The sequence below is a fragment of the Lepidochelys olivacea genome (genome assembly GCF_965140295.1).
Source record: "Lepidochelys olivacea isolate rLepOli2 genome assembly, chromosome: 4".
Classification (NCBI taxonomy): domain Eukaryota; kingdom Metazoa; phylum Chordata; order Testudines; family Cheloniidae; genus Lepidochelys; species Lepidochelys olivacea.
The window spans coordinates 148,866,227-148,995,993 of record NC_140414.1 but is presented as its reverse complement, the minus strand read 5'-3'; the positions used below and the strand labels follow the sequence as shown (position 1 = coordinate 148,995,993).

General features: G+C 64.7%; 7 protein-coding genes and 1 long non-coding RNA gene across 20 annotated transcripts; 4 read left to right on the top strand and 4 right to left on the bottom strand.

Moving 5' to 3' along the window:
* Window positions 1–6,180: 6,180 nt before the first annotated feature.
* On the top strand, window positions 6,181–27,043 carry CCDC142 (coiled-coil domain containing 142). Of its 5 annotated transcripts, none has more exons than XM_084625728.1 (11): window positions 6,181–6,271; window positions 16,257–16,422; window positions 17,408–18,913; window positions 19,440–19,526; window positions 19,807–19,968; window positions 20,483–20,643; window positions 20,943–21,095; window positions 22,596–22,710; window positions 23,773–23,950; window positions 25,050–25,261; window positions 26,704–27,043. In XM_084625728.1, exons 1-11 carry the CDS (start codon window positions 6,221–6,223, stop codon window positions 26,958–26,960), a joined length of 3,048 nt encoding a protein of 1,015 aa, XP_084481854.1. In that variant the 5' UTR covers window positions 6,181–6,220; the 3' UTR covers window positions 26,961–27,043. The 5 variants fall into 5 exon arrangements, with proteins under 5 accessions (XP_084481854.1, XP_084481855.1, XP_084481852.1 ...); XM_084625729.1 differs by lacking the exon at window positions 6,181–6,271 and adding an exon at window positions 13,398–13,437; XM_084625726.1 differs by lacking the exon at window positions 6,181–6,271 and adding an exon at window positions 15,452–15,648.
* A 4,686-nt stretch (window positions 27,044–31,729) lies between these two features.
* Window positions 31,730–37,238, top strand: LOC311520181 (programmed cell death protein 4-like). The gene is made up of 11 exons (XM_084627482.1): window positions 31,730–31,887; window positions 33,162–33,435; window positions 34,038–34,135; window positions 34,407–34,520; window positions 34,700–34,921; window positions 35,401–35,498; window positions 35,645–35,759; window positions 35,847–35,954; window positions 36,165–36,275; window positions 36,559–36,698; window positions 37,017–37,238. The coding sequence occupies exons 1-11, from the start codon at window positions 31,840–31,842 to the stop codon at window positions 37,066–37,068; spliced, it is 1,380 nt and encodes a 459-aa protein (XP_084483608.1). The 5' UTR covers window positions 31,730–31,839; the 3' UTR covers window positions 37,069–37,238.
* A 3,602-nt stretch (window positions 37,239–40,840) lies between these two features.
* MOGS (mannosyl-oligosaccharide glucosidase) lies at window positions 40,841–44,205 on the top strand. The gene is made up of 4 exons (XM_084626592.1): window positions 40,841–41,065; window positions 41,146–41,363; window positions 41,805–41,995; window positions 42,153–44,205. The coding sequence occupies exons 1-4, from the start codon at window positions 41,032–41,034 to the stop codon at window positions 43,888–43,890; spliced, it is 2,181 nt and encodes a 726-aa protein (XP_084482718.1). The 5' UTR covers window positions 40,841–41,031; the 3' UTR covers window positions 43,891–44,205.
* Window positions 44,206–45,162: 957 nt separating this feature from the next.
* WBP1 (WW domain binding protein 1) lies at window positions 45,163–52,515 on the bottom strand. Its single transcript, XM_084626593.1, has 4 exons — window positions 52,390–52,515; window positions 48,114–48,216; window positions 47,445–47,606; window positions 45,163–46,838 (listed from the first exon to the last, which is right to left on the bottom strand). Exons 1-4 carry the CDS (start codon window positions 52,462–52,464, stop codon window positions 46,156–46,158), a joined length of 1,023 nt encoding a protein of 340 aa, XP_084482719.1. The 5' UTR covers window positions 52,465–52,515; the 3' UTR covers window positions 45,163–46,155.
* A 1,906-nt stretch (window positions 52,516–54,421) lies between these two features.
* Window positions 54,422–61,793, bottom strand: INO80B (INO80 complex subunit B). Its single transcript, XM_084626994.1, has 5 exons — window positions 61,599–61,793; window positions 60,617–60,812; window positions 60,119–60,237; window positions 59,385–59,560; window positions 54,422–58,990 (listed from the first exon to the last, which is right to left on the bottom strand). The coding sequence occupies exons 1-5, from the start codon at window positions 61,648–61,650 to the stop codon at window positions 58,526–58,528; spliced, it is 1,008 nt and encodes a 335-aa protein (XP_084483120.1). The 5' UTR covers window positions 61,651–61,793; the 3' UTR covers window positions 54,422–58,525.
* Window positions 61,794–66,808: 5,015 nt separating this feature from the next.
* Window positions 66,809–99,430, top strand: RTKN (rhotekin; the record flags this gene model as incomplete). Of its 6 annotated transcripts, none has more annotated exons than XM_084626195.1 (13): window positions 80,556–80,702; window positions 82,114–82,236; window positions 90,815–91,014; window positions 91,135–91,196; window positions 92,675–92,728; window positions 92,842–92,959; window positions 93,760–93,984; window positions 94,061–94,155; window positions 94,318–94,424; window positions 95,095–95,226; window positions 95,750–95,915; window positions 97,244–97,348; window positions 98,186–99,430. In XM_084626195.1, the coding sequence occupies exons 3-13, from the start codon at window positions 90,854–90,856 to the stop codon at window positions 98,587–98,589; spliced, it is 1,629 nt and encodes a 542-aa protein (XP_084482321.1). In that variant the 5' UTR covers window positions 80,556–80,702; window positions 82,114–82,236; window positions 90,815–90,853. The 6 variants fall into 6 exon arrangements, with proteins under 6 accessions (XP_084482319.1, XP_084482322.1, XP_084482318.1 ...); XM_084626194.1 differs by having other exon boundaries at window positions 82,114–82,555; XM_084626193.1 differs by lacking the exons at window positions 80,556–80,702; window positions 82,114–82,236 and adding an exon at window positions 66,809–67,176 and having other exon boundaries at window positions 95,098–95,226.
* Window positions 99,431–100,006: 576 nt separating this feature from the next.
* On the bottom strand, window positions 100,007–118,840 carry LOC311519563 (drebrin-like). 4 transcript variants are annotated; one of them, XM_084626187.1, is made up of 14 exons: window positions 118,652–118,840; window positions 112,277–112,329; window positions 111,056–111,168; window positions 109,400–109,474; window positions 108,042–108,179; window positions 107,624–107,701; window positions 105,602–105,753; window positions 105,413–105,467; window positions 105,013–105,087; window positions 104,543–104,663; window positions 102,377–104,263; window positions 101,831–101,982; window positions 100,614–100,671; window positions 100,007–100,396 (listed from the first exon to the last, which is right to left on the bottom strand). In XM_084626187.1, the coding sequence occupies exons 1-14, from the start codon at window positions 118,735–118,737 to the stop codon at window positions 100,302–100,304; spliced, it is 3,138 nt and encodes a 1,045-aa protein (XP_084482313.1). In that variant the 5' UTR covers window positions 118,738–118,840; the 3' UTR covers window positions 100,007–100,301. The 4 variants fall into 4 exon arrangements, with proteins under 4 accessions (XP_084482313.1, XP_084482314.1, XP_084482315.1 ...); XM_084626188.1 differs by having other exon boundaries at window positions 100,007–100,258; XM_084626189.1 differs by having other exon boundaries at window positions 104,174–104,263; window positions 118,652–118,835.
* A 4,015-nt stretch (window positions 118,841–122,855) lies between these two features.
* LOC311520218 lies at window positions 122,856–128,058 on the bottom strand. Its single transcript, XR_014711526.1, has 3 exons — window positions 127,897–128,058; window positions 123,943–124,074; window positions 122,856–123,041 (listed from the first exon to the last, which is right to left on the bottom strand). It is a non-coding gene; the product is annotated as an uncharacterized lncRNA (long non-coding RNA).
* Window positions 128,059–129,767: the final 1,709 nt, after the last annotated feature.

Below are 129,767 nucleotides of genomic sequence, written 5' to 3'. Positions count from 1 at the left end.
TAGGGGCGGGGAGGGCCGGAGAGCCCCGAGCCCGCCATCTTTGCTAGGGGCGGGGAGGGCCGGAGAGCCCCGAGCCCGCCATCTTTGCTAGGGGCGGGGAGGGCCGGAGAGCCCCGAGCCCGCCATCTTTGCTAGGGGCGGGGAGGGCCGGAGAGCCCCGAGCCCGCCATCTTTGTTAGGGGCGGGGAGGGCCGGAGAGCCCCGAGCCCGCCATCTTTGCTAGGGGCGGGGAGGGCCCGCGGGCCCCGAGCCCACCATCTTTGCTAGGGGCGGGGAGGGCCGGAGAGCCCCGAGCCCGCCATCTTTGCTAGGGGCGGGGAGGGCCCGCGGGCCCCGAGCCCACCATCTTTGCTAGGGGCGGGGAGGGCCGGAGAGCCCCGAGCCCGCCATCTTTGCTAGGGGCGGGGAGGGCCCGCGGGCCCCGAGCCCGCCATCTTTGTTAGGGGCGGGGAGGGCTGGAGAGCCCCGAGCCCGCCATCTTTGCTAGGGGCGGGGAGGGCCCGCGGGCCCCGAGCCCGCCATCTTTGCTAGGGGCGGGGAGGGCCGGAGAGCCCCGAGCCCGCCATCTTTGCTAGGGGCGGGGAGGGCCCGCGGGCCCCGAGCCCGCCATCTTTGCTAGGGGCGGGGAGGGCCCGCGGGCCCCGAGCCCGCCATCTTTGCTAGGGGCGGGGAGGGCCGGAGAGCCCCGAGCCCGCCATCTTTGCTAGGGGCGGGGAAGGCCAGAGAGCCCCGAGCCCGCCATCTTTGCTAGGGGCGGGGAGGGCCGGAGAGCCCCGAGCCCGCCATCTTTGCTAGGGGCGGGGAGGGCCCGCGGGCCCCGAGCCCGCCATCTTTGCTAGGGGCGGGGAGGGCCGGAGAGCCCCGAGCCCGCCATCTTTGCTAGGGGCGGGGAGGGCCGGAGAGCCCCGAGCCCGCCATCTTTGCTAGGGGCGGGGAGGGCCCGCGGGCCCCGAGCCCGCCATCTTTGCTAGGGGCGGGGAGGGCCGGAGAGCCCCGAGCCCGCCATCTTTGCTAGGGGCGGGGAGGGCCGGAGAGCCCCGAGCCCGCCATCTTTGCTAGGGGCGGGGAGGGCCCGCGGGCCCCGAGCCTGCCATCTTTGCTAGGGGCGGGGAGGGCCGGAGAGCCCCGAGCCCGCCATCTTTGCTAGGGGCGGGGAGGGCCGGAGAGCCCCGAGCCCGCCATCTTTGCTGAGGGCGGGGAGGGCCGGAGAGCCCCGAGTCCGCCATCTTTGCTAGGGGCGGGGAGGGCCGGAGAGCCCCGAGCCCGCCATCTTTGCTGAGGGCGGGGAGGGCCGGAGAGCCCCAAGCCCGCCATCTTTGCTAGGGGCGGGGAGGGCCGGAGAGCCCCGAGCCCGCCATCTTTGCTAGGGGCGGGGAGGGCCCGCGGGCCCCGAGCCCGCCATCTTTGCTAGGGGCGGGGAGGGCCGGAGAGCCCCGAGCCCGCCATCTTTGCTAGGGGCGGGGAGGGCCGGAGAGCCCCGAGCCCGCCATCTTTGCTGAGGGCGGGGAGGGCCGGAGAGCCCCGAGCCCGCCATCTTTGCTAGGGGCGGGGAGGGCCGGAGAGCCCCGAGCCCGCCATCTTTGCTGAGGGCGGGGAGGGCCGGAGAGCCCCGAGCCCGCCATCTTTGCTAGGGGCGGGGAGGGCCGGAGAGCCCCGAGCCCGCCATCTTTGCTAGGGGCGGGGAGGGCCGGAGAGCCCCGAGCCCGCCATCTTTGCTAGGGGCGGGGAGGGCCGGAGAGCCCCGAGCCCGCCATCTTTGCTAGGGGCGGGGAGGGCCGGAGAGCCCCGAGCCCGCCATCTTTGCTAGGGGCGGGGAGGGCCCGCGGGCCCCGAGCCCGCCATCTTTGCTAGGGGCGGGGAGGGCCGGAGAGCCCCGAGCCCGCCATCTTTGCTAGGGGCGGGGAGGGCCGGAGAGCCCCGAGCCCGCCATCTTTGCTAGGGGCGGGGAGGGCCGGAGAGCCCCGAGCCCGCCATCTTTGCTAGGGGCGGGGAGGCCTGGAGAGCCCCGAGCCCGCCATCTTTGCTAGGGGCGGGGAGGGCCGGAGAGCCCCGAGCCCGCCATCTTTGCTAGGGGCGGGGAGGGCCGGAGAGCCCCGAGCCCGCCATCTTTGTTAGGGGCGGGGAGGGCCGGAGAGCCCCGAGCCCGCCATCTTTGCTAGGGGCGGGGAGGGCCCGCGGGCCCCGAGCCCACCATCTTTGCTAGGGGCGGGGAGGGCCGGAGAGCCCCGAGCCCGCCATCTTTGCTAGGGGCGGGGAGGGCCCGCGGGCCCCGAGCCCACCATCTTTGCTAGGGGCGGGGAGGGCCCGCGGGCCCCGAGCCCACCATCTTTGCTAGGGGCGGGGAGGGCCGGAGAGCCCCGAGCCCGCCATCTTTGCTAGGGGCGGGGAGGGCCCGCGGGCCCCGAGCCCGCCATCTTTGTTAGGGGCGGGGAGGGCTGGAGAGCCCCGAGCCCGCCATCTTTGCTAGGGGCGGGGAGGGCCCGCGGGCCCCGAGCCCGCAATCTTTGCTAGGGGCGGGGAGGGCCGGAGAGCCCCGAGCCCGCCATCTTTGCTAGGGGCGGGGAGGGCCAGAGAGCCCCGAGCCCGCCATCTTTGCTAGGGGCGGGGAGGGCCGGAGAGCCCCGAGCCCGCCATCTTTGCTAGGGGCGGGGAGGGCCCGCGGGCCCCGAGCCCGCCATCTTTGCTAGGGGCGGGGAGGGCCGGAGAGCCCCGAGCCCGCCATCTTTGCTAGGGGCGGGGAGGGCCGGAGAGCCCCGAGCCCGCCATCTTTGCTAGGGGCGGGGAGGGCCCGCGGGCCCCGAGCCCGCCATCTTTGCTAGGGGCGGGGAGGGCCCGCGGGCCCCGAGCCCGCCATCTTTGTTAGGGGCGGGGAGGGCTGGAGAGCCCCGAGCCCGCCATCTTTGCTAGGGGCGGGGAGGGCCCGCGGGCCCCGAGCCCGCCATCTTTGTTAGGGGCGGGGAGGGCTGGAGAGCCCCGAGCCCGCCATCTTTGCTAGGGGCGGGGAGGGCCCGCGGGCCCCGAGCCCGCCATCTTTGCTAGGGGCGGGGAGGGCCGGAGAGCCCCGAGCCCGCCATCTTTGCTGAGGGCGGGGAGGGCCGGAGAGCCCCGAGCCCGCCATCTTTGCTAGGGGCGGGGAGGGCCGGAGAGCCCCGAGCCCGCCATCTTTGCTAGGGGCGGGGAGGGCCGGAGAGCCCCGAGCCCGCCATCTTTGCTAGGGGCGGGGAGGGCCGGAGAGCCCCGAGCCCGCCATCTTTGCTAGGGGCGGGGAGGGCCGGAGAGCCCCAAGCCCGCCATCTTTGCTAGGGGCGGGGAGGGCCCGCGGGCCCCGAGCCCGCCATCTTTGCTAGGGGCGGGGAGGGCCGGAGAGCCCCGAGCCCGCCATCTTTGCTAGGGGCGGGGAGGGCCGGAGAGCCCCGAGCCCGCCATCTTTGCTAGGGGCGGGGAGAGCCGGAGAGCCCCGAGCCCGCCATCTTTGCTAGGGGCGGGGAGGCCTGGAGAGCCCCGAGCCCGCCATCTTTGCTAGGGGCGGGGAGGGCCGGAGAGCCCCGAGCCCGCCATCTTTGCTAGGGGCGGGGAGGGCCGGAGAGCCCCGAGCCCGCCATCTTTGTTAGGGGCGGGGAGGGCCGGAGAGCCCCGAGCCCGCCATCTTTGCTAGGGGCGGGGAGGGCCCGCGGGCCCCGAGCCCACCATCTTTGCTAGGGGCGGGGAGGGCCGGAGAGCCCCGAGCCCGCCATCTTTGCTAGGGGCGGGGAGGGCCCGCGGGCCCCGAGCCCACCATCTTTGCTAGGGGCGGGGAGGGCCGGAGAGCCCCGAGCCCGCCATCTTTGCTAGGGGCGGGGAGGGCCCGCGGGCCCCGAGCCCGCCATCTTTGTTAGGGGCGGGGAGGGCTGGAGAGCCCCGAGCCCGCCATCTTTGCTAGGGGCGGGGAGGGCCCGCGGGCCCCGAGCCCGCCATCTTTGCTAGGGGCGGGGAGGGCCGGAGAGCCCCGAGCCCGCCATCTTTGCTAGGGGCGGGGAGGGCCAGAGAGCCCCGAGCCCGCCATCTTTGCTAGGGGCGGGGAGGGCCCGCGGGCCCCGAGCCCGCCATCTTTGCTAGGGGCGGGGAGGGCCGGAGAGCCCCGAGCCCGCCATCTTTGCTAGGGGCGGGGAGGGCCGGAGAGCCCCGAGCCCGCCATCTTTGCTAGGGGCGGGGAGGGCCGGAGAGCCCCGAGCCCGCCATCTTTGCTAGGGGCGGGGAGGGCCGGAGAGCCTCGAGCCCGCCATCTTTGCTAGGGGCGGGGAGGGCCGGAGAGCCCCGAGCCCGCCATCTTTGCTAGGGGCGGGGAGGGCCCGCGGGCCCCGAGCCCGCCATCTTTGCTAGGGGCGGGGAGGGCCGGAGAGCCCCGAGCCCGCCATCTTTGCTAGGGGCGGGGAGGGCCGGAGAGCCCCGAGCCCGCCATCTTTGCTGAGGGCGGGGAGGGCCGGAGAGCCCCGAGCCCGCCATCTTTGCTAGGGGCGGGGAGGGCCGGAGAGCCCCGAGCCCGCCATCTTTGCTAGGGGCGGGGAGGGCCCGCGGGCCCCGAGCCCGCCATCTTTGCTAGGGGCGGGGAGGGCCGGAGAGCCCCGAGCCCGCCATCTTTGCTAGGGGCGGGGAGGGCCGGAGAGCCCCGAGCCCGCCATCTTTGCTGAGGGCGGGGAGGGCCGGAGAGCCCCGAGCCCGCCATCTTTGCTAGGGGCGGGGAGGGCCGGAGAGCCCCGAGCCCGCCATCTTTGCTAGGGGCGGGGAGGGCCGGAGAGCCCCGAGCCCGCCATCTTTGCTAGGGGCGGGGAGGGCCCGCGGGCCCTGAGCCCGCCATCTTTGCTAGGGGCGGGGAGGGCCGGAGAGCCCCGAGCCCGCCATCTTTGCTAGGGGCGGGGAGGGCCGGAGAGCCCCGAGCCCGCCATCTTTGCTAGGGGCGGGGAGGGCCGGAGAGCCCCGAGCCCGCCATCTTTGCTAGGGGCGGGGAGGCCTGGAGAGCCCCGAGCCCGCCATCTTTGCTAGGGGCGGGGAGGGCCGGAGAGCCCCGAGCCCGCCATCTTTGCTAGGGGCGGGGAGGGCCGGAGAGCCCCGAGCCCGCCATCTTTGCTAGGGGCGGGGAGGGCCGGAGAGCCCCGAGCCCGCCATCTTTGCTAGGGGCGGGGAGGGCCGGAGAGCCCCGAGCCCGCCATCTTTGCTGAGGGCGGCGCGGCGCGTTGCCAGGCTCCGGGCAGGGACACGGGGAGCGGCCAGGCGGGGTCAGCCCTGGCGTGACCCGCCCCGGCCCGGCGCCTGGCAAACCGGGGCCTGGCCCGTGGGGCCCAGAGGCCTCCTGTCCCCCGCCCGGGAACGGCCTCTGATCCCCTGAGCGGGGGCCTGCTGAACCCGGGGCTGGGAGTTCAATCCTTGCGGGCCCAGCCAGGGAGCGGGGCAGAAACTGGGGTCTGGCCCTGCTTTGAGCAGGGGGTCGGGTCCAGCCCTGATACTCTGCGGCCCTCCGTGAACTTACCTCGCTCTGTTGTTAACCCAGTTGTGCTTTCGGCCGCCGCGGCATCCCCAGGCAAGGAGTTCCCCGGGTCGACTGCGCGCCGAGGGAAGGAACCCTTCCTCCGGCTTGTTTGAAACCCGCTGCCCGTTCATTGCATTGGGTGGCCCCTGGTTCTTGGGTTACGAGAAGGGGTAAATAACTCGTCCTTCTTTCCTTTCTCCGCCCCCGTCAGGATTTTATAGGCCTCCCTCATATCTCCCCTGCGTCGTCTCTCTTCCCGTCGTTTTCATCTCTCCTCATATAGACGCTGTTTCAGACCCACAATCGCTTGCCCTCTGTGCTTTCTCCCAGTCCAGTACTTTGTTTCACGTGGCATGACACCAAGCAGCACACACTATTCGAGGTGTGGGCAAGCCCAGGGGGAACCCTGCAATAGCACATGGGGTGGGTAGGCCCAGTGCTCACAGGGCACCCTTCAGTCACACGCGGGACGGGCAACTGAGGACAATACTGTAACTGCAGGCAGGGAGCTAATGTGAGTTTGCGGTTCCCCAGCACCCAGGCGGGATCCCCAGAGGGCTGGATGTGCTCGGAGGGCTGCTCTGGAGAGGAGGACTGCCTGCCTGCCCGCCCCCTCTCCGGGACTGCCCGGATTAGGAGCTGATTAGAGCTGTTATTAAGCTCATTTCTCTCTGGCTTTAGCAGCGGGCAGCTGCCTGGGGCCGTTGCTGACCCACCATGGACAAGGAGAACAGCCTAGAGAGAAGCCGCAGGAAGGCTTACCTTGAGGTGAGGACTGAGGGGAGCCCTGCGTCTGCGCTGTGTCTTTTTGGGGTGCCAGTGGGAGCAGGGGACTGAGGCCAGTCACTGGGGATTGGAGGGAAGGCTGAGCCAACCTCACAGCAGCCCTGTTACATGGGGCCCCAGCTGGCACAGGGAGTTCTCGCCCTTGAGGGCTGGGTGTTTCTCAGGCCAGGCAAGGGGGTGAATGTCTCCAACACACCACAGTCCTATGGGTGGGATCATTGGCGAGCCCCAGGTACTGAGCTGACTAGGGAGCCAAGAGGGTCCTTCCCCAGGGACAGACGCATCTATGGCTGGACTCCAAATAGCTTGATTTGCTATATAAGCAACTGGAGGGGACCCCAGTCTGGGACAACATGAACAAGGGAGAGTGGATCCCCAGCATCCCGCCCCCCTAACCCTTCATCTGCCCAGGCACCCCCTGAAATTCTCCCCCCAACCCAGCAAGAGGAGACACAAGTCACTTGTACCCAGTCGTCAGCCCCAGCTGGCAATGGCTCTCCGGGCAGAATGCCAGCTACCCGGAGAAGCAGTGTCCTCTGGAGAGAGGGGTGGGCTGGAAGCTAGGCCCTGGCATTGGGATCCCACTGCACACCAATGGGCCTGGCCTGCAGCAGGCCAGCCCCGTGCCCCATGCCTCAGTTTCCCTCTGTAAAGTGGGGACAGTGCTGTTGCCCTGGAGGTGGGAGGTTAGTCAGTTACCCAGGATTAGTTGGTCTGTAAAGAGCTCTGAGAACTGACACACGGGGCACATGGCAGGAGTTAGGGTTCTAATGGAGACAGACACCAATGCCAAGCTCCGCAGGAAAGGCGGTGAGCAAAGCAGCACAGGGCTCAGGGGCACTGAGTCACGACCAAAGCTGCAAGGAGTCCTGGCCCCCAGCCCATGTGCACTATGCCCCTTTGGGGAGCCGTCAGATGGGAACATCTCCCCACAAGTACCAGGAAAGCCAGGAGCAGCACCAGGTTCAGCTACATCCTGCCACAAACCCACCCTTCCTGTGCCTCGACACGGCCAGGGCAGGGCAAGGGAGTGGGCAGCAAGGTCGTGCACCGGTCCATCTCCCCCAGTCCAAGTTGGGACCCAGGCGTCACACAGGTGTGTGCATGCAGGGAGGGGGAGCTCTAGGTGTGGGGAGGAGAGATGGATAATGGGGAAAGCCCAGCGGTTAGCCCCAAGGCTGAGGGACTGACTCCTGGTCCTTGCTGCCCACCTGCCCCAGCCCAGCTGTGGAATCCAGTTCTCTGGTTCCCTAGTTCGGTGTCCCCCACCCCTCTGCATGGGAGCACGCCACCTGTCCTGGCTCCCTTGTTTCTTCTGACCAATAAGAAACTGCCTCCCTCTGCCCCCCTTCCCTGCTCCTCCATTGCTACACCCCCTGCACCCTTCCCTGTGCCCCCTTTGCTGCACCCCTCTATCGCCCTTCCCTGTACCCCCAAAATCCCCTTCACTGCACCCCTCTGTCCCTCCGTCCCCCTTCACTGCACCCCTCAGCCCCTTCTCCTCCCCATTGCTGCACCCCTCCATCTCCCTTCCCTGCACCCCCAAAACCCCTTTCACTGCACCCCTCTGTCCCTTCTCCCATTCCCCATTGCTTTGCTGCAACCCTCTACCCCCCTTCCCTGTGCACCCTTTGCTGCACCCCATTGCGGCACTCTTCCATCCCCCTTCACTGCACCCCATCCTTTTCTCGTTCCCTAGTCCCCCACCCCCTTTCGCTCTCTGCCCCTTCGCCCCTCCTCCACTGCTGCAACCCTCTGCCGCCCATCCCTGCACCTCTCTACCCCCTGCTCCTGCAGCAGGCATGCCTCCATCCTGCCCAGCAGCGCCCTGAACTCAGGGTTACACAGACATGTGGCCATGAGTCACAAAGCACAGAGGTGGCTTCCCTAGGTGACAGGGTGGGTGCATAGCCCTGTCTCTGGGATGGACGCACACTCTGGGCTCAGGCGGGGAGACGTGCAGGCAGAGTGCAGCTGGGTGGCTTGTCCGAGTGGCTGATCTATTGGTCTTGATTTCTGTGGGAATGTGACAGAACTGCAATCGGCAGCCAGGCCTGTTGTGCTGGCTGTAGGCCTGGAGGGGTGCAGCAAAGGGGGTAGGCTGGAGGGGGGAGAGGGGTGCAGGGAAGGGGAGAAAGGAGCAGAGGAGCAAAGGAGTGGGGGGCACCGAACTAGGGAGCCAGAGAATGGGGTTCCTGAGCTGGGCTGGGGCAGGTGGGCAGTGAGGGCCAGGACTCAGTCGCTCAGCCCTGGGGCCAACCGCTGGGCTTTCCCCATTATCCTCTCCTCCCCCACACCTAAAGCCCCTCCCCTGTCATCGTTAAACCCAGGTCCCAGCTGAAGGGCTTCCCCCAGGAGCTTCCTCACAGGGGACAGGTGATGGATTGCGAGCCCCGCAGGGACCAGTGTCATCTCTGTGGCCTCTCTAGCAAAGTGCAGGTCTCTGACCACTTCAGCTTCCTCGCCCCCTTCCCTGCCTGCCTGCCCCTTGCTGACGGGGAGAGGGAGGGAGAGTTCAGTTAGAAATGAGCAGAGTCCAGGCGCTTGCTGCTCCTGGGGAGTTGGGGGAGGCAGGACTGATGAAGCCAAGCCCGTCCAGCGGCTTTTCCTGGTGCAGGGGATGGGTGATCCCGCACATGCACGCCTGCCAGGCCCCCACCCACCACGAGCACCCCCACCGGCTCCTGCACACACATACACCCACGCATGTGTGCACACTCTAAACCTTGCAATGCAGGTACCACCCCCCAGCCTAGCACTGGCCCACGTATCCTTGAACACACCTTCCCATGCGTGCCCCCCCCGCCCACCCTCCAGTGTGCACATGGGCCCGCCCCCCCGACACGTGCACACACCCTGGACAAGGCTCAAGTGACCCCGCACTGCTTTGGAGAACTTCACCAAAGAGCAGAAAGCCAGTCTTTGCAAGAACACGTCAGAAGCCCCAGCAGACCCAAGCCATGGCCCATCCCCGCTCAGGCTCTCCCTCCCTTCATCGCTAGCCCCCTGTGGTCACCCAGGCAGCTGCCCTCCACACCCCAGCACCTACTGAGCCCAGCACTAACTGAAGGGGAGGATCAGCAACACTGAGCCTGGACCCAGCTTCCCCAGGCGGTGAGGTCAGGGAGCGGGGGAGAGTCAGGAAGTCTTTCTTCCAGAACAATGCCCAGATGGGGTTACCAGGCACCCCTGCTCTCTCAGAGAGTAGATCCTGTGTGTGTTCAGGGAGGCCTGGCTGGCTGGGCTAAGTAGGCCAAGCAACTGACCCGGTGGCCCACACTAAATGAGGAGATTGGCAGGGATTAGACCTCAGGATACTCTTGGCTTTCAGTCCACTCCCTTCATGTATAAAGCAGCCACTGAGGGAAGGGGCTGGCAGTGCCTGGGAGACCTTGGAGCTGGTGTCACCCATGATCAGCCCCACTAGAACAGGGAGCAGAAGTATAGAAAGAGAAAAGGAGGACTTGTGACACCTTAGAGACTAACCAATTTATTTGAGCATAAGCTTTTGTGAGCTACAGCTCACTTCATTGGGTGCAGTGAGCTGTAGCTCACGAAAGCTCATGCTCAAATAAATTGGTTAGTCTCTAAGGTGCCACAAGTCCTCCTGTTCTTTTTGCGAATACAGACTAACACGGCTGCTACTCTGAAACCTGTCATTATAGAAAGAGAGACACTCCTGTGCCAGATAAATCTGGGAGCCCTGCTAGCCTGACACTCCCCCCTGCTGCGCTGGAGCAGGCCAGTGGGCACACCTACGGGGCAGGCCTGCCTCCTGGTTGAACCACATCAATCTAGTCGGCAAAGTGCAAAGGTCCCACAACGCAGGCTGTGCAGGGAGGGAGGAGAAAGCCCCAGCTGAGGGCCAGCCCAGCAACCCTGACCCTCCCTGCTAAGTCCTTACCCAGGCCTTGGGTAACTTGTTTCTGGAGGGGTCTGGGGAAGGCTAGGCAGAGAAGGCCCAACCGGTCTCTGCCCCGAAGAGCGCACTGTGGGGCAAGTAGCAGCAGGGCTCCGGCAGTCACTGGCTACAGCAGCTTATCCAAGGGGCCCAGACACAGATTCTGCCCAGCACCTTCTGCAGGGGGCATCATAACTTATGGGAAACATGGGGATCTCTACCAGGCTGCTGCAGAGGGTTCTGCATGGGAAGTCGGGGGGGTTGGCCAGAGGCTCTGCAGGGGGGTGTTGCAGGGAGCTCTGCAGGGGGCATCATGAGGGGCCATCGGGGTAGCTCTGTAGGGGGTTCAGCAGCGGGCTCTCTGGAGGGGGGCTCTGGAGGGAATGTCACAGGAGGCTCAAGGGGGCTGTTGTGGGGGGTTCAGTTGAGGTGTTGCAAGGGGCCCTGGGGGGGTATTATGGCGGCGCTTTGTAGGGAGTGTCATGGGCGTTCAGTCAGGGGTGACATGGGGGCTCATGGGGAGCTCTGTGGGGGTGTCACAGGGGTTCAGTTGGGGTGACATGGGTTCTCTGCAGGGGTGTCATGGGCGGTTCAGTCGGGGTGACATGGGGAGCTCTGTGGGTGTGTCACGGGTTCAGTTGGGGTGACATGGGGGCTCATGGGGGCTCTGCAGGGGTGTCATGGGCGGTTCAGTCAGGGGTGACATGGGGGGCTATGTAGGGTTCACTCAGAGGTGACCCCAGGGAATCATGGGAGACTCATAGGGGTGTGACAGGGCATTCAGTCAAGGGTGACATGGGGGTTCAGTTGGGGTGACATGGGGGCTCATGGGGGGCTATGTAGGGTTCACTCAGAGATGAGCCGGGGGAATCATGGGGGACTCATAGGGGTTTGGCAGGGCTTTCAGTCAAGGGTGACATGGGCGATTCAGTTGGGGGTAACATGGGGAGCTCTGTGGGGGTGTGTCAGGGGTTCAGTTGGGGTGACATGGAGGCTCATGGGGGGCTATGTAGGGTTCACTCAGAGGTGACCTGGGGGAATCATGGGGGACTCATAGGGGTGAGACAAGGCATTCAGTCAAGGGTGACATGGCGGGTTCAGTCGGGGGTGACATGGGGGCTATGTAGGGTTCACTCAGAGGTGACCTGGGGGAATCATGGGGGACTCATAGGGGTGAGACAAGGCATTCAGTCAAGGGTGACATGGCGGGTTCAGTCGGGGGTGACATGGGGGCTATGTAGGGTTCACTCAGAGGTGACCTGGGGGAATCATGGGGGACTCATAGGGGTGAGACAAGGCATTCAGTCAAGGGTGACATGGCGGGTTCAGTCGGGGGTGACATGGGGGCTATGTAGGGTTCACTCAGAGGTGACCCTAGGGAATCATGGGGGACTCATGGGGTGTGACAGGGCATTCAGTCAAGGGTGACATGGGGGGTTCAGTCGGGGGTGACACGGGGGCTCATGGAGGGCTATGTAGGGTTCACTCAGAGGTGACCCGAGGGAATCATGGGGGACTCATAGGGGTGTGACAGGGCATTCAGTCAAGGGTGACATGGGGGGTTCAGTTGGGGTGACATGGGGGGCTATGTAGGGTTCACTCAGAGGTGACCCGAGGGAATCATGGGGGACTCATGGGGTGTGACAGGGCATTCAGTCAAGGGTGACATGGGGGCTCATGGGGGGCTATGTAGGGTTCACTCAGAGGTGACCCCGGGGAATCATGGGGGACTCATAGGGGTGAGACAGGGCATTCAGTCGGGGGTGACATGGGGGCTATGTAGGGTTCACTCAGAGGTGACCCTGGGGAATCATGGGGGACTCATAGGGGTGTGACAGGGCATTCAGTCAAGGGTGACATGGGGGGTTCAGTCGGGGGTGACACGGGGGCTCATGGGGGGCTAAGTAGGGTTCACTCAGAGGTGACCCGGGGGAATCATGGGGGACTCATGGGGTGTGACAGGGCATTCAGTCAAGGGTGACATGGGGGCTCATGGGGGGCTATGTAGGGTTCACTCAGAGGTGACCCGGGGGAATTATGGGGGACTCATGGGGTGTGACAGGGCATTCAGTCAAGGGTGACATGGGGGCTCATGGGGGGCTATGTAGGGTTCACTCAGAGGTGACCCCGGGGAATCATGGGGGACTCATAGGGGTGAGACAGGGCATTCAGTCGGGGGTGACATGGGGGCTATGTAGGGTTCACTCAGAGGTGACCCTGGGGAATCATGGGGGACTCATAGGGGTGTGACAGGGCATTCAGTCAAGGGTGACATGGGGGGTTCAGTCGGGGGTGACACGGGGGCTCATGGGGGGCTATGTAGGGTTCACTCAGAGGTGACCCGAGGGAATCATGGGGGACTCATAGGGGTGTGACAGGGCATTCAGTCAAGGGTGACATGGGGGGTTCAGTCGGGGGTGACACGGGGGCTCATGGGGGGCTATGTAGGGTTCACTCAGAGGTGACCCTGGGGAATCATGGGGGACTCATAGGGGTGTGACAGGGCATTCAGTCAAGGGTGACATGGGGGGTTCAGTCGGGGGTGACACGGGGGCTCATGGGGGGCTATGTAGGGTTCACTCAGAGGTGACCCTGGGGAATCATGGGGGACTCATAGGGGTGTGACAGGGCATTCAGTCAAGGGTGACATGGGGGGTTCAATCGGGGGTGACACGGGGGCTCATGGGGGGCTATGTAGGGTTCACTCAGAGGTGACCCGAGGGACTCATAGGGGTGTGACAGGGCATTCAGTCGGGGGTGACATGGGGGGTTCAATCGGGGGTGACACGGGGGCTCATGGGGGGCTATGTAGGGTTCACTCAGAGGTGACCCGAGGGAATCATGGGGGACTCATAGGGGTCTGACAGGGCATTCAGTCAAGGGTGACATGGGGGTTCAGCCGGGGGTATCTCGGGGGCTCATGGGAGGGGCAGTGTCTGGCTAGCTGCAGAGGGCGCAGCAGGGAGTTCCACAGGTTGGCGATGGTGGGGCCTGCTCCTGAGCCCTGCCACACAGCCCAGCCCCCTCCGCCGTGGGGCAAACCGGGCGGGGGAGGGGCAGATACGCCCTCCGGGCCCCGCCCACCCCCGTCCTCACGTGGCCGGACACAAACTTCCCTTATCACGTGACAGAGCGGGCGGGGGGGGGCAGAAGCCGGCGGACCCTCGTCACGTGCCAGTTCCTCGCCCGCTGATTGGGCCTTGGCTCCCCGCCCGAGCTGGGGCGGGTCGGCGAGCGGCGGCGGCCGGTGAGTGTCGGGGCCGGGCGGGGCTGGCGCGGCCGCCGCTCTGCGGCCACCAGGGACCCCGGCGCGGGCCCGAGGAGCCTCCGGCCGGCCGCGGAGCTGCCGGTTACCATGGCTACCGCGGGCCGCGCGTGCCCCCTGAAGTGCCCGGGTGGACGCGGAGGCGGGGCCAATTCCGGGCGCGCCACGCCCCCTGCCGGCGCCACGCCCCCCGGCCTCTTGCCCCGCCCCCCAGCCCCCTAGGGCCCAAAGCCGCAGCACGTGGAGGCTGCGGGGGGCTGTGGCCCCCCAGCGGGGAAAGGGGGGCCGGGCGGGCGTTGAGGGGGCTGACAGCAGAGGGCAGGGCGCGGGGGGGATCTGCAGGGCCCCCATTCGTAGCCCTGCTCGCCCCTTGTAACCACCCCGGCCCGCTGCCCCCCGGCCCGGCCCGGGCTGTGTGGGAACGTGTCTCCCTGGCTGAGCTGCCCCCCGGCCCGGGCTGTGTGGGAACGTGTCTCCCTGGCTGAGCTGCCCCCGGCCCGGCCCGGGGCTGTGTGGGAACGTGTCTCCCTGGCTGAGCGGCCCCCCGGCCCAGCCCGGGGCTGTGTGGGAACGTGTCTCCCTGGCTGAGCGGCCCCCCGGCCCGGGCTGTGTGGGAACGTGTCTCCCTGGCTGAGCTGCCCCCCGGCCCGGCCCGGGCTGTGTGGGAACGTGTCTCCCTGGCTGAGCTGCCCCCCGGCCCAGCCCGGGGCTGTGTGGGAACGTGTCTCCCTGGCTGAGCTGCCCCCCGGCCCGGCCCGGGCTGTGTGGGAACGTGTCTCCCTGGCTGAGCGGCCCCCCGGCCCGGCCCGGGGCTGTGTGGGAACGTGTCTCCCTGGCTGAGCGGCCCCCCGGCCCGGGGCTGTGTGGGAACGTGTCTCCCTGGCTGAGCTGCCCCCCGGCCCGGCCCGGGGCTGTGTGGGAACGTGTCTCCCTGGCTGAGCTGCCCCCCGGCCCGCCCCGGGGCTGTGTGGGAACGTGTCTCCCTGGCTGAGCTGCCCCCCGGCCCGGGCTGTGTGGGAACGTGTCTCCCTGGCTGAGCTGCCCCCCGGCCCGGCCCGGGGCTGTGTGGGAACGTGTCTCCCTGGCTGAGCTGCCCCCCGGCCCGCCCCGGGGCTGTGTGGGAACGTGTCTCCCTGGCTGAGCTGCCCCCCGGCCCGCCCCGGGGCTGTGTGGGAACGTGTCTCCCTGGCTGAGCTGCCCCCCGGCCCGCCCCGGGGCTGTGTGGGAACGTGTCTCCCTGGCTGAGCTGCCCCCCGGCCCGGCCCGGGCTGTGTGGGAACGTGTCTCCCTGGCTGAGCTGCCCCCCGGCCCGGCCCGGGGCTGTGTGGGAACGTGTCTCCCTGGCTGAGCTGCCCCCCGGCCCGCCCCGGGGCTGTGTGGGAACGTGTCTCCCTGGCTGAGCGGCCCCCCGGCCCGGGCCGGGGCTGTGTGGGAACGTGTCTCCCTGGCTGAGCTGCCCCCCGGCCCGGGCTGTGTGGGAACGTGTCTCCCTGGCTGAGCTGCCCCCCGGCCCGGGCTGTGTGGGAACGTGTCTCCCTGGCTGAGCGGCCCCCCGGCCCGCCCCGGGCTGTGTGGGAACGTGTCTCCCTGGCTGAGCTGCCCCCGGCCCGGGCCCGGGCTGTGTGGGAACGTGTCTCCCTGGCTGAGCTGCCCCCGGCCCGGGCTGGGGCTGTGTGGGAACGTGTCTCCCTGGCTGAGCTGCCCCCGGCCCGGGCTGTGTGGGAACGTGTCTCCCTGGCTGAGCTGCCCCCCGGCCCGGCCCGGGCTGTGTGGGAACGTGTCTCCCTGGCTGAGCTGCCCCCCGGCCCGGGCTGGGGCTGTGTGGGAACGTGTCTCCCTGGCTGAGCTGCCCCCCGGCCCGGCCCGGGCTGTGTGGGAACGTGTCTCCCTGGCTGAGCTGCCCCCCGGCCCGCCCCGGGGCTGTGTGGGAACGTGTCTCCCTGGCTGAGCTGCCCCCCGGCCTGGGCTGTGTGGGAACGTGTCTCCCTGGCTGAGCTGCCCCCCGGCCCGCCCCGGGGCTGTGTGGGAACGTGTCTCCCTGGCTGAGCTGCCCCCCCCCGCCCTGGGCATCAGCACATGCCGGGGGGCCGTTCTGGTCTGTCTCCACTGCAGCGTGAGCTCAAGTCAGCAGACCCTGGCCCTGAGCGTCCACACTCATCTGTAAGCCCGGGTGTGGAGCTGTTACGCCCTGAGGTGTGTCGGCATCTACACGGCATTATGCAGGCCTGAGGCCAACCGCCCATACCCCAGAGTTCTTGCACCCTCCCAAACCGTGGCCGCTGGAGCCCTCTGTTCCTGGGGCAGCGTGGGGAAACTTGACTGGCCGCCGAAGCTGCTTTGTCCAGAGGAAAAAGAAAGTCAGGGCTTGGGATTGTGGCTACTTTTGGCACACTGCCAGAGCATGAGTCCAGTGGGGCTGCATCTACACTGCAAAGCAACAGGGCTTGAACCCTGGCTCCAAGGTTGACTGAGGCTCAGGTCCTCCACCCCGGTGCGGTCCCGGGACCCTGGGTTAGCATGATTGGTGTGTAGGCAGAAGGGGGTTAGTCTTGAGGCTGAGTTCAAACCCTGGATTTACACTGCAGTGTAGACACACCCTCAGTTCCTGGGTGCCCATCCCCTGCACGTGGAGGTTGGGGCCTGGGGCACTGCCCTAAGGTGGCAGCCAAGGTCCGTGTGACTAGGGCTGTCAGGAGATGGTGCTGCAGTCCTTAGGAGGGGTCAGGGTCGGAGTCAACTAAGCTGGCGGCTGCCTCTGCGGACAATGCTGAGGTTGACCCACCAACCCTTGGCTCTTGCAGATGATCGAAGCAGACGGCATTGGCCTGAATGCTGTCTTCATCCTCATCATGTCGCGCATGTCGCAGGCCTCGGGCTCCATCCTGCCGCCGCTGAGCTCGCTGGTGGGGCCCAAGAAGGTGTCTCCCGCCGATGGGCACGGGGAGCGAGAGGAGTCAGCAGACTCAGGTGAGGACAGTAACTCTGTGTGGCTGGGCAGCACCACACCATGACAGGTTCGGGCAGGAGGAGAGCTGGACACCAAAGTCTCCATTGAAAGCAGAGAACATAAACCCCAATCGAGGGCTGTGACAGCAACTCCTTGGCAGCCTGTGGTGGCCTGGGCCGCTCGCTGCAGTGCCAGGGCATGCTTGGCTGCTGCCAGCTCAGGTAGACACCTGGGGCGGGGTGGCTGCTCTTTTTAGTCTCTTGATCCTTTAATTGCATTTGTGCCTCTTTCCTGCAGCTCCTTTTGTTCAGTCTGGGCCATTTAATCCCTGGGCATTACTGGCAGGGGAAGGGCAGCTGCAGAGGCAGCGATGGGGGAGGATAAGAAGCAGTGCAGGCTGAGGGAGTGCAGAGGGGAGGCAGGCAGGGGGCTGGCAGCAGGGAAGAGAACGAGGAGCTGAAGGTGGCAGTGGGTGACCTGCAACCTTGTGTCACAGCCCCGACAGCAGCGGGAGCAGGGGAGACAGAGCTATGCAGGAGCTTCCCCTTTGTCCCTCTGCATCCCTGGCACTTTGGGTGTTCACCTCTACCCCTGTTCTGTTGAACAGTGCGGGCCCTCCAAGGCACAGTTGGTGTCCCCAGCAGCCAGGCGAGTGACGGATCTAGCTCCTTTCCCCATGGCAGGGGTGTCGGGGGTTCCCCAAAGACAAGTGTGGGAGTGGTGGGTTGAGGATGGGGTAATTACGGGTGGTCCAGGGGCTATAAGGCAGGTGCCTTGTGGTTCTCCATACCCCAGGCCACTGGAGCTGGGGGTGTCCTAGGGAGTGTTGGGGGCACATCTACAGGAGCATGATGGACCGTTGGGGGGCATATCTCTGCTCCCCCTACGTATTGGGCTCTCTCCATTCAGCCCCAGCCTGGCTCTGCTTTCGCCGCTGCGGGAGGTTACGGGGGTTCCCTGGGGCTGCAGCTGCCTCCTCCCATCTCCAGGCTCCGTGTCTTGCAGGCCGCAGCTCCCTGAGCGGCTTTGCCAGGTCCCTGCAGAAGGCGGAGGCCCTGCTGTGGAGCTGCATGAACCCCAGTGTGCAACGCCTCCTGCAGCCGAGGCACGCCGGCGCCGGGGCCTACGACAGCGACGAGGAGGACTCGCCCGGCGCCCTGGCCTGCTTGGCCCAGGTGGAGCACAGCTTGCTGGGGCTCAGCCGCTGCCTCCGCGTGCAGGAGAACCCCCGCACGGAGACCTTCCAAGGCCATGTCAAGCCGGCGGCCGGTGAGACGGCCCAGGGCGCCTTCTCCTACCACCCCGTCTACCCCAGCGTGGCCAAGCGCTGTGCCGCCTTGCACGCCCTGGTGCAGCACCGCCATCACCTCCGCCTCTCCCGCGAGTACAGCCGCCGCCTCAAAGGGGCCTCGGACTTCGTCCGCCACCTCCTGGCTCTCCTGGCGCTGCAGGACTGGGGAGGGGACCCTGCGGGGAGCAGGCCGCTCAGGGGGCTCTGTGAGGAGCTGCGGACTCACACCGGCCACTGGAGCAGGCTGCAGCACAAGATGCGCAGCGACCCCTGGCTGCGGGGGCTGCTGCTGCAGCGTCACGAGTCGGTGAGGCACATGCAGGGGGTGCTGGGCCTGCTGGCCCTGCACGCCACCCGCCTGGCGGAGCGCTACCTGGAGGGGCTGCTGCACTGCCTGGCACGGGCCAGCCCCGCCGCCGTCTCCCCTGCCCAGGTCTCCGACCTGTTCCAGGGCCTGGAGATCTACAACCAAGTGCTGAGCGACCAGGCCCTGGAGCGGGCCTCCAGCGAGCCGGGGGCTGATCCCGCCACTCCACTCCAGCGCAAAGGGGAGGTGGGGGGTGGCGCTCAGGCCTATCCCATTGGGCGGGTGCTGGGCATGCTGGCAGCCGAGAGAGGCAGGCTGGCCGCCCACAGACTCCACCAGCTCCTCGTGCGGCGGGCACAGGGGGACAGCCTGGAACAGGTGCACTGGGAGCATGCTGTGGTGCCTTGGGCCCTGGACCACAGCAGCAGCGAAACAGATATGGGGTCCCCTGGGCCCCCCACAGTGGAGGGGCTGCCGAGCCTCCCCGAGGAGCTGCAGGCACTGTGCAGGGAGGACAAGGAGCTCCTGGACCTTGTTCTGGGAGTCCTGGTGGCCTCCACTGACACCCTCTGGCACCATGTGCTCAAGAGGCCCAAGCAGGAGAAGCCCCCGGCAGAGGAGGGCCAGGAGCCCCCAGTGGTGCCGGCAGCCAGCCCGGGCCTGGACGAGAGGCTGAGCTCAGCCTCCCTGCCCAGCTGGAAGTCCGTGCGCTGGCTGGATGCTTCCTACTCGGAGGCTGCCGAGGTTCTGTATGCGCAGTACCGCCCGCTCTTCTGGGAGGCCACGGCCGCCTCGCTGGCCCATCGCCTGGAGCTGCGGCAGGACCAGGCACAGCCCTTCGGAGGCCTGCCGCAGTGCACAGAAAGGGCAGCAACCACGCTGGCGCAGGACCTGAGCCAGGCGCTGAGTCAGGGTGAGTGCCGGGGGGCGGCGGGGAATGGGACGTGGAGCCGTTCCCCTCTAGGGGACGCTGGCTCCGATCCAGCCCCAGGGTTGGGGCCGGGTTGGGAATGGGGCACAGGGTCTTTCCCCTCCAGGGGGTGCTGGCTCCCATCCAGCCCTGGGGCAAGGGACGGGCTGGATCGGGGGGCAGGTAATAGGACATGGGGTCTTTCCACTCTGTGGGGTGCTGGCTCTGATCTGGCCTCAGGGCAGGGCCTGGCTGGCTCGGGGGAGTGGGCGGGGTTTGGAACACGGTGCGTCTCCCTTCTGGGGGTGCTGGCTCCCATCCAGGTGAATGTTTTGGTGCCCAGATAGCCTTCCCATCAGGGCTGCGGCTTGGCCCATGGTGCAGGAATTGGAGTCTCAGGCCAGGAGTTTGCCCCACCCTGGCAGTATCTGGCTCCGCAGGAGCCAAGGGCTGACTGGCCTGGCCTGATCCCCTCCTCCTTCCCCGGGGCTGTGCCTGCCCTGGTGCTCACCCCTGTGTTCGCTTGCAGCCCGCGTGCCCCCGGAGTGCAAGGCGGCGCTGCAGCACCTCTGCCAGTGGCTGATCTCTCAGGGCGTCTTCCAGAGCTGGGACCGAGGTAAGGCCCAGGGGCTGCTGGCCTGGAGGCCCTGGGGCCGACTGGAGTCCTTTGCGAAGGCCTGGCTGCAGCACTGGGGCTGGAGGGGCTCTGGGAACAGGGGGCCCTGGGAACAGGGGGCCCTGCGTGGGGTATTTTGGGGGCATGCTGGGAGTGGGGAGGCTCTGCAGTGACCACTGGGGGACGGGGCAGGGAGTTTCAGGGCCCCAGTGTGCTCCCCGTTGGGCCCAGTGGCAGCAGCATCTCCCTCCCCCACCGTGGTGCTCTCTTCTCTCCCCAGGGTTCTGCCAGGCCCTGGGTTCCAGCCTCAGCGATAAGTGCGTGCCTGGCCCCAGGACAGTGGGCACAGCGCACAGCAGGACAGCCCAGCTGCTCCGGGAGCTCCACCCTCCCCTGGCCTTCGCCCTGAAATGCCTGGAGCCTCCACTCGCTGCAAGGACTGGTGAGTGAGGCCCTGCCCGGACGCCAGGGTTCTCTCGGCTGCAGGGCTGGAGACTCGGAGGCAGAGGAGGGTTCTGTATCAGCCAGAGGAGTTGCTCACCGTGGGGGGTGGCTCCTTCTCACGGAGGGGACACGCCCCAGTGCTCTGCAGAGAAATCAGCTTCTAGGGCCCTGGCACGACCTGTGCCCCCCACCCCCAGGGCCACCCCCGGTGCTGCCCATCCCACCCCTATGTCAGGGGCTGCCCCTGGTGCTGCCTGGCCCCCCTCCCACGACCCTAAGGCTGCCCCTGACACTTCCTGGCCCCCCAACCCCCACACCGGCCCCTCCCAGCCCCAGGCACTGCCCAGCGCCCCCCCCCACCCCAGCGCTGCCCCCCCACCCACCTCCTGGGCCACCCCTGGGACTGCCTCCCCCCCCGAATCCCCATCCCCCTGGGCTCTCCCCTGCCCCAGCTCACTCTGCTCCTCGGGGTCTCCTGGCTTTGACCATTAACCCATTGTCCTGCCCTGCAGCGAGCGGCAACCTCGTCTCCCCAAGTCTCCGGCTGGAGCTGCTGACTCGCTGCCTGGCCACAGGGCAGGCCTCCTGCTCCTGGCTCATGGCCAAGGCCTATCAGCACCTTGCGGCCTGGTCCCTCTGCCCGTTCCTGCTCGTCACCCAGGGAGATCTCCAGGCAAGTACAGCTCCTGGGACGCTTCCTCGGGCTGGGACCCTCAGCCAGGGAGATGCTGTCTGGGCCTGGGGCCTCTCCCTCCCACAGCTACAGGGACCCGACCCCCAGCTCCCAAGCTGGAGTCCCTCCCTGTAGAGTGCCAGAGCTCCACGGGTGCAGCTGGCCCGTGGGAAAGGAAGTTGGCAGCGGAGGGGTTGGGGCTGGGATCCCAGGCCGGGGGAGGGCTGCAGCTGGCCCCCAGCCAAGCTCTCTTTGGCCATGGCTAGGCTCAGGGCCTCATGTCTTCCTCTCCTCTGCAGCTGTTAAAGGCAGAGACCACCAGGTTGGCAGAGCTCGTGAGTGGGGCCTTCCCTGAGGGCGGGGACAGCCCCAGGTGGGTGCAGCCAGCCCTGGGCTCCCACCAGGAGTGGCAGCTGAGCCTACAGATCCACTCCACCGCTGCCAGCATCCAGGTAAGGGACCTGCCTTGCCTCGCGCTACCTGGGAGCGCTGCAGCGCCTCACGGTGACTGCGTAGGGTTCGGGTCCCGGGGCTTCAGGGCAGGGGCCCTGCCTCGGGCCAGCCCATTCCTCTCTGAGCCACAGCCCTCCTCTGGCGAGCCCGGGGAGCTGTGCCACAGAGCTGGGCACGGACTGGAAACTCCTGCATGGAATCATAGAATCATAGAATATCAGGGTTGGAAGGGACCCCAGAAGGTCATCTAGTCCAACCCCCTGCTCAAAGCAGGACCAATTCCCAGTTAAATCATCCCAGCCAGGGCTTTGTCAAGCCTGACCTTAAAAACCTCTAAGGAAGGAGATTCTACCACCTCCCTAGGTAACGCATTCCAGTGTTTCACCACCCTCTTAGTGAAAAAGTTTTTCCTAATATCCAATCTAAACCTCCCCCACTGCAACTTGAGACCATTACTCCTCGTTCTGTCATCTGCTACCATTGAGAACAGTCTAGAGCCATCCTCTTTGGAACCCCCTTTCAGGTAGTTGAAAGCAGCTATCAAATCCCCCCTCATTCTTCTCTTCTGCAGGCTAAACAATCCCAGCTCCCTCAGCCTCTCCTCATAACTCATGTGTTCCAGTCCCCTAATCATTTTTGTTGCCCTTCGCTGGACTCTCTCCAATTTATCCACATCCTTCTTGAAGTGTGGGGCCCAAAACTGGACACAGTACTCCAGATGAGGCCTCACCAATGTCGAATAGAGGGGAACGATCACGTCCCTCGATCTGCTTGCTATGCCCCTACTTATACATCCCAAAATGCCATTGGCCTTCTTGGCAACAAGGGCACACTGCTGACTCATATCCAGCTTCTCGTCCACTGTCACCCCTAGGTCCTTTTCCGCAGAACTGCTGCCTAGCCATTCGGTCCCTAGTCTGTAGCTGTGCATTGGGTTCTTCCGTCCTAAGTGCAGGACCCTGCACTTATCCTTATTGAACCTCATCAGATTCCTTTTGGCCCAATCTTCCAATTGGTCTAGGTCCTTCTGTATCCTATGGAGGGTCGGAGCACCTTCCTGTCCCCAGCCCTATTCTCGCGGGGCAGGGCTGGGGGGGCGATGCCAGCTTGGACCCGGGGGAGGGGGCAGGGCGGGGGGGGCGATGCCAGCTGGGACCCGGGGAAGGGGACTGTCTGATCCAGGTGGGCAGGTTGTAGGGGGGAACAGCTGGTGGCAACTCTAGTCAGATGGGTGGTGTGGAGTGTGCAGTGCTGGCTCTGAGCTAGGTAGGCTGGAGGTGGGGCCGGCCCCAGGGTGGTGGCACCGTCTGGAAGCCGGGCTGGGGCCGGCCCCAGGGTGGTGGCACCGGGTGGAAGCTGGCTTTGCTCCATTTCCTGGCACACGTGCCCGGGACCCGCTGCGTCATCCTTGCTGCACTAAGCTGGCAGGTGCCTGAGGGTGGGGGTGCGAAACCAGGCTCTCCCAGGGGTGCCGGCCCAGCTCCCGCTTTGTTCCCCAGAGCTTCTCCCAGGACGTGCTGCAGATGTTCTCCACCGACTGCAAGCGGATTTCGGCAGAGATCTTCGGCCAGACCATGCCGCTGGGCAAGCACTGGAGAGCAGGCCTCCGTGCAGGTACGTCCCCCCGTGTCCTCCATGCCGAGCACCGTCCGCCGACAGACCTGGTGGGCAGAGCAGCTCAGAGCTGGCACGTCAGCCTGAGAGCAGCTTCCTTCTTGCCCAGGTCTATCCCGGACCCTGCCCTGCCACGGCAGCCCGGAGCACCAGCTCTGGGCCCGGGCCCTGCTGGCAGGCCGCTGACCCGGCTATCCCTGGTAGCTCTCCCAGGCTGCATGGATCGCTAACCCCCAGCATGCTGGGCTGGCTGCCTGGCATTGCCGGCGCCTGGGGGCTGCAGCTTGAGTCTCTGGGGCAGCACCGTGCCCACAGGGCCCAGGCCAGCCTGCCCCACTGGCCCCGGGGAAAGGCCCCGGGTCCCAGTGAGAACTGGAGGTACCTGCTGCTGGGGGCGCAGTGTGACCACTGCCCTCCCCCATCCCGCCCCTCCCTCTGGTGGTGGAGCGACTCAGTATCCAGTGCCCCCTGGGGGCCGGGCAGGGCATAGCTGGCTTTTTGGCACCCCAGTGGGTCACTGTAGAGTCTTGCCCTTCAGGGGTGTGAGTGTCCCACAAATGGGTCCATCGGCCTCACATCGAGTCCTTCCTCCCTGCTCCCCGGGCTTTGCCCACCTCCTTGCCCAGGCCCTGCTCTCCTCTGGGCTCCAGCCGGGTACCCGGAAGTGAACAAGCAGGGTCTGCCTAGTCAGACCTGCTCCCTCCCCGCTCTGCCTATCAGCAGGCCCTTCCCACAGCTCTGGATCTGCTCCAGGCTCCCCCAGGTGGGAATTTAACTCCCTGCTGCCACCCTCGTGTGGCCCTTCCAGCACTTACCTGGGAGATCTGGGCCCTGGCCCCTGCTGCCAGCTCTCCCTGGGCACCTCCCTCTTCCTGCCTGCCGCCCGCCTTTCTAGAGCCGCCCAGCTGGCCATCTGCATTGGGCCTGCCACGCTCTGGAGTTGCACCCGGGTGCCCTAATGAGCTCCCCGTAACCCTTGCCGTGCCAATGTGGGGCATACACCCCTCACAGCTCCTTCCAGCCATGCAGGAGTAATGCTGCCCCCGCCCCGGCCTCTTTCAGACCTACCCAGCACCCCAAGTGAGTACGCCTTGACTGCTGCCCAGAGTGTCCTGGGCCAGGTCCTGCAGGGCATCCAGATGCTCCCACGTGAGTCCCAGATGCCCACGCTCACCCACGTCATGACAGCCTTCGTGGAAGCCTGGATGGACCACATCCTCACCCAGAAAATCAAGTTTAGGTAGTGGAGCTCACTGGGTGCGGTGGCAGGGGGCTGCAGGTCGGGAGTGAGGGGCACTGCAGGGTTGGGCGGGAGCTCAGGGCTAGGGTGGCAGCGGGCTGCGGGTAGGAAGTGAGGGGCTGTCAGGGTTCCCTCCCCACTCTGAACTCTAGGGTACAGATGTGGGGACCCGCATGAAAGACCCCCGTAAGCTTATTTCTACCAGCTCAGGTTAAAAACTTCCCCAAGGCACAAATCCTTCCTTGTCCTTGGATGGGTATTGCTGCCACCACCAAGTGAGTTAGACAAAGATTCAGGAAAAAGGACCACTTGGAGTTCCTGTTTCCCTAAAATATCCCCCCAAGCCCCTTCACCCCCTTTCCTGGGGAGGCTTGAGAATAATCTGCCAACCAAATAGGTAAACCAGGTGAGCACAGACCAGACCCTTTGGTTTTTAGGACACTAAAAACCAATCAGATTTTTAAAAAACAGAACTTTATAATAAAGAGGAAAAAAATAAAGAAGCACCTCTGCAAAATCAGGATGGAAGGTAACTTCACAGGGAAATCTGATTCAAAACACAGAGGATTCCCTTCTAGGCAAAACTTTAAAGTTACAAAAAACTGGGATAAACCTCTCTCTTAGCACAGGGAAAATTCACAAGCTAAAATAAAAGATACTCAAACGCATTTCCTTGCTATTACTTACTATTTCTGTAAGTTTAGATGTATCATTCAGTAGGAGCTGGATTACTTGCTTGGTCTCTCTTTGTCTCCGGAGAGCACGCCCAAAAAAACACAAAACAAAAACCTTCCCCCACTGATTTGAAAGTATCTTCTCCCCTTATTGGTCCTTTTGGTCAGGTGCCAACCAGGTTATCTGAGCTTCTTAACCCTCTACAGGCAAAGGAGGGATTCTATGCTACCCTTAGCGGTATGTTTGTGACAGGGCTGGGGAGAGCCCAGAGCTGGAGTAGCAGGGGGCTGCGGGTCGGGAATGAGGGGCACCAGCAGAGCTCTGGGGGAGCCCAGGGCTAGAGGAGAAGGGGGCTGCAGGTCGGGAGTGAGGGGCACCGGCAGGGCTGCGATCTCTTCCCCCCTCTAATCCTGGGGCTCCCCAGCCTGCAGGGTGCCTTACAGCTGAAGCAGGACTTCGACACGGTGCGGCAGCTGGTGCAGTCGGAGGATTCCGGCCTCTCGCCCGAGATCAAGCAGTCGGTGTTGTCGCTGCGCATCTTCCAGCAGATGGACAATGCCATCGTCTGCCTCTTGCAGCAGCCCAGCAGCAAGGCCTACCTGCCCTCCCACACCTGGGAGTCCTTCCGCAAATGCTGTGAGTGCCGTGGGGCTGGGCTGGAGGGGCAATGGGCTGCACTGCCCCCGGCCAGGTGCATGATGGCGGGTCAGAGGTGGGAGCCCGGGCGAGCAGGGCTGGGCCCTGGGTGGGACGTGCCCAGAGACGCGCTCTGTTGGTGCACGATCAGCGTGCGAGCGTTGAGTACGTGGAGCCCCGCGCCCTGGCACGGGGACAGGACGGACTTGCTCAGCTCTGCACCGGCTGTGGGGGAGCACTGTGGGGGACCGGCTCCACCCTGCACGGCACCCCTGGGCCCGGTGGTGTCAGGGGAGGTTAGCGGGCATCTGTCGAAGGGGAGGTGCTGGTCCGTGGCCCTTTCTCAAGCAGCCTGCTGACAGCCTTCCATCCTGGAGACACTGTGGACTCCTCGGTACTGCCCTCCCAGCAGGGCTGGGCCTGGCTGGGCACAGGGGAGCAGTATCCCCTTGGCTGAGGCTCTCCTGTAGGTGGTGGGGCTGGGTATGGGTGTCTGGGAGGCACCCTGGGGTAGTTCAGCCATGCTGAGGGCTTCTCAGCCATAGAATCATAGAATATCAGGGTTGGAAGGGACCGCAGGAGGTCATCTAGTCCAACCCCCTGCTCAAAGCAGGACCAATCCCCAACTAAATCATCCCAGCCAGGGCTTTGTCAAGCCTGACCTTAAAAACCTCTAAGGAAGGAGATTCTACCACCTCCCTAGGTAACGCATTCCAGTGTTTCACCACCCTCTTAGTGAAAAAGTTTTTCCTAATATCCAATCTAAACCTCCCCCACTGCAACTTGAGACCATTACTCCTTGTCCTGTCATCTGCTACCACTGAGAACAGTCTAGAGCCATCCTCTCTGGAACCCCCTTTCAGGTAGTTGAAAGCAGCTATCAAATCCCCCCTCATTCTTCTCTTCTGCAGGCTAAACAATCCCAGCTCCCTCAGCCTCTCCTCATAAGTCCTGTGTTCCAGTCCCCTCATCATTTTTGTTGCCCTCTGCTGGACTCTTTCCAATTTTTCCACATCCCTCTTGTAGGGGCAGTGAGCTGGGATTCCCCGTGTTACTGGGTTTGGGCTCCTCTGCAGATGGCAAGAGCCTGTCCGAGAGGCCCCTGCCCAGCTCCCCAGGAGATTAGCTCACCCCAGAGCCCCGCGCATCCGCTGGGTGATTCCAGGGTAAACAGCTGTTCGTAGGAGTGGGCAGGAGTCTGCGCGGGGCACCGCCTCCCCCAGTTTGGGGCACCACCTCCCCTGGCTCTGATCAGCCCCAACGGGGCGGGGGGCCAGGGCATGGGTGGGATGGGCTGTGTGGAGGGCCCAGGCGATGACAGCAAGTGAATGGAACACAGCGATGTCAGTGCCGGGCTAACCTCCCCTCTGCCCCCCCACCCCCCGGGGCTAACCTCTCCTAGATCCCCCCCCCCCGGGTGACATTTCCTCTCCTTGTCCCAGGCTCACACAACGGCATCCGCACTCAGGACTTCCCCCCGGGCAGCCTGGACAGCCTGGAGAGCCTGGACGTGCAGGCCTTGCGCAACAGCACCACCCTGGAGACCCAGAGCTCCGACCTCCTCAGCCAACTGCAAGGCAGCTGCACCGCAGAACCCTACCTGCCCAGCACCCAGCAGGGGTGGCTCTCCCTGCGGCTGCATGGCACGCGGCGCTGGAAGGTGCCCAGCCTGCCCTGCACCAGGAGCTCTGAGCCCTGAGGGGCTGGGCCCCCCCGGCTGGGGACGTAGCCCGGCCACGTGTTCGTGGATAGAAATAGAGCGGCCAAGCAGCCTCAAAGCTCCATGGCTCCGTGATTCTGTTTTGCCCCCATGGGACGCGCAGCCCCCCGGACCTGGCCAGCCAAGGCATGCCTCGGCAGGGTGGCACATTCCCTTGACCTGCCTCCTGGAGCACACCACAGCCAGTCTCCCCTTGGCACATTGGTGTGGCCTGTGGGACTACAGATCCCAGCATGCAATGGGCCTCTGCGAGGACAGCTGGCCACAGAGCTCCCTGAGCCAAGGCCCTGCAAGCTGCAGGGCTGCAGCTGTGGGCCGTCAGCAGGAGAGGGCTGGGGCTGGCTCCTGTCTGAGCTGCCCCTGGGCCAGGCTCTCTGCTTGCAGCCAGCTCTGCAGGAAGCCCCTGGCTTGGGTGGGGTGGCAGACAGCCTAAGTGTTCTGGGTGGAGTCGCTGCCCAGTGCTTGGTGTCTCTGCAGCCTTTTACCTGCTGCCCCCCACAAACAGTTCTGCCCAGTGACTCTGGCCTGGATGCATGGACCGGGGGTCTCCGACTGACCATCCCAGGCCCCCTGCAGACTGTGCGTCTCAGCCTAAAAACGTTACTGTTAACTGATTATTTGGGAGCCGGCTGCCACGGGAGAGGGCACTGCCCACAGCCGCCACCCGTGAGCCCACAGCTGCCACGGGGCAGGGCACCAGCCGCGAGCCCACAGGTGAGCCCACAGCTGCTACTGGCCAGGGCACTGCCCACCGTGAGACCACAGGTGCCACCCGCAAGCCTACAGCTGCTACGGGCCAGGGCACCGCTTGCTGCGAGACCACAGCACCCAAGAGCCAGCCCCTCAACCAGGCCCCAGGGCCAGTCTCCCCTTGCTCAGCAAGGGGTGAGAGGCAACAGCCATTGCTGGGCTGCCCACACTGCTCTGACTGCACCAGAGAAACAACCCCTCCTCCCTCTGCCAGCTGTGGCTGACGCAGCAGCCTGCTTCCTGGGAGCGGGATGGGGGAGTGGAGGGGAGTTGGACAAGCTGCCTGCTGCCCAGGGCCAGAGCTGGGCTTTTATCAGTGCTCCCAGCCCGCGTGGATGGGCGTGGTGGCTACACCCGCACCTCCAAGGAACCCAGGAACGGCCCAAGAAGGGGCTGGGCGTGATGCCGTCTGGCCTGCTGTTGCCACAGGGTGCAGCATTACCCTGCAGAGCTCCTGGCTGGGTCCATGCAGCTGGGTTGGGCGGTGTGGAGGCAGAAGGGTGGTGGTGTTGGAGGCGGGAAGCCGGGCATAGGAACTGGGCAGGGTGATGCAGGAGGGAATGGCAGGAGCTGAAGAGGCACTTACAAAAGAATCCCTGAGCTGAGCTCACCAGCCTCCTTTCACCTTGGGGCTGGGCAAGGCCTGAACTGCCCCCTATGTTAGGTTGGTGCCCCAAGGGTTTGCCATGCCCCCAACACACTTTGTCTCTGAGGAAGGGTCACTCGGGCCCCTGCTGTCTTGTCATCCAGCCAAGCCCCATGCCCAGCAATCCAGTTGTAACGATGCTGGTTCTGGCAGGACCCCACGGACAGTGCCAATTCAGGACAAAAAGAAAAGGAGTACTTGTGGCACCTTAGAGACTAACCAATTTATTTGAGCATGAGCTTTCGTGAGCTACAGCTCACTTCATCGGATCGCTTTTGATCCGATGAAGTGAGCTGTAGCTCACGAAAGCTCATGCTCAAATAAATTGGTTAGTCTCTAAGGTGCCACAAGTACTCCTTTTCTTTTTGCGAATACAGACTAACACGGCTGTTACTCTAAATTCAGGACAAGCTGCTTAAAGCAAGGCAGTTACAGCCCAAGGCTGGGGTTTCTGTGCACCCCAAGGCAAACCAAACCAGCCAAACAGAGAGGACTTTGGTCTCACCCCACTAACTAACCACAAGTCACACAAGCAATTCCCTTAGACACCCCAGTTTCCCAGTATCCCCACCAGTGCCACTCATTATGGGGACAGATGGTTATGAAAACCAAATACCCCAGTAAACAGGTTCTCTCGATCCCAAAGGACCAAGCCCCAGACCCAGGTCAATATACCAATCAGATCTTACCCACAAGTCACGCTGTTGCCAATCCTTCAGAATCTAAAATCTAAAGATTTATTCATAAAAGGAAAAAGATAGAGATGAGAGCTAGAATGGGTTAAATGGAATCAATGACACACAGTGATGGCCAAGTTCTTGGTTCAGGCTTGCAGCAGTGATGGAATAAATGGCAGGTTCAAATCCCGTCTCTGGAGAACATCCCCAGCTGGGAGGGGTCCTTCAGTCCTTGGGTCAAAGCTTCCGTGTAGCAAAGTCCCTCCAGAGGTCAGAAGCAGGACTGAAGACCGGATGGAGGAGCTGTCGCAGCTTTTTATAGTCTCTTGCCATGTGGTCTCTTTCTTTGTCCCAAAGACAAGGTGCCCATCCCATGGCCTGGAAACACCTCAGAGTTCTGTCCGTAGGCAGGTCCCTGCACACCTGGCTGAGTCCCCAGGCGTGTCTCCCTTCTCGCAATGGGTCAGTTGTGTCGCTGATGGTCCTTCATGGGCCACCCAGCAGGCTAGGCAGAGCCAACACCAACTTGTCTGGGGTGTCACCCAGAAGCAGAGCACAAGTTTGAAATACAGATGGTGTAGAGCCAATATTCATAACTTCAACTACAAAATGATAGGTTTTAGAGTAGCAGCCGTGTTAGTCTGTATCTGCAAAAAGAAAAGGAGGACTTGTGGCACCTTAGAGACTAACCAATTTATTTGAGCATGAGCTTTCGTGAACTACAGCTCACTTCATCAGAATGATACCCACATACAGACAGGATAATCATAACCTTGTCTGAGACACCTTATTTGACCCCCTTTGTACAAGATTTGGTGCCACTACAGGACCTTGGTTGCAACCATGTTCTATATGGTCCCAGTTCAAGTCAATAACGTGACACCAGTTAATTCACAAACAACACACTAGGGCCTGGTTCCCTGGACACAGCAGGAGCACGCAGGCAGTTCCCTTACTAGTCCCACGTCTGCTCCTCCTGCCAGCCCTAAGCCTCAGGAGCACTGTCTGCTCCCTCTCTGGTCCATGCTCACCACTGCTTCTCTCGCTGCCTGCTCCTTTCTCTGGGCTTGCTCACAACCAGACATAACAGCTGCACCAATCAATGCCCCAGACCCTGTGTGACAATCAATTCCCAGAGAATTCCCTCAGCCACAAGGCTTACCTCTGGGTCTGGCCTTGCCAGTACCTTGGGTAGTGGCTTTCTTTTGTTTCAGCTCTCACAACACAACAGAGCATTTAATTGTCCCTTAATTTTGCCTGAGTGAAGGGTGGTTAGCACACTTCGTAACATTAACCAGATCTGTTGCTCCTGGCTGCCACCTTCCAGCACAACTGTAGGGTCCGTGCAAGGGCTATGGGGGTTGGTCCCAGGAGAGAGCAGTGTGGGGTGATATAGGGGTCTCAGGGATGGACCCAGCGCACAGACCTAGACCCCTGGGCCCCTCCCTGCCTGGCACAGAGTCCTGCCCTGCCCACGGCCCTGGCTGATGGGGTCCCGGGAAGAACCATGACTGAGTCCACTCCTTGGCCCCCTCCTTTTCCCAGAGCCTTGGGTCAGTCTGCTCCCTGCCGCCCCTCCCGAGCCATGGGTCAGTACGTTCGCTGCCCCTCCTCCTCAGAGCCATGGGTCAGTCTGTTCCCTGCCCCGCTCCCCTCCCCATTGCCAAGGGTCAGTCCATTCCCAGAGCCGTGGGTCAGTCCGTTCCGTGCCCCGCTCCCCAGAGCCATAGGTCAATCTGCTCCCTGCCCCGCTCCCCTCCCCAGAGCCATGGGTCAGTCCGTTCGCTGCCCCCCCTCCCAGAGCCATGGGTCAGTCCGTTCCCTGCCCCGCTCCCCTCCCAGAGCCATGGGTCAGTCCGTTCGCTGCCCCCCCTCCCAGAGCCATGGGTCAGTCCGTTCCCTGCCCCGCTCCCCTCCCAGAGCCATGGGTCAGTCCGTTCGCTGCCCCCCCTCCCAGAGCCATGGGTCAGTGCGTTCGCTGCCCCCCCACCGAGAGCCATGGGTCAGTCCGCTCCGTGCCCCCCCTCCCAGAGCCATGGGTCAGTCCGTTCGCTGCCCCCCCACCGAGAGCCATGGGTCAGTCCGCTCCGTGCCCCCCCTCCCAGAGCCATGGGTCAGTCCGTTCGCTGCCCCCCCACCGAGAGCCATGGGTCAGTCCGTTCCCTGTCCGTCCTCCCAGAGCCATGGGTCAGTCCGTTCGCTGCCCCCCCTCCCCAGAGCCATGGGTCAGTCCGTTCCCTGTCCCCCCCTCCCCAGAGCCATGGGTCAGTCTGCTCCGTGCCCCCCCTCCCCAGAGCCATGGGTCAGTCCGCTCCGTGCCCCCCCTCCCAGAGCCATGGGTCAGTCCGTTCGCTGCCCCCCCACCGAGAGCCATGGGTCAGTCCGTTCCCTGTCCCCCCCTCCCCAGAGCCATGGGTCAGTCCGTTCCCTGTCCCCCCCCTCCCCAGAGCCATGGGTCAGTCTGCTCCGTGCCCCCCCTCCCCAGAGCCATGGGTCAGTCCGCTCCGTGCCCCCCCTCCCAGAGCCATGGGTCAGTCCGCTCCCCGCCCAGGCCCCTGCTGGCGGGGTGGGGCATTGCGGGGCGCGGCTGGGGGCGGGTCCAGCCTGGGCTCGTGGCCGCTCGCGCGCTGCGGCTGCGAGGCTGGGGGGAGCTGGCTGGGTTCCCCGCCCCCGTGTGCGTCACTTCCGCAAGGGGCGGGCGCGCGCGCGCGCAGCAGCGGGGCCCAGCGCAGCGTCGGGGGTCCGGGTCGGGAGCGCGCCCGGCTCGCAGCTGCCGCCTGCGGCCATGTCGGGCTCGGTCAGCCCCGCCCGCGGCTCGGGCAGCCCCGCCCTGGCAAGTACCGGGCCCCGCCCCTCCCCCCGCCGCCCCGGTCCCCCCCGGCCCCGCCCCTCCCCCCGCCGCGCGAGCCCCCCCCGGCCCCGCCCCGCGCGAGTCCCCTGCGGCTCCGTTCCCCGCCCCCACCGCCTCCCGGGCCTCTCCTGCCCCGTCCCCATGCGCCGCGGGGCGGGGCGTTGCGGGGCGCCCGGGGGCGGCGGGGGGTTGCGGGGCGGGGGCCGGAGGCGGGGCGTTGCGGGGCGCCCGGGGGCTGCGGGCGGGGGGCGCCGCGGGGCGGGGGGGTTGCGGGGCGCCCGGGGGCGGCGGGGCGCCGCGGGGCGGGGGGGTTGCGGGGCGCCCGGGGGCTGCGGGCGGGGGGCGCCGCGGGGCGGGGGGTTGCGGGGCGCCCGGGGGCGGCGGGGGGCCGGAGGCGGGGCGTTGCGGGGCGCCCGGGGGCTGCGGGCGGGGGGCGCCGCGGGGCGGGGGGGTTGCGGGGCGCCCGGGGGCCGGAGGCGGGGCGTTGCGGGGCGCCCGGGGGCTGCGGGCGGGGGGCGCCGCGGGGCGGGGGGTTGCGGGGCGCCCGGGGGCGGCGGGGGGTTGCGGGGCGCCGCGGGGCGGGGGGGTTGCGGGGCGCCCGGGGGCGGCGGGGGGTTGCGGGGCGGGGCGGGGGGGTTGCGGGGCGCCCGGGGGCTGCGGGGCGGGGGCCAGGGGCATTGTTGGGGTCGGGGTTGCCCAGTCCTGTCCGGCCCCGGCCCCATTCTCCCTTTTCTCTCCCAGCGGCGAGCTCAGCCGTTCACAGGCCCCCAAGCTCTGGGGTCCGCGGGCCCGGGGGCCAGGAGCGTGGCCTGTCCGAGGGACTCTGCCCCCTGCCTGGGGTGCTGCAGGCGGGTGCTACGCCCCAGAGTGAGCTTGGGGGGGAGACTTGTCCCGGAGCTGTCTGGACGCTGCTGGGGGAAGGGGCAATAGGGCAGCCCCTCAAGTACCCTCCAGCCTGCAGGCCAGGACGCCAGGCTGCCCCCGGCGTGGGATGGCGTTTGGGGCTTGGGCCGTGGCTCTTCCACTGCCCCTGGAGCTGTGTGAATGCACAGCCACCCCGCCCCCAGCCAGCGGCTCGCTGGTGCGCCCCCGGCTGGGTAGGCCGGGGCTGGAGTGGGGGGGGTGAATATGAACGGAAAGGAAGCGATCTGTGGGGCAGCTCCTGGCTCCTCCGCCTCTCCCACCGGGGCTGTGTGGGGCTGCTCGGGTGCAGCAGGAGTCCATGGGGCGTCTCTGAGCCCTCCATGCCCTTGCAGGCCCCGTGCCAGGCAGGCTCAGAGGACGAGGCTCTGGAGGAGGAGCTGATGGATGGCAACGGGTCCCGCCCCTGGACCCCGCAGGAGAAGGCCCTGCACGAAGCTCGGCTCAAGGCCAAGGCCAAGCGACGCCTGCGGCGCACCTCATCCCGGGACTCCACCCGGGAGCCGGCCCCCGAGGGGGGGGAGCCCAGCCCTGACCCCAGCAGCCCCAAGGGCAAGACCAACGACAGGAAGTCACGCATGGGCAAGGGCCGTGGGCTCCCCAAGAAAGGTGAGATACAGCTGCCCGGTACAGCGCCCCCGGCTCCTACTGCTGCCATGGGGCACACCGCTGCCTCACAGTGCAGGCTCCCTGATCCCCCCTGCTGCCCCGCCCTGCATCCCCCTGGCCCCTCCTGCTGCCTTGGGGCACAAGCCTGCCCCATGGTGCAGCCTGTGGCCCCCCTGGCTGTCACATAGTGCACACACTCTGCAGCTCCTCCTGCTGCTGCTGCCATAGGGCATCGCAGCAGTGCAGCCCCTGCTGCCTCCCACTGCCCCAAAGACACAGGGATCCTCCCCTTTACCTCTCTCAATCCCCATGCAGGCCCCTGCTCTTCCTTTGCTGCGTGGGAGCCACTCCTGCCACATGCTGTGGGTTTGCTGGGCCCCACTGAACTCACTACACTTGTGACACAGTCATGCCCGGGCTGGGAGCCTGTGGTGAACCACTGCTGCTCTGATGCTGAGCTTTTCCCTGGGCGGGGGGTGCTGAGCAGTGCTACCCTTGCCCAGAGCCCCCCGGTCCCTTTTCTCTCGTGGGCAGAGCTGAGCTGGTGCCTGGCTGGGATGCTGTGGCCCAGGGGGGTGCCTGACCCAGTGTTTCTCCTGCAGGTGGTGCTGGGGGCAAGGGTGTGTGGGGTGCACCTGGCCTGGTGTACGGGTACCAGGAGCCTGACGCTCGGGACCCCAACTACGACGAGTCATCTCAGGTATGTTCTTAAGGGCAGTGTGGCAGAGTCCCGGGCCTCTTCCTCCCTCCGCCTGGAGCCCAGGGTCACAGAACTCAGGGTGTAGAAAGTAGAACCCCAGTACCCATCCACCCGGGCACTCCTGCCCCTGGCCTGTGTACCTGCCCCCACTCAGCCATGCCAGCCACTCTCTCTGCCCCCTCTCCATGCCTCATGGACTGGTGCTTGTGTGGGTGGGGCCTGTCCAAGTGTGGGTGCCGTCGGCCATGAGCCCCTCTGCCCCTCTTTGCAGGGCCACACGGTCTATGCCACGGTGAGGCCGGAGCTGGAGGAGGGGGAGCTGGAGAAGAACGTGCATCCCATGGTGCTGGAGTACTTTGAGCATGGGGACACCCTCGAGGTGATGGTGAGTCTGGGGAGTCCCTCTGCCCCCCCTTCCCCCGCAGGCTTTTGGGCTGGGAGGGTTTCAGGGGCCACCTCCATGTGGCTAGGCCCGGGAGCCCCTGCAATGCCAGGGGAGGGCGCTGGAAGCGGCTGAGGAAGGAGGCTGGAGGGGGGCTGGCTGACGCGCTGTGCTGGGTGTAGGAACTGCTGAAGGAGCTGAACCTGGGCACCAGGAAGCACGCTGTCCCCTCGCTGGCCGTGGCACTGGCGCTGGAGGGCAAGGCCAGCCACCGGGAGCTGACTTCCCGCCTGCTCTCTGACCTCGTGGGCAAGGTCATGACCTCGGAGGATATCGCCAGGGCCTTTGACAAGATGCTCAAGGACCTGCCTGACCTCATCCTGGACACTCCTGAGGCTCCACAGGTGGGGGCGGGACAGGGAAGGGAATGCCCCGGGGGAGACATGGGCGGGGGGAGTTGGCTGGGGGGCAGGGCCAGGAATGCCCTGGGGGGGCAGGAATGGCAGGGGGGGGCAGGAGCTGGCTGCGGGGGTTGGGAATGCCTAGGGTGGGAGCTGGCTAGGGTGGGGGCGGGACTGGGAATGCCTGGGGGGGGCATGGGAAGGGGTGGGAGCTGGTTGGGGGCAGGACTGGGAATGCCCTTGGGAGGGTGGGGAAAGGACCGGGAATGCCCTGGGGAGCATGGGAAGGGGTGGGAGCTGGTTGCGGGTGGGGCTGGGAATGCCATGGTGGTCAGGAGCTGGCAGGGACTGACCCCCAGCAAGCTGAGGGGGCGCTGGAGTTGGGTGGGGGCTCTAGGGCCTGGCCTTGCCAGGCGGAGAAGGTGCTGTGTCAGGTCCCTGGGTGGCATCTGCCCCCTGACCCCACACTCGCCTCTCTGCAGATGCTGGGTCAGTTCATTGCCCGTGCCGTGGCTGACCATGCGCTGCCCCTGGACTTCCTGGACCGCTACAAGGGGCGTGTGGACTGTGAGCATGCCCGGTAAGAGTCCCCTTCCCCCCCACCCCACCCACCCTCGGTCAGAGCGCCCCTGCCCTGGCACCAGCCTGGTCTGCTCTGCCTCCAGCCGGCAGCTGGTATCATCTTTGGGGAGAGCCCCCTGCCCCTCACCTGTCTCCTCCTTGCAGGGCTGCCCTGGACCGTGCCGCAGTTCTGCTCCGGATCAAGCGGGACGTGAACCGATTGGACAATGTGTGGGGAGTGGGGGGCGGCCAGAGGCCTGTGAAGCATCTCATCAGAGAGGTGAGCTGGCTTGGCCCCAGGGCTGCACGGGGCCTGGGCGGGCACCTGCCCGTCCCTGTGCTGAGCCCTTGGTGCCTCTCCCTGCAGATGAGCCTGCTGCTGCACGAGTACCTGCTGTCTGGGGAGGTGTCAGAGGCAGAGCACTGCCTGCGGGAGCTGGAGGTCCCTCACTTCCATCACGAGCTGGTCTATGAGGTAGGGTGCAGGCTTGGCCTGGGGGGGCCTGTCCCTGGGGTGTCTGTTGGGGGCTGTGCTGTGATCGCCAGCCTGGGGGGGCAGTCCCTGTGGCACCCGTGGTGGCTGCTGCGGCCTGGCCGTGGGAGCTGTGTTCGCTACCTGGATCCTGGCGGGTGTCCCTGATGCCGGCAGTACCTGGTGCTGACGCCCCCTCCCCCACCCCCGCAGGCTGTCGTGATGGTGCTGGAGTCCACAGGCGAGACTCCCGTCGTTATGATGGTAAAACTGCTCAAGGTGCTGTGGGAGACTGGCCTGGTGACCCTGGACCAGATGAACCGGGTGAGTGCCAGAGCTGGGACAGGAGCCGGGGCAAGGAGCTGGGCTGGTGCCATGCATAGGGAGGGGAGCCAGCCGTGAAGTCTGGGCAGACTGGCCAGCTGCAGCAGAGGGTGAGGAGGGCCTGGGCCGGGGACCTTTGTGGGGGCACATTCAGCCTCTAGGATTGACGGCAGCACAGGCTGCCGCTCCTAGCCCAGGGAGCGAGGTCTCCATGGGGCATCGTGGCCCCGCCCTGCTCTGCCCCAGCATCTCTGGCTCTGATCCCAGTTCGCCTGATCCCCAGGGCTTTCAGCGAGTCTATGACGAGCTCGGAGACATCAGCCTGGATGTGCCCCTCGCTCACCGTATCCTGGAGCGGCTGGTGGATCTCTGCTTCGAGGAGGGAGTCATCACCAAGCAGCTGAGAGACACTTGCCCGGCTAGGTACCTGCAGCATGGGGGTCAGGATTGAGGAGCGCTGGTAGAACTGTAGGGGAGCCCAGGGCTGGGATAGAAGGAACCTGTGGGTTGGAGGTGGGGGGAAGCCCGGTGCTGGGATAGCTGCGGATCAGGAATGAGGGGCGCTAACAGAGCTGTTGGAGGGGGGGTGGGGGGTGAAGAGCCCAGGGCTGGGGTAGCAGGGGCTGCAGGTTGGGATTGAGGGGTACTGGCACAGCTGTGTGTGTGGAAAGCCCAGGGCTGGGCTGGGCTGGGCTGTATGGGGCCTGGCTCACTGATGTTCATGTCTTTCCTCTCTCCAAGGGGCCGGAAGCGATTTGTGAGCGAGGGTGACGGGGGGCAGATCAAGCAGTAACGGACCGTCTCGTCCCCCCCAGCCCAACAGTCCCCTGGAGGTGATTGATATCCCCCAGCCCTGGAGCTCGTCCTTGTCTGTCTCCAGCTGGGAACGGCACCAGGGAACCACCCCGTGCCAGCTCCCAGAGGGGGCAGTGCAGAGGCTGTGATGGATCTTGGGGGGGGGGGGGGGGGAGGGAAGGGAAGTAAGGTGGGGTCAAGGAGCAGGGAGGGTCTGGTGGGCTGATCTCCCAGCTGGGACTATGCTGGAGGTGGAATGCGGGGCTAGGCACAGCTGCAGGACTCTCGCCCCCTCCACTTCCCTGCAGCCCCAGCTGGGAGATGCCCCTCCCTAGCCTAGTGGGGCTGCGTGTCTTAACAACCATCCTGTGTCTGTGTCCCACCCAAGCTTGGCTCCCCTTGGCTCCATGCAGTGGGGTTAACAGTGGGCACCCCCCTCACCAGCCTCCTATGCTGGCTAGTTCAGGAAAGGGCCTGGTGCTTACTCTACCCTGGGGGCTTTGGGATTCCTTCCTTCCCCACAATGGAGTCACTGAGGTCATCTAGTGTGTCAGTCCAGCTGGGGGGCCCTGGTGGCACAGGTCTGACTGTAATGCCAGCTGCAGCGTGCTCCCTGGCGCCCCCCCTTTCCACATCAGGGCATGGCAGGGAGCCCAGGGCTTGGCCTGCAGAATGGGCTGGGTAAGACCAGCCTGTCTTAGGGGAAAGCAGCGTGTCCTTACTCTGCCCCGGGGGACGGAGTTGGGGGCTTGCCAGAGACATGCCCAGGCCTCTGCCTTGTGCTGGGCACCCAGCCACACAGGACAAGCTGCTTCCTTGCATCTTATGCCAAGGGCCAGGAACAATCTTCAGAGCAAAGGATTCTGGGTCACACCAATCAGCTTGCCTCATGGGCAGTGACACAGGTAAGGGGGCCACACCCTCCTCCCCACATCTCAGCTCTGCTCCTCTTCTAAGCAGAGATCCACCCGGGGACCCACATAAGGACTGCCCCAGAGGCCAGACTCAGCTCTGCCCCTAAGGTAATCAGCTGGGCATTACCCACAATCCACTGCCCTGTACTTACTTTACTACCCTACAGTGACTCATCACAGTGCACCAACCACCGGTAGGGGCTGCATGCAGAAGCACCGGGCGTGAGAGCTGGAGTGAGGGGTTCTGCCTGGCCTAAGGGAGCCCAGTTGACGAAGGGCAGGTATTTGAACGGTGTGGAGCTGGGGAGCCTGTAGGACTAGGGTGGCTGGGGGTATCTCAGGGAGGTGATGGGCTTGGCCTCATCTCCCAGGGCAGGGGCCTTAAACCCCAGCGCTTGAGCAAGGTGGGACCTGTGGGGCCACTCCAGCTGTGCCTTCCAGCACCCTGAGGAGGCTGTTGTCCCCTGGTAGGCCCCACTGTTGGGCTGGGGAGCAGCAGGGAGGCAGCAGCTGGGTGCTGAGGTGCCCCAGCAGTGGATGGCCCTCCCTGGCTTGAGCAGGGGAAAGGGGCAGCGCTGAGGCATAAACAGAATAAAGATGTGTCCAGAGGAACTGCTGGCCCGGACTGGGTTTGTCCTCCACTCTGGGTGCTATGGGGGGGGGAAGCTTGATCCTAATGTAGGTAGGGGGGAGCTTGACGGCCCGCGGCTAGTGGGGCAGCCCCAAGGCCGGGGCTCAGCTAGCGTGTCCCAGCTTTTGCAGAGGCTCTGGGCATGAGGTTTGACACCTGAGAGCTGCAGGCAACAGGGCCTGAGTCAAGGCCCAGGGCACCCTGTGTTCCAGCAGGGTCTGAAAGGGACCCTGGTGCTCCCTGGGCCTGAGCCCCCCGGGCCGGCCCCCACTCACAACCCGGGCCCGAGCCCCCGAGAGCCCCATTGGCCGCTCCCACCCCCAGCCTGAGCCCCCCCTGGGCCGGCCCAGCCCGAGCCCCCGAGAGCCCCATTGGCCGCCCCCAGCCTGAGCCCCCCTGGGCCAGCCCGAGCCCCCGAGAGCCCCATTGGCCACCTGCCCCCAGCCTGAGCCCCCCCCTGGGCCACCCCCCCCTGCCCCCAAGAGCCCCATTGGCCGCCCCCCCCCCCAGTCCAAGCCCCCGGGCCAGCCCCCCTCTCACCCCCAGCCCGAGCCCCCGAGAGCCCCATTGGCTGAGCCCCCCGGGCCAGCCCCCCTCTCACCCCCAGCCCAAGCCCCCGGGCCAGCCCCCCTCCCACCCCCAGCCTGAGCCCCCCCTGGGCCAGCCCGAGCCCCCGAGAGCCCCATTGGCCGCCCCCAGCCTGAGCCCCCCTGGGCCAGCCCGAGCCCCCGAGAGCCCCATTGGCCACCTGCCCCCAGCCTGAGCCCCCCCCTGGGCTGGCCCCCCCCTGCCCCCAAGAGCCCCATTGGCCGCCCCCCCCCAGTCCAGCCCCCCTCTCACCCCCAGCCCGAGCCCCCGAGAGCCCCATTGGCTGAGCCCCCCGGGCCAGCCCCCCTCTCACCCCCAGCCCAAGCCCCCGGGCCAGCCCCCCTCCCACCCCCGGCCTGAGCCCCTCCTGGGCCAGTGCAGCCCGATCCCCCGAGAGCCCCATTGGCCGCCCCCAGCCTGAGCCCCCCTGGGCCGGCCCCCCCCTGCCCCCAAGAGCCCCATTGGCCGCCCGCCCCCAGCCTGAGCCCCCCCTGGGCCAGCCCGATCCCCCGAGAGCCCCATTGGCCGCCCCCAGCCTGAGCCCCCCTGGGCCGGCCCCCCCCTGCCCCCAAGAGCCCCATTGGCCGCCCGCCCCCAGCCTGAGCCCCCCCTGGGCCAGCCCGAGCCCCCGAGAGCCCCATTGGCCGCCCCCGGGCCAGCCCCCCTCCCACCCCCGGCCTGAACCCCCCCCCCGGGCCAGCCCCCCTCCCACCCCCGGCCCGAGCCCCCGAGAGCCCCATTGGCCGCCCCCCCCGCCTGAGCGCGGGTTGGGTCTGGGCGAAGCGCTCGGCCTCTCGCTGGCCCGGCGGGGCACCGAGCTGCACCCGGCCCCGGCCCCCCTCCCGCTCCGGGGGCGGCCTGGCTGTGCCCTCTGCGCTGGGGAGCGAGCGTGGACTACAGCCCCCGGCATGCAGCGCGGCAGGGCTCCCCGCCACGTGCTATTTGGACTACGGCGGCCGCTGCGCACTGGGAGCTGTCGTGTCTCTCCGGGCTCCGCGCGGGGCATGCCGGGAGATGCGGTGACGGGGCCTTCAGCCCTTCCAGCCGCGCGCCCCTGAGGACGGTGACGTTCAAGTGCCGCGCGAGCGAGTGCCATCAGCGAGCGTCGCTGGGGGCGTCATCGCGGGGGCGGGGCCCGGCGGCTGGCGTGGCGGGAGCTGACAGGCTCGGGGGCGGGGCCTGGGGAATCTGGTTCGGCGCGCTTGGGGGCGGCGCCCGGCAGCGTGGCGGCAGTGGGCGGGGCCGAGCGGGGGCGGGGCCGGGGGCGGGGCTTGGCGGCCTGGCGGAGTCGCTCGGTGGCGTGGCGGGAGCTGACAGGGGCGGGGCCTGGGGAATCTGGTTCGGCAGGCTTGGGGGCGGGGCCCAGCAGCGTGGCGGCCGGGGGCGGGGCCAGGAGAGCGGGAGGGGCGGGGCCAGGCGGCCGGGGCGGGGCTTGTCGGGGGCGGGGCGGGGCCAGGGGGCGGGGCTTGTCGGCGCCGCTCGGTCGGTGGCTGGCGCGGCGCGGCGCGGCGGGGGCATGGCCCGGGAGCGCAGGCGGCGGGGCGCGGCGGCCGGGCGCGGGGCGGAGAAGGGCGGGCGGGGCCCGCAGGCGGCGCGGCGGGAGCGCGGGGCCCCGGCGGGGCCGGCCCGGGCCTGCGCGCTGCTGGCGCTGCTGGGGCTGGCGCTGGGCGCCGCCGGCCTGGCCTACGGGCTCTACGGGCGCTGGCGGCTGGGCCGCCGCGTGGTCACCCCGCACCCGGCGCCGCGCGTCCTGCCCGCCGGCAGCAGCGGCCCCCGCGCCGCGCCCGAGCGCTTCTGGGGCTCCTACCGCCCGCACGTCTACTTCGGCATGCGGCCCCGCAGCCCGCGGCCGCCCGTGGCAGGTAGGGGCCGGGCCGGGGCTCCCCGCGGGGCGGGGCGCGGCGGCCCCCGCCCGGTCTCAGCCTCCCCCTCTCTCCCCTAGGCCTCATGTGGCTGCGGCAGGCGGCGGAGGCCCGGCTGCGCCACACGTGCGAGCAGAGCGACGGGCTGCCCGGCTACGGCTGGCTGCTGCACGACGGGCTGCGCTTCGGGGCGCAGGAGATCCGCGACCGGGGCCTCACGCTGCGCACCGAGTTCGTCAAGCGGCCGGGCGGGGAGCACGGCGGGGACTGGAGTTGGCGGGTCACGGCCAGGCCGGAGGTGGGGCCGCGGGAATGAAGAGCCTTGCCCGGGTCCCCAAGCGAGTCGGTGACGGAGCTGCTGGGAATGGAACCCAGGAGTCCTGGGCGTCCCCCTCCCCCCGAGTCTCCACTGTCACCATCCGGCCACGTGTCCGCCCAGAGCTGGGAGTCCGGACCCCGGGGTGCTTCGTGCTGGCCCCTTCCCTGGTCCAGCGGAGCGGTGCCTGGCCCGGGCCGTGGGGACTCCCTGCTTTCAGCCCCGTGTTTTCCCGATTGATTGGCGCACCGGGCCCCTTGTGTTTTGTGGCGGTTCCTCTCCTGCCCGGTCGCTGTCCCCGGAGAGCGTGGAGGGCTCCTACTGTGGGTGGCTTCTCGTGGTTGCCTGTGGCTGCGTAGGGGGGCCTGGCGGCTGCAGGGGCTGAGCGATGCGCAGCGTCCGTCTCCCTCTCCCTCTTTGCAGAGTGCGGGCGAGCAGAGCCCCCTCCTCTCCCTGCTCTTCTACGTGGCCACAGACGGGCAGGGGACGCTGCAGCCGCACGTGGAGGACACGCGGTTGGTGTCCGTGACCGGGACGTCCGAGGAACTCGGCCGTTTCAACATCACCTTCCACAAGCCCACCACAGAGACTGGGGAAGCCCTCAGATATGCCAGGTATCTTGGGGGGGCTCAGAGCCGGGCGGGAAGCTCCGGGCTGCTTGGGGACCAGGCTTTCCTAGGCGCGGGCACTGTGGGGAGCGGGGCAGCAGCTCCGACGGGGGGGCGTTCCTGGCTTCCCCTGGCCCTGGCCCTGACCCATCCTCTCCTGCAGCTATAACCACCTGGAGGCCAGGAGCCCCGGGCTGCACCGCCTGACAGACGTGGTGAAGAGCAGCCTGAGCAACCGCTTTGTTTACGCGGCGCCCGGCGAGGCCAAGCGCCGCTACTTCGCTGTGGACACGGACCGGGCGCTGCCAGGGGAGCCGGGGCAGGCTCCCCACAGCCACCTGCTGCTGCACCAGGTGACGCTGACGCTGCCCTGCCGCGTGGAGGTGACCTTCGAGTCCGGCAGCTTTGCCGAGCGCCCCGGCTCGCTGGTGGGGGCGGCCCTGAGCCAGGAGCTGGCTGGGCACGTGGCCGCCTTCGAGCAGCGCTTCGAGGAGACCTTCTCCCTGGCCCGCAAGGGCTTCCCGCCCCAGCAGCGGCGCTTTGCCCAGGCTGCCCTCAGCAACATGCTGGGCGGGATGGGCTACTTCCACGGGAGCTCCGTCGTGCAGTCCGCGCACAGCCAGCACCCGCTGCCCTACCCCGAGGGCCCCCTCTTCACCGCCGTGCCCTCCCGCTCCTTCTTCCCCCGCGGCTTCCTCTGGGACGAGGGCTTCCACCAGCTGCTGCTGGCGCGCTGGGACCCGGCCCTGAGCCGCGAGGTCATCGCCCACTGGCTGGACCTGATGAACGCGGAGGGCTGGATCCCGCGGGAGCAGATCCTGGACGACGAGGCGCGCGCCAAGGTGCCCCCCGAGTTCATCCTGCAGCACAGCGAGGCCGCCAACCCGCCCACCCTCTTCCTGGCGCTGCAGCAGCTGCTGAGGGAGCCGGGCCAGGGCCCTGCCGAGCTCTCCTACCTGCGGAGCCTCTTCCCCCGCCTGCACACGTGGTACGAGTGGTACAACACCACGCAGGCAGGGCCGCTGCCCTACACCTTCCGCTGGCGGGGCCGGGACCAGGACACCGACCTCTTCCTCAACCCCAAGACGCTGACCTCGGGGCTGGACGACTACCCTCGGGCCTCGCACCCCTCGCCGGCCGAGCGCCACCTGGACCTGCGCTGCTGGATGGCCCTGGCCTCGGGAGTCATGGCCCAGGTGGCCGAGCGGCTGGGCGAGCCGGCGGCCGAGTACCGGCGCATGGAGCAGGTGCTGAGGGACAACGCCCTGCTGGAGCAGCAGCACTGGGCCGCACAGCTGGGCATGTTCGCCGACTACGGCAACCACAGCCAGGCCGTGGGGCTGGAGCGCGAGAAGGTGGCGCTGGGGCCTGGGCAGCCCCGCCACCAGGTCCCGACCCCACGGCTGGTGCGGGTGGTCCGCAAGCCCCCCCAGTTGCAGTTCGTGGGGGCCCTGGGCTACGTCAGCCTCTTCCCCTTCCTGCTGCAGCTGCTGCGGCCCGACTCGCCCCGCCTGGGCAGCATCCTGGGGGACATGCGCAGCGAGCAGAAGCTCTGGACCCCCTACGGCCTCCGCTCGCTTGCCCGCACCAGCCCCCTCTACATGAAACACAACACGGAGCACGACCCCCCCTACTGGAGGGGGCCCATCTGGATCAACATGAACTACCTGGCCGTGGGGGCGCTGCACCATTACGCCAGCCTGGAGGGGCCCTACCAGCAGCAGGCAGCTGCACTCTACCAAGAGCTGCGCGCCAACCTCATTGCCAACCTGCACCGCCAGTACCGGGAGAGCGGCTACCTGTGGGAGCAGTACAGCGACAGCACGGGCAAGGGCCAGGGCTGCTACCCCTTCACAGGCTGGTCTGCCCTGGTGGTGCTCGTGATGGCCGAGGAGTATTAGGGGCCAGGCTGGGACGGGGGTCCCAGCTACCAGCAGGAGGGCAAAGGCAGCCGCCTCTGGGCTGAGCCCTAGCATGCGGCGGCGGGGGGTGCCCAGGGCTGCCGGCTGTGAGTGGGGCGCTGGGTTTGCCGCATTACTGGGTTACCACACGCTGCTCTGGCCTTTGCCCCTGCTAGTCTTTCTCAGGTGTTTTAATACGAATGTTCAAGGCTGGAGGGGTGAGGGGTCTCTGCACCTTCCTGCCCACCCCTGGCTGGAGGGGTGAGCGGTCTTTTTTTTTTGTTTTTTAAAAAAGAATAAAGCTGCGTAGCTTTACCCTCTTCTGGCTGCTGCCATCTTTGGGAATCAGCAGCTGGGGGTGGGGTGGACACAGCCAGCCATGGGGCACTCGGGGGACGGGGCAGGTCACACAGGGCGGCTTGCGGGGCTAGAAGGGGGAAAGGGGCCTGTCGCGTTTAGGGGCACGGCTGCCACTGTTCCTGCATCTAGGGCTACACTGGGGCCTGGCAAGCCACGTTGGCGGGAGGTCGCAAGGAGCAGAGGCCCAGAAGGGGGGTCTCTCTTGTGCAGCAGGGAGCCCCCATCAAAATCCTGGGGGCATGTTGAAGGCCCATGGTGCTGCTCCACCGCTGGTGACAGACAGCCTGGCCTGTGGGGGGAAATCCAGCAGCCTCCTTCCCATAGCTGTGAGCCCTCCAGCCAGAAGAAACCACTACTCCCCTCCCCAGCGTGGGCCCCAGGGCCTGTTCTGTACCACAGCCCTGCAGCACCTGCCGCGCTCCCCTCCTTGGCTCAGGGGCTGTACCTTTGAACAGTCCTCCTAGCCTGGCAGGTGGGGTGGGACCCTCCAGGCACTCGGCCTGTCTGCTGCAGCATCCCTGGCCCTGCCCTCAGCTCCTCCAGGCAGGGAGCCAGCGGAGGGTTGTTCCTCCTCAGCCTGTCACCACTACCGCAACGTGTGTGCACGTGGGGGGGACACACACACACACACACACGCAAGCAGCATCAGGCCCAAGCTAAGGCAGCAGTGTCCCTTCCCCCCCACAAGAAAGCACCCCCTTGTTTTCAAGCCCTGCAGTGACTCTGCTGTCCCTGGAGCACTGGCTGCCCTGCAATGGCCCTTTCACAGTGGTAGCTGGACTCCCTCCCCCTGGCTGCCCTGGCCCCACTCCCCCAGGCAGAGAGGACACCCCCCCACACACACAGCTTAGAGCCCAAGCAGCAGGGTGAGGGTTTGCCTCTCCCCCCTCCCCCTGGCAGACTCTCACAGGCTGTAATTCCACATCTCTTTAATAATGAGAACTACTTTCCCCCCGAGCACAGACCCGCAGGCTGGGAGCAGAGCTGAGTGTGGCAGGCAGCCCCCAGCCCAGGCCAGTCAGTTGCCCGCCCCCACCCCTCAAGCACCAGGTTGCCCTGGGGAAGGCCTGCTAGCTGCCCCAGGCTCCCCAAGAGCAGCACTTGGGGAGGGGGAGGGGGTGCTGGGCAGGAATAATCTGATTCGTGCAAGTCCACAGAAATCCAGTCCCCGTGGGAACTCTACAGGGAGGGGAAGGACCCGGCCAGGGGCATGTGCCCTGGCAGGGCAGCGCTACACATGGTACCCAACAAATGACAGCAGCACGCAGAGTGAGGGACGCACATCGTCTACAGAGAGTCAGTTCGGGGGAATACGCTCTCCCCAGGGGCTCCATGCCAACAGAGTCCACACCCCAGGGAGGGGTCAGTCAGCCACATGGTGCTGGTGCCAATTGTCCCAGAGCCAGCACACAGCCCAAGCAGAGCTGGGCGTGGGGGACCCCACACTGCAGAGCCAGGGGCTGCCTGCCAGGGAGGGGAAGCCCACCCAGGGTGCTGGTGAGCATGGAGCCCCAACACTCCCCGTCACAATGGCTCAGGAGAGGGAAGGGCCCAGAGGCAGCTGCCCTGGCCCCAGCTCCACCCTCGCTGCCTGGCATGAGGCAGCCAGGGGCCCCAAGGAACAGCCTCTCAGCCTCACGCAGGTCTACACACCCCACACCAGAGGGCAGGATGCCCAGGCAGCCCACCAAACAGGGTAAGGGCATGGGACAGAGACAGCCAGCAGGCAGGGGCCAGAGCAGCAGCTCAGCCGCCTCGGCCAGGAGCACAGAGGTGGGGGCTGATGGGAAGGGCCGCTCCAGCACCATGGAGGTTACGGGGAGGGGAGCTGGGGTCACAGGACAGGAAGCGGGGAGCTGCTGTCTGGGGCAGCCCTGGCCACAGGGTCAGCACCCAGCTCAGGGCTCAGACAGGCAGGGCAGGCGAGCCGGGCTCCTCACTGCCCCCATCGCTTTGGAGCCCACAGAGACTCTTGCGCTCCGAGAGCTGGGGGGACTCAGGCCCCACCTTGCTGAGCAGGTGCGTCTCCTCCTCACTGTCCTCCCCGCCCTCCTCCTCCTGGCAGCGCCCCACCTCAATACCCGAATCGCCCGTCAGGCGCCGGTGCCGGAAGTGCTCACTGCTGTCCCCCTGGGCCGCGCCCTCCTCCTCCCCCACGCACTCCTCCTCCTCCTCCTCGATGTCTGAGCAGCGGTGGTAGTCAGCCTCGAAGAAATCCACGCTGGAGGAGAAGAGGGTCTGCTTGGTTGGGGCCTCGCAGGGGGCCGGCTCCTCGGGCAGCTCCCAGCTGGCGCCCGTGCCCGTGCTGCTGCTGCCGCCTTCCTCGCTGGGCGTGCTGGCCTGGCTGCGCTCCGTCTCCTCCGTGATCTGCACCGACAGTGACGTGCTGCTGGGCGAGGTGAGGCAGCTCGACTCGCACGAGCAGCTGGTGAAGTTCTCCGAGCTGGGAGACAGGGTCAGGGGACTGGAGCCCAGGCGGCTATGCGGCCCGCCCAGCTGGGCCAGGATGGTGCTGTAGGGGGGAGGAGGGGTGCTGGGACGGTGAGCCACCTCCTCGTAGGCGGGCAGCTTAAAGGAAGCCAGCATCCCTGGAGGGGAGAGAGTCACCTGAGAACCCAAAGGGGGCCAGCCACAACCACGGTCCTCCCCGCAGCAACCCAGCCTGCTTCCCACCCTGTGAGCCCAGCTCACCTCCAGGCCTTGGAGCTGCCCTTCCTGTCAGCCCCCAGTTGAGTGCTCCTGGCATTGCCCCCTCTGCCCCAGACAACCTGCCCCACAGAAACTGCCCCCCCATTGCATGTGCCCACCAGGCCACACCCTTCCCCACCACCCTCACCCCACAAGCTACTGCTCTCATTGTGCTCCCTGGGCTGGCCGCCCCTTGGGGTCCAGCACCACGCCAGAGATTTCACACCTGAGCTGGTAAGGAAGCAGCCTCAGACCAGGGTGCTCCCCGCCCCAGTTCCTATAGCCCCCAGTGGAAGATCTGGTCCCATGCACTACTTTCCAGCAACAGCAGGGTAGGACCTAGACTGGCTTTCCAGCTCAGGGATCTGAGAGCCCCAGCAGGGCAAGCATGGCCCTGCCTGGGTGGGGATGGCCAGCGCCACACACACAGGGCCAGACTGCCCGAGCTGAGCTCCCACCCCAGCCCAGCGATCAGCGGGAGAAGAGCAGAGGCTGTGGGCACTCACTGAGATCCATCATGGAGGTGGGGTAGTTGCAGGCACCGTGGTAGGCGATGAGGTTGATCTCACGCTGCCGCTGCTGCTGCTGCAGGCGCAGTTTGGCCCGGCGGTGCCGGTAGGCGCAGCAGCAGCTGAAGAGGATGAGAATAGTCCAAAGGAGCCAGAACCCTACAGACAGGAGAACTCTTGAGAACAACCCTCCTCCAGGAGCCACCTTCCTGTCCACAGCAGCCCCCAGCACCTCCTGCTGGGAGAGGCTGGGACTGGAGCAGCCAGGAGCTCCCCCCAATCACTACCCCGGCTCTGCTCCCTACAGCGCCCCTTGCTGGGCCGGGCCAGGCCAGGAGCAGCCAGGAGCTCCCCACCAATCAGTGCCCCGGTCCTGCTCCCCACAGCACTCCCTGCTGGGCCAGGCCAGAGCTGGAGCAGCTGGGAGCTCCCCCCCACAGCCAGCACCCCAGCCCTGCTCTCTGCCAGAAGAGGCGGAGAATAACTCCCATCTGGGAGGATTTAGTTGGGGATCGGTCCTGCTTTGAGCAGGGGGTTGGACTAGAACCTCTTGAGGTCCCTTCTAACCCTGAGCTTCTCCGATTCTATAAATAAGGATCCCTCAGAGGCAGGTGCTGGCCCCAACCCTTCAGCAGCCTAGTGCCGCGCCATCTCCTCCCCACTCACACCACAGCTCGTAGTAGTAGGTGCAGCATCCAGTCTCTCCACAGCAGTGGCCAGTCTCACACACATAGGGCTGGTTCTTCACCCCTGGGCAGTATTCCCGGGCCTGCCGGGAGAGGACCTGGCATTACACTCCACAACCACCCCACCAGTCCCCTCCCCAAAGTGTGTGTCGCCCTCCCACGGCACCGTACTGGCACCCTATTAGGAGCCCAGGCCCTGTCGGGACATCTGCAGGGGAGCCCAGGAGCCACCTACGTTGCAGGTTGGTTGGCAGCAAGCTGAACGAGCCACAGCTCAGCAGCAGGCTCAGACAGACCCTGCTGATCTCCCTGCTCAGCTGCAATGGCTGAAGGTCTCCTAGCTGCATGATGCCCGCAGCAGCGCTCCAGGACACAGGCTGAGCGTCCACGGAGCCTCTGGTGGAGCCTCTGACGCAACTACGAGCGGGGCCAGGCCAAGTCCCCCGAAGCACACAGAGGGGTCAGGCTGACGCAGGTGAACCGACCCCGCTGGTCCCTCACCCCCAACACATACATTCCTCTATGGAGCCAGCATACCACCCCAGGGCTGCAGGTCAGCACTAACCTGCTACAGCACCAGCTGCCACTGAGGGTGAAGTGTCCCTATCTGGTTAAGGGGATCCCACCCATTGCAGCACCTCCTCTCTACACAAGTCTGGAGCCAGGCACTCTCCCCAGGGGGCCCCTCTCTTCACCTGCACTTGGCTCTCCAAGGTCCCCTACCGAGCCTCTCTTCAGGTCACATCATCAACATCCCTTAAGGGTGCCCCAGCGGGCTGTCCCGTTCTTTAAGCTGGGGTCATGGCTATCTCCCTCCCTTTCCTGTAAGGAGTCTCCTCCTCATCCGGAGCAGTCCTGAGCCTTTTCAAAGCCTCTGAGACCTTGTCTACACAGACCTGCTCAAGTTTAATTTTAGGTGTGATGTGAAACCAATACAGGCCCAGTCTCCTGAGAGAGCTGCACCATTTGGATTAAAGGTGAGATTTTAAACTGATTTCGTCCAGCCAGTGCACAGTCCTGTATGAATGGTCTATTCTGGTTTAAATCAGGCTTATTGTGGTTTGGCTTAAGTCAGTCAGAAATCAACTGACCCTAAGCAGACACCAGAGTACCACTGTAGGAGGCAGCCCAGATCCCTAAGCTGGTTTCAAACCCTAAGTGAAGCCAGTGCATTTCCCTGAAAAAGGTACAAGTCCCTACACAGATGCTCTTCGTTTGCTGTAAAAACAACTGGTTTTGATTTCGCTCCGGTCCAGTCTACACTGGGAAAGGTTTGCTGGTAAAGCCGCACGGGGGCAAACCGCGGAGGCCAGGGAACGTCTACTGGCCAAAGTGCTGGCACGGCGTAACCAGGTCCCCAGATCCCATCAGGGGCACGGCAAAGGCAGGTCTGCGCTACCCCGGGGCTTTGCCAGGACACAAGCCATCAGCCCCCAGCAGCAGCGTCACTCTACCGGGGTCAGCCTGGCCTCGGGCCCGGCTCATGTCCCAGCCGCGTCTAGACCCAGACACGGCCCTGCCACGCTGGGGTCCCCATGTAGGCGCATAGTGTGGACGGGAGCCCCCAGCCCTGCTGGGGGGGGGAGGATCAGGCCAGAGCAGGGGGGGGGGGAATCAGCCCATGGGGAGATCAGGCTGGGGGGCGGGGAGGAGAGATCAGGCTGTAGGGGTCAGGCTGTGGGAGGGGGGAGGGTCATGGGGGGGAGAGATCAGGCCAGGGAGGGGGTCAGGCCGGGGGCGGAAAGGAGATCAGGCTGGGGGGAGGGAATCAAGCTGAGGGGAGGGGAGAGAGGCCCGGGGGGAGCGAAGAGCAGAGCAGGCTGGGGGGGGTCGGCCCAGGGGTTGAGGGAGAGCAGGCTGGGGGGGACGGCCCGGGGGGGGTGAGGGAGAGCAGGCTGGGGGGGACGGCCCGGGGGGGGGAAGCCCGGGGGGGTTGAGAGAGACCAGGCTGGGGGGGGGTCGGCCCGGGGGGGGTGAGGGAGACCAGGCTGGGGGGGGGCGGCCCGGGGGGGGTTCAGGGAGACCAGGCTGGGGGGGGGCGGCCCGGGGGGGGTTCAGGGAGACCAGGCTGGGGGGGGGGCGGCCCGGGGGGGGGTGAGGGAGAGCAGGCTGGGGGGGTGAGGCCCGGGGGGGGGTGAGGGAGAGAGCAGGCTGGGGGGGGTGAGGCCCGGGGGGGGGGCTTGAGAGAGAGCAGGCTGGGGGGGGGGCGGCCCGGGGGGGGGTTGAGAGAGACCAGGCTGGGGGGGGGGGGCGGCCCGGGGGGGGGTTGAGAGAGACCAGGCTGGGGGGGGGGCGGCCCGGGGGGGGGTTGAGAGAGACCAGGCTGGGGGGGGGGCGGCCCGGGGGGGGGGGGTTGAGAGAGACCAGGCTGGGGGGGGGGCGGCCCGGGGGGGGGGGTTGAGAGAGACCAGGCTGGGGGGGGGGGCGCCCCGGGGGGGGGGTTGAGAGAGACCAGGCTGGGGGGGGGGGGCGGCCCGGGGGGGGGTTGAGAGGGACCAGGCTGGGGGGGGGGGCGGCCCGGGGGGGGGTTGAGAGGGACCAGGCTGGGGGGGGGGCGGCCCGGGGGGGGGTTGAGAGGGACCAGGCTGGGGGGGGGGCGGCCCGGGGGGGGGTTGAGAGAGACCAGGCTGGGGGGGGGGCGGCCCGGGGGGGGGGTTGAGAGAGACCAGGCTGGGGGGGGGGCGGCCCGGGGGGGGGGTTGAGAGAGACCAGGCTGGGGGTGGGGTCGGCCCGCGGGGGGGTTGAGAGAGAGCAGGCTGGGGGGGGGTCGGCCCAGGGGGGGTGAGGGAGACCAGGCTGGGGGGGGGTGAGGGAGACCAGGCTGGGGGGGGGTGGCCCGGGGGGGGGTTGAGGGAGACCAGGCTGGGGGGGGTGAGGCCCGGGGGGGGGTTGAGGGAGAGGAGGCGGGGGGGGTGTGTGGCCGGGGGGGGGTTGAGAGAGAGCAGGCTGGGGGGGGTGAGGCCCGGGGGGGGGGGCTTGAGAGAGAGCAGGCTGGGGGGGGGGCGGCCCGGGGGGGGGGGCTTGAGAGAGAGCAGGCTGGGGGGGGCGGCCCGGGGGGGGTGAGGGAGACCAGGCTGGGGGGGGGCGGCCCGGGGGGGGTGAGGGAGACCAGGCTGGGGGGGGGCGGCCCGGGGGGGGGGTTGAGAGAGACCAGGCTGGGGGGGGGGCGGCCCGGGGGGGGGGGTTGAGAGAGACCAGGCTGGGGGGGGGGCGGCCCGGGGGGGGGTTGAGAGAGACCAGGCTGGGGGGGGGGCGGCCCGGGGGGGGGTTGAGAGGGACCAGGCTGGGGGGGGGGCGGCCCGGGGGGGGGTTGAGAGGGACCAGGCTGGGGGGGGGCGGCCCGGGGGGGGGTTGAGAGGGACCAGGCTGGGGGGGGGGCGGCCCGGGGGGGGGTTGAGAGGGACCAGGCTGGGGGGGGGCGGCCCGGGGGGGGGTTGAGAGAGACCAGGCTGGGGGGGGGGCGGCCCGGGGGGGGGTTGAGAGAGACCAGGCTGGGGGGGGGGCGGCCCGGGGGGGGGTTGAGAGAGACCAGGCTGGGGGGGGGGCGGCCCGGGGGGGGGGTTGAGAGAGACCAGGCTGGGGGGGGGGGGCGGCCCGGGGGGGGGGTTGAGAGAGAGCAGGCTGGGGGTGGGGTCGGCCCGCGGGGGGGTTGAGAGAGAGCAGGCTGGGGGGGGGTCGGCCCAGGGGGGGTGAGGGAGACCAGGCTGGGGGGGGGTGAGGGAGACCAGGCTGGGGGGGGGCGGCCCGGGGGGGGGGTTGAGGGAGACCAGGCTGGGGGGGGTGAGGCCCGGGGGGGGGGTTGAGGGAGAGGAGGCGGGGGGGGGTGTGGCCGGGGGGGGGTTGAGAGAGAGCAGGCTGGGGGGGGTGAGGCCCGGGGGGGGGGGCTTGAGAGAGAGCAGGCTGGGGGGGGGGCGGCCCGGGGGGGGGGGCTTGAGAGAGAGCAGGCTGGGGGGGGCGGCCCGGGGGGGTGAGGGAGACCAGGCTGGGGGGGGGGCGGCCCGGGGGGGGTTTCAGGGAGAGCAGGCTGGGGGGGGGGCGGCCCGGGGGGGGTTTGAGGGAGACCAGGCTGGGGGGGGGCGGCCCGGGGGGGGGGTTGAGGGAGACCAGGCTGGGGGGGGGGGCGGCCCGGGGGGGCGGTGAGGGAGACCAGGCTGGGGGGGGGGCGGGGCGGAGCCGGCGGAAGCCCGGCCGGGGAGGGCCCTGGGGCCGGGGAGGAGCCGGCCGGGGCCGGAGCGGCCGGGCCCAGCCCCCGGTACCTGCTGCTGCTGCTGCCGGCCCAGCAGCGCGGCCCAGGCCCCCTCGGAGCCGCCGCCGCCCCCGGGCCGCTCCATGGCGCCGCCTACAGCCCCCCGCGGCCCCGCTCCTGCGCCGCCGCCGCCGCCCCGGCCCCCGCCGCCCGCCGCCGCCCCGGGCCCGGGGCCGCCGCCGCCATCCCGGCCGCCCGGCCCGTCCCCTCAGCCGCCGCCATCGCGCCGCCCCGCCCGCGCGCCGCCCTCGGCCAATCCGCTCCGGCGCGGCGGCCACCCGCCAATCGGCGCCGCTCCCCGCACCCGGCCTCCGCCAATCAGCGGCAACCCACCTGCAGCCGCCCGCCCAACAACAGGAGACAAAGAGACCGAGACCCGCCCCCGGCGATGACTGACAGGAAGCTTGGCCAATTGAGAGCGTATTCCCGCCTCTCGTAACGTGACTGCCAGCAGGTCTGGCCAAACGCAGGGCTGAGCTCGGATTTGGGAGTGACTGACACATAAGACAACCAATGGAAGATGGACACCCGCCCTCTAGGTGGAACTTAACAAGCATCTGCCCAATGGAAGGAGAGATCCACCCCCAAATTTTTACTGATAGGGGTCGTGACCAATGGAAACCACACACTGGCAGCTAGGAACGTGACTGGCAAGGGAGTCAGCCAACAGAACCACCGGGCAACCCTCTCTGGCACTAATGCCTACGGTGCGCCCTCTGCTGGCGGTTCCCGGCAGGCGGTGCAGAGGCCCGGGGCGGGGGGCGGCCGGGTGCACGTGCAGTGTTGGGGCCGCTGTGCCCAGGGCAGGCGGGGGTGTGGGGCGCTGTGCAATGGGGCAGGCGGGGGTGTGGGGCGCTGTGCTATGGGGCAGGCGGGGGCGTGGGGCGCTGTGCAATAGGGCAGGCGGGGGTGTGGGGCGCTGTGCAATGGGGCAGGCGGGGGTGTGGGGCGCTGTGCTATGGGGCAGGCGGGGGCGTGGGGCGCTGTGCAATAGGGCAGGCGGGGGCGTGGGGCGCTGTGCAATAGGGCAGGCGGGGGTGTGGGGGTGTGGGGCGCTGTGCTATGGGGCAGGCGGGGGCGTGGGGCGCTGTGCTATGGGGCACGCGGGGGCATGGGGCGCTGTGCTATGGGGCACGCGGGCGTGTGGGGCGCTGTGCAATGGGGCAGGCGGGCGTGTGGGGCGCTGTGCAATGGGGCAGGCGGGCGTGTGGGGCGCTGTGCCCAGGGGCAGGCGGGGGTGTGGGGGTCTGGGGCACTGTGCAATGGGGCAGGCGGGGGTGTGGGGCGCTGTGCCCAGGCACTGGTGCTGCCTAAGGAGTCAGGGCATGTTTCTGATTGCCCAGGCGGCTCCATGCACAGGGCAGAGCAGAGGCTGGCCAGGGCCAAGTGTCTGCGGCAGAGGGTGGGGATGTCCCTTGTGTTGGCACTTGGCCCAGTGCCCTCTGTACAGGCACTAGGCTCCTACAAGTGGAGTCACTCACAGACGTCCCACCACTTCCAAACTAGCAGGGTCTGGCTACAGTCTAGTCTCCGTTTCCCCTTCTGGGGCCTTAGGGCAAGCATCCAAACGTAGACCTCTGACCCCCTTCCCTGGGATGTGGGGCCCAGCAGGCCTTGACCCTGCACTCAGTGTCTCAGAGGCTCTCCCCGAGTTCCCTCCAACTCAGGATGTAACAAGGCTGCCCGTGGGAGCCAGCTGAGGTCACTCAATCAGGGTGAACTGCAAACAGAACAGGGCAGACAAACCCCAAAGGCTGGTGGATATTTCAATATTTAGATTTACCAAGCCAGCCCAAAACAGCCTCTGTATCACCTCCCTGGGTACTCAGACGTCCAAACAACGCAGTTCCCTTAAAGTGCCTGGCCTCAGGCCTCCATCCAGACACACATCAAATATATGATGATAAATTCTGACAATCTTACTTCGTCATATCAAAGAAAAGGTTCCCTCAATCCTAGAGGATCAGCCACACACCCAGGTCAAATGATAACTTAGATCTTACCCAAAATACATGCTTATAGTCAATTCTTATTAACTAAACTAAAATCATTATTTTTATTAAAAAAAGGAGAGAGAGAGTGTTGGTTGAAAGATGAATATACAGACAGACTTCAGTTCAATTTCTTGAGGTCCAGTTACATAGCAGAGGTGGTGAGTTTGTAGTTGCCAAAAGTTCTTTTCGAAATAGTCCCTAGGTTATAGTGCAATGTCCATATTCAGGGTGACTCCAGCCAGTGACTGGGGATCTCAATTCTTATGGCTCAGGGTTTCCCCTTCTTGAAACCCAGAGCAGATCTGAGATGAAGAAGGATCGTGTCCCAAAGTTTTTATACATTTCCTGCAGCCTTTTTGGCTTGAGAGAATAAGTGTAAGCTTCTGCCTCCCAACCATGCTGGCAATTAGCACAGGGTAATTTATCCCTTAAACAGTTCAGCTACAGGTTATCACAACCTTCAGAGAGACATATAGACAATGATACTATTTCACTCAAGTGTCTTCCTAAATGTTAATATTCCTTTTTTGATCTTTGAATCCAAGCTATAGCCATAGACAAGACTTGTTTGCTGACATCACAAGACCTGAGCCAACATCTACTCTTCTATCTCTAACCATGCCGGCTGCATTTCACAGCTCTATTCATTTCCATCTCTTCCTAACCAGTCTTTAAAGTTCGGCCCTGGGTCAGGTCAGTCTGTGAGTTCATTGACTCTTTCTGGCACTGTGTCACCTTTCAATGAGATATTATATTACATTCCTAACATCACAGGGGGCACCTAGTTTGACCCTGGTGCGGCCAAAGGGCAGGAAAGCAAGGCACACATCCTCAGCAGAGGGATTTCTTAACCCAGCCACTTTACCCAGAAAACCTGGGAGTATTACAGCTCTTTGAAAACAACAGAAAGCCTGAGACATCCGTCCCTTCTTCAGAGTCACACTAGGCAGAGTCCCTTCTGCCCTCTGGCTCATGCAAGCCCTTCTTACAAGTGGCCACAGCCGGCCAGCAGAACCCCACTCTTAAACAGGGCCACCACCTCTGTGCCGTGTGCTCCCACGCTCAAGTTCCATCTCCCTTCTGGGCCCTTGTATGGAAAGGCGGCTGTTCCATGGGGGTGAGCCAGTAGTTGAGAGTTATACAGAGTGGATGCCTCCTACCCTCATGCATTCTTCATGGGGGCTCTTACTGCTGGTCCCTCTGAGGTGTTAAATACCTTTCCCAGGCAGGGCAGCCACCTAGACTGCAACACAACAGGCTGGGCTGGTCTGAAGTAGTGCGGCCACAGTGCCAATATTTCAGCGAGGCACAGAACACTTCACAAGCTGATACAGGCATATCCCACGCTGCCCCAGCTCCTGTCTTGGGATGGTCATGGCATAGTCAGGACTGGCCCCAGAAAAGCGCCGTCTCCTGAACAGATGAGCTTTACCCTTATTGTAGATTTCAGAGCAGCCGCCGTGTTAGTCTGTATCCACAAAAAGAACAGGAGGACTCGTGGCACCTTAGAGACTAACCCATTTATTAGAGCGTGAGCTTCCGTGAGCTACGGCTCACTTCATCGGATGCATCTGTAGCTGTAGCTCACGGAAGCTCACGCTCAAATAAATGGGTTAGTCTCTAAGGTGCCACGAGTCCCCCTGTTCCTTATTGTAGAGAGGCCATTGTGCCAGCGGAGTAGAGTTCTCCTCCTCCCAGAGACGTAAGGGATCTCTTACCTTGAACTCGATTTGCAGTCCATGGGAAGCCAGTGCAGAGAACCAAGGACAGACCTGCTGGGCACTGTGCTGGGGAGATGCTTTGCTGTGTTCGGTAGCAGCTGGAGTTTCCTAAAGCTGGTGGCTTCACGCCCAGCGCTGCTGCTTTGCTGTAGTCCAGCTGGGAGGTGACGCAGGCTTGTCTAACCAGGCCCAGGTCACTGGCCACCAGGATGGGACGGCGTCTCCTAGCCAGCCAGAGGGGGTAGAAACCTTTACTTGTGAGTGCTGTTTTGTGAGAGTTCAGTGTCAACGAGGAATCTAGGAGCCTCCTAAACTACAGACTGAACCAACCACGTGTGGGCATGAACTTTCCACTAACGGGGACTACGCCATGGCTGCAAACTGGTCAGAGTGCTTCCCTCTGCCCTCCAGCATCACCTGCGTCTTGCTGGGTTTCAGCTTCCGCCAGCTGTTCCTCGGCCTTGAGCCCATTTCATCCACGCTTGGCGCTAGTGTTGTAGTCGTGCATGATGGATAAATAACAGAGCTGCGTCTCACCTGCATATTGCTGTAACCAGCTCACTTCCCATCCCCCTGTGCCCCGTCGCCCGTGGGATACTGCTGTATGGTCGGGCCCAGGGTAAGGCACTCCAATGGTTTGAGTCCTTCCTGAGGAGAGATGGGAATCTGCACCTCCATTGATAGGCCCCTCATCTGGGGAGTCCCACGGGGATCAATTCTCTTGGCTATTAGGAAAAACTTTTGGACATTAGGAAAAACTTTTTCACTAGGAGGGTGGTGAAGCCCTAGAATGGGTTACTTAGGGAAGTGGTGGAATCTCCTTCCTTAGAGGTTTTTAAGGTCAGGCTTGACAAAGCCCTGGCTGGGATGATGTAGTTGGGGATTGGTCCTGTTTTGAGCAGGGAGTTGGACTAGATGACCTCCTGAGGTCCCTTCCAACCCTGATATTCTGATTCTATTATTCTTCCTGCTCCTATTAACGTCGACCTGCAGCCAGGTGACACGGGTCACACCAGACACTGGGGCACAGCAGCGGGAGACACGAGAAGAGTGAATGACACTGGGCGAGCGACCCTTGGCTACATCTCGGCTCTGGGATCAGGCCCCACAGCCTCTGCCTTGCCCCACAAGACTTACTGCCCTGGCCGCTCCCCCAGGGGACTAGATGATGAAATCAGGGTGCTCTGGAAACATCCCCTGGGACCTGGTGCGAGGGGCTCTGGAAGTGGGGTGGCCGAGGCCACAGGCTGGGCAGCCTTTCCCCCCTCTGCATGGAGCAGAGACTGGCCTGCTTTCACCAACAGAACCCAAAAGCCCAGAGCTCCCCCACAACCCACCAGCCTAGCCCCGAGATCAAAGAGAGGCTCCCACCGGCCCACATCAGGGAAGCAACAGATGTTTCTTCTGTACTGTGGGGTTTAATGAATGTTACAGGTAACAAACCCCCGGCCCCAAGGAGAGCATGAAGGGGCCCTGCAGGAGGGTGACGAGCAACACCCAGTCTGCCCTGCAGCATCCCACCAGACACGCTCCCACCTTCCCGTGCACAAACATGGTGGTCTGAGCTCCTGAGAGCTGGAGCGAGGAGACAGCGAGCCAGGCCCAGGCAGCCATGCCCTGACGGTCTTGGGGCAGCCCAAAGCCCACTCCCTGGAGAAACATCCCATCCCGTCCCCCACAAGCTCCGCTAACTGCTTTGACCCCACTTGACTGCCTCCCTGCATCAATAGTTACAGCGTGGGTGGTACTCCTACTGTCACTCACACATCTCCAAGGGCCTCCCCCGGCCCCACAACACCTGCCCTGGGTGGGAGGGGCGCTCTGAGCACATCCAGAGACTTTCTCCCCAGCCAATGGGGCTGGCTGATTTACGTCTCCTGTACCTGGGCAGAGCAGAGCAAAGAGCCCCTCGGTGTATGGGCCCAGTCAGTCCTTCCACTGGCAGCTGGAAGAAACCACCCACAGCCCTCCCTCCCCCAAGCACAGCAGAGCTCAGCACTGCCGGCAGGCAGGCACCGAAGGGTGGGATATGCCTCCTCGTGGCAGGGCCTGGTGACACCACGCAGCTGAGCCCAGTCCCAGCTCATGCCGTTCCACACCCCTCCCAGTCACCAGGGCGGGTGGGAGAGACACGGGGAGGCCAGGCTGCATGGAGCCTAAGCTGCACTGGGGCCCCCAGGCTGCCCTGGGGCAGACAGGCCCAACCCTGCGGCGACTCTGGGCTCAGACATGACTCAGCTTTCAGGGAATGAGCTAGTCCTAGTAGGGGTCCCAGATGCCAGGGTCCTCAGCTCATAGTCAAAGGGTAGCAGCTGCATCCTGAGCTCATGGAGAGCGAATATCCCCCCTGGGCCTCCCTAGAGGGACACAGGGATCTTCAGCCATGCCCTCGAAGAGTTGAGCCCGGCAGCAAGGGTCAGCGCCTGGAGCCCTAGCCGACTGCCTCCTGCAGCTGCAGGTTCTTCTGGTAGCAGGCAAAGCTGCAGAGGGGCACGCCGGTGCGTGAGCAAGAGTAACGCTTGCGGTTGGGGCAGCCGCTGACCCCACAGGTGGTGGGTGCGGGCACGGGCGGCAGCGTGCAGGGCAGCAGGGGCAGCGTGACCCCAGGCGGGAAGGACACGGTGATCCGGTCCACGGTGTTGCAGTAGCGGATCATGGGGCACGGGGCCTGCTTGGCCTTGCGCTCCCGCAGTGTCTTCACCTTGGCCTTGTTGGTCTTGGTGAGGCGCTCAATGGTCTGGTTCTTGTTCTCCTCCGCCTTCTTGGCCGCCTGCAGGCGCCGCTTGCGGGCTCGCTCCTCCCGCTTCACCAGCATCTCCTCCGTCATCTCCTTCGCCTTGTAGCCCATGGGCAGCTCCAGGAGCGGCTGGCTCTGTTGCTTGTGCAGGAGAGCTTTCTGCGGGGGGCACAGAGCAAGAGGGACGGTCAGGCTGAGGGGGCTTTCCCCGCTGGGGGAGGGGCTCCAATCCAGCCCCGGCTTGGGGGAGATTGGCTGGCTTTGGGGAGTGTGCATGTGTCAGGGCCTCCCTGTGCAAGGAAGGCAGGGAGCCCGGCAGGACATGGGGCTCTAAAGCCCCACGCATGGGAGAGCTTTGGGCACAGGGGATTCTGTGCTACCCTGGCTGCTCTCTGTACCAAGCAGGCTGCTGCAGCCACAACCCCTGCACATGTCTCAGCCGCCGCCCTGTACACATGGGCCACCCGCAGCCTTCCTAGGCCACATGGGAGGGAGGGACTGACCCCTACAGCAGCTCCCAGTCTGCACAGCTCAGGCTCCCAGCCCCCCTCACCTGTCTGGCCGTGAGCAGCGACTCATCCACCTCCTTCTTCAGCTCGCCGTTGTCGTCCAGCTCGCCCTTCTCCAGCGCATCCAGCCAGCGCTCCTCCTCCTCGTCCTCGCGGGCAGGGAAGCAGCTCTCCGAGTCCAGGTCCGGCAGGGGCGATGGGTCCAGGTTACTGTCTTCATCTGCGCAGCCCCAGGAGGGAGACACAGTGTTACCACCTGTCCTGGGCCCCCTGTAACTCCCAGTGGTTGGCCTGCTCCCAAGAAACTGTTCTCTCCAGGGGCAGATGCCCAACAGACCCCTACTAGGACCTGGCTTTACACTTCCTCTGGCCCCTGGGCATAGGATCCGTCTCTGGCTCCCACCAGGGGAAACCCCAGAGCATGGCAAAGCTCAGCCCTGGCTCCCCGGGCAGCACCCACAGCCTCACTAGCCAAGCCGGAACAGAGTCAAGGGAGCAGCCCAACACGGGGGAGAAGCTGGGGTCCCCCAAAGCTGTTTACATCTATTTTGTTACTGCCTATGGGAGGGAAACAAGAGCACTCAGAGCTTGGTCGGGCGAATGTGGGATCACCTGATACCTCCCTGCCCCAGGGACCTCATCCCACCCCAGGGCTCCCCCCAGCCATGCGGCTGCCCCAGGATCCTCTCCCCACCCTTATCGGGGGCTGGGCTTCCTTGCCTGCTGTTTGGGAATGCTGCAGAGCTGTACAGCGAGGATCTCCCCCTTTAGCACTCACCCAGCCAGGCCCGATACTGCTCAATGGGGACCCCCTCCATGGGCTCGTCCTCGTCATCCACGACCATCAGGGGGGAAGGCGAGCGCGGCACCTCGGGGATCACTGTGAAGGTCGGCACACTGGAGAGACAGCCCAGACCCTGCCCGTTAGGTTGGAGCAGAGTTTGCTTGCCCACACAGAGACCCACACTAGGATCTGTGGGCTTGCGTCTACCCGCACAACACCAGCATTGGCCCCTGTAATGGCTCCAGGGCAGAGGGCCCATTGGTCTGTTCTGGGGAGGTGGGAGGCAGGGCGGGGACACAGGGCGAGGGGGGCCTGCTGATCCGATAGGGCCTGAAGGGAGAGACCTGGCTGGTCTGACCCGGGCATGAATCCTGGCCCTGGTCTGGTCACTACAGCGAGTCCTATTTTGAAATATAAGCCTTGGCCCCAAAAATGTCACACATCCCGCCCAGTGCCCCCGTCACCCAGAGCGGACGCTGGGGTTCCCCTTACCTCTTGGTGCCCAGGATCTGCCCCCCCAGCTTGATTTTGAGCTTGAGCTGGGGCTTGGGGAGCAAGGGGCTGGACTCCAGGGTCTCGGCGGAGAAGCTGGTGCCCCCGGTCTCGTGGTGATGCCTCTTCTTGTGCTTCTTCTTGTGCTTTTTGTGCTTCTTCTTGTGGGAGCCGGGCCCGCCGGGCTCGTCCTGGTCTGGGGACACGCGCAGTCACCTCACTGGCCTGGGGCGTTCCCGGGGGGCTGGGCCACAGGAATAAGCTGCCTCGACCCCCCGGGGGAGGGGGTGAGACCCACCAGGCCCCTCCCGGCTCCTCTGCCCCCTGTCCCGCTCCCGCCCCAGCTCCTGCTTGGCTGGCTGGGGGCCCCATGGCTGGGGCAGGGAGCAAGCGCAGGCCCTATATAACTCCCAGGTCCCGCTGAGCCCCCCGCCACCCGCCGGTCCCCAGTCCCCGCCCACTTCCCTCCCCAGCGCAAAGGGCCCCAGTCCCTGCCCCCCCGGGCCGCTCCCTCCCACCCCCCCGGGCCCCAGTCCCCGCCCACTTCCCTCCCCAGCGCAAAGGGCCCCAGTCCCTGCCCCCCCGGGCCGCTCCCTCCCACCCCCCCCGGTCCCCAGTCCCCGCCCACTTCCCTCCCCAGCGCAAAGGGCCCCAGTCCCTGCCCCCCCGGGCCGCTCCCTCCCACCCCCCCGGGCCCCAGTCCCCGGCCGCGCCCCGGTTCCCGCCCCCCCCCCGGCCGGGCCCCGGTTCCCGCCCCCCCCCCGGCCGGGCCCCGCTCCCTCCCCCCACCCACCGACCGGTCGCCGCCCCCCTCGGCCGCCCCCCCCCGGGCTCCCCTCCAGACGCTCCCCCCTCGCCCACCGGGCACCGGGCCCCAGTCCCCGCCCGCTCCCCCCGGCGGCCCGAGCCGTTACTGCTGGGAGAGGGGGGCCCCGGGGCCAGCAGCGGCCGGGCGGGGGGGGGGACCGCGCTCGCTCCTCACCCGCCTCGGCCCCCTCCATCCTGCCGCCCGCTCGCCGCCACGCCTTGCTCATCGGGCCAGGCTCCGCTACGGGCCGGCAGCCCCGGGAGGGCTATTCCCGACGGACCCGGCTCCGCTTCCGCCCCGCACAGCGCTCAGTCGCCGACCGTTCCCCCGTGGCCAGCGGCCATCTTTGTTCGGGGCGCAGTCCCCCGCTAAAGGGCTCCCCCTAGAAACACGCCCCTGGGCACTTTGTGCCCGGGCCAGAGCAAAGGTCCGGGAGGAGCTGCCCCTGTGGGGCGTGTGGCCTGCGCACTAGTGAGCAGCACCGGGGTCCTACAGCCCCCAAACCCAGCCAGGCTCCGTCCCACTGGCAGCCAGTACAGAATTCCCCCTCCCACACTGTCCCAGCCGGCAGGAGCCTCCCCCATCCCTGGCTTAGGGGGTGTGACCCATTCCCCCCCCCCCCAGGGACTGGCAGAGCCTGCTACCAACACAGCCCGCTGCTGGCGCTGCTCCAGGGCACGTGGGTTTGTTGCTAGGGGCTTGGGGAGCTGCCTCCTGCACATGGGGAGCCACTGAGCTGGTGAAAGGGAGAAGAAGGGACTAGATTGTCAGCTGTTCTATGCTGGTACAGTGCCTGGCGCGAGGGAGTCCTGCTCCGTGATGGGGCCCACACACCACCGCAGCCAAATAATAAGTAACGATAAAAGGGCACTGGACTGGGACAAGGGATCAGGTGGGATTCCCACCCTGGGACTTAGGAGTTCAATTCCTGGCTCTGTCCAAGACTCCCTGTGTGACCTCGGCTAAGTCATTTAGACTCTCTGTGCCCCAGTTCCCGCCTGTGCAATGAGGGTAGCCCTAGCCTGCCTCCATTGTGAGGCTCATATCATTCAGATAGGGCCCGGGGAAGTGCTTAGATAGAGAGAAGGGCAGCAGAAGGCACAAGTCTCCCCACCCCGCAGGCAGAGGCCCTAGGAATAGGGTGAGCAGATTTGCAAAGAGGACTGTAGTGGGGGAGAAGGGGCATGGAGGGCAGCCAGTGCAGTGCACGTTTTCACTGGGTGTGCACTGGGGGGGCCAGCGGCTTCTCTAGCATTGGAAGGAGTGGGGGCAACGCAACTGGGGGTCCATGCACAGAAGCGTCTGATTTCACTGCCTTAAGCAGCTAGTGACATGAGGGGAAGGATGGTCCAGGGCTTTGGGCATTAGCCTGTGAGGCCTGGGGTCAAGTTCCTGCTCTGCCCCAAACTCCCTGTGACTTTGGTACGTCGCTTGGTCTCCCTGGGCCTTGGTTCCCACCTGTAAATGGGGGGAAGAGCGTGAGGATGAATTTGCTAAGAAGATTGCAGGGTGGCCAGCTGCCCGGTAATGGAAATGAGGGGCATTCATTCACCCTGCCCATGAACCAAGGGTCTCCCTTGGCCACACGCTGTCCCCACGTCAGCTTGATGCAGTGTTGTCGGAATGGAGCTGTGCAAAGAGACCCAGCATTTCTAGTAGGCGTTGACGCTTCAGCCTTCCTGGGGCAGTGCGTCTGCACTGGGCATAGGCCCCCCCGTGCAAGGGTCAGTCTCCTGCCCCCTTACTGCTGACTTGCTTGTGATCACTGGTCCTTCCCCCAGGTCTTGTGTTGCCTGATTACATCCATCCCAGAGGGTCCAAAGTCTCCCCATGCACACTCCTAGCTCCCTCCCTTGCCTCCCATCCAACACAGGCAAAGTCCCTTCCACCCTCCTGCTCTGACGCACTGGATAAAGGGCCAGCGCTCCCTCGGTGTGTCCCATGTGTGCCGCTGCCAGGCCAGATGCCAGATCTTGCCCAGGCTGTGGGCATTAGCTAAGGACTGGCAGTATCATAGCTGGAGCCCAGTGCTTGCTGGGCACAGGCCCACCGGCTGTACAGCACTAGGCATGTTCCCAATATTGCAGAAATCCCCACGCATACAATTTTGTTAATTTACAGGGGTGGCTGCTCCGAGGATTTTCCATCAAGGCACTGAGATTGGAACCATTAGCCTCCAGGCCAGCCTCACACAGCAATCTGCCCCTTCCTCACCCCCCAGGAATTCACAGCCCTTAACTCTGATGGTGAAGATCCCCCAAATTAGGCACAATTAGTTAAGGATGCAGGTGATTAACCACTCCAACAAACTCCCAAGGGAGGTGGGGGATTCTCTATCTTTTGATGGCTTCAAAGCCAGACTGAATACCTGTCACAGATCCTCCTGCACCCCCAGCCTGGCCACCCATTAGGGCTGCTGTGAGAGGAATCCAGGTCTCTGTGCTCCGGATACCCTGGGGTGTGTTATGCTTCTGGGGCCTGGAGTCCCGCCCCTGCCCCAATCTCAGGGTCCTTAGGCACATTCTCCAGGTGCAGACCCTCTGGGTGTTGAAACCTGCTGTCGAGCACTTCTGGGTGCAGCACCAACCCTTCAGACTCCCCGGGACTTAAACACACCCCTGCCCCAAACTCCACCCAAAGGTGTGACGGTTCTGGTCAGTTTCACTCTCGGGGCAAGTGGTAGTTGTGAAGCAGTCAACACACGCTCACACTTTGCACAGTCTAACACATTTATTCTCTTTTATACTTAATCATGGAAAGCACAGGAGAGCACAGATCATACAAAGCAATAAACACTAAATGCACGCCCCTGCCTCAGTTTCCTCACCACTCCAGGGCATTCTCTGGGCTAGGGCATGAGTCCCTTGGGTTGTCCAGAATTACTGGGGCCATCTGGGCTCAGGAAAACCTGCATGCCTCTGCTGCCGCAGGAAGCTGCTCTCCGCCGGGTGATCTCTCGCTCCTTGTGCGACACAGGAGGCCAGGCGAGATGAGCGAACGGTCCCCGAAACGCTCCGGTGGGTGTCAGCCTGTGAGCGGCTGTGCCAGGCTGAGTCGCAGCGATTCATGAACAGGCGGAGCTCACAGGGCGAGCTGGCATGTCTTTTCAGTCAAACCAGGTCATGACTCAAGAGACAACACAGACAGACGGACGGACGGATCCAGCGAGGCAAGGCAGGCCAAGCACTGCTCTCAGCTAAGGCTTGTCAAGTTTTGTACGAGCACCAGGGCAAAGGCGAGTTGAATGGGGGGACTCAGAGGGCAGAGCGCCCCTCCCCCCCACCCCCCGTAGCACCCCCACCCCCCAGCACTGTGCCTAAACTGCCCGGGAGGGGAGAACGCCCCCTACTAGACCCCTCCCCCACACTGCCGGAAGCACCTTGGATTGTCCCTGGAGTTGCCCATCCAGGCACTGACCCAGCCTAGCTGGTGAGATCTGAGACACTCACAGCCCAAGGCAACCTGGCAGCTTATACAGCCCCGGAGCCAGCTGCTGTCGGTGTAATGGTCCAGCCTTCGCCTGCCCTCCCCGTTTGTGCGCAGGGGGTTGTGAAATGCAGGGGGTGAGCCGAGTGGGCAGGGCTAGCGCAGTGCTGGGGGTGGGGGTGGGGGGCGGTTTCTGCTTCTCCCAGCCCAGGATGCTGGATTTTCCCCTCCATGGCTGGTATCACAGGGGGCTCAACCCTCCCCACCCCTGCCCCACTGCCAATACTGTTTCTGTTGCAGTGGGTGTGTGGGCCAGAGCCAGGGTCAGGCCCCATTGTGCAGGGGGCTGCACAGACCCAGAGGCACAGTCTCTGTTCCAGAGAGCTCCCAGGCGAACTAGAGTAAAGGCCAGAAATGGGTGGAGCGAAGGATGGCCGGGCCAGGGGCTCTTCATGCAGCTCGGGGAGAGCCACCCAGGCTGGTGTGCGCTGCTCCAGGCCCCTCAGCCCCGGAGAGAGAGGAAGTGCAGGGAGCTCAGAGAAGCGCCACAGAGCCGCGGAGGTTGGGTCACTGCCCGAGGACAGATTAAAGGAGCTAAATCTGTCTGGCTTGGCACAGAGGGGAGCTGCGAAGAGTGAGCAAACATGTGAAGTGGGTGGGTGGAAATAGGAACTGTGGTGTGTGCAGACATAGGGCATGTCACGTGTGCAGACGTGGTGTGTGTACAAAGCTCTGTGTGTGTGTGTGTGTACCAGGGTGTTACACGCAGGTATGTCCCTGTACACACACCCGGGGCGTTTGTGTGCTGGTGCCAGGCCTTCAAGTCTGGCACTGCAGGGAGGAGGAGTGGGACAGGGGGCCCCCACCGAGCCGCTCCAGCCATTTCGGGAGGGGGGACAGGGGCACAGGGCTGTGCAACCTTGGGCAGAGCCAACCCAGGAATCAGCCCACTGGGGCCACAATGTCTGGGCCAATTCCATACCCGAGTGTGCAGGGGGGGCAGTCACCAACAGACACACACTGCTGTACACACATGCATGGGTGTAGCAGGCATCCATCTACGCACACAGGCATGCAGGTACACACAGGCCCCCATCCTGGGGTGCACCCCCATGCACTCACATGGGAACACACACAGGTACCCCGGCACACCCACACACGTACGTCCCCCTCACGATGACACACTCAACCCCCCCATGCACTCACATGGGAACACACACAGGTACCCCGGCACACCCACACACATACGCCCCCCTCATGATGACACACTCACCCCCCGTGCACTCACATGGGAACACACACAGGTACCCTGGCACACCCACACACGTACGCCCCCCTCACGATGACACACTCACCCCCCGTGCACTCACATGGGAACACACACAGGTACCCCCGGCACACCCACACACGTACGTCCCCCTCACAATGACACACTCACCCCCCCGTGCACTCACATGGGAACACACACAGGTACCCCGACACACCCACACACATACGCCCCCCTCACGATGACACACTCACCCCCCCTTCCCCCCGTGCTCCTTCCCACAGGCCCCCATGTGCTGTCTCACTGTCCCATTGTCCCCTCTGCAGGCCTGGCAGTGACGCAGGCTCCTGCCAACTCTCTGCAGGGGCTCCCGGTGCCTGCTGCTGCCTAGCTCCGCAAGGCCCTTCCCCAGCCTGGCAGCCAGCCTCGGCCCGCCCCAGGGGACTCTGGTCCAGAGATCCCCACCCTAGGGAACCAGCACCCCGGGGCCAGCCCACACTAGCTGGCTTCATGATTCTCTCTGTGCCCGCCTGGGAAGGCCCTGGATGGTTCCTTATCAAAGCAGCCTGCTCCTTGATATCCACGTGTGCGGGGCTGCAGCGCTGCCCGCCCCCGCCAGGTGCCGCCCGGTTCGGTTCGGTTCGGGGCTGCAGCGCTGCCCGCCCCCGCCAGGTGCCGCCCGGGGGCGGAGGGGAGGAGTTTGACTCGAAGTTTTGAGCCGAGAGTGAACTTTCCCTTGGGAATCGGGAGTGGACCTGGGACTGAGCGCGCAGGTCCGGCCCGGGGCAGTGAGCTCGGAACCGAACCAGTGGGGACCGGGCCGGGGTAGCACGATCGGAATCGGGACCGCAGGCTCCCCGTTCGCCCACCCGCTGTGGGTTGCAACCCAGACCGCGGCGGCTCCGATCCCCCAGAGATTTGGACCGGGTCGGTCCCGGCTGCGCCAGGATGTTCTGCCGGAACCACCGGAGCCGAGTGACCGTGGCGCGGGGCTCAGCCCTGGAGATGGAGATCCGGAGGGGCCGCTTCAGGCTCAGCCTCCTCGGGGACACCCCCCAGGTAGGAATCGCCCCCGCCAGCCCCGAACCCGCGCTGCCTCCAACACCCGGGGGGCGCCGGGGTCCCCCGCTTCTCCCTGCGCCTCGCCCGTCTCCGCCTCCTCCTCCCCCGGTCTCCAGCTCTCACCTGCGTCGGCGCCACGCTCCGGCCCGGGGGCTGCCGCTGCCGGCCTGGGCAGCTCTGGGGCCGGGAAGTTTGAGGGACCCTCCCTGGGCTTTTGGGGCTCCCCAAACAGACGTTGTTGTGGCCCCACAGCCCCCTAGTGCAGCGCTGAGCATTGGGGTCAGCACTGCCAGGGGAGAGCGCCCCCTAGAGAGCCCCCTACCCCACAGCCCCCTAGTGCAGCGCTGAGCATTGGGGTCAGCACTGCCAGGGGAGAGCGCCCCCTAGAGAGCCCCCTACCCCACAGCCCCCTAGTGCAGCGCTGAGCATTGGGGTCAGCACTGCCAGGGGAGAGCGCCCCCTATGGAGCTCCCTGTCCCTGCCCCACAGCCCCCTAGTGCAGCGCTGAGCATTGGGGTCAGCACTGCCAGGGGAGAGCGCCCCCTAGAGAGCCCACAGCCCCCTAGTGCAGCGCTGAGCATTGGGGTCAGCACTGCCAGGGGAGAGCGCCCCCTAGAGAGCCCCCTACCCCACAGCCCCCTAGTGCAGCGCTGAGCATTGGGGTCAGCACTGCCAGGGGAGAGCGCCCCCTAGAGAGCCCCCTACCCCACAGCCCCCTAGTGCAGCGCTGAGCATTGGGGTCAGCACTGCCAGGGGAGAGCGCCCCCTACGGAGCTCCCTGTCCCTGCCCCACAGCCCCCTAGTGCAGCGCTGAGCATTGGGGTCAGCACTGCCAGGGGAGAGCGCCCCCTACGGAGCTCCCTGTCCCTGCCCCACAGCCCCCTAGTGCAGCGCTGAGCATTGGGGTCAGCACTGCCAGGGGAGAGCGCCCCCTAGAGAGCCCACAGCCCCCTAGTGCAGCGCTGAGCATTGGGGTCAGCACTGCCAGGGGAGAGCCCCCCCTAGAGAGCCCCCTGTCCCTGCCCCACAGCCCCCTAGTGCAGCGCTGAGCATTGGGGTCAGCACTGCCAGGGGAGAGCGCCCCCTAGAGAGCCCCCTGCCCCACAGCCCCCTAGTGCAGCGCTGAGCATTGGGGGAGCACTGCCAGGGGAGAGCGCCCCCTACGGAGCTCCCTGTCCCTGCCCCACAGTCTGGGTTGCTGGGGTCAGCTGGGTCTGCAGAGCACCGCTTAAAGTGGGGGGATAGATTCCCCCCCACCTGACCCTCCTCTTTCCATCCGAGGCCCAGGAGCCCCTCGTCCACCCTCTCCAGTCTGAGCGAGTGGCCTGCCGCGCGTGGAGAGACTGAGGTGCTCCCCCTGCTGACCCCCCACCCTGCAGCGCCTCGCTGGAGCATTGGGGTCAGCGCTGACGGGGAGGGGAGAGCAGAGCGCCCCCTCCAGAGCCCCACCCACCCGCTGGCCAAGCCAGACCTGCTGAGGCCATGCCCCAGTGGCCGCTGGCCATGGGACCGGAAAACTGGGTTTCTTGCTGACTTCAAGGCCGTTTAACTTGCTCTAACTGGGCAAGAAGCCAGCCGGGGATTGGCAGGGGGCTGGCCCCCCGGCGAGGGGTGTCACTGGCTTGCCGTGTGGGGTCCCCGCTGGGGGTCAGCTGTGCTGCCGTGATGGCAGTGCCCCCTGTTGGCAGCTGGGGGGAGGTGGCTGCCCCCCAGGCACGGCGCTCTGCCTCCTGCGGGGCGGGGTGCCGACGGTGCCCCTCTGAGACGGTGAGAGGTGAAGCCGAGCTGCCGCTTGAGGGGTGCTAGGAGGGAGAACATAAGAGCGGCCAGACTGGGTCAGACCAAGGGTCCATCCAGCCCAGTGTCCTGTCCACCGCCAGTGGCCAGGGCCAAGTGCCCCAGAGGGAGTGAACCTAACAGGTCATGACTCTCTCCTGCCATCTCTCTCCTGCCATCCATCTCCACCCTCTGACAAACAGAGGCCAGGGACACCCTTCCTTACCCATCCTGGCTCATAGCCTTTCATGGACTTAACCTCCATGAATTTATCCAGTTCTCTTTTAAACCCTGTTATAGTCCTATAACAAGGAGAGGGTGGGACTGGGAGTCAGGACTCCTGGGTTCTCCTCCTGGCCCTTCCGTTGCCTGGCTGTGTGACCCTGGGCAAGCCACTTCTCTCTGCTGGAGTCAGGCTGAGCTGGGCCAGGCCTCCCATCTCTCTCTGGGACGTGTGGGATTTCAAACCCAACCCCTCTCTGCCAGGCCTGGTCAGTGACTCTGGGGGCAGGGTTCTTAGGGGGCCCCTGGGGGTGGGCTCTGGCTGGTGGGGTTCCTGGCTTGTCGGTGTCACACAGGGGCACTGAGCCGCTGCAGACTCAGGGAGCGCAGAGCAAGCTGCAAGCGGCATAGTGCTGGGCCCAGCATCCCCAGCCGCAGGGGCGAGATCTAGGACTGAAACCTGGGCCCCAGTGGGGGCCCAGGTCTGGCTCTGCACCCCCCCCACCCCAGCTCCCCGCATGGCAGCACAAGGTACCGCCCCTCTGGAGCCCCAGGCCTAGCTCTGCACCCAGGTCCCTGCATGGCAGCACAGGGCACCACCCCCTGGGGCATGGGGCTTGCTGAGCGAATCAGACTGGTGGAAACCAATCCCATGGGGTGCATGCCCCACCCAGCTCAGCTCCTGGGGAAGCCATGCCTGGACTGGTTGTGGCTGGAGGGCCCATGGGTGGCTCAGAGCTGAGTCCTGCCTGCGAGTCATGCTGGGTCACGCTGAGAAATCCACCCCCAGCTGGCAGGCTCTGGGGAGGGAAAGGGCTGCAGGGAGACTATGGCAATGCCCCAGCCTGGGTTCCTGCCCTGCATCCCTGGTAAGTCTTTCCAGTGCCGCTTGTGGCCCCACAGATGAGGAGTCCGTGCCCACCCTGTGCCTGGCTGCAGAGCATCCTCGTTCCCTCTGAGTGTCAGCCAGCCCCGCGGGGCCGGGGGGTGCAGGGTCATCGGCAGAGCCCTCTGCTCCCCCCCACTTCCCATCCCTATTAGCAAAAGTATGTTCCCCAGGAAGTGCCCGTGGGTCCCCGACCATGGGCCTCTGCAGGCTCCTCTAGCTCCCAGCTGGGCCATGGGCACCTAGCGTCTGACTGCTGCTGCTCCCCACATGCCGAGGGGCTGCTGCTGGGGGCTGCCTGCCTCTGCAGCCTCACCTTGAGGCGGGTCCATGGGTGGCCAAGCCAGGCCGGGTGTCTGGGCTCTGTGAGGGGAGGCTGAGGCTGCTTACAGGGCACACTCCTCAGCCCAGGAGTCTCCCCAACCCTGTGCATGCTCTGGGGTGGGAGCAGCCGTCTGCCGGCATGCGGGGCACCGAGGCCTGGTCCACCTTAGGGTGCTGCAGCGTCTCAGTGTGGCACTGCCTGCCCCGTGGGGAAGGAGGGGCTCTCCTGTGGGTGCAGTTAATCCACCTCCCAGGAGGCAGCAGCCGGCTCCACGGCCGAGTTCTTCCATCACCCAGGACTGGCCACCCAGGGACTCAGGTTGGCTGAATTACACCGCTTGGGGATTTCCCCACCCCGCAGTGGTGGAATTAAACCAACCTGATTTCCTAGTGTAGACCAGGCCTGAGTCACCTGCCCATCCCCTGCTCCCCTCCCGGGGTCGGGGGGTGGGGCGGAAGCAGAAAGACACCTGGGTCACAAAGGACTTGCTGCACCCCCAGGGAATGGTGCTGGGTTCCAGGTTCTCCCCTTCACGCTGGAGGGTCCCCAGGCAGTCTAGCACCATGCCCAGCCCTGTGCATGGAAAGGGTTAACTCCAGCTCCTTCTCCAGCCTGCTCCTCTCCCAGGGGAGCTGTACCTGGCAGCAGCTGGAACAAAGGCCCTGTTCTCTCCTGGAGCTGGGAATTCCCGCTGTGCTGCCTAGGGCAAGGCTGGGACTGACACTTCTGAAGGCTAATGCCCCCCTGTCCCCCAGCGAGCCGCAGCCTCTCTCTCACCTGACCCCAGCAATCCCACGCTGACGCTGACGGCACTACCCTGGCCTTGTCCCCACCAGCCAACCCTGGCCTGCCCCCAGCACCAGGGGCCCGCCTTGGCCCTGCACCCGCCACCTAAAAACACTCATATTAGTTCCACAAACCAGAGAACAGCCCAGCCCAACGCTCCTGCTCAGCCCACCCCATTGAGAGACTTGTTAAATGTCCACGATCAGTCGGATGAATTGTGTTTTGGGGATAACACTAAATCAGGTCCCCCTCATAAGAACCTAAGAACGGCCAGACTGGGTCAGACCAAAGGTCCATCTAGCCCAGAGTCCTGTCTTCCAACAGTGGCCAGGGCCAGGTGCCCCAGAGGGAATGAACAGAACAGGGAATCATCAAGTGATCCATCTCCTGTCGCCCATTCCCAGCTTCTGGCAGACAGAGGTTATGGACGCCATTCCTGCCCATCCTGGCTAATAGCTATTGGTGGACTTATCCTCCATGAACTTATCTAGTTCTTTTTTGACCCCTGTTATACCCTTGGCCTTTACAACATCCTCTGGCAAGGAGTTCCACAGGTTGACTGTGGGTTGTGTGAAGAAATACTTCCTTTTGTGTGTTTTAAAGATTCTGCCTATTAATTTCATTTGGTGACCCCTAGTTCTTGTGTTATGAGAAGTAGTAAACAACACTTCCTTATTTACTTTCTCCACCCAGTCATGATTTTATAGACCTCAATCATATCTCCCCTTAGCCGTCACTTTTCCAAGCTGAAAAGTCCAAGTCTTATTAATCTCTCCTCTAATCGTTCCATACCCCTAATAATTTTTGTTGCCCTTTTCTGAACCTTTTCCAATTCCAATATATCTTTTTTGAGATGGGGCGACCACATCTGCACACAATATTCAAGACGTGTGCGCACCATAGATTTATACAGAGGCAACATGATATTTTCTGTCTTATTATCTATCCCTTTCCTAATGATTCCCAACATTCTGTTCACTTTTTCACGGCCGCTGCACATTGAGTGGATGTTTTCAGAGAACTCCCCACAACGACTCTAAGATCTTTCTTGAGTGGTAACAGCTAATTTGGACCCCATCATTTTATGTTTATAGTGGGCTTATGTTTTCCAATGTGCTTTACTTTGCATGTATCAACATTGAATTTCATCTGCGATTTTGTTGCCCAGTCACCCAGTTTTGAGAGATCCTTTTGTTGCTCTTCACAGTCTGCCTGGGACTTAACTATCTTGAGTAGTTTTGTATCATCTGCATATTTTGCCACCTCACTGTTTACCCCTTTTTCCAGATCGTTTATGAATATCTTGAATAGGACTGGTCCCAGTGCAGACCCCTAGGGGACACCATTATTTACCTCTCCATTCTGAAAACTGACCATTTATTCCTACCCATTGTTTCCTATCTTTTAACCTGTTACCAATCCATAAGAGGACTATCCCTCTTATTCCATGACTGCTTACTTTGCTTGAGAGCCTTTTGTGAGGGACCTTGTCAAAGGCTTTCTGAAAATCTAAGTACACTGTATCCACTGGATCCCCCTTGTCCACATGCTTGTTGACCCCCTCAAAGAATTCTAGTAGATTGGTGAGGCATGATTTCCCTTTACAAAAAAACATGTTGACTCTTCCCCAACAAATTACATTCATAGAATCATAGAATATCAGGGTTGGAAGGGACCTCAGGAGGTCATCTAGTCCAACCCCCTGATCAAAAGCAGGACCCATCCCCAATTAAATCATCCCAGCCAGGGCTTTGTCAAGCCTGACCTTAAAAACTTCTAAGGAAGGAGATTCCACCACCTCCCTAGGCAACGCATTCCAGTGTTTCACCACCCTCCTAGTGAAAAAGATTTTCCTAATATCCAATCTAAACCTCCCCCACTGCAACTTGAGACCATTACTCCTCGTTCTGTCATCTGCTATCACTGAGAATAGTCTAGAACCATCCTCTTTGGAACCACCTCTCAGGTAGTTGAAAGCAGCTACCAAATCCCCCCTCATTCTTCTCTTCTGCAGACTAGACAATCCCAGTTCCCTCAGCCTCTCCTCATAAGTCATGTGTTCCAGACCCCTAATCATTTTTGTTGCCCTTCGCTGGACTCTCTCCAGTTTTTCCACATCCTTCTTGTAGTGGGGGGCCCAAAACTGGACACAGTACTCCAGATGAGGCCTCACCAATGTCGAATAGAGGAGGACGATCACGTCCCTCGATCTGCTGGCAATGCCCCTACTTATACATCCCAAAATGCCATTGGCCTTCTTGGCAACAAGGGCACACTGCTGACTCATATCCAGCTTCTCGTCCACTGGCACCCCTAGGTCCTTTTCCGCGGAACTGCTGCCTAGCCATTCGGTCCCTAGTCTGTAGCTGTGCATTGGGTTCTTCCGTCCTAAGTGCAGGACCCTGCACTTATCCTTATTGAACCTCATCAGATTTCTTTTGGCCCAATCCTCCAATTTGTCTAGGTCCCTCTGTATCCTATCCCTGTCCTCCAGCGTATCTACCACTCCTCCCAGTTTAGTATCATCCGCAAATGTGCTGAGAGTGCAATCCACACCATCCTCCAGATCATTTATGAAGATATTGAACAAAACCGGCCCCAGGACCGACCCCTGGGGCACTCCACTTGACACCGGCTGCCAACTAGACATGGAGCCATTGATCACTACCCGTTGAGCCCGACAATCTAGCCAACTTTCTAGCCACCTTATAGTGCATTCATCCAGCCCATACTTCTTTAACTTGCTGACAAGAATATTGTGGGAGACCGTGTCAAAAGCTTTGCTAAAGTCAAGAAACAATACATCCACTGCTTTCCCTTCATCCACAGAACCAGTAATCTCATCATAGAAGGTGATTAGATTAGTGAGGCATGACCTTCCCTTGGTGAATCCATGCTGATTGTTCCTGATCACTTTCCTCTCATGTAAGTGCTTCAGGATTGATTCTTTGAGGACCTGCTCCATGATTTTTCCGGGGACTGAGGTGAGGCTGACTGGCCTGTAGTTCCCAGGATCCTCCTTCCCTTTTTTAAAGATTGGCACTACATTAGCCTTTTTCCAGTAATCTGGGACTTCCCCGGTTCGCCACGAGTTTTCAAAGATAATGGCCAATGGCTCTGCAATCACAGCCGCCAATTCCTTCAGCACTCTCGGATGCAACTCGTCCGGCCCCATGGACTTGTGCACGTCCAGCTTTTCTAAATAGTCCCTAACCACCTCTTTCTCCACAGAGGGCTGGCCATCTATTCCCCATGTTGTGATGTCCAGCGCAGCAGTCTGGGAGCTGACCTTGTTCGTGAAGACAGAGGCAAAAAAAGCATTGAGTACATTAGCTTTTTCTACATCCTCTGTCACTAGGTTGCCTCTCTCATTCATTAAGGGGCCCACACTTTCCTTGGCTTTCTTCTTGTTGCCAACATACCTGAAGAAACCCTTCTTGTTACTCTTGACATCTCTCGCTAGCTGCAGCTCCAGGTGCGATTTGGCCCTCCTAATTTCATTCCTACATGCCCGAGCAATATTTTTATACTCCTCCCTGGTCATATGTCCAACCTTCCACTTCTTGTAAGCTTCTTTTTTATGTTTTAGATCCGCTAGGATTTCACCGTTAAGCCAAGCTGGTCGCCTGCCATATTTACTATTCTTTCCACACATCAGGATGGTTTGTCCCTGTAACCTCAACAGGGATTCCTTGAAATACAGCCAGCTCTCCTGGACTCCTTTCCCCTTCAAGTTAGTCCCCCAGGGGATCCTGGCCATCCGTTCCCTGAGGGAGTCGAAGTCTGCTTTCCTGAAGTCCAGGGTCCGTATCCTGCTGCTTACCTTTCTTCCCTGCGTCAGGATCCTGAACTCAACCAACTCATGGTCACTGCCTCCCAGATTCCCATCCACTTTTGCTTCCCCCACTAATTCTACCCGGTTTGTGAGCAGCAGGTCAAGAAAAGCGCCCCCCCTAGTTGGCTCCTCTAGCACTTGCACCAGGAAATTGTCCCCTACGCTTTCCAAAAAGCTTCCTGGATTGTCTATGCACCGCTGTATTGCTCTCCCAGCAGATATCAGGAAAATTAAAGTCACCCATGAGAACCAGGGCGTGCGATCTAGTAGCTTCCGCGAGCTGCCGGAAGAAAGCCTCATCTACCTCATCCCCCTGGTCCGGTGGTCTATAGCAGACTCCCACCACTATATCACTCCTGTTGCTCACACTTCTAAACTTAATCCAGAGACACTCAGGTTTTTCTGCAGTTTCGTACCGGAGCTCTGAGCAGTCATACTGCTCCCTTACATACAGTGCGACTCCCCCACCTTTTCTGCCCTGCCTGTCCTTCCTGAACAGTTTATAACCATCCATGACAGTACTCCAGTCATGTGAGTTATCCCACCAAGTCTCTGTTATTCCAAGCACGTCATAATTCCTTGATGTCACCAGGACCTCCAGTTCTCCCTGCTTGTTTCCAAGGCTTTGTGCATTTGTATATAAGCACTTGAGATAACCTGCTGATCGCCCCTCATTCTCAGTATGAGGCAGGAGCCCTCCCCTCACAGACATTCCTGCCTGTGCTTCCTCCCGGTATCCCGCTTTCCCACTTACCTCAGGGCTTTGGTCTCCTTCCCCCGGTGAACCTAGTTTAAAGCCCTCCTCACTAGGTTAGCCAGCCTGCTCGCAAAGATGTTCTTCCCTCTCTTCGTAAGGTGGAGCCCGTCTCTGCCCAGCACTCCTCCTTCATGGAACACCATCCCATGGTCAAAGAATCCAAAGCCTTCTCTCCGACACCACCTGCGTAGCCATTCGTTGACTTCCACTATTCGACGGTCCCTACTCAGGCCTTTTCCTTCCACGGGGAGGATGGACGAGAACACCACCTGCGCCTCAAACTCCTTTATCCTTCTTCCCAGAGCCACGTAGTCCGCAGTGATCCGCTTAAGGTCATTCTTGGCAGTACCATTGGTGCCCACGTGGAGAAGCAGGAAGGGGTAGCGATCCGAAGGCTTGATGAGTCTTGGCAGTCTCTCCGTCACATCGTGAATCTTAGCCCCCGGCAAGCAGCAGACTTCTCTGTTTTCCCGATCAGGGCGGCAGATAGATGACTCAGTCCCCCGGAGTAGAGAGTCCCCGACCACCACCACCCGCCTCCTTCTCTTGGAAGTGGCGGTCGTGGAACCCCTCATCTCAGGACAGTGCATCTCATGCCTTCCAACCAGCGGAGTCTCCTTCTGCTTTCTCCCCCCAGACATATCATCTGGTCCACTCTCCGCAAGGGTACCTGTGGAGAGAACATTCATCTGTGTCTGACAGTTTTGTTTTTTACTATAGTTTCAACCAGGTTGCCAGGTACTGAAGTCAGGCCTACTGGCCTGTAATTGCTGGAATCACCTTTTTAAAAATTGGTGTCACATTAGCTCTCCTCCAGTCGTTTGGTACAGAAACTGATTTCAATGATAGGTTACAGATGGCAGTTAGTAGCCCTGCAATTTCTCATTTGAGTTCCTTCAGAACTCTTGGGTGATACCATCTGGTCCTGGTGACTTATTTCTGTTTAGTTTATCAATTTGTTCCAGACCCTCCTCTAATGACACCTCAATCTGGGACAGTTCCTCAGATTTGTCACCTAAAAAGACTGGCTCAGGTTTGGGAATCTCCCTCACATCCTCAGCCATGAAGACCAAGGCAAAGAATTCATTTAGGTTCTCCACAATGGCTTTATTGTCTTTGAGTGCTCCTTTAGCACCTTGATCGTCCAGTGGCCCCATGGGTTGTTTAGCAGGCTTCCTGCTTCTGATGTACTTAAAATTTTTTTTGCTATTACTTTCTGAGTCTTTGGCTAGCTGTTCTTCAAATTCTTTTTTGGCCTTCCTAATTATATTTTTACATTTCATTTGCCAGAGTTTATGCTCCTTTCTATTTTCCTCACTAGGATTTAACTTCCACTTCTTAAAGGATGCCTTTTTACTTCTCATTGCTTCTTTTACTTTGTTGTTTAGCCACTGTGGCACTTTTTTGGTTCTCGTACTGTGTTTTTTAATTTGAGATATACATTTAAGTTGAGCCTATATTATACTGTCTTTAAAAAGTTTCCATGCAGCTTGGAGGGATTTCACTTTTGGCGCTGTACCTTTTAATTTCTAAAAACAATGAGGAGTCCTTGTGGCACTGTAGAATCATAGAATCCTAGAATATCAGGGTTGGAAGGGACCTCAGGAGGTCATCTAGTCCAACCCCCTGCTCAAAGCAGGACCAACCCCAATTAAATCATCCCAGCCAGGGCTTTGTGAAGCCTGACCTTAAAAACTTCTAAGGAAGGAGATTCCACCACCTTCCTAGGTAACGCATTCCAGTGTTTCACCACCCTCCTAGTGAAAAAGATTTTCCTAATATCCAACCTAAACCTCCCCCACTGCAACTTGAGACCATTACTCCTTGTTCTGTCATCTGCTATCACTGAGAATAGTCTAGAACCATCCTCTTTGGAACCATCTCTCAGGTAGTTGAAAGCAGCTATCAAATTCCCCCTCATTCTTCTCTTCTGCAGACTAGACAATCCCAGTTCCCTCAGCCTCTCCTCATAAGTCATGTGTTCCAGACCCCTAATCATTTTTGTTGCCCTTCGCTGGACTCTCTCCAGTTTTTCCACATCCTTCTTGTAGTGGGGGGCCCAAAACTGGACACAGTACTCCAGATGAGGCCTCACCAATGTCGAATAGAGGAGGACGATCATGTCCCTCGATCTGCTGGCAATGCCCCTACTTATACATCCCAAAATGCCATTGGCCTTCTTGGCAACAAGGGCACACTGTTGACTCATATTCAACTTCTCGTCCACTGTAACCCCTAGGTCCTTTTCCGCAGGACTCTCAGCCAGCCACTAAAACAGAGGTTTATTAGACGACAGGAACATGGTCTAACACAGAGCTTGCAGGTGCAGAGAACCAGACCCCTCAGTTGGGTCCATTTTGGGGGGCAGGGAACCAGACAACCACGTCTGCCCTTCACTCCATGTCTCCAGCCAGCCCCAAACTGAAACTCCCTCCAGCCCCTCCTCCTCTGGGCTTTGTCCCTTTCCTGGGCCAGGAGGTCACCTGATTCCTTTGTTCTCCAACCCTTTAGCTCTCACCTTGCAGGGGGGAAGGGCCCAGGCCATCAGTTGCCAGGAAACAGGGTGTCGGCCATTCTCTGTGTCCAGACCCCTGCACGCACCTGCCCTCTAGGGCTCTGCAATGATCATGCATTGTAAGAATGCTTGATAGAGATCTTGTAGGTGTTTGTCTCTGTCTGAGGGGTTGGAGCAAATGCGGTTGTATCGCAGAGCTTGGCTGTAGACAATGGATCGTGTGGTGTGGTCTGGATGAAAGCTGGAGGCATGTAGGTAGGAATAGCGGTCAGTTGGTTTCCGGTATAGGGTGGTGTTTATGTGACCATCGCTTATTAGTACTGTAGTGTCCAGGAAGTGGACCTCTTATGTGGACTGGCCCAGGCTGAGGTTGATGGTGGGGTGGAAATTGTTGAAATCCTGGTGGAATTCCTCAAGGGCCTCCTTCTCATGGGTGGTTGACCACAGTGGATTTAAGGCAGCCTGACAGTGGCATGGAGGGGGGCTACGTGCCCTGTTGTGTCCCCAGAGCCGTGTGCGGTGCCGATGGGCTGGGGATGCTGTGGGGGCTCCTGGCAGGTTGCTTAGGGCCGAGCGTGCTAGGTCTGGGGTGCCAGGAACCTGGTCTGGCTGGGGCTCTCGTTCACAGACCCGCCTGGAGCAGCATCTGCCTCCTTGGTGCCTAGAGGGGGAGGATGGGGGCCTGTGGGCTGGCACGAAGCCCAGGCAAGGTGGAGTGGCCTGGCAAGACCGTTCCTGCCCGTCAGGAGCTCTCACATCCCTGCTGGTCCCTGGGAAGCGCCATCCCCTCCCCCTGCCCGGTGGCTCTGGGCCACGCCACGGGGGTGCCCTCGGAGTGCTTGGAACCTGCAGCTGCCCCCAGCGGATGGCACCAGACGCATCTGGGAGCCTGTTGCACGGAGTCTCTGACAACTGCGCTGGCTCTGGGGGCAATTTGGGCAGGGGGAGGGGCTTTGGTCCAACAAGACCTGTCCCACTTGGAGCCTGGCTAGAGCTGGCCGCGCCTGAGCCCTGAGTGTTTGGGGTGGGGCTGGGTGCCAAACATTCAGCCCCGTGTAAGCGCCAAGAGTCCTGGGGGTGGGTGCCCCATGTGAGCGCTGAACATGCCTGGCGGGAAGGTGCCGTGTGTGGGCACCAAGTGTTTTAGGAGGAGAGAGGGCAGGCTGGGCGCTGAGCGTCATCTCGGGATGGGGGGGGGACTGGGCGCTGAGCATTTTCTGGGGCATAGGGGCACTGTCTGGGTGCCAAGCGTTATTTGGGTGGCGTTGGGAGCTATCTGGGCACCGAGTGCCCTCTTGGGGAAGGGGAACCATCTGGGCTCCGGGCATCACCTTGGGGCACGGGCGCCTTCTGGGTGTTGAGCATCCCCTTGGGGCTTGGGGGCTGTCTGTGTGCTGAGCGCTGTCGGGGGGTTGGGGCTGTCTGGACACCGTGTCGTATTGGGGAGGGTAGGGGGCCGTGCCTGGGCACTGACAGGGGGGCCGTTTCCCATCTGGATCCATCAGCCCTGCATAGGGAAGCGACAGCGTGCGGGCTGGGCCTTGGGTTCAGGTGGTAGGATGGGCCCTGTCTCGCCGGTCCTGGGTTCAGTGGATTCCCCGCCTGGCCCCTCTGTGCTGCCCCAGGACTCGGCTGGGTACGCAGCCCCCTGGCGAAGGCTGGGCATGGAGGCTGCTGGAGGGGGTGGGCCAGGGCCAGGCGTGGGCCAGACAGCGCCAGGGGAGCTGGAGTGGGGGGGGCCCCCCGCCCCCGACCTGAGGCTGGGAGCAAAGCCCTGGGTGCTGGGCCGGCAGCCGGGGCCCCAGGGTGCTGCAGCGCCCCCAGTTTCCGCGGCTATGGGCTCCGTGGGCTGCTGCTCCGTCGTGTGTGCTGGGCACAGCTCCCCCCGTGGCCCTGCCCCCGCTCCCAGCCCGGGGGCCCCGCAGGCCAGGGCGTCTCCCTGCCGGGCGCAGGCGGCTCCCCCCTCCGCTCTGCCACGACGTGGCCGCGTGGCTCTGGGCGAGCCCCTGCCAGGGCCGCTCTGCACCAGAAGGGGGAGCCCCGGGCCGGGCCGGGCCGGGCCGGGCGCCCCCTGCAGGGCCCGGGCGGCTCAGGCCCCTCCACGTGCGGGGGGATGCGGGCGCCCAGCCGCGCCCTGCCCATCCCCGTGGGCTCCGGCCGCCCGCTCGCCAGCTGGGGCCCTCCCGCGAGCCAGGCTGAGCGCGGACCCCCGGGGCTCCCCCCAGCGAGGCCGGGCCAGAGGCCCGGGTGAGGGGCAGCCAATGGCTGGAGCCGGCGGGCTCTGGCCCGGCCCCGCAGCCCGGCGCGGAGGGGCCGCCCCTGTAACCCGAGCCGGGCGGGGGCTGGGCGGGGAGGGAGCCGGGCTGGGGCCGCCCGGCTGGGGCACGGGCAGCGGGGAACCGGCGCCTGGAGGAGGCGAAGGTAACGGGGCGGGTTGTGCGGGGGGCCGCCGGCACGAGGGGGCATCGCCCAGCCGGGGGGCAGCGCTCTCCCCCCCCCCGAATGGGGCACGGTGCGCGGTGCTGTCGGCCGAGCCCTGACCTGTCTGCAGGGCTGCGAGTGGGGGCGCTGCCCTGAGCCCTGCCCCCCCCCCGGCACTGGGCTGCAAGTGGGGGGCACTGGTCTGCGAGCGGGGGGTCTGCCCTGAGCCCTGCCCCCCCCGGCACTGGGCTGCAAGTGGGGGGCACTGGTCTGCGAGCGGGGGGTCTGCCCTGAGCCCTGCCCCCCCCCGGCACTGGGCTGCAAGTGGGGGGCACTGGTCTGCGAGCGGGGGGTCTGCCCTGAGCCCTGCCCCCCCCCGGCACTGGGCTGCAAGTGGGGGGCACTGGTCTGCGAGCGGGGGGTCTGCCCTGAGCCCTGCCCCCCCCGGCACTGGGCTGCAAGTGGGGGGCTCTGCTCTGCCCCCCCCCAGCACTGGGCTGGAAGTGGGGGCGCTGCCCTGAGCCCTGCCCCCCCGGCACTGGGCTGCAAGTGGGGGTGCTGCCCTGAGCCCTGCCCCCCCGGCACTGGGCTGCAAGTGGGGGGCACTGGTCTGCGAGTGGGGGGCGCTGCCCTGAGCCCTGCCCCCCCCGGCACTGGGCTGCGAGTGGGGGGCACTGGTCTGCGAGCGGGGGGTCTGCCCTGAGCCCTGCCCCCCCCAGCACTGGGCTGCGAGTGGGGGCGCTGCCCTGAGCCCTGCCCCCCCCCCGGCACTGGGCTGCGAGTGGGGGGCACTGGTCTGCGAGCGGGGGGTCTGCCCTGAGCCCTGCCCCCCCCAGCACTGGGCTGCAAGGGGGGGCGCTGCCCTGAGCCCTGCCCCCCCCGGCACTGGGCTGCAAGTGGGGGGCACTGGTCTGCGAGCGGGGGGCGCTGCCCTGAGCCCTGCCCCCCCCCGGCACTGGGCTGCGAGTGGGGGCGCTGCCCTGAGCCCTGCCCCCCCCCCCGGCACTGGGCTGCGAGTGGGGGGCACTGGTCTGCGAGCGGGGGGTCTGCCCTGAGCCCTGCCCCCCCCAGCACTGGGCTGCAAGGGGGGGCGCTGCCCTGAGCCCTGCCCCCCCGGCACTGGGCTGCAAGTGGGGGGCTCTGCTCTGCCCCCCCCCAGCACTGGGCTGGAAGTGGGGGCACTGCCCTGAGCCCTGCCCCCCCCCAGCACTGGGCTGCAAGGGGGGGCGCTGCCACGAGTTCTGTCCCCCCCGGCACTGGGCTGCAAGTGGGGGGCTCTGCTCTGCCCCCCCTCTGGCACTGGGCTGCGAGTGGGGGGCTCTGCTCTGGCCCCTGCACACTGGCTGCTTGTTCTGTGGGAGGAAAATGCACATTACTGGGGCTGGGATGAATGGGCCTTTTCTCTTCACAGCTGGGCCCGTGGCTGGTGGCTGGAATCTGCTGACGAGACAGCCGGGGGCAGGGGGAACGCGAGGAGGCAGCGAGCCCGCCCCACGTACCCTCTTGCTCTGGAGAGGCTGCACCAGGGCTCTGGGTGAGATCGGGGAGCCCTGTCCTGTGCCGCTCGGCCAGAGCGGGGCAGAGCTCGGGGTGCTGCTCGCAGGCACCTTGCACCTGACCCTCCAGGCGGGGGAGAGCGGGGACTGCGGGGTGGACATGGGCATTGGCTGTGCCCTGGCGAGCAGGTGCCTGTACAGGGGCACTGGGGCTGCCAGTGACGGGGCCGGGCCGGGGCTGTAGCGGGTTCCATGGACACGACGGCGAGGGACAGGTTTGCAGAGATGCAGGACAGGCTTCGGATCCTGGAGGACCTCAACATGTTGTACATCCGGCAGATAGCGCTCAGCCTGCAGGTACAGCTCCCGTGGTGCCCCTGGCAGGTGTCCTGCAGTGCCCAGCCTGCGCTGGGGGCGGCTCCTGCATCTCACCCTGGCACTCGCCATGGCAGGGTGCCCGTCCTGGGAGCCCTGTGGCCTGTCGGTGCCAAGACCACATGGTTACCCTGTCAGGGGTCCAGGGAGCCAGCCTGGCTTTGCTGAGCTCCAGCCCATGCTGAGTCTTATTGCAGGGACGAGCGAGGGCAGAGCCGGGGCTGTCGGGCATGGAAGGGGCTGCTGGGATGTTGAAATGCCTGGAGCACTTTGCTGGTGGTGGTTTTGCTGGGGGCAGCGTCCTGCATCCCGTGGCTGCAGGCAGCAGGTGCCTCGGGCTGGCACGCTGGAGCAGAACGCTTGTGCTGAGGGATCCCAGTGAGGTGATTAACACTGGTCTGGAAGCCCGGACTCCTGGGTTCTGACACCCTGGACTCCCACTACCCAGTCAGCCTGCAGCATGCATCTCCCTGTGGGCGGTGAGCTCAGGAATGCGTGTGGGATCCTGGCTGGGGTAGAGTATATCAGGGTTGGAAGGGACCTCAGGAGGTCATCTAGTCCAACCCCCTGCTCAAAGCAGGACCAATCCCCAATTAAATCATCCCAGCCAGGGCTTTGTCAAGCCTGACCTTAAAAACTTCTAAGAAAGGAGATTCTACCACCTCCCTAGGTAACACATTTCAGTGTTTCACCACCCTTCTAGTGAAAAAGTTTTTCCTAATATCCAACCTAAATTTCCCCCACTGCAACTTGAGACCATTACTCCTTGTCCTGTCCTCATCTACCACTGAGAATAGTCTAGAGCCATCCTCTCTGGAACCACCTCTCAGGTAGTTGAAAGCAGCTATCAAATCCCCCCTCATTCTTCTCTTCCGCAGACTAAACAATCCCAGTTCCCTCAGCCTCTCCTCATAAGTCATGTGTTCCAAACCCCTAATCATTTTTGTTGCCCTTCGCTGGACTCTCTCCAGTTTTTCCACATCCTTCTTGTAGTGGGGGGCCCAAAACTGGACACAGTACTCCAGATGAGGCCTCACCAATGTCGAATAGAGGGGGACGATCACGTCCCTCGATCTGCTCGCTATGCCCCTACTTATACATCCCAAAATGGCATTGGCCTTGGCAACAAGGGCACACTGCTGACTCATCTCCAGCTTCTCGTCCACTGTCACCCCTGGGTTCTTTTCCGCAGAACTGCTGCCTAGCCACTCGGTCCCTAGTCTGTAGCTGTGCATTGGATTCTTCCGTCCTAAGTGCAGGACCCTGCACTTATCCTTGTTGAACCTCATCAGATTTTATTGGCCCAATCCTCCAATTTGTCTAGGTCCCTCTGTATCCTATCCCTGCCCTCCAGTGTATCTACCACTCCTCCCAGTTTAGTATCATCCGCAAATTTGCTGAGAGTGCAATCCACACCATCCTCCAGATCATTTATGAAGATATTGAACAAAACCGGCCCCAGGACCGACCCCTGGGGCACTCCACTTGACACCGGCTGCCAACTAGACATGGAGCCATTGATCACTACCCGTTGAGCCCGACAATCTAGCCACCTTATAATGCATTCATCCAGCCCATACTTCTTTAACTTGCTGACAAGAATACTGTGGGAAATATTAGAAGTAGGCTGGCATGGTTCCAGGGCGCTGTGTGGGCTCCTGCGTGTATCAGGATCCATGGGGCAGCGCGTGCAGCCTGGCTCCGTGGGGCAGCCTGGCAGGGATGCAGGTCAGTGCCGGTGTGAGGGGCTCGTGTGCAGATGGCATCTTGAAGGGGGTCTGGTGCAAGGGCCAGGACCAGACTCTGACTGCAAAGACCAGGCTGACAGTGTGTGCTCCTGGGCAAAGCATGCGCCCAAATGCGTCTGCTCCCGTGGGGAGACCCTGTTTTCCAGCCGGCTGCTTGGCCTGGTTGGTGCTGGCTGGAGCTGTAGTCTCCGCAGGGCCGCCCCTGGCCCTTAGTACTCTAGCCCCGGGGAGAGCACAGAGCCATGGGGAATGGCACCCGGGTTGTGTCCGGGCATCCCTTAGCTGGGCAGCAGCACAGAGCATGCGGGCAGGCCGGGGCCTGGCCCTCGCCCTCTAAACTGCCAGGAAGCTGCTGCAGCAGGCTTTGGTCACCAGCTTCCTGCTCTCAGGGCAAACCCAGCCCCTGGGACCATTTCCTGGTCCTGGCTCTGGGAGGGGAGTGGGGTCTGGTAGGTTGGAGCAGTGGGGGAGGTGCTGGGAGCCAGGACTCCTGGGTTCTGGCCCCGGCTCTGGGAGAGGAATGGGGTCTGGTAGGTTGAAGCACGGGAGGAGGTGCTGGCAGCCAGGGCTCAGAGGTTCATTTTCCAGCTCTGCCATGACTCACTGTCACTGGGGCCTCGTCCCTTCCCCTCTGTGCCCGTTGCTGGGTGGGGGACACTGGCAGCCAGGGGCTGGCGGCTGTGGGGACTCCGCTCTCTCCCCTTGCGGGCTGGGGGAGGGGGTCCTGGCTGCTGGTGCTCCAAGCTGCTTTTAATCAGCTCCTGTGACTGCGAAGGGGGCGGCCGCCCTGGGCGTGTGTGAGCCAGTGGGGTGCCCGGGGATCCAGGAGAGTGGGGCGGGGGGGCCGAGCAGCTCCTCGGCAGTGGGGGCTCAGTGGAGGGGCGCACTCAGGAGCTGTGTGCCTGGGGGAGTCCCCGCTGCAGGGCAAGGAGCTGGGCCCCCACTCTGCCTGCAGGGGGCGCACGGCCCCAGTCAGCACCAAGTGCCCCTGCCCCCAAAGGTGTCTCCCGGCGCCCAGGGCTGAGTCGCTCCCGGCCAGGTGCTGCTCCCCCTCCCCGGGGCTGGGTCTCCCCCTCCCCAGGGCAGCAGATTAGTGTAATGCTTCCTGTGAGCCAGAGCCCCCTAATCCTAGATTATTATCCTTTGCTTCCCCAGCCCCCTTGCCATCCAGCCCCCCTCTCCTCTCCTCTCCTCTCCTCTCCTCGTCCCCCATTCACACCCCCCAGCTGTGCCACGCTGCTCCTCCCAGCTCTGCAGGGATCTTGTGCCTCCCCGCTCTGTCCACATGCAGTCCCTCCTGGGGCGCTGCTGGAGCGTCTCCTCGCCCCGTCCTTGGCTCTCCATCCACTCTGCTCTTCCCTTCCCGGGTCGCTGGCGATCCCCGGGACGGGGTGTAGAGTAGGGAGCCCCGCCTTGGCCAGCCGCCAGGGGCTGTGTGTTACCTCCCGTGTCTCTGCCTTCGGGGAGCCCCTGGGTGCCCTTGGCTGGGCACTCTCTCCAGGCCTGCAATTTGGTGTCCGTGTCCTGCCCAGGGCTGGGGCGGGGGTCGTTTCGGAGCCAGGATCCAGCCAGGGGAGGATTTGAACCCGTGACCATCCAGCCCTGCAGGGGGAGAGCACCCTCTGCTGAGCTGTCTTGCGGGGCAGGGGTGGAATTGGTGAGACTCTGGCTAGGGGGGAAACCCACTGTCTGTCCAGCTCCGCCCCTCCCCCGCCCCTGCCCCCCCACGGATTTACCAAGCAATCCTATTAGCAAATCGGCTGTTAATCACCTCAGGGCCCCAGGCAGCAGGAGACCAAACACAACTGGCTTAGCCAGCACCAAGTGGTGGGGACCTGCTCTGGCCCCACAAGAGGCCATGCCCCACATAGCTGGGGGAGACCCACCCCCACCCTGTCCTCCAGTACCCCTCCCCACACCGTCACCTGGCCATCCCTCCCAGAGCAAGGCCAGACTGTCCTGCCTGCCCTGCCGTGCTTCTCGGGGAGTGGGGGAACCGTTCCCTCAGACACCCTGTGTTTGTCTTGGGGCCCCATCTCCAAGGCAAGCCCATCCTGTGGGTGGGTGGGTGCTCCCTCTGACCAGGGTGGGGGTGGGGAGTGCCTCCTGCCTCACTTTCCCCACCATGCTCCTGAGCTGGGGGTGGGAGGCAGCTGCTGCCCCCTCTTGGCTTCACCCTGGTTGCTGCAGCTGTGCCCCCCCACCTGGGAAAGGAGGCAGCTGTCCAGCCCCATCGCCAGTGCAGCTGTTTCCCCCCCCCCCCCCCCCCGCTATTTATAGCCAGCTGGTGATGTCACCGTTTCCTCCGCGCTCTCCACGGTGTGAATTGCTGGAGCCGCCGGCTCAGCCTTGAAGCTGCCGGGAAACAGCTCCTGCTGATCCCCCTTCCCCTGCTGGCTCCCTGGCCCCCTCCCACCCCTGCGCCCAGCGTCGGCTCTGCAGGGAGCTTGGCATCGCACTGCTCAGCTCTCCTTGGCCCTTCGTCAGCCGCCAGGCCAGCGCTGCAGAGCCCGCCGGGCCCCGGAGCCGTGCACAGGCTGGAGGCGATGGGCCGGGGCGCTGGCATGCGGGGGGCACGCGGCTAGGAGGGGGAGCCCGCAGGCAGCTGGGAGCTCCCAGCATGGACAGCTGCAGGATCGGCAAAGTGAGTGCCAAGGAGACCTGGGGTGCCCGCTGAGACGCTGCGGGGAGGGAGCTGGGCTGGTGGGCTCGGGGGGCAGGCGAGACCCAGAGAGGCAGGCTGGGGGTGATGCAGAGGGATGGAAGAGCCAGACCGGGTTGGCGGGGAGATGGGGCAAGGCCAGGGGGACACGGGCACGAACGCATCTACAGGCTCCATGGGGCGGGGGGATGCCACTCCACCCCCAGCCACGCTGCAGGCCTGAAAGAGCGTCTGCCAGGCCCTGCACCTGCCCCAGCATGGAGGGCTCAGCGCCTCAGGAGTGGGGAGCAGATCTGCCCTGGCTGGGGCTGGATCCCGGGGGCTGTTCCTGGCGTGGGGCCGTCCCTGCATCTCCTCCAGGGGCCTGCTCAGCCTGTGCCCATCCCTGGCAGTCTGGGAATCACCTCTGGCTGGAGGTTGGCACCTGGCGGGCAGGGGCTGGGCTGGGCCCTGGGCAGGGCTGGAGCAGACGCCTCCTTGGGCCCGCCCTTGCGTGTGGTGAGGGTTGGCACACCTTGCAGCAGGGTGGTGCCCGCGGGCGGGGAGGAGGCCTGTCTTGCCTGCTGGCCGGTTGGGTTCCTTTCTCCCAGCGTCTGGCGCACTGCTGCTGGAAGTGGGGGCTCGGTGCCTGGAGCGCTGCGGGGTGATGGCACGTGTGTTTCACGGGCCTGTGCCCTGCCCCGACCCCTCGGCTGAGGCAGGTGGGCGTGAGTCTCTTGCCCAGCGGGAGCTGAGGGGGGCAGCGTTGCCCTGGGGGGGTTGCAGCCCTGCTCTGTGTAGCAGGGAGGAAGCTCGTGCCAAGGTGCAGCCCCCCCACGGCTCCAAGGTAGGCACCGTGTCCAGGGGCAGACAGGGCTCCGGGGTGGGGCTGATTTTCTCCTCCCCTCTTCAACAGAGATGGGGGGACATTAAATCTAGGAGCTTGAATTCCTCATCCCCCCAGCAAAAAGTGTGAGAGCACCTGGCGGCCCCATGGCCCCCAAGGGAGCTGGGCGTGATCAGCAGGGCAGTCACTGAAGGGGGTGATACTGGAAGTGTTCCCACGGGTGCAGAGTGAACACCATGGGGAGGTGAATGAGGCAGCTTGGGTGTGTCTGGGCTGGTTTCTCATCAGGGCAGCTCACCCTCTGGGGGTGCGATTGTGCAGCTGTTCTCTGCAGGCCTGGCTTATGGGGCGCGCTGGGGGGAGTGTCCATCTGGGAGGGGGTTGGTGCTCTTCTGGATGGGTGCTCTGGGGACTCGGGGCAGCTGGTGTTACCCTGTTGGGACTGGGGCTGCTGTGGGGTGCTGGGTCATGGGGTGGGGAGTGCTCAGTGACCTGGAACTGGGGAGTGTCTAGACTTGCTTCCAGCCCTACAGGCTCCCTCCACCCCGACCCTCTTCTCAGTGACTTAGGAAATGGGGAGAGACAGATGGGACCTCTGGCCCCAATTCTTTCTCCGGCCCTGGGTTGCTGCATTTCCTAGCTGTGCCGGGGGCTGGCAGGGGACTGAGGAACGGGGGCCGATGAATAGTGGCTTAGCAACCAGTGTTTATTTCCGGATGGCAGCACAGGATTTGTGAAGAAGAAAATTGCTCCCCCACAACTCTGCTGTTGGGGGCAGGCTTTGGCGGGTGGTGGGGGCCTGCGGCCTGCTGTGTTTTCCACCACCACTAGAGCTTGGCGCTGGGGTGCCCAGGACCTGGTGGACTCGGGGCGAGTGGGGGGAAGGGGTGCTGTGTCTCGGCTGGGCGCTGTCGGTCGCACGCGCCTCCCTGGGTCGGGTCCTGTCCCATCCCGTGAGACTGCAGGTGTGGGCAGGGTCTGGTTGCCTGCCTGGCACAGGGCAAGGTCTGGGCCATGTTGCTTCCAGGGGAAAGTGGGCGTCTGCCAGGCCCCACCTATGGACGTAGGGCTGCAGGATGTAGGGCCATGGGTTCTGTGCAGGTGGCTCCCCCATTGCCACGTATGGGGGCTGGGCGGGGCATGTGCAGGGGCATTGACCCAGTGGGCCCTCCTAGTTTCCCCCCCGTGATGGGACCAATGGGCCCCCCATGTCCCTTGCCCCCCCCCGCCCCGGCCGGTGTCCGGCCATGATGCCACCACCGCTGGGATCCTGCTCCCAGGCCTGGCGCCCACCGTTCAGGACAGGGGTTGATAAATTGGGGAGGGGTCAGAGAAGAGCCACGGGAATGACCGAAGGGTTCGAAACCTGCCCGACAGCGAGAGACTCTGGGAGATCAGTCGAGTTGGCGTCACGGAGAGCAGGCTTGGGACTGTCTTGATCCCCGGCTGCAGGTACCTGCATGGGCGGCTCTGTCCAGCCGAGAAGGGTCGGACACACCGCAATGGCTGGGAGTTGTAGCCAGCCTGGCAAGAAGGGGGCCATTTGCAGTGGTGTGAGCAATGAGCCCTCGGACCCGTAGCCCCTGGGGGATTCTCCATCCCCAAGCCAGACTGGCTGATTTCCTGAGCACTCTGTTGCAGGGTGACTTGGGGCAGGTCTCAGGCCTGGGCTGTCTGCAGGGTCAGACTGGGTGAGCACAAGGGTCCGTCTGCTGCTCAGCCCGGCCCTGCCATGGCACCGAGGCCAGACCCCTCCCAGGTGACAAGTCCCAGCGTTGGCCCCAGCCTGGTCCTGTCTTTGTGTTGGGGCTTCCACGCCGCCCTCCTGCTGGGAGGGGCCCAGGCCACCCCCTGCTCTGGGTTAGCCAAGGCGGCTCCTGGGGCTGCTTCCCGGAGCCTCCTCCCGCCTCCCAGCCCTTGTGCTGGTTTCCAGGAGCCTGTGGCTCCCCCGTGGGACCTGCCAGCTCTGCCCTGGGACGCTGGGCCCTGCCCCTCCCTGTGGCCGGCTTCAGGCTGCCTTTCCTGGGATCCCTGCCTCCGCTCTCTGCCCTGGCCCTGCCACGGCTGGGCTCTCCAATGGGAGTTTAGCTGCTGCCTGGGAGAAGGGGTGGGTTCCTTCCTGACCCCAGGGCCCTGCCCTGGAGCCTGGGTGTGGACTCCCCCCTCGCTCTGACATGGCTGCAGCTCCAGACCCGCTGTGCCCTCCCCACCCCTGCCCCTGTGACGGGTGCCCCATGCTGGCTCCCTGGGTGGTTCCCCTGAGCTGGCAGCTGGGGTCCTGTTGTGTGCCCGGGTGGCCTGGGGCTGGGCCTGTTGCTCAATTCCTTGTGGGGGCAAGGGGGCACTGTACATGTTGTCTCTGTATGGGCAGGGTCTGTGGCCTCCTGAGTCCCCCAAGGAGCCCCATTGTGCCAGCCATGCCCCTCCGCTGTGTCTGTGCTGGGCAGGTTGTGCTGCTCTGCCATGGGGCCCCGTTGGCTGACGTCTCCCCCAAGCCGCCCGCACACCCGACAGCAGGGCCTAGCTCCGTCCTGGCCCATCTGCGGGGTGATCCGTACCCCTCGGGGCTTGCAGCTCCCCAACCCCAGGGCTGGGTGTCCCAGCCCCTCCCATGGGGGATGCCTCCCCAGCTGGGGGGTTCTGGGATTCAGCCCCAGGTACCCCTAGAATCCTCCCGAACCTTTGTGGGCCTGGCCCCCAGGTGCTGCATGGTCCAGCTCTGCATGTTTACTCCCCAACCCCTCCCCCTCCCCATGGTTTACACAGCTGCCTTACCCCTCCCTTGCCCACTCATGCCCCAAACCCCCGGTGCCTACAGCCCCCCGGACCCCACCCCCAGTGCCCACTGACCCCATTAACTCTGGCCCCGCTCCACTGGCCCCCACCCCACCTCCCTTGGTGCCACCAGCCCCATTGGCCCTGCCCCCCCATTATCCCCAGCCTCAGTGGCCCCATCTCCCCTCCCCTGGTGCCTCCAGCCCCACTGACCCCTCCCGTCTCCCCAGGACACGGACATCCAGAAGAAGATTGACCATGAGCTCCGGATGCGCGAAGGCACCTGCAAGCTGCTGGCAGCCTGCACGCAGCGGGAGCAGGCCCTGGAGGCAACCAAGAGCCTTCTGGTCTGCAACAGCCGCATCATGGCCTACATGTCCGAGCTGCAGCGCATGAAAGAGGCGCAGGTCGCGCAGCGGACGGCCCGGCGGTGAGGAGCCCCTGAGCGGGCAGAGGGACCTGGGGATGGGGGCTGGGGGGCGCTGGGATGCGGGAGTGGGGAAGCCACGCGGCACCGGATGTTGGTCACAGCTCTGTGCTTCCCCTGCAGCCCCTCGGACGCTGGCCCCATGGACGATCGCTTACCCTGCAGGGGAAAGGTCTGCGTGTCAGGTAAGGGGAGTGGGTCTGTGCCCCATGGCTGGGGGGCGGGGGCAGCAGGTCTGCAAGGAAAAGAGACCAAACTCCCTCAGAGAGCGATTGGTACCAATGCTGGGGAGGTGCCAGCTCCCAGAGCCGGTGCCCAGGGCCCCGCAGCTCCCCTGGGAGCCCCGAGCTGGGACATCGGCTGAGAGCAGGAATCCTCTTGCGGTGAGTCTGGGCAGGGCAGGCCCAGCGCAGGGCCCTGCTCCGGGGAGCAGCCCTGACACAGGGTGCACCCTCCCCTGCCTTCCCCCTGAGAATCTCCCCCAGGGAGCTCGCAAGGGGGCCCACTGAGGGTTGAGCCCTCAGCCTGCAGAAGGGTGGCTAGGCCCTTAGCGGGGGCCGGGGGCAAGACCGCTGCTTTGCAGGGGGAGGGGTTCTGGTTTGGGGGGGGCACACAGTATTCTGGTGGTTGGGGGACTGGCCTGGGACATGGGAACCTCTGCTCTGCCCCACCCCATGCCTCCCGCTGGGCCGCAGACTCGCTCATGAGCAGAGCCACTTTCTGCTGCGAGGGCTGCTGGGACCAGAGCTGCCACGGTGCGGCCGTGGGGACAACTGGGTCTATGGGACTCTGCAGCTTGAGGCAGCAGCAGAGCCCGGGGCTGAGGGCATCCTGGTCCAGTCTCGCCAAGGCCCAGCGGTCCCGGTCCGAGGCCCAGGACGCCCCGTGGCTGGCTGCCCGCTTGCTCATGCTCCCCAGGGGCTCTGCTAGTGGCGGGGTCCTGTGGGTCGAGGGCTGGCGGAGGAGTGCTGCCGTGCCCACTGGGCCAGCTCGTCCCGTGCCCCGAAGGCTTGGTGCTCCAGCTGGGCGCCGCACTCTCCTCGGGGCCCTGCACGTGGTGCCAGAGCATCACAAACACAGCTCAGTCTGTTCTGTGGGGGGCTGCGGGGTCAATGGCCTGGGACCCTCCTGACCCGCGTCCGCGTCCCGGCCCTGCAGACCGGCCCCCGCTCTCTGCCTGCCTTCAGTGCGCTCATCCCTGCTCCAGGGAGTTCGCCCACCTTGGGTGCCAGCTTGCCCAGGAGACGGGGAGCTCCCCGGGGAGAGGCGCCCAGCTATGGCGGGTTTCAGTGTCAGTTCGAGCCCGTCTGGGAGAGCCGGGAAAGGTGACTCCCAAGCGGGCAGCATCTCTGGGGGGCATTTAGGGTGCTTCTGGCCCTAAGCTTTGGTCTGGGGAGCAGCAGAGGACAGGAAAAGAGGAGGGAGCTGCTGAGAGTGAGGGGTGGAGGGAGCTGCCCCCGAGGTCGGCTTGGGGGTCACTCAAAGGCCCAGCGAATCTGCAATGTGATTCAGACCTGTCCTGTGCCCCCCAGCGCCCACCCCATGAGCACTCTGTGCCTCTTCCCCCCCCCCATTGGTTGCCTTCCCCAGCTGTCTGGCAGTGCAGTGGGTTCGTTGCTTTCCCAGTCCAGCCCCGCTGCACCCATCTCTCCTCCCTCCCCAGATCTCCGGATCCCCTTGATGTGGAAGGACACGGAGTATTTCAAAAATAAGGGAGGTGAGTGTGAGGGGTGGGGCTGGGGGTACTGTGGAGGTGGAGGGGCCGGGCCCTGGCGGAGGGCTCGGCGGGGTGGGGTTCTCTCTGATGCTGGCCGGTTCCCTCCTGCCCAGACCTGCACCGCTGTGCCGTGTTCTGCCTGTTGCAGCTTGGCGTGGAGATCTATGACACCGAGATGGTGCTGGTGGACCGGACGCTCACCGACATCTGCTTCGAAAATGGGGTCCTCTTGTGAGTAACTGGCCCCAGGGCCTCCCTGTGCAGCAGCTACCCCGCCCCAGGGGGGCATGTTCCCAGAGATCCCCACAGTCAGCACCCCCTCTGCATCTTACAGTGCGCCCTGCTGGGAGACGTCTGGGTAACCAGGAGCCCCCCCCCCCCCAGCCAGGGATCCTGCCCTGCTCCCCACAGCGCCCCCTGCTGGGAGAGGTCTGGGTAACCAGGAGCTCCCCCCCCCCCCTCAGCCAGGGATCCTGCCCTGCTCCCCACAGCGCCCCCTGCTGGGAGAGGTCTGGGTAACCAGGAGCCCCCCCCCCCAGCCAGGGATCCTGCCCTGCTCCCCACAGCGCCCCCTGCTGGGAGAGGTCTGGGTAACCAGGAGCCCCCCCCCCCCCCGCCAGGGATCCTGCCCTGCTCCCCACAGCGCCCCCTGCTGGGAGAGGTCTGGGTAACCAGGAGCCCCCCCCCCCCCGCCAGGGATCCTGCCCTGCTCCCCACAGCGCCCCCTGCTGGGAGAGGTCTGGGTAACCAGGAGCTTCCCCCCCCCACAGCCAGGGATCCTGCCCTGCTCCCCACAGCGCCCCCTGCTGGGAGACGTCTGGGTAACCAGGAGCCCCCCCCCCAGCCAGGGATCCTGCCCTGCTCCCCACAGCGCCCCCTGCTGGGAGAGGTCTGGGTAACCAGGAGCCCCCCCCCGCCCAGCCAGGGATCCTGCCCTGCTCCCCACAGCGCCCCCTGCTGGGAGAGGCTGGGGTGGACTGGCCTGGAGCTCCCCGGCAGTGGCCGGGCTGTGATGGCTGTCTCCCCGGCAGCACGGAGGCAGGCCCGGACTTCGAGCTGAAGGTTGAGCTGTACAGCGTGGGGCTGGAGGAGGACTCTGCGCTTGGTAGCACCCCGAAGAAGCTGGCCAGCAAACTGAGCAGCTCACTGGGACGCTCCTCCGGGAAGCGGCTGCGTGCGGCGTTGGACGGGGCCCCGGGGAGCCCCGTGAGTAATGGGGGGAGCAGCCCGCTCCTGCTGCCGGCCCCCAGCGTGGTGTGAGTACCCGTTGCCCTTTCATTGCCGTGCGCCCCGGGGCCCGCTGGACCCTAACCCTCTCTCCCCCCCATTCAGGGGCCCCAAGTACCACCTGCTGGCCCACACCGCGCTCTCCCTGGCTGAGGTTCAGGACAGCTTCCGCACCCATGACTTGGCCATCACCAGCAATGGTAGGAGTGTAGGGGTGGAGGGTGCGGGGTAAGGGATGGGGAGGAGCAGGGAGGCAGGGCATGGAGTTGGTGATACCTGCAGAGTTCTGCTGGCGGCTTGGCCCCCTCTGCACCCCACAGAGCCCTGTGTAACCCCGGTGACTCCCCGTCTCTCCCCCGCAGAGGAGAGCTCCTTCTGGCTGCCCCTCTATGGCAGCATGTGCTGCCGTCTGGCTGCCCAGCCCAACTGCATGGCCCAGCAGATGATGTGCGGCTTCTTGAAATTGCAAGTAAGTTCGCACCCCAGCGTGGAGAGCCTGTGCTGGGGAGGGCATGGGACACGGGGCCCCTTTCCTCTAGGGGGCGCTGGGCCTGATCTGGCTCCCTGGCGGGGACAGGCTGGGTCGGGGATGGGGAATGGGACACGGGGTCTCTCCCCTCTGAGTTCCCCATTCCAGCCTCATGTTACCCAGGACCCTGGTGGATGTTTCCATCACTTGGATCTTTCAGTCCAGCCTGGCCGCCTGTTTCTCCCAGCTCTCCAGCTAGCCCGGTGTCCCTGGCTGGGCACTCAGCCTGCGCCAGGCAGGGGCTCACGCTGGATCGCCTGGTGCCTTAGAAGCTCGGCGCTTCTGAGGGGGCCAGAGGTCGTTCCCGGCGGGCAGCTGTGGATTGGTGGCCCTGGGGGACCGAGTTTGCCGGGTCTCGGTACCAGCCCAGTCTCTAGCGTGAAGGTCTCCATATCCCAGAAACTACTGGCCCCCGCCCCTCATGGCAGCCACGGCAGAGGCCCGGGGCTTAAACCCCTGCACAGGGCAGCCACGGCGCAGGGAGCCAGCCCTCCCCAGAGCCATCGGGCTGGGCCCTGCCATGTGAGGCTGGACGTGGGGTGGAAATGAGCACGTTTCCCCCCGGGGCACGTCCCCTGCCCTAACCCGGCCTGGCCTGTGTCGGCTGCAGCAGCAGGTGGGCGAGCAGCAGAGCTGGGCGCGGCTGTACTGCGTGCTGCGGGGCTCCAACCTCCTCTGCTACCGCCAGCCCCAGGACGCCGAGGCCCCGGTGGAGCCGGCGCTTACCATCGCCATCAACAAGGTGAGGGGGGCGGGCAGCATGGCCCCTGGGCACTGAGGGCGGATCAGGGCAGGCCTGGTCCCAACAGCTTCTCCTCAACCTCCCACCCTGTCGCCGTGTCTCCGACCCCAACCCCTTGCCACGAAGCCTGGTGCCCTGGCTGGGGGGCTGGGTACAGTGCTGCCCTCGGGGTCCCAGCTCACTCCCTGGGCCTGGCGCCGTGGAACTGGGGGCTCCTGCCCTGGGCTGCTTCTTGGACAGCCGGGGTTGGATTCCCTGCTGGGCTCGGCTCAGCGGGGGGAGCTGCTGGGGCTGGCCTGTGTCGGGGGGCGGGGGAAAGTTTCGGGCCTGGGGCTGGCCTGTGTCAGGAGGGGGCTGGGGCTGGGACTCGGCTCCGGGCAGAGGGGTCTCTGTGCGGGGAGGTTCCAGCGTGGGGCTGGGCTGTGTCGGGGAGGCGGGGAAGGGAGCTGGGGCTGGGCTGTGGGGGTCTCTGCGGGGCAGGAGGGGGGCTGGGCTCCGGGCTGAGGGGTCTCTGCTGCGGCAGGAGACGCGGATCCGGGCCACGGAGAAGGACCCCAGGAACAAGCTGCAGAGCATGTCGGTGACCAACCGCTATGGGGGGGAGGAGGTGACGCACACGCTGCTGGCGGAGAGCCGGGCCGACACGCAGCGCTGGATGGAGGCCTTCTGGCAGCACTTCTACGACCTGAGTGAGTGGGGCACAGCCAGGGACTGGGACATGGGCAGGGCAGCTGGCTGGAGGGAGCACAGCCCGAGCCTGGCGGGGACATAGCTGGGGTCAGGGGAGCTGGCTGGGGGCAGCACAGCCTGGGGCCAGGGTGGGGGCACAGCTGGGTGCTGGGGGGGGGCACTAGGGACCTGGGAATGGGGCCAGACCCCAGGAGACAGTAGGAGCCCAGGCCCACTGGGGGGCAGAGCCAGGCCGACACAGAGTGGGATGGGGACCCTGGGCAGCTGTCATGGGGTCCCCGGGCGATTCTCTGGGACTGTTCCCTACGAAGCCAGGCAGGACTCTGGGGAGCCTCCTCGCTCTGAGCAGCCTGTCTGCAGGGCAAGCAGCTCACCCGGCTTCCACCTTCCTGGGTCTGACCTCGGAGCATTCAGCCTCCCCTGCCCCACTGTGCGCTTCCCCCAGCGAGTCTGCCCCGGCGGAGTGCTGGGGAAGCCAGAGGGTCCTGGCCCCCCAACTCCACAGTCAGACGGGACTCTCAGCCAGCCGTAAAACAGAGGTTTATTAGACGACAGGAACATGGTCTAAACCAGAGCTTGTGGGAACAGGAACAGGACCCCTCAGTCAGGTCCATCTTGGGGGGCAGGGAGGCCAGAGCCCCATCTTTGTCTCTTTCCCCGGCCAGGAGGCCACCTGATCCCTTTGTTCTCCAACCCCTTCAGTTGGCACCTTGCAGGGTGGGGCCCAGGCCATCAGGAGACAGGGTGTCGCCCATTCTCTGTGCCTCATCCTCACACTGGCCCTCAAGCGCTCTGCAACAATCCCACCCCCTTATCCCCCCACCTGGATACTTAAGAAATGCCTAGGGGAAACTGAGGCACCCACACAGTACTCAGAGAGAACTTTAAGAACAGTCCTGCTTCGTCACAGCAGCCCTTCCCCCAGAGGAGCGGGTGGGGCTGGGGCAGCGTGGGGCTGGGACCGGTGCTTTCCAGGGACCCCAGGCACTCTGACCTCAAACAGCTGATGCTGTGTGGTCAGGCTGTGCCATAGCTGGGACGGGCAGCCGTGCCAGCCGGCATGCTCTGGTGTAGGCCCCACAGTCTGTGGGTAAAGGGCACCAGAGTCGCTGCCCAGGGGGCTGCCCCAGAAGCTGGGGGAGAGGGGGGAATGAGGCACCAAGTGCAACTGGTGTCAATACACAAACCAGCCACATGGGGGCAGAGCACGTCTGTCCTTCCCCGCTGGCATTTTCAGGGCACAGACCCCCCACCCCCCCGGCCCTGACCCCTCAGGTGTTTGGGGGGGCTGTGGAGTGACCCTGCCCCTCCCCTCCCCTCCTGGCAGGCCAGTGGAAGCAGTGCTGCGATGAGCTCATGAAGATCGAGGTGCCGTCCCCACGCAAGCCCCCAGCCCTGCTGGCCAAGCAGGGCTCCCTGTACCACGAGATGGGTAAGGGGGCCCCCCGGGTCCCGTCCTGGGGATGGGCACGGAGGGCCCAGCATTGGGGAGGCAGGAGGTCTCTGGCACGGGGGAGTCTGGGGGGGGGCTTGGGCACAGGGTCTGTGCACTCTCTGTCTGTCTTGGCTTCCTGTCTGCAGGGCCCTTGCCCGCTCTCTGCTAACCCAGCTGCTGTGGGGGTGACCCCCCCACACTTGCTGCCCCTGTCTGACTCTCACCCCTGGGTGTATGTTTCTGTAACCACGCCCCTTTCTCTCCCCTCCTGGCGCTGCCTCCCTTCCCTTCTTCTGTCTCTGTCCCTCTCCCGGGCTGCCCCCGGGCACCAGCTCTCCCTGGCCCTGCGGTGCCGCCCTCGGCCTGCGAGGGGCTCCTGCTCCAGGATAACGCCGTCTCCGCTGAGATTCGGGCGCTTCTCTCCTCCTATTACAGCGACAGGTGACGTACGGGGCGGGGGGCTCATGGAGCTGGCCTGGCACAGGTGGGCCCAGACCCCAGCAGGGCCCTTGCTCCAAGTGGCCTTTATCTGCAGGACCAAAGTGGCACCCCCATGCCTGTTGCCTCAGGGACACCCCGCCCTCCCCCCGGGGCAGTGACCAGCCAGGGTCAAGTCTAGGGAGCAGGGCAGGAGTGCTGCCTGGGGGGGGGAGCTCTGGGCTACTGCAGCCCCAGCCTCTCCTAGCAGGGGGTGCTGTGGGGGGGAGCGGGGAAGGAGCACTGGCTACTCCAGCCTGGGCCTTTCCCAGCAGGGGGCGCTGTGGGAAGCAGGGCAGCTGCGAGCTGGTGGTTCTGGGAGACATTTATCCTGACCCCCACCTCCTTGCCCCATAGCTATTGAGCCTGTGGATGACATTGAGGCCGTGACGGACATCCTGGCACGACGGGTGACGGCCCTCGAGCTGCGGTCGGACCTGGGCTGCCCCCCATGGCTGTCTCTCTTCGAGGGGCCCCTGCTCAGCGCGTCCCACGCCAGCATCACTTCCGACAGCCCCAGCCCCAGCCCCGCTCGCTCACGCCCGGCCTGGGGCCGGCCCCGCACGCTCTCCCTGGACGCCAGGCTCAGCACGCTGAAGGGGCGTGCTGGGAAGGGCCAGGCCCCTGCCCTGCGCCCGCTGGCCGCCCCCCCCCCCTCCGGCTCCTCCAGCAGCCGGGGCAGCCCCGAGTCGGAGCGCCAGGGCCGCTGCCCCACCCGCCCCACCCTGGAGCCCCGCAGCTGCCTGCAGTCCCAGGTCTGAGCAGCAGGGGGCGCCGGGAGCTGGCACTTGCAGCCTGACCAGGACTGGAGGTGATGGGGGAGGGGCCCCCCCCGGCAGGGGCCCCCCCATGGCCCAGCCAGCCCTACGGCCTCCCTGCTCCAGCCAGGAGTGCCGGGTCGCAGTGTCTGTTCTCCGTCCTGCACAGCGGCACCTCTCCACCCCGTCCTCCCCCTGAGCCCGTGCCCCAGGGGCCATCGCTCACGCAGGGCCAAGGGACCCCCCCGGGGACTGGCTTGTAGGGGTACCCACCCAGGGCATCCCTTGCGAGGTCCCTGGCATCTGCTGGGGAGGGCTGTTAGGAACAGCCAGCCGAGCCCCCAGCCTGGGGCCCGGGGCCCACTCGCTCCCCTGGCTGAGCTGAGCCCTGAGCCAAAGGCCTGCCCCAGAGGTGCTGAGCTCACCCCCCAGTCCCCACTGCCCAGACAGACACAGAGGAAGCGGGGCAGCCTCTGGGCTGGTGCCCACGTTGTGGGGAGGGCTGAGCTGTTCTCAGTCTGGCGTCAGAGCAAAGGCTGAACACGGGGGGGCTTTGGGACAAAAAACTGGAAATTTTTTGCCACAGGTGACGCTAAAGGGGAGGGGCAGGGGCAGAGTGGGAGGGGCCTGAGGATTCCCGAATTCCAGCTCTAATGGCTTTTCCTCACTTATTCTAACCAGCCCCGTGAAACTACAGCCCCCCAAAAACAGACCAGCTCCCCTGCAGGGGCATGCATAGCCCCTCCCCCCACAACCCTGTCTCCTGCCATGGGGCTGTCTGTCTGGGGGAGGAAACCGAGGCTACAGCCACCTCATTAATATGCATTAAAATATATTTAATGTTCCCAGTCTCTGATTTGGAGAAGGGGGATAGGGGAGGGGGCAGGACCGGCCCTGCCGGGGTAGGTTGGTCACTGGGCCCACCTGCCATCGCCCACCCCATGAGCTTGGGCCCTGCAGGCAGCCTTGATGTCACAGCTAGAGAGTGGCCCATGGGTCCAGCTAGCTTGGGGAGGGACACAGCTCCGCCCCCCATCATGGTGGAGCCCTGCCCCCTCCCCCGCCAAGCAGGTCAGGTGGGGTTGGGCCACTCTCTGCTGGTGGGGGTGGGGTGCCCCCGCTCAGCACCCTCCAGCCAGCACCCCCTCTATTCCTTCCTGTGAGGCCAACCCAGGTACTGGGCCCCCCGTGCCTCACCCCCAGCCCTGGCGAGAATGGAAGGGGGGGGCTGCTTTGCCCACAGCTGCTGGGGGCTCAGGGGCGAGCGGTTGAGCCTTGTCCCCAGCAGGAGGGCTGGGCCATGCCTCGACAAAGCCCCCCTGTGCCAGGCTGGCTCAGTGGCCTTGGGCCCCATCGGGGGGATGAGTCCAGGTGCTGCAGCCTCACGGGGAGGGGCAGAGAAGCCAAAGCCAGACCCATGGCAAGTTCCTACAGCTCCTTTATTAGGCCTTGGAGGCCACAGCCCAGGACCCAGGGTACCGTGGTGGGTTGGGGGCTCACCCAGCGAGCAGAGAACAGGGTGCCAGGGGTTCAGAGTGGAGGGGTTGGGCCCACAGGCACCCCCAGAGCGTGTGTGGGGGGGAATTGCTGGTTCTTAGAACAGCCCAGGGGGGGCGCGATCCGAGCAGCCCTGCGGCGAGTCGCAGTCAGTAAAGCCGAGCCCACGCTGGCCCTGTGGGATGAGGCGAGTGCTGGGGTCTGGCAGCCCCCGCTTTCTATGCCGTGGGGGGGGAGGGGCCCGCGATGGGCTCCCCCCCCTCCAGCCCCACCTGCCTGGCGCCGCCTTGCAGAGAGACCCAGGCTGTGCCCCCTGCGGAGAGACCGGCAGCTCAGCGACAGGGGCCCTTGCTGGGGTATCACCCCCCCAGCCCTCCCTCCCCTCCTTCAGGGCACCCTGGCCAGGCCGCCTCTTCCCCCGCCAACCCCATTCCCGGGGGAGCCCAGCCAGGGCAGCCCCTCCCCCGCTCCCTGGGGGAGCCCCGCAGTGGGGTGGCACAGGGCGGAGAGGGAGGCCGGAGCCGCGGTACCTGCGGGGGGATCCCACGCCGCTTGCAGCTGGAGCTTGGCACCGCTGCTCAGGGCGCCCTGCGGGACGAGAGGGGCGCTGAAGGGGGGCATGGGCACAGCTCTCACCTAGGCAGTGGGACTAAGCCAGGCTCCCTGCTCCCACTGGCTCCCCGTGGGGCAGGTACTCTGGGGTCCAGGGCCTGGGCAGCCTGCCGCAGGTGACGGGAGGGGGCTGCAGTGGGGTCACCTGCAGAGGGAGCCTGAGCTGATGCCACATGGAAACAGCTCCTGACATGGGCCCCAATTGGAGCCGGTTCCCCCCGAGAGGGGAAAGGCCCCATTCCCCACCCCCCTGAGCCAGCCAGTCCCCTGCCCTGGGGCAGATCGGAGCCAGCCCCCCCGAGAGGGGAAAGGCCCCATTCCCCACCCCCCTGAGCCAGCCAGTCCCCTGCCCTGGGGCAGATCGGAGCTAGCCCCCCCGAGAGGGGAAAGGCCCCATTCCCCACCCCCGGGCCAGCCAGTCCCCTGCCCTGGGGCAGATCGGAGCCAGCCCCCCCGAGAGGGGAAAGGCCCCATTCCCCACCCCCCGGGCCAGCCAGTCCCCTGCCCTGGGGCAGATCAGAGCTAGCCCCCCCGAGAGGGGAAAGGCCCCATTCCCCACCCCCCGGGCCAGCCAGTCCCCTGCCCTGGGGCAGATCGGAGCCAGCACCTCCTAGAGGGGAAAGGCCCCATTCCCCACCCCCCGGGCCAGCCGGCCCCCTGCCCTGGGGCAGATCGGAGCCAGCACCTCCTAGAGGGGAAAGGCCCCATTCCCCACCCCCCGGGCCAGCCGGTCCCCTGCCCTGGGGCAGATCGGAGCCTGCCCCCACGAGAGGGGAAAGGCCCCATTCCCCACCCCCCGGGCCAGCCGGCCCCCTGCCCTGGGGCAGATCGGAGCCAGCCCCCCCGAGAGGGGAAAGGCCCCATTCCCCACCCCCCGGGCCAGCCGGCCCCCTGCCCTGGGGCAGATCGGAGCCAGCCCCCCCGAGAGGGGAAAGGCCCCATTCCCCACCCCCCGGGCCAGCCGGTCCCCTGCCCTGGGGCAGATCGGAGCCTGCCCCCCCGAGAGGGGAAAGGCCCCATTCGCCGCCCCCAGCCCTGGGGCAGAGCGGAGTTGGTGCCTCCTGAAGGGGAAAGGCCCCATGTCCTGAACTTGCCACCCCCTGACGAAGTTCCTCATAGGTTTTGGCTCCGTTACCTTCTCTCCTGGCTCCAGCTCCGTGAGCTCCGGCCACCTCCTGGCCTCCTGCCCTGCTACGCCATTGTGTCCTGACTCCAGGAGGAGCTCGGCCGGGCTGGCCCCTGGCGCCAGGCAAGGCCCGTGGGAGGGCTCCACCCGCGCCTCTCCACCTACGGGGAGACGGGTGAGGGCTGAGTGCCTGGCACTCGCTCTGCTGCCAGAGCAGCGGGCGACCGTCCAAGCTGGCTCAGGGGCTGCTGGGCTCCATCAGGTACCCCACTCCGCCAGCCTGGCTGACGGCAATTCAGGAACCCCGCCGCCTCCCCCCGGAGCAGAACGCCCCCGAGTGACAGCCGGCCAAGCAGCACTGCATGGTGCCCTCCCCAGGGGGTTTCCTGCCGGGGGCTGTGTTGGGAGTGGGGGGCAGACCCGCTGGGGGGTTTCCTGCTGGGCCGCGCTGGGGGAGCGGGACAGACCTGCCAGCCCAGGTGACCCCAGTGCTGGCTCAGCCCGGCAGCTCCTGGTGCGTGCGCATGATGGCACCGTTCTGCCCCGAACACCCACCTGCCCCGGGGTCCTCGCCAGGCAGGGGGGCTGCAGCTGTGGAGGGGCCGGGCTGCCAGGGCCAGGAGGGCGCTGGCTGGGGCAGAGGTTCCACGGAGAGGGAACCTGCGCTGGAGAGAACCGGGCAGCTTGGAGCAGGCTCCCCCACGGCCAGTGATGGGCGAGTGGGATCAGCGAGAGGCCCAGTCTGCACATCTGGGAGCCGGTCGTGGGGCCCCTCAGTGGGCACTGACTCTGCCAGGAGGGAGCCCTCAGAGGGGCCCTGGAGCAATAGGGGAGCCTCCTCCATGGGCGGAAATATAGCTGGGGGCTGGTTTGGAGACCTCAGCCCATGGGGGATGCTGGGGGACAGAGACACTGGGGAAGGGGGGCTGGCCAGGGGTAGAGAGAGAAGAGGTGGAGACCTGGCTCTGGGAGGGCTGACAGGGCATGGGGGGCTGGCAGAGGGCGGAGACCCAGCTCTGGGAAAGGCAGGGGGTGGAGAAGACCCGGCTTTGGGAGGGCTGGCAGGGGCAGGAGACCAAGTTCTGGGAGGGCTGTCAGGGGATGGAGACCCGGCCCTGGGAGGGAATGGAGACCTGGCCCTGGGAGGGCTGGCAGGGGATGGAGACCCGGCCCTTGGAGGAAATGGAGACCTGGCCCTGGGAGGGCTGGCAGGGGATGGAGACCCGGCTCTGGCAGAGGGGGCAGGGGTTGGAGACCTGGCCCTGGCAGAGGGGGCAGGGGTTGGAGACCTGGCCCTGGGAGGGCTGGCAGGGGGTGGAGACCCGACCCTGGGAGGGCTGGCAGGGGGTGGAGACCCGGCCCTGGCAGAGGGGGCAGGGGTTGGAGACCTGGCCCTGGGAGGGCTGGCAGGGGGTGGAGACCCGGCCCTGGGAGGGCTGGCAGGGGGTGGAGACCCGGCCCTGGGAGGGCTGGCAGGGGGTGGAGACCCGGCTCTGGCAGAGGGGGCAGGGGGTGGAGACCCGGCTCTGGGAGGGCTGGCAGGGGGTGGAGACCCAGCTCTGGCAGAGGGGGCAGGGGGTGGAGACCCGGCTCTGGGAGGGCTGGCAGGGGGTGGAGACCCGGCTCTGGCAGAGGGGGCAGGGGGTGGAGACCCGGCTCTGGGAGGGCTGGCAGGGGGTGGAGACCCGGCTCTGGGAGGGCTGGCAGGGGGTGGAGACCCGGCTCTGGCAGAGGGGGCAGGGAATGAAGGCCTGGCAGGGGATGGAGACCTGGCTCTGGCAGAGGGGGCAGGGGACGGAGACCAAGTTCTGGGAGGGCTGGCAGGGGGTCGAGACCTGGCTCTGGCAGAGGGGGCAGGGGGTGGAGACCCGGGTTCAGCCAGGCTGATGGGAGGCAGAGTCATGGTTCCATCTGGACTGATGTGGAACAGATCTTTGGTTCTGGGCTGAATAGCTGGAGCCAGGGGCCCTGTCCTGGGTGGGCTGGTGGGGGGCAGGGGTTTGGCCCAAGGCGGGCTGGTGGGGGGCAGGGGCCCTGTCCCGGGCGGGCTGGTGGGAGGCAAGGGTTTGGCCCAAGGCGGGCTGGTGGGGGACAAGGGCCCTGTCCCGGGCGGGCTGGTGGGGGGCAGGAGTTTGGCCCATGGCGGGCTGGTGGGGGACAAGGGCCCTGTCCCGGGCGGGCTGGTGTGGGGCAGGGGTTTGGCCCTGGGCAGGCTGGTGGAGGGCAGAGGCCCTGTCCCAGGCAGGCTGGCAGGGGACAGGGGTGTGGGTCTGCGTGGACTGGCAGGAGGGGCAGCCGTGCTGGAGCGGGACTCAGAGGTGCGAGGGCTGGAGGGGGCCGGGAGGAAGTCACCCGGCGAAGTGTGGGGCTCTGGCCGGCGGAAGATGTAGGCCGACTCAGTCAGGCTGCGCTGGTAGCGTAGGCAGGGCCTATGGGGTGCTCCTGGGGGGAAAGCACAGAGGAGATTGTCAGCGGCTGCTTCCCCTGCCCCTCCCGCACTATCACCCACCACTGTCATGCAGCCACCTCGGGGGGGGAACACAGCAGCTGCTTAACCCGTAGGCCCCTAATAGCTCCCTCGTGCCCCCAGCAAATGGCAGGCTTGGTTTGCAGACAGCAAACCTGATCCGAGAGCTCCCAGCAAGGCAGGATTTCAGCCAAATCCCACATCCAGCGGAAAGTGCCCAGGGGAGCGCAGGCGCCGGGGGCTGAGACACTCACCTGGCCTGACACCCAGGGGCGAGGGGGGCGACTGGGCACCCGAAGTGGAGCTGGAGCGTTCCCGCTGCCTGAAGAACTCCCGGGGATTCTGTGAGCGCTGGGAGACCAGCGTGGCCGCCTCCTGCAACGCACAGAGTGAGGGGGGGCCTGAGGGGCGGGCAGGGGGCTCTGCATCCCGGCCCGAGTGGGGAAGATGTTAGTGTTGGCCTGGCCCAGCAGGGGGCGTCCTGGCCAGGTGGGGGGCAGGAGGCTAGGACAGGCCTGGCCCAGCAGGGGGCGTCCTGGCCAGGTGGGGGGCAGGAGGCTAGGACAGGCCTGGCCCAGCAGGGGGCGTCCTGGCCAGGTGGGGGGCAGGAGGGTAGGACAGGCCTGGCCCAGCAGGGGGCGTCCTGGCCAGGTGGGGGGCAGGAGGCTAGGACAGGCCTGGCCCAGAAGGGGGCGCTCTCTCTCTCTAGGCTCCCATCACTTACCACTGCCTTCTCGATGGACTCACTGCGCCGGAACCGGTCCCGCATGGCCTCCTCGTGCTCCCGCTGCTGCTGCTCCTGGGACGGGATGGGGTAGAGACCCTCAGAGAGCTGGGGCACTTAGCAGTGGGGGCAGCTCGAGGGGGGCTGGGCCCCCACGTCCTCTGCCCCCCAGCTCCTTGCGTGCTGCCTGCCTTGGTTCATGCTCCTTCCTGGGGTCTGGCTCCCAGCCGTGAGACGCACTATGCCCCTCCGTACTCAGCCTGTGCCCCCCCCAGCTCCGACGCGGGCCCCAGCCCTCCCCTGCCGGCCCCGTCTCCTGCTCGGCCCCATCTCACCGCCAGCCCAGTGCTGGCTGCCGGCTCCCTGATGTAGGGGCAGGGCGGGCACAGCTTCCACTCACCCATCGGGCTTTCTCCTTCCTCCGCTCCTCGGCCTCCAGCCGCGCCTGCTCCTTCCTGCAGGGAGGGACCCAGGTCAGCCGAGGAGCTTGCGAGCCCTGACGGGGCCTGGCTCCGCCGGGTGCAGGGCCCCCAGGCAGGCCTGCAGGATGGGGCAGGGGCGCCAGGCCTGGCAGCCCTGGGGGACTCACCTCTGCTCCTCGATCAGCCTCTCCTTCTCCTTGAACTTGCGCTCTCGCTCAGCCGCCTCTCTCTTCTCCTCCTCCATGCGCTCACGTTCCCAGCGCCTACGCTCCTCCAGCAGCCGCCGGCGCTCCTCCTCCTTCCGCTGCTCCTCTTCCCTCTGGGTGCAGCACAGGGCACGGGGGGCTGAGCTCCGGGGGACCCCAAACAGCCTCCAGCACCGGGGCGGGGGCAGGGCAGCGAGGGGATCCCTGCAGGGCAGGGGCAGGGGCAGGGACCGATCCCCGAGTCCAGGTGCTGAGCTCCCACCAACACCCGGAGCAAGGTGGGGAGGTCAGCACCTGGCCCAGACCCCCTGCCCGGGCACTGCCCCCTCCCTCTGTGTTTCCAACCAGCCCTGCTCCCAAGGCAGGGGCCCAAGTCATCTCCCCCAGGGCAGTACTGCGGGGATGCACCGGGGGCAGCATATACAACAGAGCACTGGCCACATTCCCACAGGGAACCTGCCTGAGACCCCCCTTCACTGGAACATTTCGGGGACTCAGCCCCGACGGGAGCCACGGGGGGGCAGGGCAGGATCAGAGCCCAGAACCCCGCAGGGATCAGCCTGAGGCGGGGAGGCCAGAGCCTGGCCCTGGGAGCAAGGAGCACAGAGGGACTTGTGGTCCGCGAGCTCCAGTCAGGTGGTCCGCGGATAGTCCCTTCTAGGGTGCACACCTGGCCCGCCACACACGAGAGAATGAAGCGCCGTCCACCACATGTAAGGTGAGGTGGTGGCCTTGGGAGGACTAGGGGGTAGGTGGGAGGGGGCAGTGGGGTGAGGTGGGGGAAATAGGAAGTAGGTAGGGGCAATGGGGTGAGAAGAGGGGGGGGGGGAGAATTTGGGACGGCGGCCAGAGAGAGAGGCAACTTTCTCAAGCTCCAGGGCTGCAGCAGCCAGGGAAAGAACCTGCTCCTTCCCAGCCCAGCTCGGGGGCTGCCATGGCAGGAGAGAGACCCCCCTCTCCTTCCCAGCCCAGCTCGGGGGCTGCCACGGCGGGGAGAGAGGGAGAGACCCCCCTCTCCTTCCCAGCCCAGCTCGGGGGCTGCCACGGCGGGGAGAGAGGGAGAGACCCCCCTCTCCTTCCCAGCCCAGCTCGGGGGCTGCCACGGCGGGGAGAGAGGGAGAGACCCCCCCTCTCCTTCCCAGCCCAGCTCGGGGGCTGCCATGGCAGGAGAGAGACCCCTCCTCCTTCCCAGCCCAGCTCGGGGGCTGCCACGGCGGGGAGAGAGGGAGAGACCCCCCTCTCCTTCCCAGCCCAGCTCGGGGGCTGCCACGGCGGGGAGAGAGGGAGAGACCCCCCTCTCCTTCCCAGCCCAGCTCGGGGGCTGCCACGGCGGGGAGAGAGGGAGAGACCCCCCTCTCCTTCCCAGCCCAGCTCGGGGGCTGCCACGGCGGGGAGAGAGGGAGAGACCCCCCTCCTCCTTCCCAGCCCAGCTCGGGGGCTGCCACGGCGGGGAGAGAGGGAGAGACCCCCCTCTCCTTCCCAGCCCAGCTCGGGGGCTGCCACGGCGGGGAGAGAGGGAGAGACCCCCCTCTCCTTCCCAGCCCAGCTCGGGGGCTGCCATGGCAGGAGAGAGACCCCTCCTCCTTCCCAGCCCAGCTCGGGGGCTGCCACGGCGGGGAGAGAGGGAGAGACCCCCCTCTCCTTCCCAGCCCAGCTCGGGGGCTGCCACGGAAGCGCTTTGCACTCGCAAGCTAACGGGACAAACAACACTTGGAAAGATCATTAAGGGGTCCGCCAGGACCCTCAGCAATTTTCAAGTGGTCCATGAAAAAAAAGTTTGAGAACCACTAGACTAGTCCAAATGTCCCACTCATTCAGCATTCCCGCACCTCCTGATTAAACCTGCTCCAGGGGGTGCTGTGGGGAGCAGGGCAGGAGCCCTGGCTGTGGGTGCAGTTCCCGGCTGCAGAGGTATGGGGCAGGGCCTGGGGTGCGGCTCATGACCTGTGCAGGGGATCTCTTGGGACTGCGCTGTCTGCTCACCTCGGCCTGCGCCCAGAACGAGTCCCGTTTGGTCCTGCGGATCTCCAGGGCAGGGTTCGTTTTCCTGTAGTTGGTGCCCTGCGGGGAGATGCAGAAATGGGTCCAAGGGGGGCTCAGAGTAGCCCTCTCCCTGGGACATCTCCATCCCTGTACTGGGCCATGGCAGCTCAGTGAGGGGGGAGGGTCCCAGGGCCCTGCATGTGGCATCACCCCCCCCTTGCCCCGACCAGGCTCCCGTCTGCACCCGGTGCAGCACATGCCAGCCTGGCTCGTCTGCAGGGAGCAAATGCCAATGCAGCCCAGAGGGAAACCCCAGCGGCCCCTCCCTCTATGCACCCCACAGCATCTGTCCGTCTGGCCCCAGTCCACACACTTTCCCACACACCCCCCCCGCCAACCCCCCCGCCCCCCCACTCACCACCAGTTCCTCAGAGCTGCTGGCTGGTGCTCGCCTGGAGACGCTGCCCCCCGCTGGCGCGAGCTGGGACAGCACGTGGTGGAGCCCCTCCTGCGTCACCTCCTCGGGGCGGCGGGCGCTCAGCACCAGGCTGGCCTCCTGCACGAGGGAGGGGAGGACAGCTTCACCTCTGCTCACCCCGGGCCTGGGAGCCGGGGCGCCCCCCAAGGGGAGCCCAGCTGTCCTTCCCACCCCAGCCTGGGAGAGGGGAAGGCGGCTCTCCCGGCACAGGCCCTGGATGCATCCTGCTCCCAGCTCCGGCCCGTGCCCGCATCGGGCGGGATGCTGGCTGGCTGGTTGCAGCCTGTCTCTGGCAGATTCCTGCCCATCCCTGGCTCCATTCCCGGGTATTTATAGGTTCTTGGGCTCCAGATGGTGGAGACTGTTTCCCTCTGACTGCTGGGGCTAGGCCATGCAGGGGGCTGGGTGCCCGGGCTGGGGGAGGGTGGGACAGAGAGGGCCACTCACCAGGGGCCTGCTCCCGGCCCTTGGGGGGAGGGGAGCACCCCTGCACTGAGCGAAGGCTCCAGCACTGGGAACGGGGGAGACACAAGCAACAGATGGGGTGGGGGGGGTTGGAGAGGGGCCCCAGCTGCTCCCCCACCCCCTTCCTGCCCAGGGAAAGCCCCCCAGGTCCGGGGCCAGGGAGCCGGGCCAGGGCTGGGAATGGCAGAGCCTGAGTTAGCAGTGGTGGGAATGTGCTGAGCAAAGCGTCCGAAGGCCAGGGGCTGCCCAGGGCAGGGGTCCCAGCTCGGGGGGGGGGGGGGGGGGCTGAGGGAGCTGGGGGAGAGCCAGGGAGTGAGTGGGACGGAAACAAAGCCAAACACCAGGGACGTGGCAGGGGCTAGGGAAGTGCGGGGGAGCGGCCAGACAGCCACAGCCCGGAGCTGAAATGGCGACAAAGGCTGGACACACCCCACCCCCACAGCGCCCCCTGCTGGGAGAGGCTGGAGCTGGCGTGGCCAGGAACCCCCCCCCACAGCCAGCACTCCTGCCCCGCCCCCCACAGCGCCCCCTGCTGGGAGAGGCCGGAGCTGGCGTGGCCAGAAACAACCCCCCCCCACAGCCAGCGCTCCTGCCCCGCCCCCCACAGCGCCCCCTGCTGGGAGAGGCCGGAGCTGGAGTGGCCAAGAGCCCCCTCAACAGCCAGCTCCTACCCTGCTCCACACAGCGCCCCCTGCTGGACCAGGCTGGGACTGGAGTAGCCCAGAGCTCCCCCACAGCGCCCCCTTTCAGACAGTCTCTGTGACTCCTGTCTCTCATGTACCCCTTGCAATGCCCAAGTTCCCTGTGGTGCCGCCCGCCGGGCAGGAGCTCACCTTGAAGAAGGCCTTGATGGCAGGCAGATGCCCCGCACAGGTCTGTCTGTAGGACTCCGGCACCTTCTCCCCCACCTGGGCACCAAGCAGACATCAGCTCAGCCGGGCAGCCGGTGCCGGAGCAGGGCCCCAGACCAGGCCAGCTCACTCCACCCCCTGTTGGGCTTTGCGCCTCCATGGCTGGCTGCCGTGTGCTCCCCCTGCAGCCCTGGAGAAGGGGCCCCCCAAAAGAGACCCGGCTCCCCCACCTCTCTGTGGATACAGAATTTCACTGAGCTCGGCAAGTGGCCCCTGCACTCGTCGCCAGGGCTGGGGCTCGCCTAAGAGTCCACTCCCCTGCAGGGCGCTGTCCCAGGAGTCAGCCCAAAGGTTCCCTTCCTCAGTTTCCCTCCATTCCCCTCAGTTGTCCAAGTGCCCACTTGCCCCCCGTCCCCCTGATCTCCCCTCAGACATCCTGCAGACCCTTACGTCCCCTTGTTTGTCACTTGGCCCCCTTAATCGAGCCCCCAACTGACCCCACCCTGCAGTGTGCAATTGTCTTTGGGAGTGCCTGCCTGGAGCCGGAGAGCGCTGAGCCCATCCTCCCAGAGCTGGAGGCCCCCTGCTCCGGAGGGTGGGGCCCTGCTGCCCAGAACCACGGACCCCGGGGGGCTCTGGGTGGGCAGCTCACCCAGGACAGTATCGATTCGCTCGGGGGCTCCCCCAGGGATCAGAGTCGCAGCCAGGCTCTGCTCAGACAGCACCAGGGCCGGGTGTGGGGGAACTGGCAGCCGGCCCCAGAGCTCTCGGAACTGGGGAGTCATGTGTCGGGGGCAAGAAAGCACCCCAATCTGCTGAGAGGCCAAAGCTGGAGTAGGGGGAGCTCCCCCACAGCCAGGGCTCCCACCCCATGCCCCACAGTGCCCCCTGCTGCAAGAGGCCAGAGCTGGAGTAGCTCATTGTGGAAGTGGGGGTGCCCAGGGCCTGCCGCCCCCAGCCCCCCACCGCTGGCCCTCCAGGGGGGCCGCAGCTGCGTTGTGCAGAGCGGAGAACAGCCTGCGCCCCAGGTTGGGCCATGTCAATAACGCAAGTGCGGCCCGTGGGGTATTCAGGGCACGTGGGGCACACGCAGCGCCCTGCGCCGGGGGCTGAACACACGCAGGCCTGCAGGGGGTACCCAGCCCCGATGAGCCCCTCCCCCCGTCGGATGCCACGGGGCTGGGAGAGACAAGGAGCTGCTTAGGGCCGCCCCATATGTGACCCCCTGCCGCCCCCGAAGCCTCCCTGCTACCCACCCATCCACAGAGTCCCCCCAAACCATGCCCCCCTCACCCCGCCCCCGTGAGCAGGAATGAGAAGAAGTGGCAGCTGGGCCCTGCCAGCGGGTGGGGAGGCCCCACAGCACTTGATGAGGAGCCTGGAACAGGCCCCAGGCCCCCAAGCAGCCCCCCAACCAGGGACCCAGCTCCCCAACCAGCCCCAGCCCCCCCAAACAGGGACCCAGAAAAATTCAGGTGGGTGCTGCATTGCCACAGGCACTAGGGGGCGCTATAAGCACCCCCAGTAAGTCTGACCCCTGGCAGAGGGCAAAGGGACCCCTCCCCAGCTGGGGCTGGGGCCCTCCATGCCCACCCTGTCTGCAGGTGCAGGGCCTGCCCCCCGTCCCGTGACTCTCACCCAGTTGATGAGGACAACGTGGGGCTGCCCAGAGCCGGGGTCCTGGACGCGGCACAGGCCGTACATGACGTTGGTACTGGAGAACTTCCTGGCCAGCTCCTCTGCCCCACCGGCTGCAATAAGACCGGGGGGGGGGGTGGTTAGCAGGGCCCAGCCCCCCAGAGTGCTCCAGGGGACACTACGGCAGACCCCCACTGCTTGCTGCCCCCACTCCCTGTCTGGGGGAGGGGTATTGGGGCAGCCTCCCTATCCATCCTTATCCCTACTGCCCACACAGGGGGCGCTGGGCCAGGGCGGGGGGCAGCGGGGGGTGCTCTCCCCGGGCGTCAGGGCTGCACTAGGGGGCGCAGGGCGGGGGGCAGCGGGGGGCGCTCTCCCCGGTCGTCAGGGCTGCACTAGGGGGCGCTGGGCGCAGGGAGCAGGGTGGGGGGCTGCGGGGGTCACTCTCCCTGGCCATCAGGGCTGCACTAGGGGGCGCTGGGCGCAGGGGGGGTCAGCGGGGGGCGCTCTCCCCGGGCGTCAGGGCTGCACTAGGGGGGGCTGGGCGCAGGGAGCAGGGTGGGGGGCTCAGCGGGGGGCGCTCTCCCCGGGCGTCAGGGCTGCACTAGGGGGGGCTGGGCGCAGGGAGCAGGGTGGGGCTCAGCAGGGGGCGCTCTCCCCGGGCGTCAGGGCTGCACTAGGGGGCGGTGGGCGCAGGGAGCAGGGTGGGGCTCAGCAGGGGGCGCTCTCCCCGGGCGTCAGGGCTGCACTAGGGGGCGGTGGGCGCAGGGAGCCGGGTGGGGCTCAGCAGGGGGCGCTCTCCCCGGGCGTCAGGGCTGCACTAGGGGGCGGTGGGCGCAGGGAGCAGGGTGGGGCTCAGCGGGGGGCGCTCTCCCCGGCCATCAGGGCTGCACTGGGGGGCTGGGCGCAGGGAGCAGGGTGGGGGGCTGCGGGGGTCACTCTCCCCGGCCGTCAGGGCTGGCCCCATTTGGCCCCAGGGGGCGCTGCGACAGCGAGCCCCAGTTCTGTGACTCCTGTCGAATCCCTCCTGTGTCTGGGTGCAGCCCCGGCATGGGGGGTGCTGGCAGGTCTCTCAGCGGGACGCCAGCCCACGCTGCTGGGGGGTGTTAGAGAGCTGCCGGGTGGCAGCACCCAGGGACAGCTCCTTAGCCGTGGTGGTGGCCGTGTGGGGCGGGCGGCTGGGAGAGGGGGCTGTGGATCCAGGGCCTCGGCACCTCTTACCTCCCGAGTCCAGGAGCTTCAGCTCATTGTGCTTCCCATACGCAAAGACGGCCCTGGAGCGGGGCAGAAGGGGAGGTCAGACAGGGCGGGGGGTATTGGGGCAACCAATCTTCTCCTCCACCACCCCCAGCTCAAACACCTGCTTCACCCCCCACCCCCGGGCTGCCAGCCCAGCAACCCCCTCCACAGACACTGGCCCATTATACCGACCGCCCGAGACGGGGCTGGATCCAGAGTCTGGCAGGACAGAGACAGTCCAGACTGCTGGGAACAGTGACCCCAGGCCTGTGTGGGGCGTCTGTGTAACGTACAGCAGGGGTTCTGACCCACAGCGGTGCAGGGCGCAGAGCCCCGCGGGGGGCGGTGTACGGGACGGGGAGGTTCTGACCCACGGCGGTGCAGTGTGCAGAGCCCCACGGGGGGCGGTGTAGGGGACGGGGCGGATCTGACCCACGGCGGTGCAGGGCGCAGAGCCCCACGGGGGGCGGTGTAGGGGACGGGGAGGTTCTGACCCACGGCGGTGCAGTGTGCAGAGCCCCACGGGGGGCGGTGTAGGGGACGGGGCGGATCTGACCCACGGCGGTGCAGGGCGCAGAGCCCCGCGGGGGGCGGTGTAGGGGACGGGGAGGTTCTGACCCACGGCGGTGCAGGGCGCAGAGCCCCGCGGGGGGCGGTGTAGGGGACGGGGAGGTTCTGACCCACGGCGGTGCAGGGCGCAGAGCCCCGCGGGGGGCGGTGTAGGGGACGGGGAGGTTCTGACCCACGGCGGTGCAGGGCGCAGAGCCCCGCGGGGGGCGGTGTAGGGGACGGGGCGGATCTGACCCACGGCGGTGCAGGGCGCAGAGCCCCGCGGGGGGCGGTGTAGGGGACGGGGCGGATCTGACCCACGGCGGTGCAGGGCGCAGAGCCCCGCGGGGGGCGGTGTAGGGGACGGGGCGAATCTGACCCACGGCGGTGCAGCGCGCAGAGCCCCGCGGGGGGCGGTGTAGGGGACGGGGAGGTTCTGACCCACGGCGGTGCAGCGCGCAGAGCCCCGCGGGGGGCGGTGTAGGGGACGGGGAGGTTCTGACCCACGGCGGTGCAGCGCGCAGAGCCCCGCGGGGGGCGGTGTAGGGGACGGGGCGGATCTGACCCACGGCGGTGCAGGGCGCAGAGCCCCGCGGGGGGCGGTGTAGGGGACGGGGCGGATCTGACCCACGGCGGTGCAGCGCGCAGAGCCCCGTGGGGGGCGGTGTAGGGGACGGGGCGGATCTGACCCACGGCGGTGCAGCGCGCAGAGCCCCGCGGGGGGCGGTGTAGGGGACGGGGCGGATCTGACCCACGGCGGTGCAGCGCGCAGAGCCCCGCGGGGGGCGGTGTAGGGGACGGGGAGGTTCTGACCCACGGCGGTGCAGCGTGCAGAGCCCCGCGGGGGGCGGTGTAGGGGACGGGGCGGATCTGACCCACGGCGGTGCAGCGCGCAGAGCCCCGCGGGGGGCGGTGTAGGGGACGGGGCGGATCTGACCCACGGCGGTGCAGCGCGCAGAGCCCCGTGGGGGGCGGTGTAGGGGACGGGGAGGTTCTGACCCACGGCGGTGCAGTGTGCAGAGCCCCGCGGGGGGCGGTGTAGGGGACGGGGCGGTTTGACACGCAGCGGCATACGGCCAACGCCCGGCAGGTCTATTGCAATACTGAGTCCAAAGTGGGTCAGGCAACATGCTCCCCTCCCATCTCCTGTCCGGGGCTCTTGGGCAGATCCATCTCCCCGCCGAGGGAGCGGCCTGAGGCAGCCTAGCGTCCCCCTCCACCATATCCCGCCTTGCCTCACTCCTCTGCATTCCCCACCCCCCGCGGGGGGCCAGCCCTCGGTTACCCGGCGTATGCCAGTCGCTCTGCCGCAGGCAGAGCCCTCCCCGCCCATGCCAGCCCCAGCCCTGCACAGGCTGCTCCATCCCCAAGTGCTCGGGGTCAAACTGCAAAGGTCTCCTGCTCCCGAGTGCCCAGCCCCTGCACACCCCCCCCTGCCAGGGACGGCCACAGAGGACGGGCCTTTCCTGCAGGCCGTTGAGAGGCTCAGGCAGGAAAGAGGTTGGGGGCCAGGGGCTGCAGGCTCCTCTCCCACCCTGGGGACTTGGGCTCCCTCATGGCACATGCCACCCGCTCAGGGGCCAGTGGGACGGGAAAGCACCAGCCCCTGCCCCACACACTTCACCCCCAGCCTCCGCAGCTCCAGGTGCTCTGCCCCTGCCCAGAGACCCCCAGGACACCTGCAGGCCTGGCCTCCCCTCCGCTCAGCTCCTTCCCCCATCCCGGCCTCCCCTCCGGTCAGCTCCTTCCCCCCCATCCTGGCCTCCCCTCCGGTCAGCCCCTCCCCGTCCCGGCCTCCCCTCCGCTCAGCCCCTCCCCGTCCCGGCCTCCCCTCCGCTCAGCTCCTTCCCCCCCATCCCGGCCTCCCCTCCGCTCAGCCCCTCCCCGTCCCGGCCTCCCCTCCGCTCAGCCCCTCCCCGTCCCGGCCTCCCCTCCGCTCAGCTCCTTCCCCCCCATCCCGGCCTCCCCTCCGCTCAGCCCCTCCCCGTCCCGGCCTCCCCTCCGCTCAGCCCCTCCCCCCATCCCGGCCTCCCCTCCACTCAGCTCCTTCCCCCCCATCCCGGCCTCCCCTCCGCTCAGCCCCTCCCCGTCCCGGCCTCCCTTCCGCTCAGCTCCTTCCCCCCCATCCCGGCCTCCCCTCCGGTCAGCCCCTTCCCGTCCCGGCCTCCCCTCCGCTCAGCCCCTTCCCGTCCCGGCCTCTCCTCCGGTCAGCTCCTTCCCCGTCCCGGCCTCCCCTCCGGTCAGCTCCTTCCCCCATCCCGGCCTCCCCTCCGCTCAGCCCCTTCCCGTCCCGGCCTCTCCTCCGCCCCAGCCCCTTCCTGACTCAGGGTATGGAAGTGCATCCGACAGCATCCGCTCCAGGACAATGGGGCTGCAGGATCTGGCACAATGGCAGGAGGACCCGTGGCAAGAGCACCCCTGCCAGGTCCCCCTGCCTGGCTCAGCGCAAAGGGGCACACGTGGCCCACAAACAGCCCCCAATGGGCAGCACTCCCACACTGATTCCCCCCCGATTCCCCCCAACACAGCCAGCTCCTGCCCCACCCCCACAGCGCCCCCTGCTGGGAGAGGCCGGGACTGGAGTTGCTGGGAGCTCCCCCCACACCCAGCTCCTGCCCTGCCCTGCCCTGCCTGCCCCCCCAGTGCCCGCTGCTGGGAGAGGCCGGGGCTGGAGTCGCCGGGAGCTCCCCGCCCAGCAGTCTGGCCCTGTTCCCTGCAATGCTGCCATTCCAAGACACGACATATTCAATTAATTTGCTCAGCTTCCGCTGCGGTGCATCTGAAGCGATCCTGAGGCCCAGCAAGGGGCGGATAATGTGGGGGGGTGTAACGTACACAGAAGCTGCCCTATAGGCCAGTCCCCCTGACCCGGGACCCATCACGGCCCCTTTCGGTGCCTCTTGGCCAAGCCAGACAGTCTGGGGCACGAGCCTGTGAGCAGCCCCAGCCCCTGGGGCAGGAGCAGCCTGGAGCCGCGGCCGGGTGCTAGAACCGAGAGAAGCTGGCTCCGATCCCAGCGAACTGAGTCCCTCTCTCCAGGGAGGCTGTCTCCCCAAGCCTTCCCCAACCCGCCCGCGCTCCCCCCAGCTCCCTTTGTCTCTGCACGGCGCCAATTACCAGTACATGTGACAACATGCTCTGCTCCGAGCACACGCAGCTGCGGAGCTCTGGGAACACGCATGTGGCTCTGCGTGTTCATTTGAACACAGGCACGTCTGGCATGCCAGAGACCGACGGGGGCGAGATCCTGCTCTGGTGTAAATCTGGAGCGGCTCTGGCTTCCCACAGCACGGCTGGGCCATGCGCTGGGCATGGCTTTCACTGACATGGGCGCCTTGTGGCCTGGGCGGGGCATGGGAAATGGGTGCCAGCCCCTCGGGGAAGGCGTTGCACAGACAGTAAAAACACCCTGGTGCCAGGGAACCCCAGTGCAGGTGGGGGCTGGCCAGAGTCAGGGTGAGGGGCAGAGCCGTGGTACCATGCGCCTCGGGGGCAGGAAGGTGGCAAGATGGGGGATATGGTGATGGGGGCTCAGCCCCCAGCTCCTGCCTGCTGCTGCCCCCTGCATTCCTGCCTGGCTTGCGCCCAGCGTCCCCACAGGGCGACGTCACCGCTCAGTTGGGCCCAAAGAGAAACAGGCCAAGCCACAGAGCTGCATGTGGTTTCTGGAGGAAGCCCTGCTCCCGTCCCAGCGCCGTGGGGAGGGAGGAGGGGCGCTGGGGACGCGAGACTGGAGGGAGCCTGTCCTGCAGAGCCAAGCCTGGGCCCAGCGTCAGGAGGCTTGGGGGTCTTTCCTGCAACCTTGTGCCAGGGCCAGAGAGTCTGGCCTGGGAGGGCGAGTTAATGGGGGGGCTTCCTTCCTGCGGGGCCTGTCTCCCCTGGAGAGGGTGCGGGAGACGGGATGGCTGCTTGTCCCTAATGTGTGTTTAACTCCAATGCCTTCGTTGGAGGCCAAGGCCTTAGCCGGAGCCGCCCCTCTGCGAGGGAGCGAGACTTGGCAGCACGCTCCAGGGCCGAAAACTAAAGGGCCCAGGGAGCATCGCTACCCCCGTGCCCCCCTATGCCTCAGTGCCTCCTCCTGGCACGTCTCCACAGGGCCCATCCCGGTGCCACTGCGGGACCAGAGGGGACCCCTCAGGGCAGTGCGATGGCCCCAGGGTCCGGGCTCAATCCGCACCCGGATAACTCGTGCAGCTCCCCTGAATCCCGCTGCTGGCTTCCAGCGACGCACCCGCAGTCCCTGCCCTGTGGCCCTACTTGGCGCTTTGGGATCCTGCTGGGAGAGGCCAGGGCTGGAGTCGCCAGGGGTCCCCACCCCAGCCAGCGCTCCTGCCCCGCCCCCCACAGCGCCCCCTCCTGGGAGGTGACAGAATTGTTGCTGTAGGAGGTCCAGTCTCCTGTCCCTATGGCCTTCCCCAGAGCCACTCCCTGGATTAGCAGAGCTCAGCAGCCCAGCTCCTGTCCGGGGAGTGCCGTGAACTCCTCTGGGTTAAGCGGCTTGGAAAACAAGTCCAAAATCCACGGCCATTTCATAACCAGGGTCCTCCCACCTTCCCCTCCCCCGCTCACTAGCCTCCCCCCCCCCCCCGAAAACCCCAGCCAGCCACTCCGCAGAACTGCAACCTCGACATTTTCCGCTCGCAGAAATCCCACTGTCCTGGGGGAGGGGCAATTGGTGCTCCCTCCATGGGTGGGGGGGGATGACTCCCTGTGGGAGGGCAGTGGCAGCTGGGAGGGGCGGGTTAAAGGCAGCCTGGCAGCGCCTTGCTAGAGGTGCGGGTTAAAACAGGAATTGTTCCCTGGCAGCCAGACAGCTGCTGTTTCCCCCAAACACCCTGCGGTCCAGCGAGCTTTCGAACAGCGGGGGCTGGGAGGCAGGACTCCTGGGTTCTATTCCCACCTCTGTGGGGAGAGTGGAGTCCGGGGGGGGGGGAAGGGGGGAATAGAGAGGCAGGACTCCTGGGTTCTGGTTCTCACACTAACTTGCTGTGTGACCTTGGGCAAGCCACTTGCCTGCTCCATGCCTCAGTTTCCCCAGCTCCTGCTCCCTGTCGCGTGGGAACAGTGCCCAGAATGCAGGCTCAGTGGCTCTGTGACTCCCTGGAGAAGACCCAGGAGCTCACAGGCCTGGGCTCATGGCAGCGCCCGAGCCCCAGGCAATGCCAGCGACACCAGCTTTGCCTTGAGGTTCCTGGTCTCTCAACCCCACCAAGGGGGGAGAGGGGGGCAGAGAGCACCGCTGAGAGTCAGCTCCGAGCAAAGGGCTCCGGGAGAGTCTGTTCTGTCCCCCAAACCTCCTCACACACCCACCCCATTGTGCCTCCCCCGCACAGCACCCCACCCCACCCTTCTCTGCCACCGCCCCACCCCACTGCACCGCCCCGCACAGCGCCCCACCCCCACCCTTCTGTCACTGCCCCATCCCACTGCCCCCCCCGCACTGCCCCCCACCCCCACCCTTCTGTCACTGCCCCATCCCACTGCACCCCCCTGCACTGTCCCCCACCCTTCTCTGCCACTGTGCAGCCCCCACCCCACTGCACCCCCCCGCACAGCACCCCACCCCCACCCTTTTGTCACTGCCCCATCCCACTGCACCCCCCCACACTGTCCCCCACCCCCACCCTTCTCTGCCACTGTGCAGCCCCCACCCCACTGCACCCCCCCGCACAGCGCCCCACCCCCACCCTTCTGTCACTGCCCCATCCCACTGCACCCCCCCACACTGTCCCCCACCCCCACCCTTCTCTGCCACTGTGCAGCCCCCACCCCCCCGCACGGCCCGGCCCGGCCCGGCCCGGCGCTCACCAGCCGGCGGAGGCGCGGCGGCCCGCGATGTCCTCCTTGGCGGCCAGCAGCGCCAGCCGGTGCGTGTCCAGGTCGGGCCGGCTCATGGCTCAGCCCCGCGCTCCCCGCTCTGCCGGGCCGGAAAGTTCCTGGCGAGGGAGCCCCGCGCCGGCCCCGCCTTGCCCGGCCCCGGTCCCAGCCCGCGGGGGGGGAGGGAGGGACCCGGGAGCCCTGCCCAGCTCCGGGGGCGGGGGGGAGTTGGGCTAGTGGTTTGAGGGGGGGGGCGGGGCGCCAGGACTCCTGGGTTCTCTCCCCAGCTCTGGGAGGGGAGTGGGGCGCCAGGACTCCTGGGTTCTGTCCCCAGTAGTGTGAAGGGAGTGTGGGGCTCCTGGTAAGAGCCCAGGAGGGCTGGGAGCCAGGACTTCTGGATTCTGTTCATGGCGCAGTGTAATGCCTTAGAGTGAGTCCCTCCCTCTCTTTGTGCCTCAGTTTCCCACTCTGTCCAGTGGGGATTCTGATCCAGGAGCTCCTGTGAGACTCAGTCAGTTGGGGCTTGTGCACCCAATGGACTTAGTCCAGAATAGCTGGTGCACTTTAAATTTGCACTCTACTTAATCCAAATTAACTCTGAAGTGTAGACAAGTCCTTAGTAGCCAGGTAGAGCTTGGAGCTGCCCAGCTCAGCATGTCCTTCTCTCTGTCCGATCCCACTGTGGCTCGCCCCCATTTGTCTCCAGCTGAAAATCTGTGGCAGACCCAGTTTATGTAGGGCCTGCGGAAACATGCAGGTGTTGCTGAAGCAGCCAGCAGGAGATGCACCGGTGCTCGGGGCTGCCGGGACGCTACCTGGGACGCCCCAAGTGGGGGCTGGGGGGCAGTGGCCGTGCAGAAGCAACATCTCTGGGGTTCGAGAGGATGCGTGGGCCGAGTGTGCGAGGTCCCCAGGCTGGGGGGCGAATGGTCCCATGACACGGGGAGCCGGGCTCTGATGGGGCCTGCTGCATTGCTTGGGCCCCGCGTTCTGTCCCCAGGGGCTGTCACTGTCCCAGGCAATGTGGACCTGGGAGGCAGTTCCCCAATGGCTCCATATCCCATCCTGGGAGCCCATCAGGCTTAAGGGGGCAGCGCTGCCCCCCCCTTTGGAATCTGGTGTTTGCTCAGCCCTTGGCCCCGGGGCAGCTGGCAGAGGCCGCAGCAGCGAGCGGCCTGTTCCCTTATTTGGTCAATGAAACCACCAACGAAAACCCCAAAGCCCCAGGAAAATATTCGCAGAGCCAGGACTGGCCAGCTGGAAAAATGCAGGGGCTGTACCCTCTGTGCACAGCTCCCAGCAGCTGGGATGAGACCCATCCCGGCTGTACCCGGGCACGCAGGGGGAGTGGCTGGGGCTGCCTCCCCCCAACAAACCATCGGGCCATACAGTCCTGCTCCATCTCAGCCGAGCCTGGTCCAGCAGCCCAGCTCCTTCCACGCTTCTCTGTACAACCTGGCATCCCCACCCCCAGCCCTGGACCGGACCCATGGGCCCATCGAGCTCAGTAATCCTCTCCCCAACCTGGGCCAGACCCAGGAGCCCATCTACCCCGGTATCCTGCCTCGTTCGAAGGCTCCCTCCCCTGCCACTGGCCAGTTGCCCAGGGCTGATCTCGGTGGGCGGGCAGGCCGTCCCCAGCATCCGCTCTCAGGCCCCTGCTGTGCGGGTGTCAGGGCTCGGCTCATGGGTGTCTCCGGCATGCTGTCCGACTGGCCTGTTCCCACGCACACCCCGCTCCACTGTGCCAGGAGCCCAGGGAGGCTGCTCCTCCCCACTGCCTCCTGCGGGCTGGTGTGATGGCGGGGCTGGGCCCAGCAGGGGTGGGAGAAACAAGAGATCCCAGATCCTTGGCACCCCCACCTTCCATCCCGAGTGCCCACAGATGATCCTGTGCAGTTCCATATACATACCATCCTCTATCCCTGCACACAGCCCCCGATCCCGCAGTCCCCAGCCCCCATCTCAGCACAGCCCCCCAGCCCCCAGCCCTTTTCCCCATCTCAGCACACAGCCCCCCAGCCCCCATTCAGCACACAGCTCCCCAGCCCCAGCCCCCATCTCAGCACCCAGCCCCACAACCGCCAGCCCTTTCCCCATCTCAGCACACAGCCCCCCAACTCCCAGTCCCCCTCTCAGCACACAGCCCCCCAGACCCAGACCCCATCTCAGCACCCAGCCCCCATCTCAGCACAGCCCCCCAGCCCCCAGCCCTTTCCCCATCTCAGCACACAGCCCCCCAACTCCCAGTCCCCCTCTCAGCACACAGCCCCCCAGACCCAGCCCCCATCTCAGCCCCCAGCCCCCAGCCCTTTCCCCATCTCAGCACACAGCCCCCCAACTCCCAGCCCCCATCTCAGCACACAGCCCCCCAGACCCAGACCCCATCACAGCACACAGCTCCCCAGACCCAGCCCCCATCTCAGCACACAGCCCCCCAACTCCAATGCACCTCTCATCTGAGTACCCCCGAACTCCATGCACTCATTCCCCCTCCTCCAAGCACCCAGCCCCCACCTCCTCCCATCTTCAGGCAGCCGGGCCCCAGTGCTGACCCTCGTCCTTCAGTTCCATACATTTCCCTTTGACGCCACCTTGTGGGCACAGCCTGCCTCCTGCGGGCCAAACTGCAGCCTGCCCCTGGGAGTCGGGGCTCCGGTGCGCAGGGCTGGGGGGCTGGCACACCCAGGTGCAGGGTGGGTGGAGGACAGTTCTCTCGTTCCCAGGCCTCCTCCTCCGAGCACCCCGAACCCCCTGCACCCCCAGGCCTCCTCCTCCGAGCACCCAGCACCCCGAACCCCCTGAACCCCCAGGCCTCCTCCTCCGAGCACCCCAAACCCCCTGCACCCCCAGGCCTCCTCCTCCGAGCACCCAGCACCCCGAACCCCCTGCACCCCCAGGCCTCCTCCTCCGAGCACTCAGCACCTCGAACCCCCTGCACCCCCAGGCCTCCTCCTCCGAGCACCCAGCACCCCGAACCCCCTGCACCCCCAGGCCTCCTCCTCCGAGCACTCAGCACCCCGAACCCCCTGCACCCCCAGGCCTCCTCCTCCAAGCACCCCGAACCCCCTGCACCCCCAGGCCTCCTCATAGAATCATAGAATATCAGGGTTGGAAGGGACCGCAGGAGGTCATCTAGTCCAACCCCCTGCTCAAAGCAGGACCCATCCCCAACTAAATCATCCCAGCCAGGGCTTTGTCAAGCCTCCTCCAAGCACCCCGCACCTCCTGCACCCCCAGGCCTCCTCCTCCGAGCACCCAGCACCCCGCACCCCCTGCACCCCCAGGCCTCCTCCTCCCAGCACCCCGCACCTCCTGCACCCCCAGGCCTCCTCCTCCGAGCACCCAGCACCCCGCACCCCCTGCACCCCCAGGCCTCCTCCTCCCAGCACCCCGAACCCCCTGCCCCCCCAGGCCTCCTCCTCTGAGCTCCCCACCCCACGGATGGGGCAGGGAGGAGGGTGCTGTCCCTGCTGCTCGGCTGGGTGGAGGGGAGCTCAGAGTACCTCTGCGCAGCCAGCCCCAAGGCAGTGATCCAGGGCAGGCCCCTCAGTGGTCAGCGTTCAGGTACCTCCTGGCCCAGGGGTGGGCAGTAACCCAGGGGCAGTAACCCAGATTGAGGAGGAGGGGCACTAGTCCCTGCATGCCTTTGGCATGGGGGAGCAGGGCCCGCAATGATCGGGGGCAGGTCCCTGCCCCCACTGTCCCAGGGACATGCCCCAGAGATCCTAGGACAGGCTTGGATAGGTCAGTGAGAGCTCATGGCCAGATGGGACTGTTAGCTGATCCCGTCTGACCTGCTGCCCAGAGAACGGCCCCTGTTCCCCGGGAGCCCAATAACGGGGGTTGGAGAAGTCAGCTAGGGCCACATTGTTACGCTTGATCTGGACCCAGGCCCACCCGACCTGAGCCCAGGAACCCTGTCATTTTCCAACCCGACGCTGACCCTTTCCTACAAACCGGAGTTCGTGTCGCTGCCCCCTGTCCTGGGGTGGGCTCCTCCTGCCCACGGGGTGGGCACCGGCATGGGCGGCTGTGTGTCCCGCTCCTGCTGTGTGTGCTGCCCAGCGAGGGGCGCTGCGGCTCACTCACTCCGCAGCGCACCCAGTGCAGGGAGGCGGCCAGCAGGAGCGGGACACACAGCCACGGCCACTGCTTCAGCCCCACCCTGCCTGAGCCCCTGGGGCTGGGCGTTTCCTGACCTGACCCAAACCCAAGGCTTGTGTTGGGTCCCATCGGGGCTGGGCTGGGTTGGGTTGCAGGGCCCTACTGTGTTGTGCTCAAACGTCTTCAGAAAGGCAGCCAGCTGGACTTGGAGACGTCAAGGGATGGAGACTTGCCCACTGCCCTTGGGAGTTGTTGCAAAGGCTGATCACCTGCACTGTGAAAAAAAGGGGGCCTTCGTTCGAATTGGAATGTGTCTGGTTTTGACTTCCAGCCACTGGCTCGTGTTCGGCCTCTCTCCGCTAGGCTCCAGAGCCCGTCAGTCCCTGGGGATTTTCTCCCCAGGGAGGTGTCTACCCATGTGATCACGTCACCCCTCAATCTTCCTTCTGCTAAACTAACCAGGTTGCCTTCCACCTCCCACCGTCACACGTTTTCTCCAGCCCTTGAATCCTTCGGTGGCTCCTTTCTGCCCCGCTACAATTTTCCAAAATCTTTAAAAAATGTTGGCACCAGAACTGGACGCAGGATCCAGTGTTGGTCTCCCCTCTGCCGTATGCAGAGGGAAAAGCATCTCCCTGCCCCTGCCCACTACGCCCATTGATAGCTCCCAGCAGCGCCCTGGCAGCTCATGGTCAGACACTTCTCCACTACCACCCCTAGGATCTTTGTCCAGGATCCAGCCTCGATTCTGTAGCTATGGCCTGCAGTCCTTGGTCCTCCACCACAAAATGGCTGGAAATCTAGCCCAGGCCCCTGGCTGTGGCAGGACCAAGTAAATCCAGAGGGCCCCTGATGCGGGTTTGTCCCACCTGTTGTTAAAAACCTCCAGTGATGGGATTCCACAAGCTCCTCCAGACACCTGTTCCAGAGCTTAGCTCCCCCGAGAGTTCAGATGGTTTTTCCTCTCATCTAACCTGAATCTCTCTGTAGTGCAAACAAACCCGACTACGTCTTGTCCTACCCGTGGTGGACATGGGGAACAATTGGTCGCCGTCCTCTTTATAACAATCTGTGCATATCTGCAGACTGTGATCAGGTCCCCACTTAGCCTTCTCTTCTCTCGGCCAAACATGCCCAATTCTTTCCACCTGTCCACACAGGTCAGGCTTTCTCACCTGGCTTCCCTTTTTCTTGCTCTCCTCTGGACTCTTCAGTTTGTCCACCTCCTTCCCGAAGCGCAGTGCCCAGCACTGGACACAGGACTCCAGCTGAGGCCTCCCCAGTGCCGAGCAGAGCGGGACAATGACCTGCAGTTGAGACACCCCAGAAAGATCTTAGCTTCTTACGCCACTGCAGCACATTATCAGCGCACACTCGATCTGCGACCCACTAGATCCCTCAGCTCCTTTCCAGCAGCGCGACCGTCTGGCCAGGGAGTCCCCCGCTTGTAGCTGGGTGTTTGATTTTTCCTTCCTAAGTGCAGTTGTTTGCATGTGTTTTTATTGAATTTCATCCTATTTATTTCAGTCCAATTCTCCAATGTATCAAGATCATTTGATGTAGAACTTCACATTTGGATGCATTAAACCCATTTGTTGGAATGAGCCCAGCATATCAAGCAATCCAAGTCTCTGTTCCTCTGTCCTCATCGTTATTTACCACCAATCTTTGTGTCATCCACACACTATAACTGCAGGGATTCCATATTTACTTCCAGATCAATGATGAAGATGGTGACTAGAGTCGGGCCCGTACTGATTTCTGTGGGCCCCCCTAAAAATGCCTCCATTCAATGGTGATCGTCCACTATTTTAGGAGGTCTGTCAGTTAGCCAGTTCTTAATCCATTCAGCTTGTGTTCTGCTGATACTGTGTAATCAGCTAATTTTGTAATCAGAATGTTTTGTGGCACTAAGTCAAATGACTTACAAAAGTCTCACAGTATGTTTCATTAAAAGACCAGGAGGTCAGCTCCCAGACTGCTGCGCTGGGCAACACAGCATGGGGAGGAGGTGACCAGCCCTCTGTGAAGGAAGAAGTGGTTCGGGACTATTTAGAAAAGCTGGACGTGCACAAGCCCATGGGGCCGGATGCGCTGCATCCGAGAGTGCTAAAGGAGTTGGCGGATGTGATTGCAGAGCCATTGGCCATTATCTTTCAAAACTCATGGCGATTGGGGGAAGTCCCGGACGACTGGAAAAAGGCTAATATAGTGCCCATCTTTAAAAAAGGGAAGGAGGAGGATCCTGGGAACTACAGGCCAGTCAGCCTCACCTCAGTCCCCGGAAAAATCATGGAGCAGGTCCTCAAGGAATCAATCCTGAAGCACTTACACGAGAGGAAAGTGATCAGGAACAGTCAGCATGGATTCACCAAGGGAAGGTCATGCCTGACTAATCTAATCACCTTCTATGATGAGATTACTGGTTCTGTGGATGAAGGGAAAGCAGTGGATGTATTCTTTCTTGACTTTAGCAAAGCTTTTGACACGGTCTCCCACAGTATTCTTGTCAGCAAGTTAAAGAAGTATGGGCTGGATGAATGCACTAAAAGGTGGGTAGAAAGTTGGCTAGACTGTCGGGCTCAACGGGTAGTGATCAATGGCTCCATGTCTAGATGGCAGCCGGTATCAAGTGAAGTGCCTCAAGGGTCGGTCCTGGGGCCGGTTTTGTTCGATATCTTCATAAATGATCTGGAGGATGGTGTGGATTGCACTCTCAGCAAATTTGCAGATGATACTAAACTAGGAGGAGTGGTAGATACGGTGGCAGGTAGGGATAGGATACAGAGGGACCTAGACAAATTGGAGGATTGGGCCAAAAGAAATCTGATGAGTTTCAACAAGAATAAGTGCAGGGTCCTGCACTTAGGACGGAAGAATCCCATGCACCGCTACAGACTAGGGACCAAATGGGTAGGCAGCAGTTCTGCGGAAAAGGACCTAGGGGTGACAGTGGACGAGAAGCTGGATATGAGTCAGCAGTGTGCCCTTGTTGCCAAGAAGGCCAATGGCATTTTGGGATGTATAAGGGGCATAGCCAGCAGATCGAGGGACGTGATCATTCCCCTCTATTCGACATTGGTGAGGCCTCATCTGGAGTACTGTGTCCAGTTTTGGGCCCCACACTACAAGAAGGATGTGGAAAAATTGGAGAGAGTCCAGCGAAGGGCAACAAAAATGATTAGGGGTCTGGAACACATGACTTATGAGGAGAGGCTGAGGGAGCTGGGATTGTTTAGTCTGCAGAAGAGAAGAATGAGGGGCGATTTGATAGCTGCTTTCAACTACCTGAGAGGTGGTTCCAAAGAGGATGGTTCTAGACTATTCTCAGTGGTAGAAGATGACAGGACAAGGAGTAATGGTCTCAAGTTGCAGTGGGGGAGGTTTAGGTTGGATATTAGGAAAAATTTTTTCACTAGGAGGGTGGTGAAACACTGGAATGCGTTACCTAGGGAGGTGGTAGAATCTCCTTCCTGAGAAGTTTTTAAGGTCAGGCTTGACAAAGCCCTGGCTGGGATGATTTAATTGGGGATTGGTCCTGCTTTGAGCAGGGGGTTGGACTAGATGACCTCCTGAGGTCCCTTCCAACCCTGATATTCTATGATTCTATGAGGACTTGTGGCACCTTAGAGACTAAGAAATTTATGTGAGCATAAGGTTTCGTGAGATACATGGATGTCATGCATCCGATGAAGTGAGCTGTAGCTCACGAAAGCTTATGCTCACATAAATTTGTTAGTCTCTAAGGTGCCACAAGTCATCCTGTTCTTTTTGCGGATGCAGACTAACACGGCTGCTCCTCTGGAACCTGTCAGTATGTTTCATGTATGCAGTTACCTCCGTCAGCCAATCTTCTTATGTCATCGAAGAATTGATTCAGGTTTGCTGGACGTAAAAACACGTCATCCGCCATTAATAACATTCCCACCTTTTATTCTTTGTCGTTTGACTCCCATATCGGCTTTCCCATGATTTTGCCCATGATTGAAGCCAGGCTAAGCAGCATATGGTGACCCAGGTCAGCCCAGCTGCCCTTCTGGAAGCGTGGCATAGAGGTAGCACTCTGCCAGCCTTCTGGAATTTCCCCAGGGTTCCCAGGTTGATTTCAAATCAACCTCAGCAGGCCGGAGAGCTCTTCAGGCAACTCTTTCAGGACTCATGGGTGCAAGTTATCTGGGCCTGCTGATTTGAAAACGTTTATCCCCCCCAGTAGTTGTTGTTTTACATCCTCTTTGGTTAATAATGGCCTGGAAAGTATTTCATCATCCTCACATGATACGAATACTTCTTCCTGCTCCTTTCCAGATATAAAAAATAAATATTTATGAAACACTTCTGCTTTTTCTGCATCATTGTAACAATTTTACCCTCTCCATCCATTAATCCATAGACTCATCGCTTGCAAGGCCAGCAGGGACCATTGTGACCATCTAGTTTGAGCTCCTGCATGGCACAGGCCAGAAACCAGCCCCAAATCATACCTAGAGCAGAGCTTGTAGCAAAATGTCCAATCTTGATTGAGAGATGGCCAGGGATGGAGAATCCCCCCCGACACTCGGTGATGTGTTCCAATGGTTAATTCCCCTCCCTGTTAAACATTTACCCCTTATTTCCAGGCTGAATTTCTCTAACTTCAACTTCCAGCCACTGGATTGGGTTCTACTTTTGTCTGCTAGATTGAAGAGCCCGTTATTAAATGTTTATTCCCCATGTAGGTACTCATACACTGGGAACAGTTCAGGCATTAACCTTCTCTTTGTTCAGCTAAATAGATTGAGCTTCTTGAGTCTATCACTTATAAGGCAGGTTTTCTAATCCTACCCTACCAGCCAGTCCCCCACCCCATCAGCTAGCCAGCCCCATACCCCACCAGCCAGCCTGCCCACTTCATACCCTGCCAACCAGTCGCATACCCCACCAGTCACCCAGCCCGCCCTGTTACCTGCACACATTCTCTGTTTTACACACACTAGGGCACCCACCCTTACCCAATTCCTAGGGTTCAGGACATACTCTCTGTGCAGGACCTTTCACCAGTGAAAGAGCCTTACACAGTAATATCCTTATCCTCTATTTATTAACCATTACCAAGCAGAATACACATACTAAGCATACAGTGCTAGGCTCACCAGTCCTGATCAGGCAGGCAGACTTTCCCTGTTGGCCAGGCAAGGTCGGTCTCGTCTGGATTCTGGTTGCTGCACATCTCAGTCGTGCAGAGGATTCTTAACAGCTCTGATCTTAGGCTGTGTCTTAGAGGTGAGTTCTTCTTCTTCTTCCAGGTCTTTCCTTCTTCTTCTTCTTCTGTTCCTTCTGCTGGTCTCCTTCTTGGACCCCAGTTTAAATAGAGAAACTTGAGTCCTGCTTAGCTGTACCTTAACCAATCATTGTACTAAGTTATTACTAAACAATTCTCTAACCAATCCTAACATGTTGTAAAACAATCTTTTAACCAATCATACCCCACCAAGCAAAATTAGTTATGCAACAGACAGACACAATCAAAGAGCCAGACAGAGACCATAAAGACAAAACAATAAAGAAATGAGGGTTTCACAACCACAACTGTTGATAAGTGGTTTCTTGCCAGACAGAATTCTGTCAAACTAAGTTTTCTTTAACCATCTTAAGCTCTGTTTCTCTCTCTGGTGATGGTGGGAGCTGTTAGGACAGGAGCTTCCTTAACAGCCCGATATGACATCGTTTTAATGTAATTTAGATGGACTGTAAGGATGTGACTTCCTGCTTCTTGGCTCATGGCTGCTGCTCTCCTAACCTGGCTGCAGACAAAGGCCTTAGGCCTTATACCCCCATACCCTGCTAACTAGCCCCACATTCCACCAGCCAGCCGGCCGCATATCCCACCAGCCAGACCCATACCCCACCAGCCAACCAGCCTGCCCCATACTCCACCAGGCAGCCAGCTTGCCCCATACCCCAGCAGCCTTCCCCGTACCCCACCAGCCTGCCCTGTACCCCACCAGCCAGCTGGCTGCATATCCCAGCAACCCGCCCCACATTCCACCAGCCAGCCAAACCACCCGCTACCCCACCAACCAGCCCCATACCCTATCAGCCAGCCAGCTTGCCTGATACCCTGCCAGCCTTCCCCATACCCCACCAGCCAAACAGCCAGCCCCATACCCCACCAGCCAGCCAGCTTGCCCCATACCCCACCAGCCAGCCAGCTGCATATCCCAGCAACCCTGCCCCACATTCCACCAGCCAGCCAACCCATCCCTACCCTGCCAACCAGCCCCATACCCTATCAGCCAGCCAGCTTGCCCGATACCCTGCCAGCCTGCCCCATACCCCACCAGCCAAACAGCCAACCCCATACCCCACCAGCCAGCCAGCTTGCCCCATACCCCAGCAGCCTTCCCCGTACCCCACCAGCCAGCCAGCTTGCCCCATACCTCACCAGCCTGCCCTGTACCCCACCAGCCAGCTGACTGCATATCCCAGCAACCCGCCCCACATTCCACCAGCCAGCCAAACCACCCGCTACCCCACCAACCAGCCCCATACCCTATCAGCTAGCCAGCTTGCCTGATACCCTGCCAGCCTTCCCCATACCCCACCAGCCAAACAGCCAGCCCCATACCCCACCAGCCAGCCAGCTTGCCCCATACCCCACCAGCCAGCCAGCTGCATATCCCAGCAACCCTGCCTCACATTCCACCAGCCAGCCAACCCATCCCTACCCTGCCAACCAGCCCCATACCCTATCAGCCAGCCAGCTTGCCCGATACCCTGCCAGCCTGCCCCATACCCCACCAGCCAAACAGCCAACCCCATACCCCACCAGCCAGCCAGCTTGCTCCATACCCTGCCAGCCAGCCCCATACCCCATCAGCAAGCTAGCCAGCTACATATGCTGCCTGCCTACCAGCCAGCCAGCCCCATACCCCACTGGCTGGCTAGAACACAGTACAACAGGGGCTGCCCCAGACTAGGGCTCATAGCATTGACCCATCTTTGTTCCCATTTCACACCCTGC

What these genes read in the sequence shown, in the direction of transcription:
- CCDC142 (XM_084625726.1), top strand. Translation starts at nt 15,532, where the DNA reads ATGCCGGGGGGCCGTTCTGGTCTGTCTCCACTGCAGCGTGAGCTCAAG. An exon ending in CTTCCAGAGCTGGGACCGAG is followed by an intron (nt 19,527 to 19,806) that starts GTAAGGCCCAGG and finishes TTCTCTCCCCAG; the next exon opens with GGTTCTGCCAGGCCCTGGGT. An exon ending in GAGAGCAGGCCTCCGTGCAG is followed by an intron (nt 22,711 to 23,772) that starts GTACGTCCCCCC and finishes GGCCTCTTTCAG; the next exon opens with ACCTACCCAGCACCCCAAGT.
- LOC311520181 (XM_084627482.1), top strand. Translation starts at nt 31,840, where the DNA reads ATGTCGGGCTCGGTCAGCCCCGCCCGCGGCTCGGGCAGCCCCGCCCTG. An exon ending in GTGGACTGTGAGCATGCCCG is followed by an intron (nt 35,499 to 35,644) that starts GTAAGAGTCCCC and finishes TCCTCCTTGCAG; the next exon opens with GGCTGCCCTGGACCGTGCCG. An exon ending in AGAGACACTTGCCCGGCTAG is followed by an intron (nt 36,699 to 37,016) that starts GTACCTGCAGCA and finishes CCTCTCTCCAAG; the next exon opens with GGGCCGGAAGCGATTTGTGA.
- MOGS (XM_084626592.1), top strand. Translation starts at nt 41,032, where the DNA reads ATGCGGCCCCGCAGCCCGCGGCCGCCCGTGGCAG. An exon ending in CCCGCGGCCGCCCGTGGCAG is followed by an intron (nt 41,066 to 41,145) that starts GTAGGGGCCGGG and finishes TCTCTCCCCTAG; the next exon opens with GCCTCATGTGGCTGCGGCAG. An exon ending in GGGTCACGGCCAGGCCGGAG is followed by an intron (nt 41,364 to 41,804) that starts GTGGGGCCGCGG and finishes CCCTCTTTGCAG; the next exon opens with AGTGCGGGCGAGCAGAGCCC.
- WBP1 (XM_084626593.1), bottom strand. Translation starts at nt 52,464, where the DNA reads ATGGAGCGGCCCGGGGGCGGCGGCGGCTCCGAGGGGGCCTGGGCCGCG. An exon ending in GCCGGCAGCAGCAGCAGCAG is followed by an intron (nt 48,217 to 52,389) that starts GTACCGGGGGCT and finishes CTCTCCCGGCAG; the next exon opens with GCCCGGGAATACTGCCCAGG. An exon ending in CACCTCCATGATGGATCTCA is followed by an intron (nt 46,839 to 47,444) that starts GTGAGTGCCCAC and finishes TCTCCCCTCCAG; the next exon opens with GGATGCTGGCTTCCTTTAAG.
- INO80B (XM_084626994.1), bottom strand. Translation starts at nt 61,650, where the DNA reads ATGAGCAAGGCGTGGCGGCGAGCGGGCGGCAGGATGGAGGGGGCCGAG. An exon ending in GATGGAGGGGGCCGAGGCGG is followed by an intron (nt 60,813 to 61,598) that starts GTGAGGAGCGAG and finishes GCGTGTCCCCAG; the next exon opens with ACCAGGACGAGCCCGGCGGG. An exon ending in CAGATCCTGGGCACCAAGAG is followed by an intron (nt 60,238 to 60,616) that starts GTAAGGGGAACC and finishes CTGTCTCTCCAG; the next exon opens with TGTGCCGACCTTCACAGTGA.
- LOC311519563 (XM_084626187.1), bottom strand. Translation starts at nt 118,737, where the DNA reads ATGAGCCGGCCCGACCTGGACACGCACCGGCTGGCGCTGCTGGCCGCC. An exon ending in GAAGCTCCTGGACTCGGGAG is followed by an intron (nt 111,169 to 112,276) that starts GTAAGAGGTGCC and finishes GTCTTATTGCAG; the next exon opens with CCGGTGGGGCAGAGGAGCTG. An exon ending in GGAAGGAGAAAGCCCGATGG is followed by an intron (nt 105,088 to 105,412) that starts GTGAGTGGAAGC and finishes ATCCCGTCCCAG; the next exon opens with GAGCAGCAGCAGCGGGAGCA.